Source organism: Emydura macquarii, unplaced genomic scaffold (assembly GCF_026122565.2).
Source record: "Emydura macquarii macquarii isolate MOO-44397 ecotype Brisbane River unplaced genomic scaffold, CSIRO-AGI_Emac_v2 contig_1253, whole genome shotgun sequence".
Taxonomy (NCBI): Eukaryota; Metazoa; Chordata; order Testudines; family Chelidae; genus Emydura; species Emydura macquarii.
In genome coordinates, this window is record NW_027131390.1 from 304,381 (window position 1) to 442,372 (window position 137,992).

General features: G+C 52.0%; 5 protein-coding genes across 18 annotated transcripts in view; 1 reads left to right on the plus strand and 4 right to left on the minus strand.

Annotated features, from left to right (window-relative positions):
• Nucleotides 1-25,133: 25,133 nt before the first annotated feature.
• NONO (non-POU domain containing octamer binding) lies at nucleotides 25,134-44,402 on the minus strand. Of its 5 annotated transcripts, none has more exons than XM_067547941.1 (11): nucleotides 44,297-44,402; nucleotides 42,420-42,546; nucleotides 39,776-39,969; nucleotides 35,815-36,116; nucleotides 34,286-34,381; nucleotides 33,501-33,697; nucleotides 32,082-32,166; nucleotides 31,239-31,341; nucleotides 30,128-30,170; nucleotides 29,271-29,380; nucleotides 25,134-26,129 (listed from the first exon to the last, which is right to left on the minus strand). In XM_067547941.1, exons 2-11 carry the CDS (start codon nucleotides 42,535-42,537, stop codon nucleotides 25,992-25,994), a joined length of 1,386 nt encoding a protein of 461 aa, XP_067404042.1. In that variant the 5' UTR covers nucleotides 42,538-42,546; nucleotides 44,297-44,402; the 3' UTR covers nucleotides 25,134-25,991. The 5 variants fall into 5 exon arrangements, with proteins under 5 accessions (XP_067404042.1, XP_067404041.1, XP_067404039.1 ...); XM_067547940.1 differs by having other exon boundaries at nucleotides 34,241-34,381; XM_067547938.1 differs by having other exon boundaries at nucleotides 34,241-34,381; nucleotides 39,776-39,996.
• Nucleotides 44,403-57,534: 13,132 nt separating this feature from the next.
• ZMYM3 (zinc finger MYM-type containing 3) lies at nucleotides 57,535-108,664 on the plus strand. 4 transcript variants are annotated; one of them, XM_067547944.1, is made up of 25 exons: nucleotides 57,535-57,631; nucleotides 79,783-80,676; nucleotides 81,465-81,508; nucleotides 81,874-81,946; nucleotides 82,532-82,823; nucleotides 83,257-83,434; nucleotides 83,937-84,149; nucleotides 84,894-85,044; nucleotides 85,777-85,892; nucleotides 87,931-88,017; nucleotides 88,423-88,573; nucleotides 89,155-89,327; nucleotides 89,730-89,895; nucleotides 94,446-94,504; nucleotides 95,266-95,434; nucleotides 96,401-96,516; nucleotides 96,700-96,874; nucleotides 97,496-97,642; nucleotides 98,970-99,073; nucleotides 99,930-100,098; nucleotides 100,334-100,485; nucleotides 104,970-105,084; nucleotides 106,326-106,580; nucleotides 106,659-106,776; nucleotides 107,374-108,664. In XM_067547944.1, the coding sequence occupies exons 2-25, from the start codon at nucleotides 79,800-79,802 to the stop codon at nucleotides 107,570-107,572; spliced, it is 4,299 nt and encodes a 1,432-aa protein (XP_067404045.1). In that variant the 5' UTR covers nucleotides 57,535-57,631; nucleotides 79,783-79,799; the 3' UTR covers nucleotides 107,573-108,664. The 4 variants fall into 4 exon arrangements, with proteins under 4 accessions (XP_067404045.1, XP_067404043.1, XP_067404047.1 ...); XM_067547942.1 differs by having other exon boundaries at nucleotides 57,553-58,324; XM_067547946.1 differs by lacking the exon at nucleotides 57,535-57,631 and adding an exon at nucleotides 58,788-58,841.
• A 2,096-nt stretch (nucleotides 108,665-110,760) lies between these two features.
• On the minus strand, nucleotides 110,761-111,711 carry LOC137153868 (gap junction alpha-3 protein-like). Its single transcript, XM_067549684.1, has one exon. The coding sequence runs from the start codon at nucleotides 111,709-111,711 to the stop codon at nucleotides 110,761-110,763; it is 951 nt and encodes a 316-aa protein (XP_067405785.1).
• A 10,575-nt stretch (nucleotides 111,712-122,286) lies between these two features.
• GJB1 (gap junction protein beta 1) lies at nucleotides 122,287-134,027 on the minus strand. Of its 4 annotated transcripts, XM_067547954.1 has the most exons (3): nucleotides 133,119-134,027; nucleotides 130,665-130,984; nucleotides 122,287-123,662 (listed from the first exon to the last, which is right to left on the minus strand). In XM_067547954.1, exon 3 carries the CDS (start codon nucleotides 123,648-123,650, stop codon nucleotides 122,814-122,816), a length of 837 nt encoding a protein of 278 aa, XP_067404055.1. In that variant the 5' UTR covers nucleotides 123,651-123,662; nucleotides 130,665-130,984; nucleotides 133,119-134,027; the 3' UTR covers nucleotides 122,287-122,813. The 4 variants fall into 4 exon arrangements, with proteins under 4 accessions (XP_067404055.1, XP_067404052.1, XP_067404053.1 ...); XM_067547951.1 differs by lacking the exon at nucleotides 130,665-130,984 and having other exon boundaries at nucleotides 133,119-134,026; XM_067547952.1 differs by lacking the exons at nucleotides 130,665-130,984; nucleotides 133,119-134,027 and adding an exon at nucleotides 125,557-126,188.
• A 636-nt stretch (nucleotides 134,028-134,663) lies between these two features.
• Nucleotides 134,664-137,992, minus strand: part of LOC137153001 (G-protein coupled receptor 143-like) — a 4,066-nt gene continuing 737 nt past the window's right edge. Inside the window, exons 3-9 of one of the 4 annotated variants that reach the window (XM_067547950.1) lie at nucleotides 137,985-137,992; nucleotides 137,584-137,676; nucleotides 137,400-137,509; nucleotides 137,189-137,297; nucleotides 136,973-137,090; nucleotides 136,473-136,695; nucleotides 134,664-136,031 (exon numbers count right to left, since the gene is read on the minus strand). The exon at nucleotides 137,985-137,992 is cut by the window's right edge and continues 87 nt beyond it. In XM_067547950.1, the coding sequence (XP_067404051.1) occupies nucleotides 135,850-136,031; nucleotides 136,473-136,695; nucleotides 136,973-137,090; nucleotides 137,189-137,297; nucleotides 137,400-137,509; nucleotides 137,584-137,676; nucleotides 137,985-137,992 (843 nt within the window). In that variant the 3' untranslated portion in view covers nucleotides 134,664-135,849. The other 3 variants (XM_067547948.1, XM_067547947.1, XM_067547949.1) reach the window with 3 other exon arrangements.

Below are 137,992 nucleotides of genomic sequence, written 5' to 3' on the forward strand. Positions count from 1 at the left end.
ACAGATTTCTTAGACAAAGAAAATGCAATGGATCTAATTTACCTAGATTTCAGTGAGGTATTTGATACAGTTCCACATGGGGAATTATTAGTTAAATTGGAAAGGATGGGGATTAATATGAAAATTGAAAGGTAGATAAAGAACTGGTTAAAGGAGAGACTACAAAGGGTCATACTGAAAGATCAGGCTGGAGGGAGGTTACTAATGGAGTTCCTTAGGGATCAGTCATGACCCAGTCTTATTTAACCTTTTTATTACTGACCTTGGCACAAAAAGTGGGAGTGTGCTAATACATTTTGCAGATGATGCAAAGTTGGGAGGTATTGCTAATACAGAGAAGAACTGGGATATCATACAAGAAGATCTGGATAACTTTGTAAACTGGAGTAATAGAAATAGGATGAAATTTAATAGTGGAAAGTGAAAGGTCATGCACTTAGGGACTAATAACAAAAATTTTTGCTATAAACTGGGGACACATCAGTGACAGTGGAAGTGACAGAAGAGGAGAAGGACCTGGGCATATTGGTTGATCACAGGGTGACTATGAGCCGCCAATGTGATGTGGCCAAGAAAAAAGCTAATGCGGTCCTAGGACACATCAGGCAAGGTATTTCCAGTAAAGATAGGGAGGTGTTAGTACCATTACACAAGGCGCTGGTGAAACCCATCTGGAATAGTGTGTGCAGTTCTGGTCTCCCATGTTTAAGAAAGATTAATTCAAACTCGAACAAGTGCAAACTCAAGAAGGGCTACTAGGAAGATCCGAGGAATGGAAAGCCTGTCTTATGAGAGGAGACTCAAAGAGCTTGGCTTGTTTAGCCTAACCAAAAGAAGGTTGAGGGGAGATATGATTGCTGTCTATAAATACATCAGAGGGATAAATATCAGGGAGGGAGAGGAATTATTTATGTTCAGCACTAATGTGAATACAAGAACTAATGGATATAAACTGACCATCAGGAAGTTTATACTTGAAATTAGACGAAGGTTTCTAACCATCAGAGGAGTGAAGTTCTGGAATAGCCTTCCAAGGGGAGCAGTGGAGGCAAAAAACCTAGCTGGCTTCAAGACTGAGCTTAATAAGTTTATGGAGGGGGTGGTATGATGGGACAGCCTAGTTTGGCAATTAACTGATCTTTGACTATTAGCGGTAAATATGCTCAATGGCCTGTGATGGGATGTTAGATGGGGTGGGTTCTGAGTTACTACAGCAGCGGTTCCCAACCTTTTTGAGTGTGTGGACCCCTTTTCACTCTCCAAACATTTTGCGGACCACCGCATGCTACTAGTTTTATTTGAAATTGATTTCTGTACCTTGAAATTTTTAAACCATGATTTGAGGACTTCAGTAACTCAGTTGTAGGTTAGGGGCCTATTAGAGGAGTGGGTGGGTGAGGTTTTGTGTCCTGTGTTGTGCAGGAGGTCAGATTAGATGATCATAATGGTCCCTTCTGACTTTAAAGTCTATGAGGGCAGAAGGGGGTAATGGGAATGTGTTTAAAGGGTATCAACAGACAGAGGTAGTGGGTGTGTGTATGGGGGAGTATCAGGCCAGAAGGGACTAGTGGGGTGTGTGTAAAGGAGCAGTGGAAGGGTGTGTGGTAGAGGACTGTGGCAGAGGGGTGCGAATAAAGAGATATCGGGGCTGTACTGTGGCAAAAGGGTATCATGGGTGTGCATGATATCCCCTAGGGAGTTTGCTATTGCTATTGACTGTACCGGGGAGGCGTTCAGCTACTATGGTGATGGGCAGCAATATAAAACTCTTTAGACAGGTACATGTAAAGGGTTATTGGTGCAGTGGGTAGTGATGGGGATTGTTTATGCACAGCTCTAAAGGCAGTGGAACTGAGAGTGTGAGATAGCATAATTTATCAGACACCACTAGATTCCAGTTCTGTTTTTCTTTGCAGACTTCCCTACTTTTCAATCAAACCTGACGTCTAAGGGTGTCCTGCAGGCTGGCAGCTTTAAGGGAACATATTTCAGGCCCAATTGCTCAGTAGTGCCCACTAAGAAAAGGGCTCAAGGGAAAGACATGGGTCCCTATGGAGGAAAGTGAGTTCTGTACTAGCCCGTCTAATACATGCCCACTTACAGTGAAGTGGATAGCTCAAACCATTAAATCAAGGGGTGCATGCTTCCTTTTGGAGACTCACAGCTTTCCCTGCTCTCCTCAAGGTTTGGCTGTACTTCACCCTCAGCTGCAATGAGGGAGGTGCCTTTTTCCAGATGATTTCCCCCCATTCTCAACAGGTGAGCCCTATCATAACCTCAAAGATTCCACATATACTAACCCTCAAGAAGCAGGTTTGGGAATGGGTTGTGGGTACCTAGGGTATCTGTCACATTTCAAAGCTAGCAAGTTCAATTCCTGCTAGTAACATGAGTCTTTAATGTTCTTTATCAATTTGGTTTTAGATGAATTCCTACTGTGTTTGTAAAGCAAAAGATACAACAGCATAGGGCCTCAAACAACATTGTTTTGTAATACTTATGAGTTCTCTGCCCCTTCAGCCCTTTGGCTTTATACACATAGAAGGCCAAGGGAGAAGCATACTTCCATGAGCAGCTGGAATCTCTGTAAAAACAGCAGAACTCAAAGGAGGAAAGCAGTTTAAATGGAGACATCAAATAACTAAGCTAAGAAGATCCCACCCTATTTCAAAACTTCTTTGTGTGGGTTCCCTTGACTTCTACGAGGAAACACGTTTAATGTGGCAGTTTTTCTAGATTCAACCAACTGCATCTGAGGAAAGGGGGTGTAACCCACGAAAGCTTATGCCTACTGAAATTAAATTTGTTAGTCTTTAAAGTGCTACAGAACTCTCGTTGTTTTTGCTGTAAACAGACTAACACAGCTACCCCTCTGAAAATCTTTACATGGCTTGACCTGTTCATTTGCTAAATACAGACTGTTCTCTTTCCCTGTCCAGTGCTACCTCTGTTCACATCTAACAGGTCTGGCGGAGTCCTTTAAAAGTCTTACAAGATATCTGTACTGCACACTATCAATCAAGTTAGTTCAAATAAGTCCTTTTTCTCTTGATACAGCAGATGTATAAGGATGGTGGAAGGTGTTTCTTTAAGGCTGGTTGGAGAGACTTGACATTCCTAAACTGGTAACTACTACTTGTTGGAGTGGATCAGTCTCTCCATGTCCCAGCAGCCAGATCCACCCCCAAAATATGGCACTCAGTGCCAGCTGGGAGGTGTGTGCAAGTGTGAGAGGCAGGACAGGGCCAATTGTGGTGTGTCCTTTAACAGCCAGTTACAGGGCTCAAGCACTGTCATTCAGCCTGATAGCTGTCATTAAGTAACTTGAGCCCTCTCATTATATGATCGTGAGGGTCAGTCAGAAAATAACCCAATATACCCAAATGGCCAATGCCCAAGAACAAAGTACCCTTGAACACACATAACCCCCAACTCAACCTGTAGAGGGTCAACTACAATTTAAATCACAGCTAACATACAAACAGAAAATACACATGCGAAGGCCCACGCCTGATGGAACTCACAGTCCCTTCGGCTGCACAGTGATGACAAGGATGCAAGCAGCCAGCAGTTACAGCTGTCGTTCCAGTGTACAGTGAGTGGTGTCTCAATGACAGAGGCTCAGAGGGTGAGTGTTGGGAGGACTCTGATCATTTCAGTCCATGCCCAAAATGAAGTGGGTGTGATGAACCCGATGGTGCAGCCATGGTCATAGAAACACTGATGTGAATAAGGATCATTGCAGGATCGATATCCAGGAGCCAACACAGAGGCAGAACATTTGCTCCCGTCTGCTTCCTCTGAGGCCTTGTCTACACTTAAAGAAATGAGGCAACCTAATATACATTGACTTATAGCCACTTACAGCGGTGGCTGATATCCACACTGCCCTCCTTCAGTCAGTGGAGTGTGCCCTCACCAGGAGCATTTCCACCCAAGGGGCAGTATGGGGAGCCCACAGGCTCCCTGTGGGCTGAACCTCAGTCCCTGGGGTCCCAGCCAGCAGCCTGGGGAAGCCACCAGACTTCTCCCCTCCCCTTTTCCTGCTGGGGGCCAGGGGAAGCTGCGTGGGGCTGCTCTGTTCTCCGCTCTTCTCCAAAACGGGCAGCCACGTCCATTTCACAGCTCAGCGATGTAATTGACAAGGCTGCCCTTGCAGGAAGCAGGTAGAGAAGCACCCAGACTTCTAGGGTATGTCTATACTGACAGTGGCAAAGTCGCCCCCGTCAAATCGACCTATCTGGATCGATCGAGCAAGTGGTCAATGAAGACCAGCTCAATCGATCCAGAAGTCGATGCCAGTAAACCACCCCCTCAAGTGGCATAGCGCTGTGTTGACAGGAACACGGTTCCCATCCGCACAGTGCAGTGAAGATGCTGCGCAGAAGGGAAGCACAGCAGTCGACGTTAGTTGTGCAAGCTACTCATTGAACTCCTTCCATCTGTGTGCAGTGGGGGGAGGAGTGGGGAGCTGCTGGCAAAGACCGGTAGCCCTTCAGGGTTATAAAAAATTGTACCTGTGGCCCTCGAGCCAAAAAGGTTGGGAACCACTGTCATAGGGCATTGTCACTATCTCACCATTTCCCTGCTCCGATTCACTTTCTCCTAGAGGTGGCTCCCTCTGTGTACAGAGAAGCGGTTAATTTTTACAATGTAAGAAGAGGCATCCTAGACTAATAAAAAAATGAGTGTTTCAGCTTCCCTCTCTCGTGGTACCATTTAGACCTGCCTGCCTGCAAGCATGATACTAAGGCATAGGGAGCAGATTATCCAAGGACAGCCTGACTAGAAACACAGAACATAGGAAGTGCCATTCTGGCTCAGACTTGTCATCTCTCTAGTGCAATGTCCTGTTTCTGACCATTGCCAGCAGCAGATGTTTCAGAGGAAAGTGTAAAAAAAAGTAGATTACGTACCTGTAACCGAAGTTCTGAGAGTGTCCTCTGCATATTCACACTCATGGGATGCACTGAGCGGTGCAGCCTGAACCATAAAATTCTACTAGCAATATTCACACGCCTGCCTTGCCTCTCCTACATCCCCCTGAACTCTGGACATCCATGGGCAAGGGTTAAAAAGGAGAATGTGCTCCACTGCACATTCAGTTCTGTCCCCCAGGATCCCAAGCTCTTTAGTAAGTCAGACGCTGAGGTAGTGGGGAAAGGTGTGTGAGGAGTGTGAATATGCAGAGTCTGTCTCAAAGAACCTGAGTTACAGGTAAGTAACCTACACTTCTTCCTTCAAGTGTCCTCTGCATATTCCCACTCCTGGGACAGATTAATAAGCAGTACTGTGACCCAGGAGGTGGGAGCTGGAGTTCTAGTTAAACAAGGAGTACAGGACTACCCTGCCAAACTTTGCATCCCATCTAAATTCCAAGTTTACAGAATAATGGTTAGTAAAAGTTGAACAGAACTCCTGGTTGCTGCTCTACATATCTCTACCAGAGGAACATGTCTAGAGAAAGCCATGCAAATGGCCTTTGATCTAGTTGAATGAGTGCTGATGCCCTGTGGAATGGACAATCCCTTCAGTTTATAAAATCTTCATAAATACCTCATCTAACCCATCTACAGAGACTCTGTAGAGAAATAGCTTTTCCTTTGTTTCTGGGCCATGAGCGATAAACAGCCTTGAAGACTGTCTAAACTGTTTAGTCTTGTCTAACTAAAAAGATAGTTACATCCTCACATCTAGTGTGCATAATTTAGCTTCCTGTCACAAGTGGGGGATTTGGGGAAAAAGGCTGTAAAAGTATAGCTTGAACTATGTGAAAATCAGAAACTATTTTTGGTAAGAACTTTAAACTCATTCTAAGAACCTCTTTATCCTTAGGAAACAAAGTGAATGGTGGATCAGCCATTAATGCGGGCAATTCACATATGCATTTTAAGGCAATGATTGCTATAAAAAAGATACTCTTTTTACAGACAGATGAAATAATGAACAGCTCTCCAAAGGGTCAAAGGGAAGTCTCATTAATTGTGCTAATACAGCATTCAGATCCCAGGAGGGCAAAAGAGTTCTTACTGGAGGATATAAATTATTACAACCTTTCAAAAACCTCAACCGTATCATTAATAAAAACTGGTTTTCACTCTACAGGTACATGATATGCTGATATGGCTGAGATGAACCTTAACTAAAAATAATGAAAGAGGTCTCCTCTTAAGATAAAATAATTACACTTACATATAATTGGTGCCGTATAAGTATCCACATTACACATGGAAATCCATAATACAATCTTTTTCCATTTAAGACGATAGTACTTCTGTGGGGGTTCTTTTCTAGAGTACAACAGTACATGCTGTACTTTTAATTAGAGGCTTTCTTCCAGCCCAGCTAAAGGTCTGCTCCCCATGCAGTAAAGAGACGGGACCAAAGATCCAGATGACAGACCTTCCCTGTTTGCTGTGACAAGCCCAGTGTCAGTGGTAAAGGTTCTACTAATCCTTTCGACAGATGTATCAAATCTAGATACCACTGCTGTATAGCCCATGCTGGTGCTATTAAAATCTCTACGTCTTATCTTGTGTATCATTCTCCGAATAACGGGAAATGTGGGGAAAGCATATGTTAGACCCTGACCCCTGTGTATTAAAAAAGCATCTGATATTAGATCTTTGCCTCTGCTTGCCCTGGAACAATATCTCTGCCATTTCCAGTTTCCTGTTGCTGCAAGGGTGTTCTGGTTCCCTGCTACATGAATTGCTACTGGATGACTATCACCTTCTATACAAATACTTTTGGCCTCGCTGCATAATTTCATCACATAATTTCAAAAAACAGCCCCATTTGATTGTTTAGATAATATAACAGTAATAATCTGTTACTACCTGAACTGCTTTGTTTCTGAGTTGAGGTAGAAAATACCTCAGAGCAAGTCTGATTGCTCCCAGTTCCAAAATAGCAATGTGTAAATTCCTTTCCTTTGGTGATCAATGATTTCTGACCAACATTGTGTTGTTGAGATGGGCTCCCCATCCCCAAGTGGAATCATGTATTACTGATAGTGTAGGGAGACTGAAAAGTACACCCTTCATTGCACTGTGATTGTCTATCCACCACATTAATGATGTTAACACTTGTGGAATTAATATTTTTTGATGTATGCCATTTAAATCTGATTTGTAATTCTTTGCTAACCAGTGTTGAAGGTCTCTCATCTGAAGATAAGGAGTTATTGCTGTGGTTGATAGCAGCAGACCCCACGACCCAAAGAATAAAACAAGTGATTGTCTTGGTAACTGGTGGTGGTGATGCATACATCTTTTTATTTTGACATCTCTCTCTCCTCTTGGAAAAGAACTCCCCCCAGTTGAATCCAACATGGCTCCTATAAAAAGAATCCTTTGATGATGGTTTAGATATGACTTTTCCCAATTGATCTGTAATCCCAGGCTGACAAATAGCAAACATATTTGACTTACATGTAATAAGATCCCTTCCATGGATGATGCTTTTTTTAACCCATTATCTAGGTAGGAGTATTCCTACATCCCCTGCATTCTTAGGTATGCTGCCACAGACAGACAGACATTTTGTAAATGCCATGGGTTCTGTGGACAACCCAAAAAGGAAGACCTTGTACTGAAAATGGTCCTCTCCAGCAACAAAACACAGGTACTTCTGATGACATGGTCTTATAGAAATATGGAAATATGCATCTTAAGTTCAGACAAGTTATTATAGAAGTTAGAAACAACATGTGGGAGAGAAATTTCTTTATATAAGTGTTTAAATTCCTTAAATCCAAAATAGACAAAGGCCCCCCATCTTTTTTTGGGTTAGAAAATAACACGAGTAATACTCCTTCCCTCTGTGATCCCGCAGAAATACTTCCATTGCACCTAACTAACAGAGACAGAACCTCCTTTTTCCAACAATTGAGATTACTTTGATCTCTGTCCAAATATGAAGCAGCTTGGTTGTTGGGGGAAAAGGTTTTGAAGTGAATTGCGTAACTGCATGAAATAGCTTCTAATAGACATCTGTCTAATGTTATTAACTCCCATTGGTAATAAAAACAGGATAACCAGTCCTCAAACTGTGGATAAATAATGTCCAAGTTGACTGGTTTGAAGCTCCGTGTCCTCATGTCAAATCTGACATCTCGGAGGAACCATAGAAGACAAAGATGACAAAAATTTCCCTTTGTTATTGCAAGGTTTAAATCTCTTCCTCTGTTGTAGCTGGTATTGTGGGGTATAATTTTGAGGTTGGCCATGACATGATGACCTTTTCTGATGATTGTAATTAAGTGAAGGAGATGAAGAGGGAGGGTATTGCTTTTGATACTTGCGTAATGGAGTCAAATACAGCCTCTTCCCTGTATTAAGGAAACCTTGGCAATAGTTCTTACATTGTTCATCTTCTCTAGATCTCATCAGTCTGGATACAAAACAAACCTCCTTCAAGTGGATGGTCCTCAATCCTTATTTTTGTCCCATGAAGGAGTCTCAACAATCTTACTCATGCGTGTCTCCTTAGTGAGACAAAGCTACAGAACTTGCTGAAGTATCTGAGGAGTCAAAAAGCTGCTCTCAATTGTTGCTTAACATTTTGTCCTTCAGTCAAAATGGCATTTGGTAACTTTGGGTTTTCCTCTGGGAGCGCATTAAGGAAAGAGGACAATTTGGTCCAGAGATGGTATTGGTACCTTGCCTTGACAACTTCATTAGTTGGATATGTGCATGTTTAATGTAGCTGAAGAAAATATTTTTCTTCCTAATGCATCCAGCCTCTTCCCTTCCTTATCCAATGGAGAAGAATGAGCTCAGGCACTTTTTGATCTATAAAGTGCCACTTCAACCACCAACAAATCAGGAGGTGGATGAATTTGAAACATAGCAAGTCCTTCTTGAGGGAATTGTTTACCTTCTTAGACAGAGGCTGAGTGATTGAGGGAGTTTTCCAGACTGCCTTTGCAGACTGAATCAATCCCTCTAACAAGAGAAGTGTAACTCGTTCACTAGCCACTGTCCCCAAAATTTTGAAGATAGAATGTGATGATTCCCCCGCATTAACAAAAAGAATGTCTAACATCTTTGACATTTGAAATACTAACTCATGAAAGGCTACAGAACCTTCCAGTGGCAATGATACTAAGATGTCCCCACATGTTCATCCAGAAAAGGCATATTCCTTAATTCTGAATCGGATTCTGCCAACTCCAGTTCCTCTTCCTTGAATAATTTTTCACAGGTGACTTGTTCTGGCTGGTCCCCATACCTTGGTTCTGACAACTGAATGTCCTCCTGCTACTGTCTTACTGAAGATCTGTCCCCATATATTGGTCCTTCCTGAAAGAAATGGCCAGTGAGACCACTTTACCCAAGGAGATACCTACCTCTCAGTAGGATGATGACAAAAGGCAAGGTGGCCTGCACGACTCGTGCACAAGCACAAACTGACATGGGAGACACAATCTCATCACCAAGATTTCATGAACTGGGTGTGCATACAACAGTATCTCCAGTGGTGTGGCAGATGCTGCAGCACTGGAATTACCGTTTGACACAGGAAGACTATGAGAGAAGTGAAGAAAGTAAAGAGATAACTACTAAGCAGAGGAGCAAAACTCATGTGTGTGTGTGTGGAAGGAAGAGTGAAATGGGGAGAGCTATGGCTGAAATCTTGACTGGGGGAAGGGAGAAATCCTGAAGAAACACGATGTATCTTCTCTTTGTATTCTATAGAAACAAAAGAAAGGTCTGTCAATGCCTCTTCCCCTGCAACTAGACAACAGTATGTGTGAGATACACTGCCCTGCATAGGCGCCAACTCCATGGGTGCTGAGGGGCTGAGGCATCCACAGAAAAAAAAAAAAAAGAGTGCTGTTAATTGGTTTAATGTGTTTTACCGGCACCTCCCTGCTCCAGCAGGGGCTGAGTCACTGAATCACAGCACAGCCCCCTGGGGCTGCTGCTCCAGCCAGGGACAGAGGGGAGGCCAACTCCCAAACCATGGCCCACCCTCCTCAGAGTCAGCACTGTGTAACAGGGAGAGAAAAAAAAAAAAAAAAAAAAAAAAAAAGGCTTAGGGACACAAGGTTAGGTGTGGCCATCCTAGGTCATCGGCACGCAGGGCCAGCCAGCCCCTGCTACTGCTCACCTGGGGACACACACTGGGTCAACCCCGCACCTCTCTCCAACTGCCTCCCCTCATACCTGTATGAATATGCCTCGTGGGCAGACGGAGTGTGTGGCTGCAGCTCCCCTCCAGGCATCCTCCCAGGCTCCCAGCCAGGCTTCAGGTCGGACTCCAGGAAGCAGGTAAGTCTCGGCAGAGGGAACCCAACTACTGGGCTAGGGCTAGGAGGGAGAGTGCGCAGTGGTGGCCAATATGGGGCCACTGGAAAATTGGGCACCAGCTGGCACCCCCAGCAGTAGATGTCCAGTGATGGGTGGGGGAAATTAAGCCCCACCGGCCGCTGCCACCTGGGGAAGTCACAGGAGGGGGAGCTGGACCCAACCTCCTAGCTGCAGCAGAACCCAGGAGGGGGCCCTGGCCCCCAGCAGAAGCTGGATGGGTGGGGAGGGGGGAAGCCCTGTGTGGAAGCCACACGGGAGGGGAGCCAGACCTGACCACTGGTCCCGGCAGAAGCCGGGAAGTGGAACCCACAGGCAAAACCAAAAATCAGCACCTATGGTGCCCTGTTCCAACAAATGTTAGAGATGGATAAGATCTACTAATTCATCCAGATCCTTTCCCTGGCACTGCAGGATTGTTCCCTACTGAACATTTACTAATGCTGTCCCTGTTCTCAGTATAAATGAATATTACAAGCAATGGGGTTCCCATCGCTTTCCTTGGAAGACTGTTCACAGCCTGACACAGTTCACCACCCCCCAAGCTTTCCTGGTATTCATCTGGTTACTCCTTTGCAGCCTTGTCTCACCTAAATGACTCTCCTCCCTTATAGCTGTGGCTATATGCCTTCCACTCTCCCCCTCTCCCTTTAGTCACTTCTTGGCAAAGCTATAGCGATAATGATCTACCGCTTCCTTTCTCCAGCCCTCGCTATGTTTTGTTGCACTTCTCTGAGCTCCTTCCAGTTTATTGACATCCTGCTGGTATGGAGCTGACAAGAACTAAACACAACGTTGCAGAGCTGTGCGCTGCATAGTCTGCACATCAAGTGCTTTACTCCCCTCCTTTATACCTGTTACTGTCTTCAGCATCTTCACATCCCCCAGGGGAAACTGATCTGAAATCTGCCAACTTTACACTGGCAACCTAAACTCAAGACACAATTTCCCTAGTTTCCATATCCCCTTGCTGAGCATTTTTCCCGATCCCGTTGCATGTAAAATCAGTTAGACAGAAACCATTGTCCAGAGTATTGTTTCTTCCTTTAAGGGACAGCCCATGGTTCTGTCCCTCTACATAGGGACAGTTAATAGTGTTAATGAGGTATTACTGAGCTGTATAACTATTTGCTGAGAAAGCTCTGCCACTCCAAAGGGTCTGTCTTTACTCTACAGAGGATCTCTCAGACACTCCTAGTGAAATGGGACAGGGTTTTGGCACTACAGATACTCTCATCATGGGAGTTATAGCTTTATCCATCTGGATACTGGTATCTTCAGAGAGGGGGCCAGTACGGCTAGTGTTCCTACAGCTAGCATAGTTTAGGTACTATCCGCTCAATATAGATTGTATGGCAGTTCCCAGTGAGCTGTGTCAGTCATTCCCTGTAAATGACTATCGAGGTTGGGTGAGGCCAACTGTGGATGCTGATTTGGGATTCTTGCCTCCATCCTCCTAGAAAGCAGCAGGGGAAGGCACCTTGTGCTGCAGCACTGACTGCATGAGCACGTGGAACTTTGGGAATGGAGCGCCCCTTGCAGGGTTGAAGAGTACGTTGTTGCTGAAACAGATGAGTGGGGATAATAAGACCATGTCTACACCATGGGCACTATAGATATGGTGCTGTAGCTGTGCGGTTGTAACACTGAAATGCAGACGCAGACTACAGCAATGGAAGGGTTTTCTGTCACAGTAAGAACTCCACCACCCCAAGCGACAGTAGCAATTGATGGCAGCATTCTTCCGCTGACATAGCTGTATCTACACTGGTGGTTAGGTTGGCATAGCTAAGGTATTCGGGGGGGGGGGGGCGGGGGCTGGATTTTTCACACCCCTGGCCACCACTATGTCAACCTAAGTTTTACACATAGACCAGGCCTGATGCTTGCTGCTCTGTGCCCTTCCAAGTTCTATAGAGGGGGGCAGCAGAGGAAACAGTGCTGGAATGTGGCTCGGAATGAACAACATCATGGTGTTGACCTTACGGAGGAGCCCAACTGCTAGAAGTACCTTTTTCCTCCACATCTTCCTACCAGCTCCAACACCACAGAGCTTTTCCCTACGTGATTTATCCTTTTTTATTTACTATTGGATTCTGAGCACAAGAGAAATAAATCCTTCCATCCTTTTATATACAGACATTCCATGCTTGAATAATAAGAATATAGCAGTAGGAATATACTATTGACCACCTGACCAGGCTGATGATGGTGAAGGTGAAATGCTCAAGGAGATTAAAAGAGGCTATAAAAATAGAAAACTCAATAATAAAGAGGGTTTTAACTATCCCCATATTGACTGGGTGCATGTCGCCTGGGGATGGGATGCAGAGACAAAATTTCTAGATGCCATTAATGACTGCTTCTTGGAGTAACTAATCTTGGAATGCATAAGTGGAGAGACAATTCTTGATTAGTCCTAAGTGGAGCACAGAATCTGATCCAATAGGTGAATATAGGTGAACCGCTCAGTAATAGCGACCATAATGTAATAAAATTTAGCATCCTTGTGAGGTGGGAAAATACCAAAGAAGTGCACCACCATCACATTTAACATCAGAAAGGGAAACTACACAAAAACGAGGAAGTTAATTAAATGGAAATTAAAAGGAACAGTCACAAGAGTGAAATGTCTGCACATTTCATGGAAACTTTTTAAAAACACAGTGGCTCAAAACTAGGTGTGTACCCCAAATAAATAATAAAAAACAGTAAGAGGGCCAAAAAAATGCCACCATGGCTAAACCAAGTAAAAGACAGAGGCAAAAAGGCATCCTTTAAAACTGGAAGTCATATCCCACTGAGGAAAATAGAAAGGAGCATAAACTCCAGCAAGTCAAGTGTAAAAGTATAATTCTGCAGGCCAAAAGAGATTTGAAGAGCAACTAGCTAAACAGTCAAAAACTAAGAGCAAAAAAATGTTTAAGTCTATGAGAAGCAGGAAACCTGCCAAACAATCAGTGGGATCACTGGACAATCAAGGCAGAGAAGCTAAATTAATTCTTTGCATCGGTCTTCACTGCAGAGGAGAGAGATTCTTACACCTGAGCTAATCTTTTTAGGTGACAAATCTGAGGAACTGTCCCAGACTGAGGTGTCAGAGGAGATTTTGTAACAAATTGATAAATTAAACAGTAATAAGTCACTAAGACCACATGGCATTCACACAAGAATTCTGAAGGAACTCAAATGTGAAATTGCACAACTATCAACAGTGGTATCACTAAAATCAGCTTTGGTACCAGTTGACTGGAGGATAGCTAATGTGATGCCAATTTTTTAAAAAAAGCTTCAGAGGTGATCCTGGAAATTAGAGGCCAGTAAGACTAACTTCCGTACCAGGCAAATGGGTTGAAACGATAGTAAAGAATAGAATGATCAGACACATGGATGAACACAGTATGTTGGGGAAGAGTGAACATGGCTTTTGTAAAGGGAAATTATGCTTCACCAATCTGCTAGAATTCTTTGAGGGAGTCAATAAGTATGTGCACAAGGGTGCTATAGTGAATATAGTATACTTGGATTTTCAGAAAGCATTTGACAGTCCATTACCTCTTAAGCAAAGTAAGCAGTCATGGGATAAGAGCGAAAGTCCTCTCCTGGATCCGTAACTGGTTAAAAGATAGGAAACAAAGGATAGGTCAGTTTTCAGAATGAAGAGAGGCAAATAGTGGCGTCCCCTAGGGGATCTGTACTGGGACCAGTGCTGTTCAACATGCTCATAAATAATCTGGGAAAAAGGGGTAAACAGTGAGGTGGCAAAGTTTGCAGACTATACAAAATTACTCAAAATGGTTAAATCCAAAGCTGACTGCGAAGAGTTATAGAGGGATCTCACAAAACTGGGTGACTGGGCAACAAAATGGCAGATGAAATACAAAGTTGATAATGCAAAGTAATGCATTTTGGAAAACATAATTCCAACTGTATATACAAAAAGATGGAGTCTAAATTAGCTGTTATCACTCAAAACAGAGATCTTGGAGTCATTGTGGATAGTTCTCTGAAAACATCTGCTCAATGTGCAGTGGCAGTCAAAAACACTAACAGTGTTAGGAACCATTAGGAAAGGGATAGACAGTAAAAAACTATAACTCTATAGTACACCCACACCTGGAATACTGTGTGCGGTTCTGGTCGACCTCTCTCAAACAAGATGTGTTGGAAATGGAAGAGGTATAAAGAAGGGCAACAAAAATTATTAAGAATATGGAACTGCTTCCATATGAAGAGAGATTACAAAGACAGGGACTGTTCATCTTGGAAAAGAAAAGACTAAGGGGGTGTATGTGATAGAGGGTTATAAAATCATGAATCGTGTGGCAAAAGTGAACAAGAAAGCGTTGATTACCCCTTCACAGAACACTAGAACCACGGCTCACCCAATCAAATTCATGCACGCCAGGTTTAAAACAAAAGGAAATACTTCTTAACAACGCATAACCCATGGAACTTGCTGCCATGGGATGTTGTGGACACCAAAAGTGTAACTAGATTAAAAAAAGAATGACGTAAATTCATGGAGGATAGTTCCATCAGTGGCTGTTAGCAAAGGTGACCAGGGATGCAATCTCATGCTCTGGGTGTCCCTAACCTTCTGACTGCCAGATTCTGTGACTAGATGACAAGGGATGGACCAACTGATAATTGTCCTGTTTTGTTCATTCCCTTTGAAGCATCTTTGGCTACTGTCAGAAGACAGAGACTGGGCTAAAGGAAACAATGGTCTGATCCAGTATGACCATTCTAAGTACAGTCAAAAAACATATTGCAGAATTAGAGGAAATTCAGACAAGGGTGAGGAGAATGATTACAGGCCTGGAAAAAAAAAAAACACAAAAATAAATTTAAAAGATTGATATTGTTTACCTAGAAAACAGATTAGTAAGAGGGGACATGATGAAAATATATAAAATAGTGAATGGTCCTGAGAAGGTAGACCAAGAGCTTCTGTTCTCCCTGTGTCAGACTGAATAGGGCCATTCAATGACATTAAAAGATGGCAAATTCAAAACCGATAAAAGGGAAATACCTTTTCACATAACTCGAGATTAGACTATGGAGTTCACTGAGGCCAGCAATTTAGCAAGATTCAAAGAAGGGCTTGGACATTTATAGGGATATCAACAATATTCAGCATTATAATAGTTAATACTAACAAATTTTGGAAGGGATACAAAACTGCACACTTCAGGGCTTAAGCCAATCTCTAACAAGGGGGAAGAAAAGGAGTCAGAACAGGCAAAGAACACATTAAAGAATATTTAGATAAATTAGATGTACTATTAGGGATTATCTCGAGAATTCATGGAGAATGGATGAGGTCCCAAAGGACGGGAGAGGGGCAAACATAGTACCTATCTTTAAAAATGGAGACAAAGAGGAACCGAGGAATTGTAGTCCAGTCAGCCTAACTTCAAATACTTGCAAAGATACTGGAACCAATTATTAATCAATTTGTAAGCATCTAGAGGATAACAGAGTGGTAAGTAATAGCCAACATGGATTTGTCAAGAATAAATTATGCCAAACCAACCTAATTAGGGAATTAGGCACCTAACTATCTTTGCGGATCCGGACCTAAGTCTCTTTAGCAGCTTCCGAGCAGAGGGCTGCTCAGGGCTTCATGCCACCTATCCTGCTGACTGCCAGGCTCAGAGAAAGGTAGAGGTTGCTCCCAGCTGGGCCTAAATCCTAATTCATCCACTCCTGCCAGCAGCCATAGTTTCTCCTTGGCAATGGCCCTGGGAAAATTCAAGGTTAGTTTTAGTATCAGTGGCCCATCTCCTCCAGCCAGAAAACAGGAAGCTGCACCTGAATTCAAAATAAAACACGAGATCATGCTGAATGGGCAGAATATTGTTAGCTGTGACAGACAACTGTAGCAGAGCATGCTGTAAGCCTGACTGCTTGGGAATTAAAAACAAGGTTTATTTATTCTGCATTCATTAAATTTGTATTACAGCAGAAATAGTGTCATTAGCTCCATTTTCCTAAATTATAATCAGATTCGCTTGTGAAAAAGACACCAAAAGCAGAGTAGTTTATCTGGTTGGGAATTGCCTTAGAATAGGGGCAATGGTGATATTGCTAAACAGGTAGGAGTTAATGCAGATGGTGAGTGTAGACGTTTTACTGAGTAACAAAGATTACTGCATAATTAAGTTTAGCATCAGAAGAGAGGGTAACACAGGCCTCAGAAGGTACTAAAAGTTAACAGCACCATGCCCCAAGGCTGCACACTCCGTGCAATAGTGTTGAAAATACTAGCAATCAAAAACGGGGGTAAGCAGTGAGGGTGGCAATATCTGCACACGACTAAGTTATTTAGGTTAGTTGAGTCCAGAGATGACTGAGGAACTTCAGAAGTTCTAATTGAGGTTAGAGTGCAACACGATGACAGATGAAGTTCAGTGTTGATAAATACATATTATTGCACGTTAGGGTCTGGGTGTGTTTGGGGGAGGGGAGGGAGGAGGGAATGAAATACTCATAACTCAGAAACTAAATTAACTAATATCAGCTCTGAAAAAGGACCAGGGCATCATTGTTGCCAGGCTCAATGAAGACAACTGCCTTTCTGCCCAGTCCAATACCTTGTCCCTGACAGTGATCAGCACCAGGTGCTTCAAAGGAAACTGCAAGAAACACCATATTAGGTAGATATGGAATGACCAGACCCCCCCCCCTTCCATTACTTCTTCTAATCCCTTTTTTTAAAGAAATTAGCTTAAACCCTGAAACAAAGTCTAATAACTCTTTCAAGATCATTAACTATTATAATGATAAATATTCTTAGCACTATTTTACCAATTCCTTTTTAAAATCTTCCTAATTTCTTGGCCTCAATGACACCCTGTGGCAATGAGCTCTACAGTAATTGTCGCAAGACGACCTCTACTGAGCATGCACTGTGGTCAAAAAAGCAAAGAAAAAAGAGGTTGCATTAGGAATGGGATTGAGAACAATACACAAGAATGTCATAAATTATGGTTCATCTGGACACTGTGTGCAGTTCTGTTAATCCCATCTCAATAGGATATCGCAGAATTGGAGGGGTTCAGTCTCATCCCTCTACTCTGATTAGGAGCCAGGAAATGCTCTGACATGGAGACATTGAAAAGATTGGGCTTGTTTAACTTAAAAAGGAGACAAATAAGAGGGGACATGATCAAAATATATAAAGCAATGGTCTTTACTTTAAAGAAGGTAGATATGAGACTAGGAACTGCTGGTAGTCCTAACAGAAGAACAAGGGGACATCCAATTAAATTTAAAAGTGGCAAATTCAAAATGGAATACACTTTTCCCTGTAACAGGTAATTAGACTGGAACTCTCTGCCACAGAATGTTATTGAAGCCACAAATATAAGAAATAAATTAAATGGAGCATTGTGTCCAGTTTTGGGCCTCCCACTACAGGAAGGATGTGGACAAATTGGAGAGTCCAGCGGAGGGCAACGAAAATTATTAGGGAGCTGGAGCACAAGACTTGAGGAGAGGCTGAGGGAATTAGGCTTGTTTAGACTGCAGAAGTGAAGAGTGAGGGGGGATTTGATAGCAGCCTTCGACTACCTGAAAGGGGGTTCCAGGGAGGATGGAGCTAGGCTGTTCTCAGTGGTGGTAGATGACAGAACAAGGAGCAATGGTCTCAAGTTGCAGTGGGGGAGGTCTAGGTTGGATATTAGGAAATAGTTTTTCCCTAGGGGGGTGGTGAAGCACTGGAATGGGTTACCTAGGGAGGTGGTGGAATCTCCATCCTGAGAGGTTTTTAAGGACCAGCTTGACAAAACCCTGGCTGGGATGATTTAGTTGGGGTTGGTCCTGCTTTGAGCAGGGGGTTGGACTAGATACCTCCTGAGGTCCATTCCAACCCTAATATTCTATGAAGATTCAAAGAGGGACTGAAGATTTATATGAATAAAAAATATCTAGAATTCTATAGTTAATGCTAACAAAAAGGCTTAGGAAAGGATTTAAGCCACATGCTTCAGTGCTTAAACCAATCTCAGGGGCTAGGAGGAGACTTTCACAGAGGCACATTATCCCACATATGCCTACTGTGAAGTTTCTCACACCTTCCTCTGAAGCATGTGGTGTTGACCACTGTCTGTGATAAGACACAGGACTAGATGAACTATGAATCTGATCCAGTATGGCATTTCCTATTTAAAACAGACAACAGTTGCCTGTGGCCTAAAGTAAAAAGCCATATGAGTTGGCTGGAGTATATTTAAAATACCACCTTAAGAGGCAGAGTTTGTATACCTCGTGGGGGAATACTCGACTAAGTGGAGTCGAGCAGAAATTTATTAGAGCTTTTTAAAAAAAAAAGCATTCTTTAAGACTACAACCTGGAAATCTTCCCTGTACAAATTAAATCAGTCAGGACCCAAACTCTAGGAAGGTCTAAAAAGCAGCAAGCCAAAAACATTAAGTTAAAAAATAAAACCTCTTAAATTTAGTAGAAGCAAGAAGGCTGCACATGTGCCTCCAGTTCCCCAGAAACCAAAGACAGAGGGACATTTACAAAGGATAGTACTGTCACAGAGAAAATAACTGAACTAACTGTAAAAGCCAACAGGGAAATGCTTATTCCAGAATAACTTTTCATGAGAATGAGACCCATTTTTTTATAGCTGAAAAATTGTCTGAGTCAAGGGGCACAATCACCAGGAGCAACTAGTATTGAGCCAAAGATTCTGAAGAAGATGAAATTAAAACATCAGTAATAATACGAGATGCAATATCCTTAAACAGCAACTGTCTTAGGAGACCGGAAGGATGATGAGATACCATTTGTAACGTAGTACAGAGCCAAGGGAAATAATTGGCATTAGCTGGGCAAGTCTCAGCTCACTTCTAACAGCTGAATGAAGGCTACAACAGTACAATGTGTGGATAACATGAATAGGTCAAACCATCACATCTGAAAGAGTTCTTTGAAAAGTTAATCAATCAGCAGATAAAGGTAACACGGGGCAGGTAACTTACATGACTTTAAAAAAAGCTGATAAAGTGCACCTCATAAAAGAATTAAGGGGAAAATAGCCATGACATAATGGGAAATATAGTGTCAGATTTAAGTCGTAGGAATTGCTGTCACTGTGAATGGCTACTCAACTTCTCCCCACTCTTATCTGGGGGTCCCAGAGTTCAGTACTAGTTTGCTGCCTACCTGCTCAGGCAGATAGACATGGTGTCTGGATTCTTGGATCATCTTTCCTCCCTACCCACTCTTAAAAGCTGAGGCTACTGCAGGGCTGATTTCTGTAGAGGAAAGAGCTGACTACCAAGGGAATCCCAACATCCTCCTATTAGCATAAATGGCTCAACTCTGTCTCCATACTGGATCCAGATGGAACTGTTTCTTTAACCTTTCCACCCCGTTTGGAGGAGATAAAAATCAACTGGTGTTCAGCCAGTTCTGTAAATGCAACATGGGTCAGACTGGAGTGATGCTAATGGGCAGTGAGAAGCATTTGGAGGAGGTGTTGAATTCTGCACACTTGCTCAGATGATGGCGAATACCACTGCTTTGCAAACTTCACTGGCACTCTACCAGACTATTATTGTTCTTGATTCCCAGATAGAAGCAGCGGGCAGAAATATATCTTTACCTTGTTAGCTGTCCAAAAGACCATGATTTCCCTCTCAATTTATAGAAGCATAGATTATGGTTGGAAGGGACCTCAGGAGGTCATCTAGTCCAACCCCCTGCTCAAAGCAGGCCTAACCCCAAGTAAATTCAGCCTTCACCTTTGTCATCTCTCTAAGCTACTCTGTTGCAACATGCTCTTGCTAGGGCTAATGCTGAAGGACACACAGAAACAAAGGTTACTTACCAGGAGTTGAAGTTCTTCATATAGCCTCTGTGAATTCACACTTGTGGGATTAAGCTGCCTGCATTGCAAGCTTCTGGAATTTTCTAGAGAGCAGTGTCCGTCCTGGGGCCACTCTCCCTCCCACCCATGAGGTTCTGAGGATGTATGGGGGAGTGGCCCCATCTTCCTCAGTTTCATCTAGTCATTAGGGAATTCTTACTCTGAGATACAGGGAAAGTGGGCAGGTAGCGCCAATGTACAGAGCTCATCTCAAGGGACTGCCAGATTGGCATCCAGAGCTGATTCGCAGGTCTAAAATGTCAGACCTTCCTCTTTCCCAGATCAAGCCCCAGTGAGGAAGGAAAAAAGCCACATCACTTCCTGAACTTGCTGGCTACCTCGCCCAGGAAGTGACTGTGCACTGCCCAGATGGTTTATGGAACACTCGACAATTGGATTGTCCTTAGAATCTGAAGAAAGGCATCCTTCAGCAGAGGCAGGAATTCCTTTCAGGCTAGAGACTCACTCTGGATAATTAAGTGATGCCTGGTCTCCTGCTGAGGTCTAGGCATTATGAACTGATGCAAGTGAGTCCCCATACTAGACAAGCAGCAAAGAACAATAAGAATCCGGTCAATGGCATTGGTCGATTACTAGATGAAAATGGCAGAATCATCAATAGTAAGGCAGTGAATGCAGAAGTGTTTGCTAAATATTTGTTCTGTATTTGGGAAAACCAGAGGACTATAGTAATATAACACATTCTTCTTCACTAGTATCTCTGGAGAACGTGAAACAGAAGCTACTAAGGTTAGACATGTTTAAATCAGCAATTCCAGATAACTTGCATCCAAGAGTTTTTAAAAACTGAGTTTACTGAGGGGCTCGCTGGAGTGTTAAAGTAGATTTTCAATAAGTCTTGGAGCATTGAGGAAGTTCCAGAAGACTGGAAGAAAACAAGTGTTGTACCAATATTTTACAAGGGTAAACGGGATGACCTGGGTAATTACAGATCTGTCACCTTGACATAATTCTGGGCAAGATAATGGAGCAGCTGATGCAGGACTCAATAAAGAATGAAAGGAGGGTAAAATAATTAATGCAAATCAACATGGGTGTATGGAAAACAGTTTGTCAAAACTAACTGGATTTTTTTTTTAAATGAGATTACAAGTTTGGTTGATAAAGGTTATAATGTTGACGTAATATACACTCAAGACTTCTATAGGGCGTTTGACTTGGTACCAGACAACATTTTGATTAAAAAATAGAATATAAAATTAACATGGCAAACATTAAATGGATTAAAAACTGGCGAACACATAGGTCTCAAAATGTATTTGTAAATGGGGAATCATCATGAAGCATGTGTTTGTAGAGAGATCCTGCAGGAATTGGTTCTTAGCCCAACACTATTTAACCTTTTTTTTTTTTTTTTAATAGATATATAATTAATGACCAGGAAGAAAACATTAAATCATCACTCAAAGTTTGCAGATGACAAAAAAGTGGAAAGTGATAAATAATGAAGAGGAGTCACTAATTCACAACAATCTGGATCATTTGGTAAACTGAGCACAAGCAACAATATGCTTTTTAATATGGCTAAATGTAACTGAATACAGCTAGGAACAAAGAATATAGACCATACTTAGAGGATAGGGGACTCTATTTTGGGAAGCAGTGACTCTGAAAAAAGTATGGGGGTCATGGTGGATAATCAGCTAACCATGAGCTCCCAGTGCAAAGCTGTGGCCAAAAGAGCTAATGCCATCCTGGGATGCACAAACAAGGGAATCTCAAATAGAAGTTATTTTACCTTTGTATTTGAAACTGGTACAACTGCACATTCCTATCACATGTGGTATACCTCATCCAGTGCACTAAATGCCTCAACAAGCATGTTGGTGAAACCAGACAATCACTAAACTCTCAAACTTGCACAGGAAAATGGTAAAAGACAAAAACACCACATCACCTGTGGATGAACACTTGTCACAAAGCAATCTCTTATCTGACGTATCAATCCTCATCTTGAAAGGAAACCTGCACAGCACTTTCAAAAGACAAGCCTTGGAGCTTAAATTTATTACTCTGCTAGAAAAATCATGGACTGAACAGAGGCACTGGTTTTATGGAGTCTTAAAACCATCTGTAAAACCACTAACCCCTCCCCTCCTTTTGTCTGCACAGGTGTTAACAGGCCACTCTACCTCAAATGGTCCTTTATCATAAGTAGTTAGCACATATTGTAAACAATCTGTTCCACCTTGCATTTTGCTGTTATGGTGGGAATATCTTTCCCAGACCTGAAGAACAGCTCTGTGTGGCTCAAAAGTTTGTTTCTCTCACCCACAGAAGTTGGTCCAATAAGAGATATTATCTCACTCACCTTGTCTAAGATCTCTCTACAACTATACTGCATACTGGTCCAGTTCTGTTGTCCACAATTCAAAAAAAAGATGTTGATAAACAGAAGAGGGTTCAGAGAAGAGCCATGAGAATGACCGAAGGGCTAGAAAGCCTGCCTTTTAGTAGCAGTATAGACTCAGGGAGCTCTGTCTACTTAGCTTAACAAAGAGAAGGTTCAGAGGTGACTCGATTACAGGCTAAGTACCTATATGGGGAACAAATATTTAATAAGCTCTTTTATCTAGCAGAGAAAGGTTTAATTGGGATCCAATGACTAAGTTGAAGCCAGACAAATTCAGACTGGAAATGAAGTGTACAATTGACAATGTCAGTAATTAATCATTGGAACAATGTACTAAGGATGACAATGGATTCTCCATCACTAATAATTTTTAAATCAAGGTTGGATGTTTTTCTAAAATATATATTTTTGGAATTATTTTGGGGAAATTCTATGGCTGGTATTATGCAGGAGGTAAGACTAGATCACAGTGGTCCCTTCTGGCCTTAGAATCTAGGAATCTGCAAAGTCTGTATCTGCTAGTAATCTTGAAAAACATGCTCTGTTCTTATGAGCACAGGTTGATCTTGGCTTGTCAGAAGCAAAAAATCCTTCTCTAAAGTTCTGCTCCTTGGATGGCCTCTTACTAAAAGACATTTATTTCAGCAGAAATTAACGACATAAGCCCAGTTGGAGCTGCTCTATTCCTATTCTGAGTCCTGTCAGCAGTAGAGTGTCCCCAGTGAAACAAAACTTCAGCAGCATCAAGCATGAGCTCTGCAGTGAGCCGATCCTTAACATCCCACCCAATGCACAGCACCTTTCAAAGTTATCCCACGACTGGCCTCTGCCGCAGTTTCCTCAATGAAGTGCATAAAAATCCCTTATTACTGATTTTCCTGACAGTTCCCTTGTAAGAGCCGCAGACAGAGGTTTTTTTTGTCTGCTCCTCACCTTGCTTTAAAAGGCATTGAAATGATAATTAAGCTACTCCAGACACATACATACCACAGAGAGGAGTTCTGGCCTCTAGCTGCATAGCTGCTAGTGGATGTCAACTTCTAATCCACGACAGGGCTGTCTCGCAAGTAAGATGAACTTTGAGCAGTGCTAAGTCCCCCTTTGGCTGCAATCCTCACCCTGTTTTTGTCCCTGTACTCTTAGAAAAAGGTTAGCCAGTCTAGCCCTTATCACTATGGTGAAAGGAGAGGTCATAACAGCTGACTCCACTGCTTGAGCAGTCCCTGTTTTCCTAATATCTCCTTCCCCTGCTTCTGCCATTCAGTAACAGGCAAACAAGCAGAGAAGCAGAGTTTATCAGAGAACCTAGACATTTGATCTTGCTTTTCCACACATACTGTGAAGTTAGAAATTCTAGATATTGATCACACCACATTGTACTCGGGCCTTCAGATAGCCCCGAACAGTTACATCTTTCAGCCATATGCAGAGAGGTGGGACAGATCAGCTGTAACTCAGATACAAACTCCTATCATCCCCTCTGTAGGGTGCAGAGGAAAGATTAGGCAGCTTTCCAGCCAACAACTACACAACACTGCAGGACCTCAAATACCTACCAAGTCAAGGTAACCCAGCGACACCAGTGACAAAACTATTGCATCAGTTCAAATAAAAACATCTTAGCAGCACATGATATAGCTGCAGAGCCCAATCTCTCCACCATGGTTAGAAACAGGAATGGTCTTATCAGATCAGCCCAGAGGGCCATCTAGTGCAGGATCAGGTATTGTGGACAAGCACTGCAGTAGTAGTTATGGAATACCTGATCCAGGAAAGGCTTTTTGCTAACTACCTCCATTCGTTGGAGGTTGGTTGATGCTATGGAACAGAATATCCTGGGAATTCTGTGATTAGTTCAGTAGGGCCATCATAATTTCAACTTCTACTTACTGAAGTGAAATCATTCCCAACAGAGTGCTGCCACACGAGACAATGCCCTTTCAATCTCCTGCCCCCATTAGGGCTAGGCATTTGGAAGTGTCCTGATTCCACCTCCCTTCAGCATTTAACAGCTCTGCCAAGTTACACGTGGTCCCATGTTGGCCACTGACCTTCCCCGCCCCCCCCCCCCCCCAAAAAAAAAAGTATCCCTTGCTGAAGCAGTCAGTTTGCTTCCCAGACAGCAAAAAGGAACAAGCTCAAGACTTGAGGATACCGCTTCTCAGAAGACTTATCTTTAGTTTCCATCACATTTTAACAAGAGAAAAAGCTTCTACTAGCTCTGTGATGGAAGCAGGAGTAGCAGTTCTGCTATCCCTATTTCCATCTCATCAGAAGAGTCTGAAGAGATCTTAAGGCACAAACCTCAGTGAACTTCCCAAGCACAGTCCCTGAAGTTGAGGTTGGAAGGCTCCCACCATCCCATTAAAATTCCATAAATAAAATGCCATCTATGCCAAGGATAATGCTGTTAGAGAACTCTCATGGATTAAACTATTTCTACACTTTGTGGATGTGGAGAGCAATGCACTTTTGCTCCAGTGACTTTGCTTCATGTGCCTTAAGTCTGCATGTACCCAGAAGCTTTATGCAGGAACAGAAGAGACTAAACACAAGATAAAAAAGGCTTAAAATCCACTTTAATAATGCATTCCTGTAACATTCCTCAGACAAACTCAAACTTGTTAGTGGGACGATTACAGCTCGTGTTCAAACAGTTTAAATGAAAATCTTGTAGTAATTCTACACAAAAGACAGGTAAGATTAAGGTTATACAAACAATAGTTTCAGGTAAGTCTTCAGCATAAGATACAGTATCTTTGTCCATAGATTGTACTTTACTACCAGTAAAAATAAACAGCGGTACAACACATATCAAAGATCCATTCAAACAAGAGCCTTCCAGCCATTCAGGCTGCACATGACAGTCAACTACTTTAAAGAAATAGATGGTCCAGAGAAAAAGTAAAAACTACAAGTTAAAAAACATAAAACCCTCCTGGTTTCAATACATGATGGGTCATTTGGAGCTATATAAATTTACAGAGCCACTGAGGGCTGCAAAAGATCCAGTGCTGCCTGAGTTCTTCAGAGACTGCCTTTTGCTCTCAAAGGAGCCGTACTGGACTAGAAGAATGCTAATACTCCGATTGTATCTAAGTTAGTCTCAGAACTGCAGCTGCATGTATGAAACATGGAACGGTAAAGGCATCAGGGTTCTAGTCAGGTCTTACTTTTACTGCACAGCTACTGAAGCCTCCCAGAATCCACTTTTCACATTGAAATTATAGGAATGCACCACATTAAATTTACTAAAACCTTTACCAGTCAGACTGCACTCCAGTTTTCCTAGAGTGGCTTTGCCAAAGCAGGCTCTAATTAAACTACCATGAAGAGTCACCCCCCAACTAGAACCCTACATGGCCTGCCAAGATTCCTTTCCTCTTTGGGGTGTGGGTAGGGGGTAGTTTAATCTTGTTAGTATCGACGACGTTTGTTAGGGCCAAAGTCCCCCCCAGGATTTCCTCTGTTGAAGCCAGGCGGGTTTCCTCCCATAGCTCCAAGTCCTTCCATTGCGCTGCCCTGGCCAAAGCGATCAGTGGGCGGTGGCGGAGTCTTGTACAGGGCGAGAGCGCAGAAGAGGCAGAAAGGAGAAAAGACTTAAGTTAGAAGCAATTCCAGTCCACCTGAGAATGATCAGGACTCTGCAGCCCCAAGTGACCTACCAACTCAAGTCATTAAGTAACCGGAAAGCAGTGAGTTCAGAATCTTCCCTACTCTATGAAAGCAGAGTAAACTCTTCATTCCAGATTTATTGAAGGGGGTCCCCAAACCAAGACTGGACTGACAGGGAAGTGATCTCAGATAACTAAGTGACAGGGACAAAAAGCCAGTTTCCCCACAGAATTCAGGGCCAAGCACATCGGAAAATAGCACACACCCTATAGACTAATGCCCCGCAGTGGACTATCTGAGTAATGCAGTCTGGGATCCTGAGAATTTCACAATTCCACGATGCTCCCCCAAACTGAACACCATTCAGAGACACCCAGCCCCAACCATCATTAAAACGGCGAATGGGGCTGAACAAAGGTTTGGAACCCTGACACATGCTGGCAGTGTTGCCGAGGATTTGTACACAACTATGGGTAGTAAAATGGCAGCCCCCTTGTACTCTCCCATGCAGAAGAGAAATGGTCTGGAACAGCCTTGATCTTGTCCTGCAGCCACGTTCTCACATGCCCTACTTGAGGGAAGGATTGGAACCACGGTCAGTGCCAGGAATGGGTGTGTGCAGGACCTTCTCCTTATCAGACAGCAGCTACCCTGGGCTCCTCCATTAACGCCCAGCACCAACATGGAGGCGGTATAATAGAGCTGGCTTAAAAAGCAGCCTATAAAAGCCTTCTGGCTCCTAGTAGCCCCTGCCCCCTCCCTGCCATCACCAGAGACACTATTGGTCTTCCTTTTCAAGAGTGTACCTGGACTCCCTTCCTTTCACTCTCTTGCCTATCCCTTTCACATTTTCCCCCATCCAATCCACCAATCTCCCTGGCCCTTTACCAACACAAACTTGGTCACCACTTGAAACACTGATCTCATCACAAGAGAGCTGAAGACGTTTCAGATAGTAATATATGCTCTAATTGCAATTAGAGCAACTGCTTGACCTTATTTTTGTAACCTTTGTCCTCCCCCTCCCATCCCCTGGCATGCCTCCCCCCATGGTCACTAGTCTATGCTTAGACTGTAAGCTTTCTGAAGCAGAAAGTGTCTTATTTGGTATGCAAAGAATACGTTACACACCAAATATTTACTCAGATAGGATGCTCATGCTGCAGATGTGATACTGTGCCTCAGGCAAAAGCAGAGCTCTGGAGAGCAGATGGGAGCAAAATATGGAGGGGAGGACATGGCCTGTTGGAAAGCTGTCATATTAAAGCCTTGTAGCCATCGCTACACAAAGACCAAATTCTTTACAAGTTTATTTCATTTCATCCCCTTACGAGTCATCATCACTCCACCCCATTACCTTCCTAAAACTAAATTATTCACATTAACTTTAGTAACACTAAAGAAATGCCAAACATTTGAAAGCTCAGAATTGTAAAGAAGACATGCAACCACCTTAACTTTGCCTCTACAGCAACCTAGCCTTCACCCCTTTGTTCCTTGCATCGTTTTCATAAGGGCTTTAAGAGGCCCACATACAATGGCTGTGGGTATTTATTAGGCAAAATTATTGCCTTGATACAACTTGCAGATGTAGTATCAAAAATATGTACCAACAAGCAGTTTTATATACTATTTCAAACATGCATGTTTGATAGTAAACAGGATGCTTTTTCATCACACTAATTCACATTCTTTTCACACAAGTACTGTAATTTCATAATCTGGCCTAGGCAACATGCAACTGTATACATTAGCTCCAATCTTATACTTGCCTAACTGGTGGTCCAGTGAATCTTAAGAGTAGAGGAAGGCTACTGTTAGTATGCTATTTGTCTAGTTAGAATTCAAAAAGTGATTATGAATTGGTTTCATGTGTGGACAAAGGCAAAAGTTGGTATAGCCACTGCCTGATTCACACTAAAGCATTCTAGTTTGTCGTCACTACTGAGGTAAAATGTGCGGATGGATGACTGTCTTACTCGCTTTTCCTGTGGCCTTGTTGCTGAAGCACAGTTCGGCTGCTGGTTTCTTTTAAGCAGAGCCTTAATTATGGATTTCTAATTGATGGAATTTTTAATCTTCTGATACTGATAAGACATTCAACACTGAGCTGTCATCTGACGTTTCCTTTGGGTTGTTGCAATTTTGAGCTGTTTAAAATGCTATGCACTAAAAAGCAAAGAGCAGGTACCTGAGGAGCTCCTAAACCTTATAGACATTTACGGAAAGGTGGGAAGGAGAAAAGTCAAAGAACTATATTGATATGATCCCCCAGTCTACTCCCACTTATAGGGAAGTGTGGGGGAGAGAATGAAAATCCCCCAGCACCAGAAAGACCACAGTGGAAAGGACAAAAGGAGATGCTGCCATAGGCAAGATTGACTGCTGTGGTGTGTGTGATTTCTCCCCCCATATCTCAGAAGACTCCCAACGAAAACCATTCATTAACCATGTTTTTTTCATCTTGAAGGTTCTTTGCAAGGAAAAGCTACCATTGGGGGCAGGGCAGCTGGCAGAATAAGGAGGCATAGGTCTCCAGTCATTCTGGGCCCTTTAATGCTCAGCCTTTCAGAAGAGCTCCACAACCCACATTGTTCTCAGCTTAGGAGGATTCTCCATTGTTCTCAGTGGGAACTGCTAAGTAGAAAGCTCTTGAAAATCTGGACCACAGTCTGCCGGAACCCAGATCTCCAAGGGCCTCAATTCAATGAGGTTTCCTAAATATACATCTCATTTTAAAAATTTATCACATACAAAAATTTTTACTGAGATCTTTTAAATACATTTTAGGATACCTTTTTTTGAGATACAATATGGCAGAAAAGTATTAAACTTTGACTGAGTCACCTCAGATTGGGCAACAAGTTCTGTGCTGGCCACACATCATATGACAACACTGACCTCTGAGGATTTGAAAGGGGACCAAAAAGCAGGCCTATGATGTAAAGCAAGTCGCAACCTTAACTACAGAGAAACTACTAACTGAGTCTCCATTGCTAGCCTGACACTAAGAGCTTACACTGTGCTCTTTAAAACCATGCAGAGAGAGTAGCTAGAAAAATAATGCTGCAAATACATTACCATTCCCATGGCTCCATCAGGCATCATAGGTCCAGGACCAGCTGCCGGAGGTGCACCTGCTGGGACACTGGTGCCACCAATAGCCCCTCTATTGTTCATGCCTATGGCACCTGAAAGAAAGATCTGAAAAATATTCTTGGCAGACAGATATGGGAATTGGGGGACATGTCTCACGAAGTTGGTTGCTGCCCACGAAAGCTTATGCCCACAGAAATTTGTTAGTCTTTAAGATGCTACAGGACTCTCCTTGTTTTTGCCAAAAAGCACAGACAGCCGAGGATCAAGATCCCATTTCAGCATCTATTAACCACCTAATACTTCTTTTTTCACTGAGTTCTGCCCAAGTAGCCTGAAACTGCAGACTGTATTTCCATATTTCTAGTCCATACTTATTACTAATACTATCAATACTAATCAGTTACTTATTACCCACCAGGCCTTTTTGTTTGCTGAGCTAAGGACCTCACTCTGCATGTTGTACCTATTCCTAAAATAGACAAGTCTCCTTGGGAAATCTTAATTCCATCGGGCTCTGCCTACACTTTCACCTGAAACATCTGCTTACTGAGCTAAGCCCTCTGCAGACATACGTTTCTATCTAAAGTAATTTCACCACTGTATTCCATTAAATACTCCTCACTGTGGGTGCTGTGAACTGCCAAGTGCTTTAAAGACTACTTTATATAGACGTAAGAGAACAGAGCCATCACTGGAAAGTTACTTATAGCAAGTTTCTACGTATACTAAATATGGAGTCAGCAAAATGAAACACTCCAAGAGCAGGTCCAGAGTCTGCAGAGAGGGAAACTGAACAAGCATAGAAAGAGAGCAGACAGATAACCACAGGCAGCTCTTACCTCCCATGCCCATCTGTCCCATGCGCATGTCCGGTGGCTCCCTCTGAAAGAGAGACTTAATTCACACCACATCGTTTAAGACCATCTCTAACATAACAAACTCAGAGAGCTTCAATAGACTATCACTGAAGACTGGATAGAAAAGTCACTCCCTAGGAAAAGTTGCAAAGGAAAATGAACCATCTACACAACTATTACTGCTGAATAAATGAGATCTCAATTTAAAGTTGTAATTCTGATGCCTAAGGAGCAAGATCTGAGCAGCAACAGTAACACTAGGTGAAATTCACTCTACTACCTCACCAAGGTCAGGAAACTGCATACTTTTAGAAAGGAATGCAGATATTTTTGCTCTTAGCATAGGTTAGTGTCTAGTGAGCCTCCCCAAGGAGCTTTTCTGCTTCAAAGCAATCAGTGCCATCTTACCCCAAGAGCAGCCCCATTTCTTCACAATAATCAGCAGAGCTGGTTTCATTTTCCTTCATTTGTATGCCCAGGATCACTATTTATTTTTTTGAATTGCAGTAGCACCTAGCAGCCCCAACTAGGGCTCCATTGCGCTGGGTACTATGCACACAGTTTAGGCCTGTATCCCCTCCTGGCAGTTTGTCTAAACATTGCTGACTTGAAGAACCATTGTAGGCATGATATGGTTGCCATTAAAAACCAGTATATTCCCAGAAAAAACTGCATTCAGGTGAAGTTAAGGCTGAGAGTACATACCAGTAATTTAGCGTAAATTACAATAGAGATGCTGTAATTATTCCAAAGCCAACTAATAAAAAACCCAAAAAACTGAAATTAAAGATTAAACAAAAAATGGAAACACACAATTAGGCACTCAATCTTAATTCTGCCTCTAGTGAGACCATACAATAACCATGAGCATGATTAATGTTAGTGTTTATGATCTTCAATGAGATCAAACTGATTTGTAAGTCCCATCCTTGTCCCCTCATTATGATGTTACTTGTATCTCCATATAGAGGTAGTCTTCTAAAGAAAATAGATGCCCAGTCACATTCTAATCAACAGAAACCGCTGCCCTGCATCTGGACAACTATCTTTTAGACAGAGGCCATATGTGAATCAAAGGTAGAAGAACTCATACCGCATCAGCAAAATTCCCTTTAAAGCCCTCTTGCTGGCGTCTCATCATCTCCTCCTGCTGCCGCCTCATCTCCTCCTCACGGCGCCTGCGTTCTTCCTCCTGCCTGCAAGGAAAGCATTCTAGAGATGCTCAGCACGACATAAGGAAATTCTGCATCACTAGGGTGAAGTGTTACATAGTAGGCATTTGTCAGTGGTAAAGAGGACACTGCTCTTCTGGACACAAGAAGATAAATAAGCCCCTCAATATGATACATTTCTGGAGCCCATGAAAACTACTATTATTTCCAACCCCTTTCAATCTTAGTGAACTTATCAGAAAAGAGCTCAGTCAGAGCATACGCTAGGCTTCTATACAAATGCTATCCATACATAATTGGGAAACAATAACCAGGTGGTTCTCAAGCTGTGCTCCATAAAGAACTGGTGTGATGATCTTCCTGGTGCCTCACAGAATGACCTTGAGAACCAAGCAGTAAGACCATGAAGGAGTTGTGAGGGGAGAGAGATTCTCAAGCGACCAGAAGAATGAAAAGATTGAGGCCAGGGCAGGGGTTTTCCTCACCTACAGTGCTAGAGCAATCAGGGTCACTGCGAAGACACCTGAAGTGCATCTGAAAGCCAAGCCGTAAGCAGACAAACCTGAGTCTATGAGTGAAAGAACAAGTACTAGTCAGTGTCATTCAAGGTCACTGGTATAGACTCTACATAATCCTCCACCCTAACCCTACTTTGTTTATGGAAGAAGACAACCCAGACAATGTTTAACTGATCTGGGTAATGGAAGACATGGCCTAGCCCCAGTTTAAGGGGGTGCATTTAATTCACAGCAGTATGGGTTTACCTGAGCTCCAGCTGTTTACGTTTCTGCACTTCCTGGTTATGCAGTTCCTCCATTCTCCTCAGTTCTTCCTGGCGTCTCATTAAGTCTGGAAAAGGTGACCGTAAAAGTCAATCAAAATCCGCATAGCAGCCAATTGCCATTGCCTCTGCCTGCTGCTAGTAGACTAGACCAACATTACCACCCCCCACTTCTGTGAATTCCTACCTGAACCTCAACTTACCAGTTGGTTTCTACACTGGGGGACGCATATGAGTAGTTTGTCTAGCCTGAGTTTATTGCGCATACCAGGGCTCCTTGCATTTCTCCACCTTCCCCCACCAAAAGGTCCCTGGGTGCTACCCTCCCATCCCCCTCTATTTTAGGGGCTCCATGTAACTCTGCACCACTCCCTCCTTCATGACTGGGGTTTTGTGTGAGCCCCCATTCCTTCCTACCCCCATACCATAGTCCCATATTCTCTCCCTGCATACCAGCAGTTGTGTGCTCCCCCATTTCCTCTCCTGCTATACCAATGACAGCTATTCTCCTTCCATGACAGCAGCTGTGTACACCCCATTTTCACTTCTCCCCAGGTCCTTTGTTTTCTCCAGGACAGGGGTACTGTGTGCCCATGGTCCCCAAATCTGCCCCTGGTGGGGATTCTGTGTGCCCTTAATTCCCCCTATGCTGGGCTGTCGGCCTCCATTCGCCTTCCCACTGATGAAGAGTCTGTGTGCCCCTGAACCCCGTAACAGGATCCCACTGTTTTCCCTCTACTGCTGGGATTTTGTATATGTCCCCATACCAGGGACTGTGTGCATGCTCCCATTCTCCCTCCCCCCCACCATTATTATTTGTCTGGGAGATAAGTGATTCAGGATGTCAACATGCTAAACTCTACAGGGAAGACAGGCAGAGATGAGAGACAAATATTTTGTTTACTGGAAGGTGTGAATGAGTGCCATTCAACCAATCAGACCTATGAACAATTGCAGAGGTGCTTGAAGTTGTGGCTGTGCTGAATATTTCACTTTCCCCCAAAATCAATAGAGCTCTCGCCATTGATACCGAGGACATTCCCTACGATTTTGGAATTGATCAGATACAGCATTCAAACGTTTCTACATTACAGACGTACAGAGACAATGAAATGCCATCAAGTTGAATGCATGGCCTCGTAAGCTTAGCCAATTAGGACTCTGTGGGATGGCAGCTATAGAAGACAGCAGAACAGCAACCTACTATACTGTACAGCAGATCCATTTAGCTTGCCTGATAGTCATTTTCTGTAAATCAGTCAGCCAGCCACCCCCACACGCCCATCTTCAGCTTACACTGATCTGGTTTCTGTGTTAGACACTCCTGGCTTTAAGAAGAAATCCTAGCAGAGGACTTGGGTCAATATTTTATTGGTCTTTGATTATCTTGGCTCTCACTCACCTTGCCTCATGAGCATAACTTGGTGCTCATGGCGAGCTGCTTCCATCTCCATTTCCAGCTTCTCTCGTGCTTCTTTGATGTTGCGGTCCACCTGTTCTTGTTGCTGCTTTTCCATTTCTATTAGAGCCTTCCAGCGCATGGCATACTCATACTCAAAAGAGCCAGGCTGAGCAAACCTAGGAGGCTGTTCACGCTCCCTGAGGGGAGAAAGGGAACATAAGGAAACTTGAGCAAAGCCAATGAGGAAAATAAAGATCTGTACAAATGAAATAAGAGATTTCAATTAACAGCCACAAAGGGGAGAGATCAGTAACTCTCAGAATATCTTATCTAAGGAGCTGCCATCTTGTCAGCCTGACAGAAACAGAATTCTCACTGCAATGAACAGGAAGCTGCTCTTTCTGCATCTTGCTATTTTCAAGCAGAAGATCCTATCTGAAGCACTGGCAGGTCATCTCCCCAGAGAAGACCTGCCCAATTAATTGAAGGAAGAAATTGAAGGAAATGGAGTCCCAATTATTCTCTGCCCTTCACCCACCCACCTCTCTACTGTAGGGGCAACTACTCACTAAAACCTCAGCTGCATAAAGAGAGGTGGTTCTTACTAACTTATGCAAGCCTCTAGAAAGGAAACATGTTTAGGAATGGGAGAAGAGAAAATGTACAAAGGCAATAAGAAGAGCCTTTTACTAGCTTGTAATCATACATCCGCCCAAAAATTAAGATACCAATCACTTAACTGGTCCACTACTTTCAGCCCTCTCCCTTCCCTCATGGGCACATACTTGTGAAACTGCTGGTTTTTGATGACCAGTTTCTCTGGCAGTCCCTCTTCATCATCATACTGGTCCATGGGCTCCACAGTGACAGGTCGAGGGAATCTGGAAAGAGAAGAGGCCACATGTTTTCAGCATTACCTAGACAATGGACTACACTGCAGGCCAGCTTCAGTCTGTGTTTTTAATCCTAGCTGGAGCAATAGTATACTGCTCTCTCTCTACCTATAAAGTTTCAGAGTAACAAGGCCTAAGAAAAGCATCTAAGACAATGACAGCCAGAATACAGGTAAAAGCAGTCTTCACATCCACATCATCCATTGGTACTATCTGGGTTTTGATTCTGACTTATCAGAAATTGCTTCCATAATCTCTTCTTTTAAGATAGCTACTTCCAAGTCCTGAATCAGCCAATGATAGTTACCAAACAAATGTGGGATATGAGTGAAATTTCCAAACAGTCTGGGCAGAGTCCAAAGACCCTCCAGTTGTAGCCCAGCTGTAGTACACCATGTGCACTGTTGGCCAATCCCAGACATGTACCAGAGAGGCAAGCACAGGAAAAAGAAAGTGAAGAGAACTGAGCTGCTTTCTGCAGTTGAAGGTGTGTGTGTACTGATCTCAGTGTATCCTAGAAGCTGAATAAGAGGTGCCATCTCCAAAGCTTCTGGAAAAAGGCAAGGTCTGGCAAATACAATGGTAGTAAGGGAATAGGAGCAGCAAATAAAATGTTAAGAGAGTAAGTGGATTATAAATCAAATGCAATATAACCTGTGACTTCACAACTGTGGTTACCAAATTAACTGACTTTTCTTAAAACCAAAAAAGGTCAAACAACAAAACAGTCAACTCAGCACTCCCCAACGTAATAACCCACCCTAAGCAAAAACATTTGAGCAATGGGCCTTGTACCATGCATAAAAGGTCAGACTCACTGGCTGTTGGACCCATGGAGCAAAGCCCCTGGAATTCTCAAGCACTGAGGCCAGTGTACTGTAGCCAGAACCCAAACAACTGAAACTGAACCAATGCCTGCTGACAGGATTGGGTGCAACATTCTATTGCAAAAGTACCCACTGCAAAATAAAAGCCTATTTCCATAACCACTTCTAGGGTGATCCAGACAGCACAGTTAACACACACAAGCTTTATTCACTTGCCAGTCATACTTTAATGGGGCAGGTGGGGGAGGAATAGCTCCTGCTTCTTCAGGACTACTTTAACTGCCCAAAGAAGGCTTGTCTATAAGGAACCGCAACGGCAGCAGCTCCCAGATTACCATACTCAACCCCTTCGCCAGCATCCAGGAAGCAAGGTGGTTTTGAACGTCAGTCTGTGCAGAGATTCACTCTAACATGATCCAGATGTGAGACAGGAAGTTTCCCATTACAGAACTTATGTTTAAGTACATACTGCCTTTTGCCCCATACCACACATAGCCCCACTCTAATGTTAAAGCATCAGTGGTTCACAAACCAGCACCTGCCTGCCCAAGCTATGCATTTTCCAGAACAACACTTCTCATCCTCCTCACTTACGTGGTTAGCAGGAAAGACCCCTCACTACATCTGTCCAGAGCTTTCCGAGCAGCAGGTTTCCCTGAAAACTCCACAATGCCTTTCCCAGAAGATCTTCCTCTGTCATCCACAATAACCACAGCCCTTTCCACCTGGCCGAACACAGAGAAGGCCTCCTCCAGGAGCTCATTTGACACAAACTGAGGCAAGTTTCTGACAGTCAGTGATGCGCTATGGCATGCGAAGCGCACTCTTAGCTGCTTCCCGCGGAGAGGCATGTTGTCTAGTTCCACCTTTGCAATCTCTGCTAGAGTGCGAGTTTCCTGAAGACAAGAAAGTTATCATTAAAACTCGCAATGCAGTATGGAAGCATGTTTCCTGCCACAGAAGCAGACGAGAGGGTCACTAGCCCGTCTTTCCCTGGACAAGCACTAAAGAGGGGAGAACAAGGAACTCTATACCGTGAAGGATGCCTTAGTAATGTTTGTAATACAATACACAAATTTCTGACTATTATCCAAGGTGCCAGTTAAAGTAGTTCAGGGAGCATGTATGACGTTTGAGGAGAGACAATAAAAAGAAAGCAGACAACATCAGCGACAAAACTTGAAAGGAATGTTGCAAGTATCACAGACAGTAACTAAGAGTTAATATTAACTAAGTACACATGTATGAATGGAGCTAGGATCACTGAGAGAACTGCTATTTTCCTAATTCTTCCCAGAAGTCCAGTCTGATGATTGACACAGGAACTGCTCAGTATACAAAAGTACAAGAAAGGCAGGAATCTTTCAAAATCTTAAGATCCATTATTTGAATAATGACTTAGGGGAAAATATGAAAACTTGTATTTTATACAGATTATCATCATAGAACTTTAAAAACTTCCAGCTTCTCACTAAGCTGTCCATTTTATGTTTCAAGGAAAGTGTCAAGATGGCTACTTCCTGCTTCTTGATGTTCATTATAATCAAAGCACTTGCATAACACTCAAAATACAGGTTGACACACAGAATCAGAGGACTGGAAAGGACCTGGAGAGGTCATCTACTCCAGGTCCCTACACTTAAGAATCAAGCATTATCTAGATCATCCCATACAGGTGTTTGTCTAACCTGCTCTTAAAAATCTCCAAAGACAGAGATTCCACAACTTCCCTAGGCAATTTATTCCAGTGCTTAGCCAACCCGACAGTTAGGAAATTTTTCCTAATGTCCAACCTACACCAACCTTGCTGTAATTTAAGCCCATTGCTTCTTGTCCTATCCTCAGAGATTAAGGAGAACAATTTTTCTCCCTCCTCATTGTAACAACCTTTTATGTTATGTTATTATCTTGTCCCCACTCAGTCTCCTCTTCTGCAGACTAAACAAACCCAATTTTTTCAATCTTTCCTCATAGGTCATGTGTTCAAGACCTTGAATCATTTTTGTTACTTTTCTCTGGATTTACTCTAATTTTCCCACATCTTTCCTGTAATGTGGCACCTAGAACTGGACACAATACTCCAGATGAGGACTAATCACCACGAGAGCAGAAAAATTACTTCTCATGTCTTGCTTACAACACTCCTGTTAATACATCCCAAAATGAGGTTTGCTTTTTTTTTTTTTGGCAACAGTGTTACACTGTTGACTCATATTTAGCTTGTGACCCACTATGACCCCCAGACCCCTTTCTGCAGTAAGTAATTTCCCATTTTGTATGAGTGCAACTGATTGTTGGTTCCTAAGTGGAATACTTTTCATTCGTCCTTATTGAATTTCTTTCAATTTACTTTAGACCATTTCTCCAGTTGTCCCTATCATTTTGAATTTTAATCCGATCCTCCAAAGCACTTGCAACCCCTCCCAGCTTGGTATTGCCTGCAAACTTTGTAAGTGTACTCTCTATGCCATTATCTAAGTCACTGATGAAGATACTGAACAGAACTAGACCCAGAACTGATCCCTGCAGACCCCACTTGATATGACTTTCCGACTTGACTGTGAAATCACTGTTAACTACTCTCTGGGAATGGTTTTTCAATCAGTTTTGCACACACCTTATAGTAGCTCCATCTAGGTTGTATTTCCCTAGTTTGTTTATGAGGTTATGCAAGGCAAAATCAAAAGGCTTACTAAAATCAAGATATACCATATCTACCGCTCCCCCCCTCCCCCATCCACAAGGCTTGTTTCTTTGACAAAGAAAGCTATCAGGTTGGTTGAACACAATTAATTCTTGACAAATCAATGCTGACTGACTAGAAGATAAGGTGATAAGTGTTTGGCAAATTGATTGCTTAATTATTTGCTCCATTATCTTTCGGTATCTATACTGAAGTTAAGCTGACTGGTCTGTAATTCCCTGGTTGTTTTTATTTCCCTTTTTATAGATTTTTAAAAATTTGCACTATATTTGCCCTTTTCTAGTCCTCTGGAATCACTCCGGTCTTCCATGACTTTTCAAAGATAATAGCTAGTGTCTCAGATATCTTCTCAGTCAGCAACTTGAGTATTCTAGGATGTGTTTCATCAGGCCCTGGTGACTTAAAGACAACTAACTTGTCTAAGTAATTTTTAATTTGTTCTTTCCCTATTTTAGCATCTGATCCTGCCTCATTTTCACTGGCACAAAAAAGTCATTTAGAACTTCTGCCATTTCCATATTTTCTATTATTGTTTTTCTCCGCTCATTGAGTAACAGGCCTACATGTCCTTGGTCTTCCTCTTGCTTCTAATGTATTTATAGAATGTTTTCTTGTTACCCTTTATGTCTCTAGCTACATGAACTGCAGTCACCCCAGTTTTACATCTTCCTTTCCTAAATGGAATGCCAAGACACTAGTTTGGAGAAGAGGTAAGACATTCTTCCCATGGCTGGAGCAGCTGTCTTGAAAGAAATTATGTATTCTTGTTTAATCCATTTAAAACTGCAAGGCAGCTAGCCTGCTGTGTAATACAAAATATTAGAAATCTAAAAAGCAACCACCAGACAGAAACAAGACAAAACAGAGATCGATATTTAACTAATAAGAGAACGGAGGGAAATAGAAACATACCAAAGCAAAATAAGGGGGTCCTGGATAAAAATGGAATATAAGCTCATTTGACTGTATTTATTATAGGCATTTCTATGGCACTTATCACCTTAGTGAGTGAGCATCTCAAACAATGTTTTTTATCCTCCCAACACAGGTGTGAGATAAACTATTATTTCCATTCTAGAGACAGGAAACTGAGGCACAGAGAAAAAAGCAATCTGCTTGAGATCAGCCAGTAAATATTGCAGAGACAGGAAAGGACCCCAGATTTTGAGTCTCAGTCCAATGATTTAACCATACATCTACCCTTCCTGCCCTCAAACATCTAGTGAGAATCATTTTCAATTGCAAACCTGCTTGGAGGGGGGAGGCGAGGCAAAGCGGGGGGAATGGGAGGGAGGCAGCCTCAGCTGCTATTTCAGTTAGCACCAAGTAATTTTGCTCTAAGCTACTTCCCTTCTACCCACACTTCAATTTGATCAACTAGAGACCCATCAAGCTCAAGAATGTCCATTACAAGCAGTAATTACAGATGCTGGTCTTTGTACACAGAAACTCCTACCTCACATCCAACAAGATAGAGGATGAAGTCAATGTCTTCCACCTAAAGATACAGGTGAAACTGGCAGAAAGCAAGGTAACAGCAAACTTGTACCTCCTTTCTCTACATCCACGAGACCTTAAAGGTACTTGCATATTCTGAATAACTAGCATTGCACTGAAGCTGATTGGCACCCATAATCTCCCTCAGAACAGGCTCCCATCCACACTAGCTGCTCAAGTTGGTTCCAATGTATCCCATACTCCAGGTCACCAGAATTAATTTTAAACATCTGTGTGAAGAAACCAGCTTGATTGGCAAGCTATGTGGACATGGTTACTATTTCCAATGAGCACTGCTCTCCTAAAGTCAGAGCCTTAACACAGGACATCCCAAAGGTAGCGATAATGACTCACCAGCCTGATAAAGCCAAAGCCTTTGTCTTTGTGTATGAAGACTTCACCTGCCTTCCCATACTTCTCAAACAATTTTCTCATCTCCTCCTCAGTAATATCCGGAGGCAGGTTCCCCACAAATAGGCGGCTCCTCTGGGTGAACGTCTTTTCACCAGGTTTCCGGAAATTCTTCAGGTCAATCGTGAGGCCTTCATCTGAGGGGAATAAGGTACACAGTCGCTCTACAATTGGGGGGATAAATTCCACTATGTTACATCACAGCAAGCATAAATACATAACACAAAATCTAACTCCACCCACTCACTCAAGTCTCAAAATCTCCAACCAGGAGACAGTATTTCAGCATAGGCCAACATTCTGATGAAAGTCAGTTTGCAGAAACGGCACTGCTTTGTAACAAGGCTCCAGCTACCATGTGAGGCAGAGCCCAAAGCAGAAAGTAGGGACATTGGAGCTTGGAAGGATACTGCAGCCTTCCCTACTTGACTTCTGCGCCAAAAGATGCTTAGGCCACAGTAAGAGCCGCTATGTTGGGCAGAGACTACAAAACCAGAGCTTAGCTATCTACAGGAAAGCTGCAATGTTATGGGCTGCTAGAGGTTGATCATCCTGGAATGAATTCAGAACTCAACATTGCTTCAGAAAAACAAACATTCAAAAGAGACTTACATTAATAGGTCTTGCTTACTACAACAGAAGTACAAGGGGGAAAAGCAGATAACATTTCAACCATCTACCACCTGGGAATGCACTAGATAGATTCTGGAACCCAGACCCTATTTCCAAGCTGGAAAGAAAGCAGCTGGAAGCTATAAAAGCAGCAATATGAATGGGACCTCAGAAAAGTCAGCAAAGTTAGTTGCAAAGTCTGCATTCAAGTAACACTCAGTGGCTAAGATAGAACAAAAAAGCCAGCAAATTAATGATAAAATCATAAAATATAGTAGGGTAGGGAGTAAGAAAGTACACCAATACAGGTCCTAAAATGATGGGAAACGCTCTGGTTTATAGTCTCAGGCAGTAATAACAAAGGTGGTATTCAGAGATCAGCTGTAAAACACATGAATACACTAATGAGGGTTTAGGAACTTGATCTCCCATTGTCACTCTATTTAGCTTTTAATGGGTCAAACAAGAGGATCCTGGGATATGAGCCAGTCATTTGAAGCGGCCTGCACTTAGAATGCAAGGGTAAAATTATCCCATTTTGGTAGGGAGAAGGCTGACCAACCACTTTATCACACACAAATTGAACAGCTCTATTATAATACTTGGCACTTATGTAGGAGATTTCACTTTCAAAGCACAAAATAACTATCACATTAACTGATTCATCAATATAACCAGACATCCTCCCCAGTCATCCATAAATGGCAGCTTCAGATGCTAACACTCCATGCTTCTGAACCATTAACAAGTTAGATCTGTTAAGGCCCCAAAGGTTTCATTAAACCCCACTTCTCCAGCTCAAGATCACCATCACCAAAACCCAACAATCCCACAGAACTGTAGTCCATACTGAACAAGGGTAAACTTCAATGGATTGGATTTAATGGCACAGCAACACTGACTGGTGCTACTGACCCTGTGATGCTGGAGTCTCAAACAGCCAAGTGAGGACACCACCCCACTCGGTGCTTTAGATTTGGTGTGATTGGGGAACCCTACAACCACCTTCCTCCTACAACTGCATCTATGCTGAGAGCAACTCTATCCCACCAGTATGTAGGAAGGATTGTGCCAGGTGCTCCTCTGATATAGCTTTGGGAACAAGGGTGAGAAGAAGAGAAAAGGAGGAAAGAGTGCCAGTCACAGGCAAGCCACCTCTTTATCGTAAAATCCACAGTGGTGACACTAAAGGATTAGACAGATTTGCAGTCCCCAGGCACGTAGATTTACAAGAAGATCCTATAAGCAGCACAGAAGGAATCTTTGAATGTGCACATTAACAGCCTGATTCAGAAGCCCACAGCACCCAAAAAACTCAGTGAAGCCTTTGGGAACTGCCAGCATTCCACACATTTGAAAGTCAGGCCATAAGAGCAGAACTAAACGGACTGAAAGAGCAATCCTGAATGCAATCTCCTGTTTCCTACAGATTTAGTAAAAAGCTCTGCAATCAGACCAAAAAGAATGAATGCAAGTGGGTTTATTCACGGGGCAAGGATTTGGCAATAAAAAAAGTCATAAGAACTTAAAAACGGCCATAGTGGGTTAGACCAATGGTCCAGCTAGCCTAGTATCCTGTCTTCTGAGAATGGCCAATGCCAGGTGTTTCAGAGGGAATAAACAGAACAGGTCATCATCAAGTGATCCATCCCATCACCAATTCCCAGCTACTGGCAAACAGCAATCCTTGCCCATGTGGCTAATAGCCATTGATGAACCTATCCTCAATGAACTTATCTAATTCTTTTTTGAACCCAGTTATAGTCTTGGCCTTCATAACATCCTCTGGCAAGTCCAGAGGATTAGCATCTGAAGAGGATCCAAACTAATCCTTCTCATGGGATTTCAGAGCATTTCAGATAGGAAAAGAACCCATGACAGTTTAAAGTGAAACTTAAATCAAAATGTATTCTGATGGCACTATAGCAGCCCAGAGGGCTACAACAACCAAGACTGACTCATGTAATCTACTCACTCTGGCTGTTGGCCTGCTGTCCATTAGCAGGAATAGGTGGTTGTTGATGCTGTTGCTGATGCTGTTTTCTTGGAGCATGGTTCTGCTTCTCCATGTTAAAGCCTTTGTTGCCTTGCATTTTTCCAACCTGAAATACATCATCAGTTACATATCCTCAAAGTACAAACTAGCAACCTCCAATATACACAGACCCGAGCACAACCACAGACCTAATTATCAGAACAGAAGCACTGCCAATCTCTGCATCCCCACACATCTGGGGGAAAAAGATAATGAGGGAAAGTGCAATTTGAACATAGTACATCTGATTTAAATTAATCTGTGTAGCAATATTTCAAACTATAGTGCACTTTCTGACCTACTAGCCAAATAAATACCAAGAAACCAGGAAGAAATCCTCCTTAAAGGGAAAAATCAACTTAAAATTTAATCGGGTTTTAAGGGCTTGCATCGAGTCCTAATGTAAACCTTTGTATTTCTGTTTTCCTATTTTTTAAAATTATTTCTCTCACATTCTCCTGTGTATGTGGTTCTTTCACATAGCAAAGTGCAACATCAAGTATATGCAAAGCACTCAAATGCACAAACGGAAAAAAACCTCTCTCTAAACACTGAATTCTAATAAGATGTATTCCTTTGAACAATAGCAGTAAAAATTCAGGCAAGGGTGATATTATGTTAATCATACCTCTTTAATGGTTGTTATTGTGACTGGTTAATATAACTTATATACGACCACCAGACTAACACACACAGAGAAATGTTTCCCCAGATGACAGTTTGCTATAAGCATCTATGCAATCAGTACTGGTGTTTTAATATTTAAGAAGCTGCACCATAGTATTTGTTCAACTACAGTTATCTTAGGTATCCACATTTCTTTACCACCAGTTACTTTCATACGGACTTTGCTCAGTTCATAACTGTTGGAAAGGGCTATATTCCAAGTTGTTCAAAGTGGCTGTAAGGTAACCAAACAAGATATTTCTAATCATTACACAGACTGTTCAAACTATGCTCTGCCTCAGTCAAGACAGATCATTTTATTCATGAAGCACCATGCATACTGTACCTAGGAGCTGCAGACAAGGCAGAATAAAGTGCAACTTCAACGATCTGTTTTATGGACTGTAAATGCGGAGGGGAGTCAATGGAGGCAGGAACATGCGGGACAGAGGACCATGCAAAGCGGTAAGTGTATATGCAGTTACCTAACGAAGGATGACGAGAGGAGTACGGACTACAAAGGCGCATACGGGGAGCCAGCATTCAGATTGTGAAGCGACCAAGACAGACCAGCCCAGCCCAGCCCAACTCAAGCACGTTTCACTCACAGTTAACGGAGAAGATGCGCAAAGGGAACCGGGGGAAGCTCTTGGTAGATCAGGAGCATTACAACAGCAGGGAGTCAAGGCGGCTTGCAGTGCAACAACGGGCAGAAGGGGCAAGTCTGCCTGAAAGGCAGCGCGGCTGGCAGCGAGGAGCGGCAGGCCAGCAAAGGAGGGAGCGGCTCGCTCGGGAGCAAAGGGAGGAGCCGCGGGGGCACACGAGGAAGTGGCGCCAGCGCATCTAAAGTGTGACCTGAAATGAAGTTGGCGCGGTGCCGCTTCCGCGTGCAGCCAAGGCCTCCCGCGCGGGCGGCGGCTCGGCCCCGGAAACGCTGGGCTGGGCCCGCTCAGAGCCGCTGCAGGAAACGCCTCAGCCGGGCACCGACCGAGGCCGCGCCGCGCGGGCCAGCAGGCCAGAGGCCGCCAGCAGCCGAACCCACCAGCGCCCGCTGCGCCCCGGCCCGGCTCCGCCCGGAACCTCGGCCCCCCGCACCGGCAAGGAGCGGCCCGAGGGTGCCGCTCGCGGGACGCCGCCGCCCCCGGCCTCACCTGCGCCCGGGCCCTCACCCCACAACGGTCACGGATCGCGGCCTCGTCACCTTCCAGCAGCCTAGCCTCGGAAAAAAAGAGCGCGCGCGGCCGGAAATCAGACAGCCTACCCGGCTAGCCAAGGCCCGCCCCTGATGTTGTGCCATTGGCCAACCTAGTCTTCATACCCTGCGTTCAGTGGCTCACAGCAGTGCCAATCACAACCGGACTGGAGCAGGGCGGGATCAAGAACGAGATCTCGCCTCCATTCCGAGTTTATTGGCTGAGGGGTACTCGCAGCCCGCGAAAGTAGCTGTCAATCATCCCTCGAGCACTAAGCTTAGGTGAGAGAGGAGCTAGGGACAAAGGAACCAACAGGCCAACCCCTGACCGTGCGCAGGCGCATTGAGATCGGCATCTGCGCACGCGTGGAGTAGAGCGCGGCTCAGCACGCGCACGCAGCTTAAAGAGACAGTGGTGCAGCGCAACTTGCGTTGCGGGCTGCAGGCGCTGCTGTCCGTGCGCCACTGGCGTAGGGTTACCGTGCCGCGGCCCGCTCGGGGCGAGTCCGACCCCGGGCCCTGCGTGCTCCGGCGGCGCTGGCTGGGGCTGGGGCGGGAGGTGAAGCCGACGCCGCGCGGAGCGCCCGGGCCGCGGGCCGCTTCCTGTCGCACCGCCCGCGGGAGCGCTCGGGCCGCGCCGTGTCCGTCCCTGTCCGTGTCCGTGTCCGTGTGCGCTACCAGCTGGAGCCGCGGCAGCCCGGGGTGGCCCCGAGAGCGTTTGGGTTTGGGGGAGCCGGTCCCGCCCCGCCCACGCACGCACCTTAAAGGGAGCGTCCTACCGCCGCCGGGGCTGCGCGGACAGGCGGGTCCCGAGTCCGCCTCCCCTGAGACGGGAGCATCTCTGCCTCGAGCGCTGTACTCCAGCGGGAGCCCGGCCCCGCTCCGCTCCCGGGCTCTGGTTCCACCGGCGGCAGGGCCTACCCCGCCCCGGTAAGGCTGGCAGTGCAGGGAGCTCCATTTCCCGGCAGCGCCGCGCCGCGTTAAATACCTAGTTGAGGGTAGGCAGCAGGGCCTCGGGGAGACGCGATGCAGAAGCTGCAAGGCCAAACGGGGCCATCTGCCTACCCTGAATAACAGGCCAGAGAGTGTCACAAGTGTTTCCGCTTGAGCAGTTCTCCAGAAAAACACTCAGCCTCGGCTTAAAGACTTGGGGGGGGGGGGGGGGCGGATTTTAATGCCTCCCTTGGCCAATTATTCTAATGGATAATTACCCTCCGTTCAACATTTGCATCTTATTTCCAGTTTGAACTTTACTGAGTTCAGTTCCAGTTATTAGATCCTGGTCTGTCTTTGTCTGCTAGATTCCCTCTAATATTTTCTCCTGTGTTGGTAATTATAGATCACAATCAAGTAGCTTCTTTGAGAAACTAAATAGATTGATCTTAAATCTCTCACTCCTTCCACTCCTCATGTTGCTGTTGTGGCTCTTTTCTGAACCCTCATCAATTTTCAGCATTCTTTCTAAAGGGTGGACACAGTATTCCAGTAATGATCTCTCCAGTGTGGTCTGCAGGGGTACTATAACCTCCTTACTCCTGCTGTATATCCCTGTATATCCAGGGTACAGTCTCCCATCCTGTAAGTGTGTGACCTACATTCTTTGTTCCTAGATGTAAGACCATGTGTTTGAAAGTATTGCTAGACAGTTGCATGCTTTATAGCTTCTGTAGGCCAAGTATGTTGCACACATCAGGAGCTCTTAGCATCTCTTCGTTCTCTCCCCCCTCCCTGCCACCCTAAGATCTGTGGGTCCCATCCTCCTATTCTCCCGTTTCAGGATCTTGCTGCAACTCCCCTCAATCTCCCTCCCACTATGAGTTCTGTGTGCCCTCCATTCTAGGGCCCCTGTTCTCCCCATGAATTTGGCTCTGTGTGTGCCCCATTACTCTCACTCCCCTATGCCCCCCATTTCTCCTATTCCAGGCTCCTTCAATCAGTCAGGGATGCTATGTGCCCTCATTCCCTTTCCCCATGCCAGGTGCTCTCTGTGGCCCCCTTTTCCCATTCCAGGGCTCCCCATTCTTCCCCCATAGCAAGGATTCTGCATGAAATCTCATTAGTCTCGTCCCTCATTTCCTCTTTCACTGCATGCCAGGGCCTTCATCTTTTCCCCCATGCCATGGGCTGTGTTCACATTCCAGCCCTCCCACCCCCATTCCCTCACGGTTATTCTTTCTCTCTGGGAGACTAACATTTTGACATCCTAAATGATTTAATTCTGTTGGGAGGGTACACAGAGATGAAATAGGAGTATTGTTATGCTGGAAGGCATTAATGGGTGCCATCAACCAGTTGTTTGATCTCTAAACAATTGCAGAGGTGCTTGAAGCCATTGGCTGTGCTAAAGAGCTGACAGGAGCTTGGTGTGTCCCCCATTTTTTAATGTTTTTTCCCCAAAAATCAATACAGTTCTGGCCATTGATGCCTAGAGCATTCCCTGAAATTTTGGAATTGATTAAGTTACAGAGAAATGCTGTTGAGTGCGAGAACTTCACAAGCTCAGCCATAAACACGTAGTTTGATTGCATCCAGTTTACAAATGATCTAGATTGTTCTTAAACCGTGATCTATCCCCTTCATTTACCGCTCCACCAACCTTAGTCTCATCTGTAAACTTTATCAATAATGTTATATTACAGATCATCGATTAAAAATATTAAATAGCATTAGGCTCAGAACCAATGCCTGAGAGACCCCCACTTTATAATTAATCAACAGGAATGTTAGCCTTTAATGTATTTAATATGATCCATGTTGATTTTGTTTAGTGCTTGTTTGTAATCAGAATGTTGTGCAGTACTTACATTGCACTTTTATAAAGCAGCTATTATATTAATACCATTACCTTTATTAACCAGACTTGTAATCTTGTCTTGTTGTGGGACAGTTAGTGGTGGAGCAAGGGGCAGGTAGAGTGTTCCACAGGGTGGTAGTGGCCACAGTTAGTAGGAAGAGTGATGAGGTTACACAGTCTGGCTGGGCACAGAGTTGCACAGTTAGTGGGGAGGGGAGCAAAGGTGACAGTAGTGGGAATACAGTTCAGCTCAGGGAAACCCTCCTAAGGCCTGCAGCAGCAGGATAAGAGATGGGTGTGAAGGAAGCAACTGGGAAACACAGGTAAGGAAATGCATGTGTTTACAACCAAAAATTTTAAGATCTGGTCTATAATTGAAAGTTCTACTGGTGTAACTATTTTGGTTATGTGTATGACTTGTTAGCAAAATAATTATTCAAGTAAAAACTTATAGTAGCTGCAGTTAAACCACTATAAAAGTGATTTAAACAAGTATAGTGATTCCCCTTTCTGTACAGGAATAGCTATATCATACCAGTATAAAGCACCTGTGTACTAATATAACTGCATTCCCACTCGGTAGATTGTACTGCTTTAATCAGACTGATATAGTTAATATGGAATAAATTGTGTATGTAGACATGCCCAAAGTTGACAGTGTCCCTCTGTGGGAAACAGAGTCCTAGGAAAATGTATACAACAGAACAGAGAAGGTTAGAAAAGGGAAGGAACGTAACACAGGACAACCAACAGTTTAACAAAGGTTGTTATTGAAAATAATTAACAGAATTCCCCAAACAAGGTGCCATTTAATACACATTGGGGAAACAATGCCCCATGTTGGAGACACTTCCCATGTTTTGTCCCTATTTTGGATGCTGAGCAGGCTACTGCTTACCCTGGCTTGGCAGTTTCAGGATAAAGAGTTAGGGAGGATGAAAATCCATCTGAGCTCCACTTCCCAGCTGTACAAGAGAATCCCTGCTTTTCCAGAACTGCCCCCTGGCCAGGCATACCTCCTCACAGGGATGATGGCTCATCTGGGAGGTAGGACACTGGCTAACGTTTAACATAACTGCCTGGTAGAAAACCCCAGCTCACAGATTTCACGTAGAGAGCTACACTGAGGGCAGATCTACACTACAAATGTACATTGGTGCAGCTCACAGACCCATAGACTTTAGGTCAGAAGGGACCATTATGATCATCTAGTCTGACCTGCACAAAGCAGGCCACAGAACCTCACCCACCCACTCCTACAATAGACCCTTTGATGAAGTGGAGATGCTCCTAATGTTTCCTCTGAGTGCTGTGTGTGCCTCAGTTTCCCCCCATGTGTTACTCATGTATTTCGGTGATGGGACCAAGGTGTGTGATCATTGCAGAGACCACTAGAGGGTGGATGGGCCTTCCCCCGCCACACTTATGCAGACATAGCTGGACCCTCTGCCCTGGATCAACCAGCTGTGACAGGCTTAGCAGGTGGAAACAAGAGGGGGGTAGCCATATTGCCAGGGAAAGAGACAAAAGGACTGGGGAGGGTTTTGTGTGGGCTTTGAGGCTCCCTAGTTGGTTGCTGCTTTAACTTCTAATTAATCTGCTAACAAAATCTTTCTACGCTGTGATCCTGAGAACTAATAAATCCTTCTGATCTCTACCCTGGCTGTGAATCACTTCTAACTGCAAGGCGGGATGCATGGCCCCTTTGGGGGTGTGGAGGAGCTCCCCAGAGTCCCATTCATGGGGACTCACCGGGGGAGCTCAGGCAAAATAGGGGTGCTGAACTTTGAGGCCAGATCAGCAGGCGGTTGCACGGGTGTGTGGAGACCCGGGGGTGGAAGACTCCAAGCACCAGAGACCTGACTGGCTTTGCCCCAAGTGGTTCCAGAGCACTGTTCCTCTGGGTCTCTGGTCACAGACCCCTAACTTACGACTGAGTTACTGAAGTCCTCAAATCATGGTTTAAAGACTTCAAGGCACAGAGAATCCACCAGCAAGTGATACGTACCCCATGCTGAAGAGGAAGGCAAAAAACCCCAGGACGCTGCCAATCTGCCCTGGGGGAAAATTCCTTCCTGACTCCAAATATGGCAATCAGCTAAACCCTGAGCATATGGGCAGGACTCACCAGCCAGACACCCAGAAACAATTATCTGTAGTAACTCAGAACCCATCCCATCACAGACCATTGGTCATATTTACCGCTAATAGTCAAAGATCAGTTAATTGCCAAATTAGGCTGTCCCATCATACCATCCCCTCCATAAACTTATTAAGCTCAGTCTTGAAGCCAGCTAGGTTTTTTTGCCCCCACTGCTCCCCTTGGAAGGCTGTTTCAGAACTTCACTCCTCTGATGGTTAGAAACCTTCGTCTAATTTCAAGTATAAACTTCCTGATGGTCAGTTTATATCCATTAGTTCTTGTGTCCACACTGGTGCTGAATCTAAATAATTCCTATCCCTCCCTGATATTTATTCCTCTGATATATTTATAGAGTGCAATCATATCTCCCCTCAACCTTCTTCTGGTTAGGCTAAACAAGCCAAGCTCTTTGAATCTCCTCTCATAAGACAGGCTTTCCATTCCTCGGATCATCTTAGTAACCCTTCTCCGCACCTGTTCCAGTTTGAATTCACCTTTCTTAAACATGGGAGACCAGAACTGCACACAGTATTCCAGATGAGGTCTCATCAGCGCCTTGTATAACGGTACTAACACCTCCATATCTCTACTGGAAATACCTCGTCTGATGCATCCAAGGACCACATGAGCTTTTTTCATGGCCACATCACATTGGCAGCTCATAGTCATCCTGTGATCCACCAATACGCCCAGGTCCTTCTCCTCCTCTGTCAATTCCAACTGATGCATCCCCACCTTATAGCAGAAATTCTTATTAGTCCCTAAATGCATGACCTTGCATTTGCCACTATTAAATTTCATCCTATTTCTGTTATTCCAGTTTACAAGGTCATCCAGATCTTGTATGATATCCCGGTCCTTCTCTGTATTAGCAGTACCTCCCAACTTTGTGTCATCTGCAAGCTTTATTAGCACATTCCCACTTTTTGTGCCAAGGTCAGTAATAAAAAGGTTAAATAAGACTGGTTCCATGACTGATCCCTAAGGAACTCCACTAGTAACCTCCCTCCAGCCTGACAGTTCACCTTTCAGTATGACCCTTTGTAGTCCCCCCTTTAACCAGTTCCTTATCCACCTTTCAATTTTCATATTTATTCCCATTTCCAATTTAACTAATAATTCCCCATGTGGAACCGTATCAAATACCTCACTGAAATCTGGGTAAATTAGATCCACTGCATTCCCTTTGTCTAAGAAATCTGTCATCTTCTCAAAGAAGGAGATCAGATCGGTCTGGCATGATCTACCTTTTGTAAAACCATGTTGTATTTTGTCCCAATTACCATTAACCTCGATGTACTTGACTACTTTCTCTTTCAAAAATTTTTCCAAGACCTTGCATACTACTGAAGTCAAACTAACAGGCCTATAATTACCTGGATCACTTGTTTTCCCTTTCTGAAAAACAGGAGCCATGTTAGCAATTCTCCAGCCATATGGTACAACCCCTGAGTTTACAGATTCATTAAAAATCCTTGCTAATTGGCTTGCAATTTCATGTGCCAGTTCCTTTAATATTCTTGGATGGAGATTATCCGGGCCCCCAAATTTTGTCCCTTTAAGCTGTTCGAGTTTGGCTTCTATCTCGGATGTGGTAATTTCTACCTCCACATCCTCATTCCCATCAGCCACCCTGCCACTATCCCTAAACTCTTCATGAGCCTCATTAAAAACTGAGGCAAAGTATTTGTTTAGATATTGGACCATGCCTAGATTATCCTTAACCTCCACCCCATCCTCAGTGCTTAGCGGTCCCACTTCTTCTTGCTTTTTCTTTTTCCAATTTATATGGCTATCCAGCCTTTTACTATTGGTTTTAATTTCCTTTGCAAGGTTCAACTCTCCTTGGCTTTTGGCATTTCTCACTTTATACCTACATGTTCTGACCTCCAAGAGGTAGTTTCCCTTGCTGATCCCTCCCATCTTCCACTCCTTGGAGTTTTTCTGATTTCTCTCAATCACTTGTCTGAGATGCCTGCTCATCCAGCTTGGTCTACAATTCTTGCCCCATGAATTTTTCCCCCTTTCCCTTCCTTCAGATAGTTTCTGCAAATTTGACTTAAAATAATTCCCAGCCTCCTCCACCTTTAGATCCATGAGTTCTTCAGTCCAGTCCACTTCCCTAATTCCCTTAATTTTTTAAAGTTAACCCTTTTGAAATCAAAGACCTTAGTCACAGATCTATTTTTGTTTATCCTTCCATTTAGTTTGAATTGAATTAGCTCATGGTCGCTCGAACCAAGGTTGTCCCCTACAACCAGTTCTTCTGTGAGGTCCTCACTACTCACCAATACCAAATCTAAAATTGCTGTACGGTTGCAGCTGTGCTGCTGTAGCACATCTGGTAAAGCCAGTGGCTTTCAACCTTTTCAGAGTATTGTACCCTTTTCAGGAGTCTGATTTGTCTTGTATACCCCAAGTTTCACCTCACTTAAAAACTACTTGCTTACAAAATCAGACATAAAAATACAACAGTCACAGTACACTATTACTGAAAAATTGCTTCCTTTCTCATTGTTACCATATAATTATAAAATAAATCAATTGGAATATAAATATTGTACTTACATTTCAGTGAATAGTATATAGAGCAGTATAAACAAGTCATTGTCTGTATGAAATTTTAGTTTATACTGACTTCACTAGTGCTTTTTATACAGGCAAATATCTAGATGAGTTGTTGTACCCCCTGGAACACCTCTGCATACGCCTAGTTGAGAACCACTGTTCTAAGCCAACAGAGGAGAGCTCTCCCATCAGCTTAGTAACTCCACATCCTCAGTGTCAGCTGGAGAAGCTCTGCTGCTGAAATAGCACTCTCTGTTAAGGTCAATATAACTATGTCAGTCTGGGGTGTGGATTTGTCACACCCCTAAGCGACGTAGTTATTCCAAAGTAAGTATGTAGTGTAGACCAAGCCTGACACAAGTCATTTTGGTCAGAGCTCCCTCAAGAGAGAAAGTGATTCACACACCTTCTGTATAAACAACGAGAGTCCTGTAGCACCTTAAAGACTAACAAATTTCTGCTGGCATGTGACATCACATAACTGAACACATCCTAGTTTACAACATACATTAGGCCTGGCAAGAGTACTCTGCACTAAATTTTATGTTCTATTAGTAAGACTTAACTGTAACAAGAGAGGGAACATTTCCCTTCCCTAATTCTTGTGCAGTTATGTTCACAGCCTTAATGTTGCATTAATGGAGTTTTTTTGCATTTAATTTCCTTGAGTATTTTATTTTTGGAGGGGGGAGAATTAGTTTCACCAGAGCTCTCAGGAGATCAGCAGTCATTGCTGGTCCCAGAATTTCCAGGGGTGCAGAAGCACCTGCTACAATATAAGCGGTGGCAGCTAGCATCAAAGGGATAAGCTAGCCTAGGACTCCCCACAAGCATGCAGGTGCCATCTCAGGGATGCTAGCAGTGTGAAGTGGAGGAGACACTCATCTTGACCTCTCTGAAGTTTTAGCATGTGTGGAGTTCTCATGAAAGCAGCAGTGGCCTCTGGGCTCAGGAGAACTCCCAGGAGAATAGATAGACCTGAGAAATTGCCTGTGATTAATGGCATTAACATATCACACTCCTGAAGGTGGGATAAGTTACCCTCTTGCTACTGCTATTGTTTGGCTGGGGACAGATTTCTGTACGGCTTAGTTAAAAGGGCAGGAGTGCTTTCGGCTGTGTTGGGGCAGTTGAACCTTCAGTACAGAACAAGAGCAACTTCAGACTTAACTGAACACAGAATTGTACCGATGTCACTAAGGCCATGTCTATGCTACACATGCTATACTGGCATAACCCCATAGCGCAGACAGCTTGCATTGACAAAAGGCTTTTGGGTTTTTTTGCCAGTTTAGGAACACCATCTCACTAAGCAATGGTAGCTAGGCTGACAGAAATATTCTTTCATCAACGTAGGTGCATCTACACTGAGGGTTAAGTTGGCATAACTATGGTGCTCAGCAGTGTGGATTTGTCACACACCCCTGAGCAGTGTAGCTACTGTCAATCTAAATTTTAAATGTAGAATCGGCCTAAAGGTGGGATGTTGCATTGATTTAATGAAGCTGGTGCAACTCTGGGTGTGGAAGAGCTTTGTTAGCAGGTGCACAGGAGCAGGCTCAGAGCAGATTATCATGCCTCTACATTCTGTTTTAAATTCTTCTCCAACCCTAGCTCACAGCTGCAGGCCAGAGTTGGAATTTTCAGAGTTATAGTGGGATTTTTCCAAAGGGTGTTGGCTTAACCACACCCATTGAAATTCCCATTCACTTCAATGGGGGCAGAGTTACTACAATGTCCAACGCTTTTGAAAATCCCACCTTTAGTCATTGTGGGGGTTTTGGTGAGTGAAAAAAGTGTTAATCTCTGAAGAGTGACTGCAAACATAGCATTGTGGGTGTAATACCAGCCACTGGTGTCAGTGGATAATGACTACTACCATGTGACCTTTGAAACACTGACCCAAGTCAGGTGGGACTGGAAATAAGGTTCAATCCCTTCCCAGCATGCCTGGTGTCAGATTCTTATTATATTTTAGTGGCCTCAAGGTTTATCAGCTCTCAGTGACTCCATCTTAAATGGACTCAGAATTGAAGTAAAAAGATGGTTTTCCTGAGAACCAGCCCTTCAAACTCCACCTAGGATCTGAGAGTCAAACTGGGCTGCTCTGGTTCATGCATCACCCACAAGAAATATTTTGGAAATGAGACACAATTAACAAGGCTGTTGTTGATGCCCAAGCCAGAATGGAGTCTGGCTCCTCCCAAGTCTTACAAAACCAACATAATGAACAGGACTAAAATGTAGAATAAGCTTATGTGGTCTCCAAAGGCAGTAGCACTGATTTGGATATACATATTTTGTTGACAATAACTGAACTTTAAATATTATTTAAACAGAAAAATGGTCTGTTTCTGTTCTGATAGATTAATAAAGGCTGGAGGGATTTCTCAAAGTTGTGAGACTACATCAGGAGTTCCTAACACATACTTGAGTGTTTGCTACCGTGAACTTTGTGTTCACTTTTGAGTTCTCCCAGTTTCTAACTTCCTCCAATCTTGGACCCCAGCCTGTCTCCCCTTCTCACTCCTTCCAGGACTATTATTCATTTTCTTTCTTCCATCTTCAAGAATGCTGCTACTTCACTTAATGTTGCATTATGTGGAACCAATTTCTTATTAGAAGGATTGTCTCATGGACACTTCCCCTCCCTCATTAGTGAGTACCAGGTCATAGCTCGGCCATTGGCCAAGCCCTATTTCCCTCCCACTGGAAACTGCCCAGCCTTAGTGGCCATTACCCATCCCCCACCTCCTCTCCCACTGATGATCACTAGGCTTTAGCTCTCATCCCCTATGCAGTCCCAGCTCCCCTGACTGGTGATCAGTTTCCTTCCCAGCTGCCTCTGCCTTCATCCCTCTCCCCTCACGTTATGGGGTTTGGGGAGTGTTCCTAAGAAGTAAATGGAGGGAGGCAGGTGGGAATCTCACAGAATCAAGAAAGGCATGTGAAAGGTCTTGGGTTGTGTAGAATTGGGCAGATGGGTGAAGGGATGTGGGTGTACCACGGGCTAGGGGGAAGATGGGTGTGTATATGGGAAAGGTGGGGGAGGGTGGGGTGTACTCAGGAGCATGGAGGAATGGATGGGGGTGTGAGAGGATGGGCATCCATGATGAAATGAAATGATGGCATCCAGCGGGGATGGGAGTGTGAGGGTATTCATGGGAGATGAGGGAGGACAGGAGTGGAGGGGATGGACGTGGAGGCGATGGGTGGTGTACTGGGGAGGGGTGCAAGGCAATGGAGCTGTCCCTGGGGAATGGGGAGATGGGGAATGTCGGTGGATAGAGACAGTGGGTGGTGTGTGTGTGTGAGAGAGAGAGAGAGAGAGAGTGGGGGGGAGCTCCTAGGGGTGATAGGGAGTGTCTGGGGGAAAATAGGGTCTACGTGTGTATATGTATGGGAGAGGTGGGGGGTCCCTGGAAAAGAGGTTGTTTAAGGGGATGAGGGTGTCTCTAGGGGGTTGGAGGATGTTGAGCATCTGGGGATGATGGCAGGGTGTCTTGGGAGAAATGGGGGGTTTGTGAGGGGACAGGAGTCCCCAGGAGATGGGGATGTCTGGGAGGGAGAGGGTTGTGTGTGTGTGAGGGGATGAGGGGTTTCTGGGGAAGAGGGGTGTGTTTGTGTGAGGGGGTGGGAGCATCCCATGGGAATAAGGGATGTGTGAGGGGATCGGGATGTCTCTGGGGTGTGTGTGAGGAGTGTGTCCATGAAAGTGGATGGGGTGTGTCACTTGGGGGGGTCCCCAGAGGGATGGGGAGGTGTGAGGGAGAGGGTTGTCCCCAGGGGGAGGGGGCATTTGTTTAAGGGGATAGGCTGTGGGGGGAGGGGTGTCTGAGAGTGGCCGGGTCCCTGCGGGGCAGAACAGGGGTTCAGGGGTATGTATGATGAGAGGTGGGGGTGTCCCTGGGGGGAAGGGGGTGTCTGAGAGTGGGCAGATGTCTGAGTGGGGGTGGGAATCTCTGTGTGAGGAGGGGTGTTCCTGGAGGGAAGGGGGTCTTTGGGGGATGGGAGAAGGGGTGCCCTGGGGGGCAGTGAGGAGGGATCCCCAGACATGGATAGGTCCTTGAGGGGCAGGGGTCTGGGATTGTGTATGTGAGGAGAGGTGGGAGACTCCCTGGGGATGATGGAGGGCATCCAGGGGGAAATAGTGTGTGGGAGAGGGAGAGGGGAGGGGAGTTTCCCTGGCAGGAGAAGTTGTATAAGGGGATGAGGAGGGTGTCTCCAGGGGGGTTGAGGCTGTGTGAGGAAATGGGGAGCATCTGGGGATGATGGCAGGTGTCTGGGGAGAACAGGGGTGCATGTGAAAGGAGATGAGATGTTTCTGGGGGGCTGGAAGATGTGTGAAGGGATGATAGGGTGTACCCTGGATGATGGGACGTGTCTTAGGGGCAGAGTGTGTATGTGTTTGTGAGGGGATGGAGAGAAAGGGTCTGTGTGGGAGGGGATGAGGTGTCTCCTGAGGTAGGTGTGGGGGGGATTGGTTTGTGTGCTTGGGATGATGGCAGAGTGTCTGGGGGCAGAAGGGTGTGTGTGTGAGAGGATGGGGTGTGTCTCCAGGAGATGGGAGGATATCCGAGGGGAGAGGAGTATGTGTGTCCCCGGGAGCAGGGTCTGGAGATGATGGGTTGTGTCCATGGAGAAGGGGAGTGTGTTAAGGGGAGGGGGGGGGGGGGGGGGGGGTTCAGGGATGATGGGAGTGTCAAGGGAGAGAGGAGTGTGTGTGTGTGTGTGTGTGTGTGTGTGTGAGAGGAGATGGAGAGGTGTCCTGGGGAGAGAGGGGTGTGTGTGAGAGGTGAGGGAGTCCCGTGGGGAGAGGGGGGATGTGTGAGGGGATGCAGGGGATGTTTGGGGGGAATGGGGATGTGTGTGAGGGGATTTGGGGTTTCCTGGGAGGAAGGGGGGAGGGTGTCCAGAGGGATGGAGGACTGTGGGGAGAAGGGGGTGTCTGAGAGCAGGCAGGTCCCCATGGGGCAGGGCAGGGCAGGAGTCTGGGGTGTGTGTGGGGGGGATGTTCCTGGAGGGAGGTGGGTGTCTGGGAGTGCTTGGGTTCCTGTGTGGTGGGGCAGTGTCCAGTGGGGGTTCAGGGTGTGTGGATGAGGAAAGGTGGGGGTGTCCGAGGGAGGGAGCAGTGTGTGTGAGGAGCAGTGGGGGAGGAGGGCTGGGAGGCTTGGTGTGTGTGAGGAGAGGTGGGGTGTCTGGGGGGAGGGGTAGGTGTGTGAGGAGAGGTCGGGGTATCCAGGGTGAGAGATGGGTGAGAGAGGAGATGGGAGTGTCTGTGGGGGGAAGAGGGAGGGGTGTCCATGGGGGGAGGGGAGCTCAGGGTGTGTGAGGAGAGATAGGGTGTCTGTGGGGGGAAGGGTGGGGGTGTCTGTGGGGGGAGGAGAGGTGGGGGTGTCGGTGGGGGAGGAGAGGGAAGAGTGTCTGGGGGGAGGGGAGCTCAGGGTGTGGGAGGAGAAATAGGGGTGTTGGGGGAGAGGGAGAGGTATGTGTGTGAGGAGGGGTGGGGGTGTCTGTGAGGAAAGGTGGGGGGGAGGGGTGGGGGGAGGAGAGGTGGGGGGTCGGTGGGGGGAGGGGTGTGGTGGGGGAGGGGGGGTGTCCGGGAGTGGGCGGGGTCGGGCGGGGGTCCGGGCGCAGCCCAGCCCGGGGGCGGTGCCGTGTCCCGGGCCCCCGCCGAAGCCCCGCCCGGCCGCGCTGTCACTCACCGCCCGGGGGAGACGCTCTCCAGCGCCAGGGAGGGAGGCGGTGGCGGAGCCCGGAGCGGGCCGGGCGGCTCCCGAGTGGCGCAGGTAGGGGTCGGGGCCGGGGCCGGGAGCCGCCCCTCGCGGGACGGGCGCGCCCGGAGCCGAGGCCAAACAGCGCGGGGCCCGCCCCACAGCGGCCTCCGCCGGAACCGACAGGGTTAACGGGGCAGACGGCCCCGGGGGGCGGGGGGCGGGGGTCGGTGCCGGGTTCCCCCGTTCCGGACTCAGGAGGATCCGCTCCGCACTTTGCGGGCAGCCCCTGGGAGGGGGCGATGCAGACGGTTCCGTCCCGGATTCCGCGCCGGGATTTCGGCCCCCAAGCGAGCACTGGGGGTGCCGCGGAGGCTGCGATCCCCTTCGGCCCGGCTGCCGCAGCGGCTTTCTCGGCCCCCCCGATTCTGGGTTCCATTCCAGCTTTTTTGGGCTTAAGCCCTCCGATCCCGGACTCCGCCCCAGGTTTTCGGGTCGCCCAGCGGATTCCGGGCTCTATCGCCGATCCCGGACACTGAGCTCCGCTCCGGGCTTTGGGGGCTGCCCACTGAAAGGGAGTCTCGCGAGCCCAAGCCCCGCTGCAGCCAATAGGGAACCGCCCCCCTTCCACCGCAGCCAATGGGGAGCCGCCCCGCCCCCCCTCGGGCTGCAGCGCGCTGAGGGCTCGGAGCGGCGCCTCCATTTAAAGGGGCCGCGACCCGAATCCGGTCTCCGGGAAGAGCGGGCGGCGCGGCGGTGGGGAACCAGGTACGAGGCGCGGCCGGGCTGGGGGTGGATCCTGCTTGGCTGCGGCGGGGCATAGCGGTCTCTGATCGGGTGGGGACAGTGGCTCGAGGCTTTGCCTGCGGGGCGCCTTCTGCCTCCGCTCCCGGGTGGGGGGCGGGGCTGGGGAACCCCGTGTGTGGCGAGAGGGGCCGGGCTGCTGGGACGGGGTCCCGTGCTGGGCACGGTGACGGCGGCGCAGCTCCCGCCCCGCCCCCTTTCCGCGCAGGGGAAGGGGGCCGCGCAGCTCCCGCCCCGCCCCCTTTCCGCGCAGGGGGAGGGGGCCGCGCAGCTCCCGCCCCGCCCCCTTTCCGCGCAGGGGGAGGGGGGCGCGCAGCTCCCGCCCGCCCCCTTTCCGCGCAGGGGGAGGGGCAGGGACGTATCTGCGCGGAGCCCCGTGGCGGCTGGGGGCAGGGCTGGGCGCACAGGGGCCGGTGCTGCCCCTCCTCAGGCAGGCAGAGCGCACCTCTGTGGGAGGGTTCATGGGGCAGAGGCTGCGCGGGTGAGGCTCTGTCCCCATGTTCTGGCGGGGGCAGGGGCAGGGGCAGGGGCTCGGCCAGGCTGCCTGCCAGGGATGGGGTGCCCAGGGTCCAGCCCAGGCTGCGCTGGCGCTGAGCGCTTGCTCTGGGTCCCCGAGAAATGCTGTCTCTCCTCTACCTCCCTGTCCAGCTGTGATCAGTAGACGCCCTGCAGGCCTCTCTTAGCCCAGCTGATGTGGCCTGTGGCTAGTGGTTGATCCTGGGTTGTGCTTGTGCAATGCTTGTGCAAGGTGTAACCGTGCTGGGCAGCGACAGAATGGCCGTGGGGGCTCCTGGTTTCCATCTGACACCAGCTGGGATTGGGACACTTCAAGATCATTTTCCCATGACCTTTTCCCCATCAGAGTCCAGCAGGACTCTTTGCGGGTCATTTCCCCTCCTCTTCTTCCCCTGGTTTGCGTGCCCTTGGGCAGAGACTTTCTCTGCAGGGTGCCCCATGAGCTCTTCTCCCACACCTGAGCATCAAGATTTTGCATTTGAAGATGCCTCAAAATACTGTTGCCGATGCATGAGTCAGACTAAACCCCAGCTCGGTCTCTTCCTGAGCTATGTTGGTCTTGTCGGCCCTCAAGTGGGGAAAAGCAGGAAATGCCTTTGTGTCCCTAAAGCAGCAGCTGTGCCAACAGGCTGCCCCTGTGGAAGGGGGAATAGGGTGGGGCAGGGCAAAGCTCTGGTGTGGTTCTACCTGCCATGTGTGCTTGTGCAGGGTAAGGGTTGAGATGTGGCTCTGGGCTGCAGGGAGTGATCATGGGGGCAGGGGTGGTGTATGGGTGTGGCTCTGGACAGTACACACTCGTGCAGACTGGGGTGTGATGTGGTGTGGCACCTGGTTCTGGGCTGTGACACGCTCATGCAGGCTGGGGCTTGAGGTGGTGGTGTCTGGTTCTGGGCTGTGGTGTGCACTCGTGCAGGTTGCGGGTGAGCCCCTCAGCTAAGTGTGAAGGAGCCATTATTTGAGTTACTTTTCTGCCCTAGGAGAAGCTTCTCTGCCTTGTCCCCTTACTCTCACTTCCTGATGTGCTGTTCCAGCTCTGGTTCAGCTCTGGTTCTAACTGCAGTTCACTCACTTCTCATCACTCTGCTTTTTCCTTGTAAGCTATACTACCATTCCCTCAAACTACTTCCCACCTCACCACATTCAAAGCTCCTGATCAGAGCATGACTTAGTTTGTCATCCACTCCAGTCTAGCTTCATTTCTCATCTTTAAAGGGACAGTAGCATGTTTGCTCTCTGGGATTGCCATACACGATGGCGCAAACACCAACCCAAGCCGCTCACTTCCACAATCAATGCCTCTCACCCATTCACAAGCCATGCCCTGTTCCAAGGTACCTTTGAGCCTACAGTTATTTCTGCCCCGCTCCCTGGCTGCTGGGGGGTGCGGTGTAACAATTCCACCCAAACAGCTGGTCACACTAGACTGTAATAAAAATCTGGCATCTGGTTCAAGGGACCAAAATTAGGTCCTGTGGCTTTAAATTGGGTGGGAGGGAGAGAAGCCTAAGATTGTGTCTAGACTACAGACTTCTGCTGGCATAGCTATATGACAGGATGGCCAAATTTACTGCCCCTCCTGGGATCCCCTTCCCAGCTGGGCAGAATTCTTTAGCCCTACCACCCTGCTGCAGGGCAGAAGCTCTGAGCTCCCCACCCCTGTCTGGTAGGTGGAGAATGGGGGGGGAAGCATAGCAGGCTCTGCGATCTGCACTTGAACTGTAAAAGAGCCGACTGCAGCTCGTGAGCCACAGTTTGGCCACCCCACCCCACCCCATCCCGTTAGGGCTGTGTGATCTGACTGATCTAGCTGTGCTGACAAGCCTGTAGTGTAGACGATTCCTGCTGACAAAACGGAGCTTTTACCCATGTAGCTTGTTTTGCTCAAGGTGGGGGGTGTAGCTGAATCCACCCTAGGAGCTCTTTGCTGGTATGATATGCTCAGATAGCTATACCAGCAAAGATCTGGCATAAGAGGACACCATCCTCTATATCTTTCTTTTTACCCAATGAAAAGTGTTTTGTGGTTGACGGGCATGGACTGCACCAGCAGATTCCTATGGCTGTCCCATGGCCAGAGTCATGGGCCTGTTCAGTTACTCTTGCTAGCCAAGATTTGAGGTTCATCAACATAAAGAAAGAGGAACCTAGGGTTTACCAGACTGGGTGAAAACACTGGTCCGTCCAAACCAGCATCTTTCTTTTGCCTGTGGCCAATACCTGATACTACTGGAAAAGGTGAAAACTTCCCATAATGCCCCTGGCTAATTGTACACAGCTGCACGTGGGGAGAAAATTCCTTTTCTACTAACCCCGTCTCCACTGAGTTCTCACTGATGGGTCTTTGGATCCTCGCTTAAAACAGGTAGAAGCCTCTCCTAGCTCTTCAGGTTTTGGGGCCCTAGAAAGCAGTATGGCATCAATGCCAGGTTGCTTAATGGCAGTTTCTCCCATCCCTTCAGAATATAAATGTTGCCTCCAAATGTTCAATAGCATGGCTAATAAAGGAGCTTGCTCCAGGCACTGCATCTCCTCAGGCCAGCAACCCAGCTCCTCCCCATGTCTCAGCTATATTAATCTGGTGTTCTTTTGTGTTTGCAACTGCTTTCCAGGCAGCTGTGGTCATCTGTGGGAAGTTTTGGGGCCATTGCCTTGGCGCTTTGGCACACCAATGCAGTGTTTTGGCAATTGCCTTGACCTTCAGGCAGCCCTATTCTTTGGCCTCTTCCAGGGCTCCAATACCAGTTTTTGTCTTTTGGCTGGTGTCTTTCAGCAGACTTGTGCCAACTAGTGTCATCCACCTCAATGTCTCTCTCAGTTTGATTGGTCTTCACTCGATGTTCCCAGGGTCCTGTTTTTCCTTTATTCTGAGTTCGGTATTGTTTTGGCAGGTGTCTTTTGGTGGCAAGTTTTTAGTCTTGGAAGAAATGCTTATGGTAGTGATTGTTTTACAGTTCTGTGCAGAGGCAGTCGTTCTTGGAGGAAGCTGTGGAAACTGCAGGAGAGTGCATGCTCTGCCTTGGTTTCTGACTGGAGTCAATTCTTGAGACAGAATTGCTCCCTGGGAACCAGGCATTGGAGTTGGAATGAGATTCCTGGAAAAAGGATTGCCTGCATCTCTGTTCCAGGCCTGGTGTATGCATGTCAATAAAATGAGTTCTACTTAGAATACCCCAGATTCCGTATCATTCACTTCTCCACTGGAAAGCTTTCTGCTATCACTTGGCAAAGAGGTGCTCTAGGTGTCTGCAGAGGGCATTGGTGTCAGAAGAAGGGAAAACAGGATCCAAGGAGGAAGGAGGCAGCTCAGCAGCTCTAAACCCTGTCGCTGTCACTGAGAGATGAGCATGCTGATGTTGTCTGCCTCCAAATTTACTAGTAGCGCAGAGTTGTGGGATACATAATCAGCTATCCCTGAGCAGTGAAGAGACCTGAGGAGTGCCGTTAAATGCTTGGAGGCATCCCAGCGTGACCCTGGAAGTCCGACTCTCTGATGCAGCCTGTCAAAGCCTCAACTCTAGACAGCTCTGCCTTGAGGCTTCTGGATTTCACTCTTCTGCATTCACTTGGTTGAACCGGGAGGGGGATAAAGTTTCTGGGTGTATTCTGGACAACCTAGCTTGATTACTCCTGCTCTTGTGAAACTACCCTGAAGCCTACAGTACTGACTTCAGGGCACCCTATTGCTCTCTCTTGGCAGGTATACAATCTCATGATGAATCCGAGAACTACTGCACAAAGGCTGAGGCTTGCACCCCAAGAGTTGGTGCTCCAAGTGCAGGAAACTCTAGTCTTGGCGCTGATGTCTCTGGTGCTGATAGCCATGGCAAAGCCAGTATTGGTGTTTTCCAGAGCACTTGGGATGACACTCATTGCATAGACCATTCCAGCTGCCTGTGTGGGGGCAGGCTTGAGGGATCATGGTGATGGGGGGCTGCTATTTAGACTTGTATGAACTAGAAGACTGGTATGGATTCAAAGGCCAGGGGGGACTAGTGTGCTTATCTAATCTGACCTCCAACATAACACAGGCCAGAGAAACTCACCCAATCATTCCTGCATTGAGTCCAATAACTTCAGGCTCAGCTAAACCAGATCTTTTAGAAAGACCCTGGATCTTGATGTAAAGACTGCAAACGATGGAGAATCTCCATCATGCCTAGGTAAGTTGTCCCAATGGTTAATTATCCTTCCTGTTAGAAAGTTGTGCCTTATTTACAGTTTGAATTTGTCCAACTTCAGCTTCTAGCCATTGGATCTTGTTCTGCCTTGTCTGCTAGAAAGATGAAAGAGGCATCTGCTATCAGAAATCTTCTTCCCTTGTAAATATTTCAAGGCTGTGATAAAATCACTTCTTAACTTATTTTTCAGTAAACTAAATAGATTGAGCTCCCTAAGTTTCTCACTGTAAAGCAAGCTTTCCAAACCTGGACTGGTTTCATGGCTTTTCTTTGAATCCTCTCATTTTTCAGTGTCCTTTTAAAATGCAAATGCTATACTTGGACTCTAGTCCAATAACGATCTCACCAGTGCCATATACATAGGTAATACCACTCCCGCCTCCTGCTCTCCCTGTTTCTACATCTGTCAACGGCTACTTTCCCCAGTGGCACCTTGGAAGTGGGGAAGGACATCTCGCTTATCTCTTAACCTGGAATCCCTTTAGGGATGTCTCTTCATCTGTACTTCTTAAAGAGTTCACTCCGTTCTGCAGGTACAGAGCAGGCCAAGTGAAAAGGAAATACTTCCTTGGCCCTCAGGAGACAGAGGGCTTGTCTACATTTACCTCCAAGATTTGGCGGGAGTTGACCGGAAAAAACTTGCGTAACTCCCGTCAACTTCTCTGCTTCTCTTCTGCGCACCGTCTTCACTGCACTGCGCTGACGGGAGCCACATTCCTGTCGAGGCAGCGCTGCGCCACTTGAGAAGGTGGTCTTCATACATCGATTTCTAGATCGGCTGAGCGGGTCTTCACTGACCGTTCAGTCGATCCAGAGAAATTAATCTGACGGTGGCGACTTTGCCGCCATCCGTGTAGCCGTAGCCTGAGTCTTCCACAACCTTATGCCAAGAAAGGGAAGCAGTCATTCACATCCCCAAAGGAAGTCTTGGCCCCTATCGCTAAAGCCAAGGTTTAGTTGCAGGGGTTCCAACAAAGGCTGGTTTTCTTTTCTGCCTTCTTTCTTCAAGGGCTAGGGCAGACAGCACTCTCAAGCCATTCCTTCAGTGAGCAACCCAGGGCCCCAGGCGGGGAGCCCTGTGCTCCAGTACTGCTTATTTCAGAGTGCACCCTCAGCTGGGCGGGATTCTTCCCACCGGTAGGCCTGGTAATTCTCACAGGTTTGTCAAATTGGGACTGGTTGTGACCAAAGGAGTTCTGTAAAACCTTCATGCCTGGTGGGGGTGGGGAGTCATTTACATCCCCACAGCATCCATGGATGGCATTCACCATCTTAGCTACCGCATCGCAAGGGGGCTCATGTTCAGCTGATTATCTACAACAGTGGTTACCAACCCATGGGCCAAAAGTGGCTCGCTGCCTCCCTCACTCTGGGCTGCAGAAGGGAGCCGCTGCCGAAGGACACCGGTGGAGCGCATTGCTGGGGGACAAGACTGATGGATTCAGGCTCCTTGCTGCAGCCAAGGGGATGGAAGATCAGCGCTCCCCTCCCCTTGTCTGTAGCAGGGCATGTGGCAAAGCGGTCCGCCTGGGTCCATAGGCACTGGGGTCCCTGCTGGAGCCAGAGAGAGGGGAGCATTGATGTCCTGTCCCCCTCGTTGCAGAAAGGAGCCAGGTGTAGCGCGTAGGTCTACAGGACGCGTGTGGTTTCTCTGCTGCAGCCTGAGGAATGGGGGGGCTGCTGGTGGAGACTGGTGGCCCTTTAGGGTTGTAAAAAATTATATCTGTGGCCCTCGAGTCAAAAAGGTTGAGAACCACTGATCTACAATATCCTTTGCAGAGTCTCTGCTTTCCCAGATATAGTCCCCTGTCCTGGAAGTGTGACCTACCTTTTTGTTCCTGGATGTAGGCCCTGGTGCTTGATTGTACCCAACTTATCAAGGGAACCAGATTGCTCTGTGACAGTGATCTTGTCCCTCATACCACTCCCATCAACTCCGTAATGTCCTCTGCAAACTTTATCAGCAGTAACGATTGAGCTAAAATGATTGAAACAAAGGGGATTAACTCTGATCTGTGGTGCTGACCGCGCACCGCGGTTCCCTAATGCTCTTTGTGGCACATAGGAAGGATCTGATGAGTTTGGGGGCTTGGCTCCCTTTATGAGTTGTGGCATTGGTTGCTGATGTCGCTAAGATCAGGCAGCCTCAATGGACATGCTGTTGTGAGCCTGATGCCAGGGGAGGAAAGGGTGCGATCTGACAAGTGTAAAATCAGAGTTGACTCATGAAGAACAGTTACTGGTGAGTGACCTTTTACTTCTCTCCAGATCATAGATAAAAATATTGAGTAGTGCTGGGCTGAGAAGCAGGCCCCCACAACGCATTCATTCACTGCTGATTCTTCATTAACATTTTGAGATCTATCTGTTAGCCAGATTTTAATATACTTATTATGTGCCATGTTAATATTATTTAGTGCCCATTTTGTAATCAGAATGTTGTGTGTTACTAAATCAAATGCCTTACAGAACTCCAGGGATGTTATGTCCACCCAATTACTCTTATCAGTCAAACTTGTAATCGCCTCAAAAAATGAGATTTTGTTTGACAAGACTTATTATCTAAAATCATGTTGACTGGGCATTAATTATATTACTATCCTGTAATTCTTTATTTATTGAGTCACTTATCAGCTGTTCCATTATTTTGTCTGAGATCAAGTGTCCTGCTTGCCCTTTTTAAAATATTGGCACAAGATAAGCTTTTTTTTTTTTTTTTTTTTTTTTTTTTTTTTTTTTTAAGTCCTCTGGAAATTTCCCATTATTTCAAGATTTACTAAAAATTAGCATCAGTGATCCAGAGAGCTCTTTGACCAATTCATTTAAAACTCCTGGGTGCAAGTTATCTGGACTTGTTGATTAAAATGTTGAATTTCAGTAGAAGTTGTTTAACACCTTCCTTATTCCAGATGCTTTCTGATAGTCAAAGATGAGAAATTTCCAGCACAGCCTGGATCTTGGGAATCTGAAGCAGTATCTGGCAAAAGATAAGTTTAAGATGGTACTCTAGGAGCCATCGTATGTGCTAGAGAAAGGCAACTGCTTGAATGCTGTGGGTCTTGATAACACTTCTGTGCATAGAGGGAGACTTCTCAAGCATTGGGAGTATCTGATTGGTCATAGGGGAACAGCATTAACTGCACACTTGGGCTGGCATCATCGCTGTGTGTCTTCATTAAATGCTTTGTAGTTGTGGACTCCCAATCTCTGTGGATAGGCCAAGGGTTCCCCTGCTATGACAATTAACTGATTAAGGACACTGCTCTGGATGGTGTCAAAGATCAGTGTGTATATCCCATGGCATTCTTGGGTCATTAAGGTTTTTGATAAAGTATCCTAAGTTCCAACTTGCACCAGAAGACAATTCAGGAGCCCTGTTAGATACATCTCAACTCAAAGCTTTCCTTGCACAGGATGGGATCCAACACCTCATTTGCCTGTAATTGCCAGGATCACCAGGCCTTTTTAAAAAATCAGTATTACATTAGCTATCCTCCAGTCATCTGGTAGAGAGGCTGATTTAAGAGAGAGGTCATGTACTGTAGTTCTGCAATTTTAAATTTGAATTCTTTCAGAACTTTTATGTGAATATCATCTGCTCCTGGTCACTTATTACTGTTAAATTTATCAGTTTGTTCCAAAACTCCTCTAATGACACTTCAGTCTGGGACAGTGGCTCAGACTAGTCACCTAAAAAGAATAGCTGGAGTGAAGGGATCTCCTGTGTATCCTCTGCCATGAAGATCGATTCAAAGGATTAATATAGCTTCTCTGCAACTGCCTTGTATTCTTTGAGTGCTCCTTTAGCAACTCAGTCGTCCAGTGGCCCCATGGATTGTTTGGCAAGCTTCCTGCTTCCGATGTACTAAAATAAATATAATAAAATAAATTGTTGGTTAGGTGTTATTAGCTGTCACTAGCTAGTTACTCTTCAAGTTCTTCCTTGGCCTTTCTTACTATACTTTTACACTTGACTTGCCAGAGCTTATGCTCCTTTCTATTTTCTTCAGTTGCATTTGACTTCCAGTTTTTAAAGGTTGCCTTTTTTGCCTCTAACTGCCCGTTTTATTCTGCTGTTTTAGTCATGGTGGCATTTTTGTGGTCATCTTACTGGTTAGTTTGTTTGTTTTTTGTTTTTTAATTTGGGCATACATTTAGTTTGAGCTTCCATGTTGTTGTTTTTAAATAGTCTCCATGCAGTTTGTAGACATTTCATCCTTGTGATTGTTCCTTTTAATTTATTTTTAACTAGTTTCCTTGCTTTTGTGTAGTTCCTCTTTTTGAAGTTAAATGCTGCTGTGGGGGGTTTCTTTGGCATTTTTCCCTCTTACAAAAATGTTAAATTTAATTGCATTATGGTTGCTATTACTGAGCAGTTCAGCTATATTTGCCTATTGGACCAGATTCTGTGTTCCTTTTAGGACTGAGAGAAGGAGAATGTGATTGCAGACAGACCTATGGTAGATCCTCATGCGTGGCCTATCAATCAGACAGGTGGATTAGATTTTCCCCCCCATCTGCCTCAGGAATGTTTCCATAGCAGACATCAACAAGGCTGGTACGTGGTCCTTTCTCCATGCATTTACAAGGTATTGCTGTTTGGATTGGCCTACAAGAAGGAGTCCTGTTTCAGACTCATGTTCTAGAACATGTTCCCAAGATAGGGAAGGTCTCGTGGACTCTGTATACCCTATGCTGGCTCAGCAGTCAAGGAGTTAACAAAGCAACTGCCTGTATGCTCAGCCAGAGCCGATTGCCAACCTCACAACAGCTGTGAGGATAAAAAGGCTGCAAGGTAGGAGGTCAGGGTGGCTGCCAGAGAGCCTGATGCCTGGCCTACACTATTGAGTTAGGTCGGTGTACGGCACCTTACAAACTCAGTAAACATCTACAATAAATGTTGCTCCCACTGATGTAACTCGCCTGCTATGCTGACTTAACTCCACCTCTGTGAGACGCATAGTGCTTAGGTCAACGCAGTGTCAGTGTAGATGCTGTGTTACTTACGTTGACTTTAGTGGCCTTCAGTTGGTGTCCCACAATGCTGCACCTGTAACTGCTCAGGTCACTGTTTTGAACTCTGCTGCCGGGTACACAGGGGCATGCCCCTCCTCTTTTAAAGCCCCGTGAATTTTTGAAATTTAATTTAGTTTGTTCAGCGTGGAGAGCTCACCTAGCAACTGCCCAACTGACCATGCCAGCTCCACACTGCAGACATGTTCCTGCCTGGAGTACACAGGAAGTGGTGGATCTCCTGGGTCTGTGGAGAGAAGAGGCTGTGCAGATTGGTGGAGAAGGGATACAAGAGGGACCTGCAGCAGTGCTGCATGAAAATCAAGGAGCTGTGGCAGACATACCAGAAGGCAAGGAAGGCTAACAGTTGCTCTAGTGTGGAGCCACAGCTGTGCCACTTTTACAAAGAGCTACATGCCATTCTCAGCAAAGACCCCACTGTCACTGCCAAGAGCCCCATGAATACTCTGGTGGAGCTGGAGTCACAGGTCCCCGGAGTGAACATTGAGGAGGAGGTGTTGGATGAAGAAGAAGAGGAGGAGTATGTGGGAAAGGCGACATGGGGATTCAATGGCCTTGCAAGCCAGGACTTTTTTCTGACACCAGAGCAGTCGAGCCAGTCCCTACCATGCAGCACTGGCGAGCCTGATGCAGAGGAAGGAACCTCCGGTAAGTGTGTAGTTTGCTTTGATATTGCAGAAACACATCTGTTTATTTATTCCCTTTTACTTTTGCTAGAAGAGATTGTGAAATAATCAATAGAGGTAGAGTCACTATTTGCTTCTCATTCCCCTGTGCAGTAGGGGGCTCTGCAGAACAGTTTGTTTACGTGTGCAGGGATGTCCTGTGAATTCTTCATGGAGATCTCAAGGAAACTTTCCTGGGGATAGTCTGCAATACCCTGCTGAAGGTTTCTGGGGAGGACTGTCTTATTTCTTCCACTGTGGTGGACACTTTCCCATGCCATTCAGTAATTACTTCAGCAGTCACCATTGCAGCACACAAGCTAGTAGTATATGGGGTCTGCAGCCGGACACATGCAGGATCTATTCCCTTCCAGCCTCCTTATCCCTCAGGAGTGAGATATCAGCTAAAATCCACTGCCTGTGGAAAATGATGCCAGTATTCAGTTCAACTGCCCTATCCACATATACCTGTGAGCTACCTCCCCCTCATCCCTTATTGTCCCAACTCGCCTCTGGGGCATATCATGGGTGTGACTGCCACCGTGCTCTATGAATCCCAAGAAGTGAGAATGTAGTGCTTGTAACTTGTGTAGATCAAGGGAGTGAATTCAGTATACCAAGTTTCCATTTATCTTGTGAATACCCTCACCATAGTACCTCTGTGCTTTGTATCTTTTGCAGCTGGAAGTGTGGCCTTGAGGCTCTCTCCATCCACACCAGTGGAACGGCTCAGCCAGATGAGGAGAAGGAAGAGGATGCAGGATGACATATTCCAAGAGACCTTGCAAATCTTTGGTATGGAGTAGAGGGCTTGGAGGATCCCCCTCGCAGACACAATGGACAGGGATAGAGTGGAGAGGTGAAAAGCACAGGAAAAGGAGAGAGACAAGAAGCAGGACATGCTAGCACTCTCAAGCAGCAAATCGACATGCTGGAGACTCTTGTTGACATTCAGGTTCAACAGACCTATGCTTGATTCCCTCTACAGTCCATAGAGAACTGCATTCCAGGACCTCTCTACCTCTCCCCTCCATTCCATGCGGCGTCCAGGACCGCTGCACTACCCCTACCACTCCACCCCAAGGGAGAGTACAGACAATCCCAGTCACTCATACACTGTCCTGTAAGAGGTTGTGTGTGTGTGTGTGTGTGTGAGAGAGAGAGTGAGAGAGAGAGATGGAAATGACTATTCTTTTCCCTGTATTTATAAAATTTCATTCAGTTATAAATATGTCTGTTTGCATGTGTTTGGAATAAAAGTCTATTTATGGAAACTTAATTCATCTTTATTAGTTCACAACATATGCTGGCTAGGGCTCACATCATTCACAGATAATAGCAATAGGTGCATTTGCAATGTTATATTGCTACACACATAGCACTTATTACAAGGTCCATGCCAGGATGCAAAAAAAAAAAAAAAAAATCAATGGCAGGCAGAGCACGCTACAACAACTCACATTACTGGGGCTCATTAGAAAAATGGTCTTCCAAAGCCTCCCTGAGTCCCCACTGAGCTCTTCTTATAGCTCTGGTATTTGGCTGCTCAAAATCAGCCTACATCATTCCACCTCTGCTCTTCACCCCAACGGAAACTCTCTCCCTTTGCTTCACAGATATTAGGAAGCACGCAGCAGGCAGCTATAACCATTGGGCTATTTTCACTGAGGTCTAATCTGACGAGTAGACAGCGTCAACGGCCTTTCAAATGGCCAAAGGCACATTCAGTTGTCATTCTACACCTGCTGAGCCTGTAGCTGATGTTCTTCTTGCTGCTGTGATGGTGGTGGTGGCTGGCGTAAGTCTTCATGAGCCACAAGAGTAAGGGGTAGGCTGGGACTTCCAGGATCACTATTGGCATTCCAACATCCCCAGTGGTAATCCTCTGGGCTGGAAAGAAAGTCCTTGCTTGCAGCTTTCTGAACAGGCTTGCCTTCTTAAAGATGCGTGTGTTATACCCCTTCCCTGACCATCCCACGTTAATGTCAGTAAAACATGCCCAGTGATCCACCAGCACTAGCAATACCATAGAAAAATAGCCCTTTCTGTTGATGTGCTCTGGCAAGGTGGTCTGATACCAAATAGGAATATGCATGCCATCTGTCGCCCCACTGCAGTTCAAGAATCTCATTGCTGCAAAACCATCCACTATGTCCTGCACATTGCCCAGAGTTACAGTCCTGCATAACAGGACGCGATTAATGGCCCTGCACACTTGCATCGCAGATACCCCCATGGTGGATTTTCCAACTCCAGATTGATTCCTGACGGATCAGTAGCAATCTGGGATTTCAAGCTTTCACACAGTGATCACTCACTTCTCCACTGTCAATGCAGCTCTCATTTTGGTGTCACTGTGCCGGAGGGATGGGGAAGCGCCGCACCACTTCCAGGAATGTAGTCTTTTGCATCTGAAAGTTCTGCAGTCACTGCTCGTCATCCCCTACCTGCATAACGATGCAATCCCACCAGTCATTGCTTGTTTTGCAGGCCCAGAACCAGCCCTCCACTGTCTGCAGCTGCTCCATGAATGCCAACAGCGTTGAATTATTTCTTTTTATGTCTCACAGCAAGCTAGTCTCCAAGGAATTGTCATGTTCCTCAGGTGGCTCTGCAAATACTGAAGGATCAGGCATGTTGTGCTCACAATGCTCATCACAATAGTGCTGTGAAGGATTCATGCTTCTCATAAACATGGCGTATGCATGGATTTGCGGACCTTTTGAAAAGAAGCATGGAACATGGGACGCAGATAAAATTAGGGGATGGAGATAACTGCATCATGAGACGTTGAAACCATGTTCCCAGTCACCCCTGCGTGACTCATTGGCCCCCATGAGGCATTCAAACCCTTCCTAAAACACCCTGCACTAGATGGTGGCAAGTGTTGCAGTGGGTTAACAACCCATGGTGTACTGCTTTCTGCATCACTGCAAGCGCTGGTAGTGAGGATGGGCATCGCCAGCACAAGGAGTGTAGTGTGGACATGCAAAAGCAATTTAATTATTGCGGCAGCTGTATGTTGACGTAACTTAAGGTCTACTTAATTTTGTAGTGTATACTTGCCCTTAGGGACTGCAGGGAGCGAATCCTTCCAGCAGGCTTGTGAAAATCTGCCAAACCAACCAACCGAGCAAATAGGGGGGAGCAGGACAAAGAAGCTGAGGTAGAAAGTAGCTCAAACAACAGCAAGGGACTGAGGAGGACTGGTTCTTCTTCGAGTGCTTGCTCATGTTGATTCCAATTAGTGCATGCACACCTTGTGAACAGTCGCCGGAAGGTTTTTCCGTCAGTGGTAACCGTAAGGTTGGCTCTGGAGCCCCCTGGAATCACACCTTCATGGCACCCTATATAAGGCTCTGCTGACCTCCTGCCTCTTCAGTTCCTTCTTACTGCCTGTGATGGTCGGCTAGAATCTGTTGCTTCTTGCTCTGCAAGGGTCTTCCTCCAGTGTTCTTCACTCTATTCCTGTAAATAGTTAGAATTAGTGTTAAACAGTAGGTGTTAAGTATTTAGAATTAGAATAGAGTAGTTATACTGGGACAGATCCCCTTAAGGGACCATTGTCTCCTGCAGGGGCCACAGCATGCCTCAGTCCCTTGGATTCAACCTGTGGGGCTTGTAAAAAGCCCATGCTCAAGAGCAACTCGCACACTGCGTGCCTTAAGTGTCTTGGAGAGACACACCAGAGGGACCACTGCAAGATTTGCAGAGACTTTTGTCCCTGAACAATAAAGGAAAGGAGTCAAAGGTTAAAGTTCCTTCTCTTGGAAATGGCTCTCCATCCCTCCCTGAGCCCATCGGAGCTGGGACCCAACGTGTCAGCCCACCAGCGTCTCTCGTTCTCGAGACCCTCGGCACCTCAAGGGATCACTGGCACTGAAGACCTCATCCAAAGTACTCTGCACCACTCTCCCCATTCCTAAGAAGAAACAGAGGAAGACAGACCGGGATCGCTCGCCCATGCTAGGCCATCGGGGCATAAGAGCGCTAGTGGAGTGTGATTCGTGGTGGGCCACTTGCACACCGGCGCCGTTGCTACAGCACCATCAACTCTGGACCCAGAGAGGGTTACGTTGAGTCTGGTTTCGCTGAGCTCCCCGACCAGGGAGAACTGGATGAGGACTTACAGCTGCCCTCCACTCTGAAGACCTTCAGATTGACCAGAGCTCATTGAAAGCACTGTGCCATTGCCAGTGCCACAAACCCACAGAAGGGCAATGGAGGTAGAAGCTCCAGCACTGAAACAGCGGATGGTGCCTTCAAAAGGGAAGGTGGTGATGATGTCCCACCAGCCATCGTCCCGGCACCGCTCATTGGCACCGAGGGATGTTGCACCTCCTCACTCCCCTAGGAGCAAACACTCTGAATCTGACTTTGAGGCGGAGTCCTACACCTTGCAGAGGAGTTGACACCAGGATAGAGAGGGGTACTGAAGCCAAGAGATGGCTTACCCCTTCCCATACCATGGGCCCCACAATGACAGGTCCCAATTCAGTGGCCATTTTGGGCCCCGTGGGCCTTTCACCAAGCCCAGGTTGGTCGCAGTTCCTCATGTCAGGGAGCAGGTACCACCAGACCTGGTCAGAGACCCTTTCATGGCCTGAAGCTGACACCGGCACTGAGTATGTCTGGGAACCCAGACACAGCACCGAATAGGCATCACTATGGGCACTGAGCCCAATGCCGCACACACCGAGGTGGAATTAGAACACCCAGTACTGCGAGATCCACAAGGCGCAGAGGGACAGGAAACTGTACCATTAATAGAATCATCCTCCTCATCTCCTGACAAGGCAGCAGAGGACAGCAGGGCCTATCAGGACCACCTCTGTTGGGTTGCCCAAAACCTGGGAATCCAAGTTGAGGAAATCTCTGAAGGAGTGGTGGACCCGATGACAGATGTTCTGTCTCCATCAGATCCAGCCAGTGTTGCCTTGCCCCTGATTAAGACAATTGATAAGAGCACAAAGGCGCTGTGGCAAACCCCTGCCTCTATTCTCCCAACCACCAAGAAGGTTGAGCGAAAATATTTTGTTCCTTCAAAAAATTAGGAGTACTTTTATACTCACCCCCCTCCCAGGTCTCTGGTGTTTGCGGCAGTGAACAAGAGGGAGAGACAGGGGAACCAGGGCCCTACACCAAAAGCCAAGGAGACAAAGAAGATGGACCTCTTTGCCAGGGAGGTGTATTCCACCGGGGGCTTGCAACTCCAAGTAGCAAACGAGCAGGTGGTGTTAAGTAAATACTTGTTTAACACCTAGGAGTCCATGACGAAGTTTGCAGATTCTATTCCACCTGACTCTAAAAAAGAATTCTTGGCCTTGGTAGATGAGGGTAAAGCAATAGCGAAGGCTTTGCTGCAAGCGGCACTGGACACAGCTGATGCAGCAACCCGTACACAGGTCTCGGGGGGCCCCCCCAGGAGGTTCAACAGACAGTGCAGGACCTCCCTTTGAGAGTCAATCATTATTTTTGGATCAGACTGACTCGAAATGGCACAATTTAAAAGACTCAAGGGCCACCCTCAAGTCCCTGGGTCTACATACACCAGCTCTCCAGAGAAGGCACTTTAGGCCTCAGACTCTCCCACCTTTCTACCAGCCTCAGCAAAGACCGGACTTTTTGAGACCGTATCAGACCTCATTCAGCCATGGTGGGGGCTCAGGGAAACAACCCCCGGAGCCAAAACATAACTTTTGAGGGTGCTGCCGGTGATGGTGTATCAACTCAGATTCTGGATCCTCCATCCCTATTATTTTCAAACCACTTATCCCACTTCTACCATGCATGGGTGCAGATTACAACAAAAACCGTTGGGTACTACGAATAATAGAACTGGGATAATCTATCCAATTCAGCTCCCTCCCAATATTCTCCACCCTCTCTGTCCCTCTGCAGGGACCTCTCTCATGAGCAACTTCTAATTCAAGAAGTGCTCCTAAGAGTGGGAGCGGTGGAAGAGGTTTCTCAGGCACTAAGGGGAAAGGGTTTCTACTCATGATATTTCCTAATCCCAAAAGCCAAGGGTGGTCTCAGACTGATTCTAGACCTGAGAAACCTCAACACATACATGAAGAAGCTGAGATTCCAAATGCTTTCCCTGGTGTCAATCACTCTCTCTCTGGATCCAAGAGATTGGTATGCCACCCTTGATCTAAAAGACGCATGTTTCCACGTCATCCCAAGACACAGGAGATTCCTTCACTTCATGGTCAACCAATAACACTACCAGTTCACATACGGCCATTCCGTTTCTCAGCAGCCCCCAGAGTCTTCACAAAATGCATGGCAGAGGTGGCTGAGTTCTTAAGGAGACAGAAAATACATTCTACGCATACTTGGGTTGATTGGTTGATCAAAAGCCGATCCAGAGATCAGGTGGCATCAGACAGTTCATAAAACTGACATTTGCCAGCCTGGGCCTTCTAATCAGTGTACAAAAGTCAGTACTGACTCCCACACAGAGGATAGAATTTATAGGGGCAATCCTGGACTCAAACCAAGCCAGGGCCTTCCTTCCAGTCATGGTTCTGAACCATATGCCTGCCATAGAAGAATGGAAGCGACGCCCCATGATCACTGGCCGCTCAATCTTCGCGAATCACACAGTAGGTCACTTCTTCAAGGGCCTTGGCGGACTGTTTCCTCAAGCGCGCCATCCGGTTCCCCAACAGGACCTTAACTTGGTTCTGTCAGCACTCATGAAACCACCGTTCGAGCCATTAGCAACATACTCCCTTCTATACATTTCTTGGAAGATAGCCTGCCTAGTGGCCATCATGTTGGCCAGAAGAGTCTCAGAACTCAAGGTCTTGACTTCAGAGCCTCTTTATACAGTTTTTTTCAAAGACAAGGTTCATCTGCAACCACATCTAGCCTCCCGACAGTAGTTTCAGAGTTCCATTCAAACCAAGACATCTTTCTCCTCGTTTTTTATCCTAAACTGCATGCCAACAGCTGGGAACAGAGGCTTCACTAATGTCTGGAGGGCATTAGCATTCTATGTCAAGAGGACGAAACCATTTAGGAAGACGTATCAGCTCTTTCTCACAATAACAGACAGAATGAAGTGCCTCCCACTCTCCTCCCAAAGGATCTCATCATGGATTACGTCATGTATCAAGGCCTGTTATGACCTGATGAAGGTACTGGTTCTGACAGCCCACTCCACAAGAGCCCACGCGACCATGGCAGCTTTCCTCGCACAAGTCCCAATTCAGCTCTCTTCTGTAGGGCAACAGCGTGGTCACCCATCCACACCTTCGCAGTGCACGACGCTATCACTCAGCAGGCCAGAGATGACACAGCAGTTGGTAGAGCAGTACTACGATCAGTTACCTGTTGAACTCTGACCCCATCTCCTAAGGAGCTGCGTGGGAGTCTCCTAATTGGAATTGACATGAGCAAGTACTCAAAGAAGAAAAGACGGTTGCTGACCTTTGTAACTGTTGTTCTTTGAGATGTGTCGCTCCTGTCCACTCCAAGACCCACCCGCCTACCCCTCTGTCGAAGTCTGCCAGCAAGAAGGAACTGAAGAGGCTGGGGGTCGGCAGAGCCCTATATAGGGCGCCATGAAGGCACGACTCCAGGAGGATATAGAGCCGACCCTACAGGTACCACTGGGGGAAAAGCCTTCTGGCGACTGTGCACGAAGCATGCACACACCTAATTGGAATGGATATGAGCAGCCCATCTCGAAGAACAACAGTTACAAAGGTCAGTAACTGCCTTTTTCTGACTGTCCCAAACAAGAGCCCTGAGTTGGAACCCAGTGGGGCGGGCAGGCCTGGGTTCCCTACTTACCCTAGCTGAGGGCTTTCGAGAGAAGAAGCTCCTTAGCACTGGAGAATTAGGGCTGACTAGCCTCTACTGAAGCCATGGAACTTCTGCTTCCCCCTATCCTAGGAGGGACCAGAGACTGTCGAGGACCTGGCCAGGAGGAATTGATCCTTGACACAGACTTCACAAAAGCAGAGTTTGGTGTGATGGCATGGGGGGGACAAAGCCATCTCCCTGTCCCACTGCCAGGGGATGCTTGAAGGCCTTTATTAGAGGAGATCAAACTCTTCCAGCACCAAATGAAGTTTTGTATTATTTTCAGCTGGCCAGTCTTGTTTGTGTGTTTGGCCTCTCTGGGTTCATTCCTCAGGCATGTGCATTGCACCTAACGGTGGGTTTGAGAGGGTCTTAGTCCTCTGCTGTGTACATCAAATTAAACCCCTCCCTGTTCATTTGGCTGGTGTTGACTTTATTGCTGATGTACTAATGTCTTGCTCTCTAGAAGTGGGAAGCTGGGTAGAGGGCATCGTTAGAAAAGGAGAAATTATTTAACATGTTCTGCTTCTTGGAAGATATCCTCTGTGGAGGATTCTCACCTTCCCTACGTTTCTGGACCTTTTCTTCATTGAGGGGCTTTTTTCTTGCACTTTGTGTTCTTTCTTTTCCTTTCTCTGAGGCATATCTTAGATTTTATGTTCTTGAACTGGCTCAGCCCAAGGCTGGCATTTATATTTGGCAGGAGGTAGCATATGAAAGCAGTAGGGGGCCTGGCTCCCTATTACTGGTGGCCTCATGGGACAAGCAGCCTTAAAAGTGAAGGGAGGTGTGCCAGGCTCATGCTGAAGACATAAGGCTGTGTGAGGATCCCCTCAGATGATGTCTCCAGGGAAGTAGAATCCCAGGGGAGTAATTTTCCCTTCCTGATGGCAAAAGGACTCAGCTGTCACCCTGAGCAGGGTATTTGGCTATTCTTATTTTATTGCCTAACTTAAAACGTTCATAATGTCCAGCTGCAGAATCTGACTCTTATCTCCTTCTGAAGAAGGCGCCCCAGGTCTGTTGCTGCTCCATCCATGTATTTCCTGCATCTTGGTTCTAAATAAACTGCCTGTTGAGAGAAGCTTGGCTTTTCTGCTGTGGGCAGGAAGGGGAGAAGGAGCTGATCGCGTCTTTCTGTGCCCGTTGTCATCTTGCATTGAAAACCTGTTTAAAAGAGAGCTATCTGGGGTTTCATGTTTGTTGCACCCTATTTATATTCTATGCTGGACGGTGTGGGTTTGTGGTAGTGGTGAAGTGTGTCAGCTGCTTGATGGAGGTCTCTTTCTCTTCATAGTAAAACTCTTTGATCAGATGAAGTCCACATGGGCTCCATTCACCCCAGATGCAGCAGTGGCTTCTACACAGCTGACTAATGTGACCAGTCCCAGCTCCTACAGAGAGGCTGCTGAAATGAACAATGTAATAATTCCCTCCTTGTAGGTGATAGAGTGATGGGGAGCAGCCAGCAAATAGTGCTATGGTGCAGGGTGAGAGGTTTCTTGTGCTGGTCACAGGAAACTTAAAGAAGCAGGGGCAAGACACTCAAAGGTTCTATGGATGAGACCAAGCTGAGGGTCTCCAAACTACCCATGCACTGTGTTTGCTCTTCTTTGGTCCAGTCTGGTGTAGGAATTTCAAGTGATGGAACTTCTACAGGTTCCCTTGAAAAGAGACCGGAAAAAGTAGAGATCATTTACGTTTAAAGAAGAAACATGATCAAGGTCTATAAAATAATGACTGGTTGAGAGAGGGTAGATCAGGAGCTCCTGTTTTCCCTGTCTCATAACAGAAGAACAAAGGGATGTTTTAATAGCATGAAAAGGTGGCAAATTCAAAACTGATCAAAGGAAATCTGTTCTCCTGCAGTCTGTAATTAGACAGCAGGACTTGATGCCACAGGATGTGACTGAGGCCAAAACAAACCATTTGAGAAGCGAGTGGCCATTTCCATTGTTGAGTACAGAGTTAGAATAGTGATTGGTAACGAAGGTTGGACAGCACATTAAACCTCCCGCATCACAGCGTAAGCCAATTTCTAACATGTCAGGATTCATGGAAGCACATCTGCTATTGTGGAGTTCTTGCTGCTTCTTCTGAAGTGTCCAGTTCTGGCCTCTGTCAGAGAAGGTGCTGCACTAGGTAGAGCATAGGTCTGATCCAGCTGGGCAATTTCAGTGATCCCTCTCCCTCCTTGGCTTTACACCTGTTGTATCTTTGGTGGTGATTGTCCTTGTTTAGCAAAGACAACACGTATTTCACTCTCTGTTTCTCCTTATAATTCACTTCCTCTAGCCCTTGATCATGTTTGGGCTCTTCTTTGACTTCAGCTTCCCATCTCTCTTGTAACGAGGAGCCCAGAAGTGACCTAATTTCAGCAATGGTAGCCCAGACTGGTGCATTCTTGCTGCCTCGCTTTCTCCCTACCACAGTTTCAGGGTAATTCCCCCAGATATTAGTTTATGATTTTCCAATTTGCTTTGTTGGTGGTTTTTAGCCTCCTAAGGCTGTTCGGGTTATTTCTCTCTTCATCCATAGCCTCCACCAAAGGTTTTCTTCTGCAGAAACCAAGTGCTCCCCACTCCTGCACTTACTCACTTGGGATCCCAAGGATGTGTCCTTGTCTCTCTCTGGTTTTTGAGTAGCTCTTGTGGATAGTCTGTCTCCATGGTCTGGGGTACATTGTTTGCAGGGGATTCCTACCATGGGGTGGGTGGGGGGGGGGCGGTGGCTCCTGGTGATGAGATGGACTGGCTGGGAGAAAAGGCACTTTAAACACGTGGGCAGCTGTGTGAGACCTGCCCTGTCCTGTCCCTACTGAAGGGGCGGCGGGGCACCAGTCCCACTGCTGCATTACAGATCGCTGAGCAGTTATGCAGTCAGTTCTCTAACCCGAAACGCTGTCCCGCTGCAGTATTCCATTGTGTTGCTCTGCTGCAAACATACTCACTCACCCCTGTCATTGCATGTTGGCCGTGGTGGAGTGTAGGCATGTGGTGGTAAATTTCCAGGCACACTGGAAGCTCCAGAAGTTTGTAAGTCCCTGTTATACTGTGAGAAGTAAAGGTGGGTCACTTGTATCCTGGGCTGTGCTTGAATCCCACCAGGCCTCATTTTCTCCGGGTGTGGTCTGGAAGAGCGTGTGATGCTGTATTCATACACGGTATAACAGTGACTTCCTGTCACTTACAAGTCTCTTTCTCATTCCCAGTTATCTGCTGCTTCTAAATGGATTCCAGTGAGTTTCCTGGATCTTTGGACCCACTTTCTCTGCCTGATAAGCCACTGATCGGTGATCTCCCTGCAGACATGGAGTTTGGAGAAGATCTGGGCTCCCAGACAGCTTCTACACACGAAGCTTCAGATCTTCAGCCCCCAGAGATGGAATGGGATCAGAACAAGCAAGTGGCTGCAGACGGGGACTTAGACCTTTTGGTGAAAGCAGACAGTTTGGCTGATCTAAGTAAATCAAACAACCTTGATCTGAATAAACCCAGTGTCTTGGATGTTCTGGAGAAACCTGGTGTCTTAGATGACTTGGATGAAGCCACTGACTTGATGATTCTAGACAAACCAGGGGATTTGGAGGGTCTGTACAAGGCACATTCTTCCCAGGTCATGGCAGAGGGGCATGGGGGCTCTGTGCTGGCTAGGGAAGACCTTGTGCCAGAAGCTTGGAAAGAAGGGGAAGAGGAACCAAAATATGACTCGGGGGACCTAAAAAATGATTGTGCTGCTGGCACTACTGTGCGCTGTGATGGCAACACCCGGGAGTCTCCCCTGCAGCCCATTCCTGACACAGGGGAGCTGAGCAGCACATCACCCACAGAGGAATTTCCAACACAGCTCTCAAGTTTGCCAGTGGGTCCATCACAGCCCAGTCTTAAGCAGGCAAAGAAAACAAGGTTGAAGGCACCACGGAAAAGCTCCCCTGTGCAAAAAGAGGAGCCGGCCGCAGAAGAGGGGATAGAGCAGAGCCCTGCCCTGCCCCCTGAGCACACTGATGAAAGCCAGGCTGAGGAGGGGGATGATGACAGTAGTAATGCCCTCGGACAAGAGGGCAGCATGCCCACAGCCCAGGAGGCCATACATGCATCATCCCCAGGTGGGTCCTTCCAATGCCAGGGGCAAAGCCTCTTGCATGATGAGTGGCTGGCAGGCAGCCTCTGCTCCAGGACACTAGAGCTTGCTCCACTGTAGTCTTACCCAGGGTCTCCTCTGTATGTGAATCAGCATTGCTGGCTGGTTGGCGGGGGGAGTGTGGGCCTCAATAGGAGGGATCAATAGCTCAGGCAGTCAGGTCCCTCAATGCAAATAAGCACTCTCATTGGCTGCTATAGCTTGAAGTTTGCCCTTCTGTGCTCCTATTGGCTACTAGTCCCTCTCCAAGCCCTAGATTCAGCCCCTTGGTGCTGGTGTTTGGTTGCTGATGTCCAAGGCTACCCGGTGCTTTTCCTCTCCTTGGCATTGGGGGCTGAGCAGTGAGGGCAAGGGATGTCTCCATCCGGCACAGCTCTCCATTCCAGGCCGAGGAAGGGAGGGAGGGATGCCTGGACCTATCCACTCTCTTCCCCGCCTGATTCTGGTTTGTGTTTACAGAGAGGATTTGGTCTCCAGGTTGTCAGGCTGACCCCGAAAATGTAGACGTGACAGATAGAGCTGCCCAGAGTCTCTCCCCTGCTTTGTGTACAAGCCTTCTCCCAGTGGGATGCTCCCACGCTTGGCATGTGATTCTTCAGCCACGTGGCTCGGTGGGATTCAAGCCTTACTGGGCATGCTACTTGTGATTTCTAGCCCCTCCTATTCATGTAGAGGGGGCTCTCTCTGAACAGGAAGCTTTCCCACTGCTGTAGTGGGTATTGGGTTCAGGTGTCCTCTGTATTTCCCTTGCAGGAGAAGGCCTGGCCGGGAAGGGAAGTGAACAGCCAACTGAGAAGGTGAGGAGAGTTCAGCCAAGTGCCTGTCTGCGAGAGTACTTGAGGGCCAGCCATTCATGGCTCAGTGAGCATGGCAAGGCGTGTGCATGTCTCCTGCGGCACACACTGCCTCTGTGCTGTGCAGGTGGTTGCAGTCTTAGCTCCCTGCCACCTCTCCGGCCAGAGCACCTTTCTCTAAGCCAGCTTGGCCCCCCTGCCCTGCTGAACCCAGCCAGGACCTTGGCTTGGCTTGGCTTCAGCAAAGCTTGACCCATCTTCAGCACACTTCTTTGGAAGAAGAGCCCGAGGCTGGGAGGTGCCGAAGCTCCCTGCCCGTGGTCGCCCCAGAAGATGGCTGGTCTGAATGTTCTCTGGCTGTCTTCTAGGAGCAGAAGAGAAGTGAACGAGCCAGAAGATTGGAGGCAGCAAGACCTGACACCGTGAACTCCTCCGAGAGCAGTAAGTCACGGGCTGGCCGCTTTGGCCCATCTCTGAGCCAAGGAGCGGAGGGGCCAGCACTGATCTGGGAGGCCCTATCCCAGCCTGGGGCAGTTCTGTCCCTTTGTCCCCACCCCATCTGGGGATCAGGAGCCTGGCTTCGTTTTAGGGACTTTCCTGGGGAAAAATGTCCAGTCTCTGCCTCTGAGATGCAGAGTCTAAAACTGCTTGTGGAGTCTGCAGCTCCTTTCTCTAGGCATGGGGAGGAGCCTGTCTGCCACCTGCTGCCTTCTCCTTGTGGGAAGGGGCTGGAGGGAGCTGGCTTGTTCTCTGCAATGCAGTGGGACATGGAGAGACTTCTGCAGTCTGCTATAAATATTTGCACTTGAAGTTGCTGCTTGGCCCCAAAGAATCTTGCCTTTCGTGTGGAGACAGCAGTGCTCAAGTCTCAGGGAACCTGGGGCTTCCTGCTTCATCCCCCGCCAGCCCATCACAGCTTTCCAAGGTCCCTTACTCATCCTCCCGGTCCCGCCTCCCATTCTGGACGTAGGGTTCTGTTGCAGTCACTGATGGGGAATCTGTGTCTCTCCCTTACCCCGCTCGCAGTCCCGGTCTCTGACGAGGACTCGGATGCTATGGTGGATGATCCCAACGATGAGGACTTTGTTCCCTTCCGTACCCGGCGCTCGACCCGTATGTCCTTGCGCACACAGATGGCTCAACGGGCTGCTCGCTCCTCTGTCACCAAGATGACTTGTGCCAATTGCCGGACCCCGCTGCAGAAGGGCCAGACCGCCTACCAGCGCAAAGGGCTGCCTCAGCTCTTCTGCTCCAGCTCCTGCCTCACCACCTTCTCCAAGAAGCCACCCGGCAAGAAGATCTGCACCTTCTGTAAAAAGTGTGTCCCCTCCCTGCCTTCCCGTCCTCTCGCCCTCCCCATGTCCCTCACCTCGCCCTGCCTTCCTCACCCACCGACCCATGGCCCTGCTTTCGCAGTGTTGCTTACCTTCCCTTGTGCCCACCGTCACACTCACCCAACCCTCCACCCTTCCTGCAGAGTCTCTTCGCACCCCATGTCAACCCATCCTGCTCCCTCGCACCCCTCACATCCCCACACTCTGCTGTCCCTCCAGGGTCCCCCAGACCTGTCTTTCCTCACCACGGGGCTCCGTTCTCTCTAGCTGCTGTTTCCTCCTCCCCTTTCCGATCGCCTGTTGCTCTTCAGGCTCTCTCACCTGCCCCTGCCCTGGAGCCCCTGGCATTATGGCCCACCCTCATAGAGCTGGAGTGGGGTGTCCCCTGCACTAACCACTCCCTTTCTTGCTCCCCAGAGAGATCTGGAACACCAAGGACTCTGTTGTGGCCCAGATCGGCTCAGGTGGCTCTTTCCACGAGTTCTGCACCTCTGTGTGCCTCTCCCTGTACGAGGCCCAGCAGCAGAGACCTGCACCTCAGCCTGCAGAGGCCTCGGACACCAGCCGCTGCAGTGTCTGTCACAAGCCTGGGGAGGTAAGCTTGTCTGTTCCGTGTGTGGCTCAAGGAGCTTTGAAGCCTCCTGCTGGAGCTGGAGTTAAGGCAGCTCCTACGCCAGCCAGCTGTTTGTGCGCTTTCTGTTCCAGCTGTGGGGCTTGGTTGATCCTGTCAGTGTCTGGGGCCTTGTGGGGCACCTGCCAGGGACTCCCATGGCCTCAAACTGTGGCCCGTGTGCAGAACTGGGTTTGTTTTCAGATTCCTCCTTGTCCATTGTTTTCCACCCGTCAGCCCCAAAGTGCAGCTTCTGCTCTCTTCTCTCAGGTCCGTGGATGCCCCTTGCAGTTCCACTGCCCTGCTCGTTCCTTTGTCTTAGTGGGGGTGGAAGCTGGCCCGAATGGGCAGCATTTTCCAGGATTTGCTAGAGTCATGGCTCCTCCTCCCCAGAGGCAGAGCCCCTGCAGAATGGCCAGCGTGCGCCTTGGTGCAGGGAGGCCTGTGCTTGCCTCTGAGGGAGTGACTGGTGCGGATGTGTGTGCAGATCCAGCACGAGGTCAGCAATGGAAACGTGGTTCACCGGATCTGCAGTGACGCCTGCTTCACCAAATTCCGAGCCACCAAGGGGCTGAAAACCAACTGCTGTGATAACTGTGGCCTCTACATCTACAACAAGGGGCTGCCACTGGAGTACCTCTTCCACGAGGGCCAGCAAAAACGCTTCTGCAACTCTACCTGCCTCAATAGCTACAAGAAGGTGAGGGTGTTCCTGAAGACGGGGGCGGGCTCCGTGGACACGCACTTCCCTTTCTCAAGGCTTTTTACCAACCTTCCCCTGGCTCCTGGCAGGACCGTAACACCGAGCAGCCTCTCTCAGCTCCTCGGACGCTGGTGAAGCTTCTTAAGAGAAGAGATCCAAAGTGTCTCTTCAAAGCACGTAGTGGAGCTGCCTGAGCTGATTCCGTCTGCTGGGGCTGTCGCTCCCAAGGCATGTCCCTGCGGCCAGCAGCAGCGTGAGGCAGCGATAGACCAGCCTGTCCAGGTGGCGAGGCTGATTGTCCAAGGCACAGAGACAGCTCCTTGAGGTGGCCAGAAAGCCCAGAGCTGGTTACAGCCTGCTGTGCTGTGCAGGCTTCACTTAACTAGACAATGTTCCCAGCCTCCCCTGCCTCCCCACCCTGGCTCCCCACGAAGCAGCCTCGTGCCCCAGGCGAGCCTGAAATCTAGGTGGATTCCCAGCTGGCCTGCTCCCAGGCACTGCCAGCCGCTGCCCCACCGCTGACTGACAGGGCCCGTGACCCCAGGGGGACAGAGCGTGAGCTTGTCTTCCATGCTGTGTGTTCCTGGGGAACTGCCCTATGGGGCGGGGACCTGATGGGGCCAGTGAAGGGAATGGGAGGTGGGAGAGGGGATGAGGATGGATAGAGACAGCCAGGACATGTGATAGAGGAAAGCAGGGGCCTAAGTTCTCCAGTAGCCACGCTCTGCTCTGTGCTTGCAGAAGAATACCCGCGTGTACCCATGCATGTGGTGCAAAACGCTGTGTAAGAACTTCGACATGCTGCCCAACGTGGACCGGAGCGGCAAGATGGGCTTGTTCTGTTCCATCTGCTGCACCACCTCTCACAAAGTGAAGCAGTCGGGTCTGACTGGTAAGAGAAGAGCCGTCCCCAAGGGCCCTCTGCTGCGAAACGCGAACCTGTCCCGGTGCACTCGTGCCTCTCGAAGGGAGGGTCGGGGGAGCCCGGGGAGAGGGAGGTGATCTGCGGGAGGAGGCGCCGGCGTGGGTGGCATACACAGGAGGAGCTGGGGAAGGTGAGGAGCCCTCACAGGACATAGGTGCTAAGAAAAGCTCACCATGTGCACTGGATGTGTGTGCTGCCATCCTCGAGTGCAGGGGAAGCCCATGTGCTAGGAGGTCTGTGATGGGCTCAGCACTGCAGCCATGTCTGTGCCAGAGATACAAGACGCCCATGCCCCTGGTGCTCACACCAGCTCAGCTGCTCCCATGGAGCGCTGGCATTGTCACGTCAATTACAGGGGCACCAGTGGGTGCTGTTACAGGAGCTGTGCGTGCGTGGGCTCCGCCTCCTGGGGTGCAGCTGAGTGATACAAATGCTGGGAGTTGCTTTCCCAAGATGCCCCTAGGTAAGCTAGGGTGGGGCACCGAGCTGCACAGCTGGAATCATGCTGCATCCCTGTCCCCTGAGGCAGCATTTCTGCCCTGGCAAAGCTCAGCGTCCCTGTTCTCCTGGGATTGCCAGGCCCACTCTAACAGACTGGAAAAAAGAGTGAACGGGCACGGAAACGTGCAGCCCACCCTCTGCCTCCAGTCCCACCTGCCACACTGCTGCCACTGCCGTCTCCTGTCTCTGTCTCGCTAGGTCCAGCCAGACCCTGCAGCTTCTGCAGAAAGAGCCTGTCTGAGCCCTGCTATTACAACAAGACTGACCGGGTGGTGTACCAGTTCTGCAGCCCCAGCTGCTGGACCAAATTCCAGGTACTGAAACACGCTTCCTGTCAGGGAAGGGTCCTGGAGTCCCCTCTCCTCTCCCAGCAGAGGCTGCTGCTTCCCGGCACTGCTACAGAGAGGGCATGCTGGGAAGTCCCAGCTGGGACCTAGGAGTTGCAGGGGTGGTATTCACAAGTAACCCTGGTGCTGGCCCCACCCTCTGCTCTTTGGCTGGGTGCAAGATGAAGCTGATTGTAATTTACTCCTGTGACTGCAGCCTGTGCCAGCTTGAATGCTGAGTGGCGATTCATACAGTGTGACCCTGTGGTCTGCTGGGGGCAGGGCATAGGGGCACAGGGCTGGGTGGAAGAGAACTACTTTCTAGTCCATTAGTAAATAAGGAGGATGTTGGGGAGCATCTACTAAGGATAAACATTTTACGATCAGGCCCAGATAACGTGGACCCAGAGTCCTGGAAGAGTTGGTGGAGGAGATCTCTGGCCCACTGACATTCCTTTTTAAGTGACTCTTGGAATACTGAGGCAATGCCAGAAGACGTGGAAGAGAGAGAGAGCTAGTGTCCTGCAGTGGTCAGGAAGGGCGAGCGGGATGACCTGAGGAGCTATAGCCTGGTTAGCCTGACATCAGTCCCTGGCAAAGTGTTGGAAAAGCAAACACAGAAATCAGTCAGTCCATACAGAATGAAAGGGTGGGAATGTGAGTCATGCCAGTCATTGTGGGAAATAGGTCTTGTCACACAAATCTGCTTTGCCCGATCAAAGAGAACTGTGTAGATACAATATAGTTAGACTTTAGTCAGGCATGTGTCATAGTGACACACAAGATTCTGATTAAAAGTGACAGCTATACCATATCAATAAAGCACATGTTGACTGGATTAAGAATGGCAAATGGACAGGTCTCAAAAAGCGGTTGTCAGTAGAGAACCACTGAATGGGGATGTTTCTAGTGGGTTGACGTACTAGGCCCATGTTGTTCACCACTGTCAGTATAGTAAGAATAAAATCTTGCTGATAAAATGTGTGGATGACACCAATTGGCAGAGTGGTAAATAATGATCAGGACAGGCAGTCATACAGAGCAATCTGATTTGATTGGTAAGTAGAGCCCATTCAAATAACTTGTTCTAATAAACCCAAATGCAAGTTCATGCATCTAGGAACAAAGAATGCAGACCATGTGTCCAGAATGGTGAGGGGGACTGTGTCCTAGAAGGCAGGGATGCTGGGAAGGGTTTAGGAGTCAGAGCGGACAAGCAGTGGAACAGGAATGCCCAGTGCAATGCTGTGGCAAAAGGGCTAATGTGACCCTTGGTTGTATAAACGGGCTTGGTAAGTAGAGAGCTCAGATGGGACTTTACCTCTGACTAAGGCATTGGTGAGGCCGGTTCTGGAGTACTGCATCCAGGTGTGGTGTCCACATCTTAAAACGGGCGTTGAAACATTGGCGAGGGTGCAGAACAGAGCCCAGCAATGATTTGAAGGCTGGAGAAAATGTCTGCCAGCGAGAGACTTCAAGGTCAATGAGTTTAGCCAGTCCAAAAGACAATTGAGGGGTGAGTTGCTGACACTGTGTAGATACCTTCCTGGGGAGACGATACCGGGCACCAAAGGGCTCTCTGATTTACCAGAGAAAGGCAGCACAAGAATCAATGGCGGGAAGCCAAAGCTAGACACATTCAGATTAGAAATTAAGCACGAATTGTCCAGTGAGGGTGATGAACTGTTGGCACAGACTGCTCAGGGAAGTGGTGGATTCACCATCTCCTTATGTCTTCACATCAGGCTCTGGAGGCCTGTGCAGAAGATCTGCTTTCAACAGAACCCAAGTTAGATGGGTAACTCAGTGAAATGTAATGGCCTTTCATAACCAGGAGGTCAGACTGGATGCTCTAATGGTCCCTTTCTGGCCTTAAACGCTGAGTGTTTGAATGTGCTGGATGGGGACATGTTGGCCAGGGGTGTGGTTGGGCTGGGCAGGAATGCACCAGCTGGAGGGCATGATGAGTACCATCTGCCCCCTACGTGCCCCTCCTCCTTTACCTTTCTCCCTTTGTCCCCTGCAGCGCACCAGCCCAGAAGGGGGAATCCACCTGAACTGTCACTATTGTCACAATCTCTTCAGTGGGAAGCCAGAGATTCTGGACTGGCAGGTGAGAAGGGACAGCATAGCCCTGTCCACTGGTGCATAATGGCTGAGGCCCAAACCAGAGGGGTTGCAGAGCCTCCTCTGATTCCTTTCCCTGCTCTGAAGAGGGGGGAGGAGGAGGAGGAGTGGAGCCACCCCTGGGCAGTGGAAGAGCTCTTGGGCTGGTTAGCCATAGCCCTGTAGCGGTGGCTGCGGAAGACACTGCGTTGAGTTTTACTCTCCTGGTGTTCAGGGCACAGGCTGGGCTGGGTTCAGGGGCGAGGGCAGAAGAAGTCCCTCTTGGCCCAGTTCCTGTGCCGTGTACGTTGTGACTCTGTCTACCCAGCGCTGTGATTCCGCTCCTGCTTTCCTAGCCAGCATAGGATTACCCGGCCAGCCTGGCTGACCCAGGCAGCGGTCTCTTTGGCAGGACAAAGTGTACCAGTTCTGCTGCAAGGACTGCTGTGAGGACTTCAAGCGGCTGCGTGGAGTGGTATCCCAGTGTGAGCACTGCAAGCAAGAGAAGCTGCTGCACGAGAAGATCCGCTTCTCCGGCGTTGAGAAGAACTTCTGCAGCGAAGGTAGGTGGAGGGAGCGTGGGAGAGGGAAGCACCTGCCGCTGGCCACCTGGCTTGTGGAAAGCAGAGACCTTGTAGTGGAATGAAGGGAAGTCTCTCCTGCCAGGGCAAAGGCCTGGCCATGTAGTGCAGGGAGGCTGATTCCAGGATGGATTCCTGTCTGCCAGCACCTGGGGCGAAGGCCTTGCCATCCAGTGTCTGCTTGGGGAGGGCTGTCTCATTGCTTTTCTCTGTCTGAGGGTTGGGGGAAACAGCAGGTGGCAGCTCTGCACCTCCTGTCAACACACGTCTGCTCTCCTGCACCTGGGCTGGCCTGGCCTGACCTTGTCCTGCCTGGCAGGTTCCTGCACACAGGAGGCTGGAGGCGTTTGTTTGGAGTCACACTCTTCCTAGGAGCAAAGAGGTGAGAGATGGCAAATCCCCTGGAGGTCCCATGTAGTCCCAGCCCCTGGGGCCAGTGCAGGATTGTTCCCTACAAGGTTGTGCTCTGTTGTGTCTTCACACACCTGGCTTCTGGTCTTGTTCAGGTCAGGGAGTCCCCCAGTGCATCCTGGGAAGATTTCACTCCTATTGTTTCTCCGCAGGGTGTGTGCTTCTTTACAAACAGGATTTTACCAAGAACCTGGGTCTGTGCTGCATCACCTGCACCTACTGTTCCCAGACCTGCCAACGGGCGGTCACCGAGCAGCTGGAGGGCAGCACCTGGGATTTCTGTAGTGAAGACTGCAAGAGCAAATACTTGCTATGGTACTTCAAGGTCAGTATTGGCATTGACAGCCCGGAGCGAAAGTGCTGCTGTGGGCACTTCATCTAGATAACTGGGCATTGCTCGGGGGAGCTCCTGTTGCTGGAGTCTGTGGTTGGCACTGCTGCGGGGAAGCTGGCACGGCTGGAGTCCCTAGCTGGAGTGACGGGACACTGCAGTGGGGCAGCTCACAGCCGATGCTGCCAGAGCTCACAGTGCTGGAGTCTGCAGCTAATGGTGTGGAGATGCTGGCACGGCTGGAGGCCCTGGCTGCTTCTGACAGGGTGCTCCTGCAGGGAAGCTCACAGCACCTTGCCATGTGTCCCCCTTTCTCCGAAGAGCGTTTGTGTTGCGCGCAGAGTGAGTGTGGTTAGTGACTTGGTTGTTTGTGTCTCCTACCACTCGGGGCTTTAGGCAGCTCGGTGCCATGCCTGCAAGCGTCAGGGGAAGCTGCTGGAAACCATCCACTGGCGCGGGCAAATCAAACACTTCTGCAACCAGCAGTGTCTGCTGCGGTTTTACAATCAACAGAACCAGCCCAACTTGGACACGCAGAAAGGGCCCGAGAGCCTGCTGAACAGTGAGTAGGAAGGAGGGAGGGGCCTGGACGAGACACTAGGGAACAATCCTGCACTGGCCCTGGGGGGATGGACTGAGTGGGACCCAATGGGGCGTCTCCATCTCCAGCGGCTGTGGTTCTATGACACACACGGTCGGCTGGGAGGAGCCGTGCCAGCATGCTGCCTGTAGCGCTCACCCTTAGTGAGGATGCTCAGGGATTTAACGGGTGACTCTGAACCTCCAGCCTCTTACCTCAAGTTGCCAGCGGGGAGCTTGATTTGCAGGGTTAGGGACTGTGTGGTTTGATGAATAATCCCCCGGCAGCCCCACACCACCCCCGCACTCTGACCCCCTCAGATCTCTAAACTAAGCAGGATTGGGCCAGGTCAGTGCTTGGATGGGAGAGCTCCAGGAACAGCCGGGTGCTGCAGGAAGTGGAGCTGGTGATGCTGTAGGTGGGCTCAGGACGCTAGAGGGCACTGTGCTGCGCTGCTGGAGGTGCTGCTCTTTCAATCAGCCGCAACATGGAGGCCTTCGCAGGCAGCAGATCCCAGGCAGCTGCGGGAGTGCCGGGGTTGTTAACCCCAGTGTCCTGGATACGCCTGTGTTGCAGTGCCGGGGTTGTTAACCCCAGTGTCCTGGATACGCCTGTGTTGCAGTGCCGGGGTTGTTAACCCCAGTGTCCTGGATACGCCTGTGTTGCAGTGCCGGGGTTGTTAACCCCAGTGTCCTGGATACGCCTGTGTTGCAGTGCCGGGGTTGTTAACCCCAGTGTCCTGGATACGCCTGTGTTGCAGTGCCGGGGTTGTTAACCCCAGTGTCCTGGATACGCCTGTGTTGCAGTGCCGGGGTTGTTAACCCCAGTGTCCTGGATACGCCTGTGTTGCAGTGCCGGGGTTGTTAACCCCAGTGTCCTGGATACGCCTGTGTTGCAGTTCCAGTGGGAGGCTGGATTCCCTCTGCCCGGCGCCCCTTTCCTGCAGTTAGCCTGTGTCAATCAGTGGTAAAAGACTGCAGAGTGCCTTGGGATCGCTGACGGAAGGTGCTGATTGTTATCGTGAGGGGACACAGCTCTCCCCTGTCCGGGATCACTGCTGTGGCCTTGTCTGCTTGGCTCTTCCTGGGCCCACAGCCTCCTCCTGTGTTACTCAGTTGATGTAGTTTAGTTGTAAACTGCCCGGAGCTTGTGGTGCATTTGTGATGCAGAGCGATTAATTGCCTTGGACTTCAGACGCGGCTCTGACTGCTGCCAAATAGCCCTTTCGCCTGCTGCCACAAGCACCCTAACGTTCCCTGCAGAGGGTCCTGGAGGTACAGATCCCTGGCTCACCTGCACCAGGGCCCTTCGCTCTGAGAACTCTGCCCGAAGTCTCCAGGCTCTGCTGCCAGCGAATGGCCCCAGCACTGCAGCTCGAACGGCCCCATAAACCAGGTGGGTGGGAAGGCAGCTCACAGCAGAGCTGCGGCATGTGCTCCTGGTGAGAAGCAGCACGCGATAAGCAGCAGCCTTTTCTGTAGCCGGTGAAGTCTCTGAGGGGTGTGTAGGGGTCACCCCACATAAAGCATGTTTGAACAGCAAAGGCCAGGAGCGTGGACAAGGCCCCCCACTACCGAGGGCAGGGCCTGTGTGCTGGAATGACCCATGCTGCCAGGAACTTGTGGAAATCTGGACGAAGCACATTGCCCCGCCTGGCATGAAGACATCTGGAAGCTGAGGATCCCGCCTGGCAAGAGGCATCAGGCTCCTGCGGCAGAGGGCGAGTGTTACACCTGCCATTTCCCAGGTCAGCAGCATTGTCTGCGAAGCCCTGATCTCGCCTAGCCACAGGTGAAGCTGAGCGCTGCACTGTCCATATCTGGTAACATGGACTCTTCCGCGTCCTGAAGGCACTGCAGCCCCACCACCTCCTTCCTCGCCCTGGAGGTGCTGCATATTGAGGAGGGGCCTCCAGTTCTGCCCTATGAAGCGCCCCCACGAGAGCCTTCTGGCCAAGCAAGCCATTTGCCACCCTCTGGACCTTTGGGGAGGACCCATTTCACACTCCTTGGCCTTGCTGCGTGCAGCACAGACCTGCAGGAAGAGTCCCTCTCTCCCCACAGCCCATTAATCATCCAGCCCATCCCCAGTGTTGCTGCTATATTTTATCCCCTGGGACAGGGTGACAAGGCAGCTCATCTGAAACGCACCAAGCACTCTGGTAGCAGTGCCATTCGTATGTCAGCCAAGGAGCCACGGCAGCTGAGGGCCCTCAGCTCTCACCAAGGGGCGTTGGAGCCTCGTGAAAGGAGGCTAGGACTTGACCAGGATGTTTTCTCAGCACGGGACGTGAAAGGCTCGAAGGATCTGACTGCTGCCCTGATCCCCAAGACGAGCTGGGCAGGTGTTAGGTCTCAGGAGACGGGTAGGTCAGAAGCCAACCGTGCATAGTAACTAACCAGATAGTGATAGGCAGGCCGCGGAGTTCAGGCCTGCAGCAGAGTGCCCCATGGATCCCAGGTTTGGAGGGTGTCGTGCCTGTCCCAGAGTGGCCTGCTAGAGCAAAGAGGCAGCAGGATAGAGCTCCTCTGCAGGACGTGTGTTTTGGAAGGGAGGGCAGCTCCAGCAGCCCTGTGCAGATGAGATGTTTCATATCAGCAGGGCTCCTGGCGGTTCTGTGGTACCAACACCCTCTTGCCCAGTGCTATGGAGAAGAAGAGCCACAAGGTCAGAGGGATGAAGAACACGAGTCGTAAGAAACCAGCGGCTGTGCCTGGGCCAGACCTGAAATCAGGACCTGTGTGAATGGAGTCTTGTGCAGTCCCGATTCCAGGTCCGTCCCAGGCGCAGGCACTGGTTTCTCACTCCTCTCAGGCCCTTGTGACTCGTGCTTTTCCAGAGTTCTTCATCCCTTGGGCCCTTCCGTTGCTCTGAACAGCTGGTGACCCTAGAACTGCTTAACCAATTGTAGGTGGCCATTGCCTTTCTTGGGCTGAGTCTCTGTAACCATCAGTGCTTCCCAGTGTGGCTCTGGGGAGACCCGTGTGTGAGGAGCCTCGCTCACAGAGGACAGGCTCTTACGGGGAAGTACAGGCTCTCCAAAAGGCCCTACCGCACTTCCTCCCTCTCTGACAGGCCAGACCTTCCTACGCAGAAGAAGCAATCCTCACAAATGGGGCTTTGAGAGCCCCTGACCTGAGGGCAGGATGAAACCCAAGAGCCAGCCACCGTGCGGCCTCAGATGGGCACCTGACCCAGAAGGTGGGGGATTGGTCACTTAGCGTGCGGGGCTCTGTGAGGGACCTTCTGGGCTCCCTGGCCCCACAGGCAGAGGGTCCTTTCTCCTTGGCCAGGAGGGGTCTTTCTCCTGATTCCTCCACTGCGGAGATGCCTGTCACCCAAACCCACAGCCCAGGCCTTCCCCGCTCACAGCCATGGTCTCTTGGAGGCAGGTAGGTTGTGGGCCCCGGTCAGTCTGGGCTGGCTGCTGAGAGGTGGGATGTAAGAGCACTGGGGTCCCATGCAAGACCTGCAGGTTCTGGGGCAGGCAAGTCTTGGGCCAGGACTTGCTCTCCCCCCAGCTGGACTCATCAAGGGGCTGTGCTAGCATTTCCAGCAGGCAGGTCTCTGTGCTCCCTAACGAGATGGAAGATCTGTGTGGTTCAAGCATCCAAGAAGTGCTGGTCCCATGAGCCCTTCTGTTGCCTGCCAGACCGGGCCATTGGCAGCTCCTTCCTCTGCTCAGGGAGCCCTGCTGCGGAGGGACCGATCCCTCGGTGACGCCTGCTCCACAGTGAGCTGAGGCTCTGCTGGACCCTGCACAGACAGCCAAGAGTGCCATGTACAGCAGTCTCTGCCCACGGGCGTGCACGGGCTAGTGCCAGACGGGGAGGTCTGGGCGTGCTGGAGACATGGATGAAGGAGCTAACACTGTATTCACCAGGCTGCTCCTGCAGCAGGCCTGGGACTTCGCATGAGCTGAGTCCATGAGTCTCCATAGCCAGTAGCTGTCTGGCTGGTGCCCAGCCGTCTCTGCCTGCTGCCCGTCGGGTATGCTGGTACCTCCACAGACAGGAGCCGTGCTGAGAGCGGGCTGTGCTGAGCTCCTGGAGTGCACGTGGGGCACTAATCATTCGTTCTCTGCCACCTTCCTGCTGAGGATCCCAAAGCACTTTGCAAAGATGTTGCCCTGGTTTGCAGAGGGAGTCTGAGGCAGAGGAAGGGGAAGTGATTCAGCTAAGGCCACACAGCAGGTCAGTGGTCAAGCTGGGAATAAAGCCTGGATTCCTGCCTGGAAGCAGGGCAGGGTTTTCCTTTGCCCACGTGCTGTGGCAGGAATGGGTCGTGCCAGCGCTGAAATCTGGGCTGCAGTGCTGGGGAGAGCAAGACAACAGTGGAGACAATGATGTGATGTTTAAGGTCTAATACCTTGTGACCTCACTGGGCTAGGAACATATTGGCAGCTACTGTCCAGGACTAGCAACCAGAGAGCACGTCAGTCCCTGCCCTGCCGCTGTGTCCAGGCCCCCCAGTGGGACCTGCCAGCCTGAGGGTGTAAGCGGGTAAAAATGCTTCTTCTCTTTCCCTTGCAGGTCAAACGCCAGAGCCAAAACCTCCTGTCTCTTCCGCACAGAAAGCAGAGACTAACACGGTGAGGCCTGAGGTGGGGGCGGAGTGAGTTCTGGGGGTGCACATGGGAGAGGCACAGAGACGGACCAGGTCTGCCATTGTCCCAGGGGGGACTTCCTTAGTTGGTAACAAATTCTAGGGCCTGGCCAGAGTTTCCAAGGTGGCACTGGCCCCATCTGAGTCTGAGGCAGCATCCCTGTGTATGAGCAGAGAAGCCTGAGCCAGGCTGGTAGGAAGCAGCCCATGGGGAGGACAGTACAGTTGCCTCTCCTGCTGAGGGGCAAGCGGCAATGGGTGACTGGCCCCAGTAGGACAGACAAATGCCATGGGAAGGCAGTCAGGGTACGGCTAGGAGATTTGTTCCCTGCGTCGCCTGACACATGCCCAGACCCTGTCCCGCCCCTGCCCCAGGCCTTGGACCCTTCAGTGATGGGTGCTGTGCTCCCTGCTGGTTGGGGGGCTCGGACTGCCTCAGACTTGTCCGTCACCAGCCCCTGAGCTGCTGCTCCTTTGGCCAAGCCTGCACCCCTGGACAATGCCGCCCATTCAAGGGCTTGGCTCCCTGGCACGGCCATGTTTGTAGATACAGGAACCTGCTGGGGGTGTTTGGCTTGGGGTGGGCCAGCCAGGGTGTGCATCTGGGAGTCTGCGGATACTGCCTGAGCTGGGGGACAGTGTCCTGGCTATGAGGACTGGACATTTCCCATGCCATGGGGGTTGTTGGCGGAGAGGAGGTGTTAGCTAGCACAGGACACAAACTTGTCCCTTTCTGAATCTTGGCAGTTGTCTGCAAAGACCTCCTCAGCCCAGATGTCCCCAGCTCCCCCACTGCCCCCACCTCCGCCAGTTCCAGCCACGCCTCGGAAGAACAAGGCTGCTATGTGCAAACCTTTGATGCAGAACCGGGGGGTGTCCTGCAAGATAGAGATGAAGTCCAAGGGATGTCAGACAGGTAAGCGCATGTGCTGGGTCTGGGAATGGGAGGGGACAGACTGCAGACTGAGTGTGTGCCATTGAGCCTCGGTGAGACTCCTTGAGCACTCTGTGCCAAATGGAGAGGTGAGTGGGAGTCGCTGTAACTCCTGGCTGGAAGGCTGGAGGGAGGGGAAGCCACTCACCAGTAGATGCCAGCCAAAGAGGAGGGGCCTGCTCCTTCACCGGAGAGCAGGGCAAGATGGCCCAGGCTACACGCTTAGAGCATTTGTGCCACCTGTCCCTGCAACCTGCCCAGCCCTTCCTATGGAAAGCCAGGAAATTGTGTACCTCCTGCTTGTCTAACTGGCCACCGATCCAGCGATCCCCACTGCTTAGCCCCTGCTGCTCCTGCATACTTCCCTGCCGTAGACACGGGACTGCACCTTCTCTCTAGGGCCTGGTGGGGGCAGGGGGTTCTCAGCTCAGGTGGGTTCTGGCATGTCACTCCAGACAGCCGGTGTCATGGGGGCAAGTTGGCTACTCAAGGCTCTGGAGGACAGCAGCATCGAGCCAGCCTGCCTTTGCAGAGGTGCCGCCAACAGGCCTCAGGCAGACCGCTGGAGAGGTCTCTCCTTGCAAGCCATTGATGTGCTCATGGCATTCCGAATGGTCCCGGCCTTTCTTGGAGGCGCCAGCGATCCCAATGCCACGGGAGAGGGTCCCTGGTAATCAGGCAGAAGCTTTTGAGGAGAGGAGGGTTTGCAGCAATAGCACATCATGCATCTGCCACAGTCTCAGATTTGCCTGTAAGTCGAGGGAGCAGGTGCCTGGGTGTGCATGCAGACCAGGTGGTGCTGGAGTGGATGCCAGTGTCCGGGGCAGAGTGAGCGATGTACAGCCAGCAGGGGTGCTGCAGGGAATAGAGCCAAGGGGGCGTGCACGGGAGAGACTGGTCCCCCTCCAGCCAACAGAAAGCAGTGACATAGCATTTGTTCTGTGCCAGAGGCAGACTGGAAGCCACAGGTGATTGTGCTGCCGATCCCCGTCCCAATCTTCGTGCCTGTGCCTATGCATATGTACTGCCAGAAAGTACCCGTGCCTTTCTCCATGCCTGTCCCGGTAAGCAACACGCCCACCTGCTCATGCTCCCCTTCCCTGAAATCTCTCATGCTGGGGCCAACCTGAGCCCCACCTCCTTCCCCGCTCCTGGCCTCTGGGTGCACCTGAAGAGCCAGTTTGCTGTCAGGTGGGTGGAGGCAGTATTTTGCCTCTGACTTCTGCCGGTGTCCTGCTGACCGCTAGGTGCCTGTGCCAATGTTCCTGCCCACCACACTGGAGAGCACGGATAAGATAGTGGAGACCATCGAGGAGCTGAAGGTGAAGATCCCTTCCAACCCGCTGGAGGCTGACATTCTGGCCATGGCCGAGATGATCGCAGAGGCTGAGGAGCTGGACAAGGCCTCCTCAGACCTGTGTGGTAGGTTTCATCACCATTCCCTGTGCCCTGGGATCCCCTCGCAGGAGCTGGCCTGGGGCTTGGCTGCTGCCAAAGTCAGATCTGTCCGTACTCCAGCGTGCGGGGAGTGGGCGCTACCTGTGGAGAGCTCCACCGCGAGGGCGAATGCCACTGAGCCGGCACCTGACGAGCTGCATTTCTGGCGCAGAACGGTGCCTGCAGCCCTGTCTGGTGGGGACGGGCGTGCCATACGTGTGCCCTAACCGCACTGGGTTAACAGCCAGATGATTTACTTGAACGTTTAAAATGGGGTTGTACGTGGGAGAGACACTCACCCAGGAGGGGCAGGGTCACAAGCGGTAAGCATTGCCAAGCATGCAACTGAGCTGCAGTTCTTGAGTCCTACTCTGCAGCCTCTGACTTGGTCTCCAGCTGAGAAGGCTCCTAGGAGAGGCCGTTCTGAACACCGGAGAAGGCTCAGCAGCACGGCTCTAGGGAGGTCAGCTGCACTTTAGCACAGAGCCTCAGCTTAAGAGAGTGTTCAGTTCTGCGGGTGTCATTGGGCCCATATGCCTCTCAAGTTTGCAGAGGAGGGAGGGGACATTCACGCTCTGAACAAACGAGCTCCCCTTGTGTTCACAGACCTGGTGAGTAACCAGAGTGCGGAGGGCCTCCTGGAGGACTGCGACCTGTTTGGGCCAGCGAGAGATGACGTGTTAGCCATGGCTGTCAAGATGGCAAATGTCTTGGATGAGCCTGGCCAGGACCTGGAGGCCGACTTCCCCAAAAGTAAGAGCAGGCTGCACAGGACACAGGGATGCAGGGGCTCATTCCGACTGCCCTGGGGCCGCTGCTGCTCAGGCAGCATTTAAAGGGGCACAGTCCCTTTGAAAGAAACAAATGGCAATCTGGGCACACAGGTCCAGCGGCAGCTGGAGGCAGAAGGGGCCGGTGACTTTGGGGGTGTGGAGCTGGTCCCTCCATCGCGAGCATCAAGAGGGCAGTGAACGTGCTGAAGTGTGTTGGCACAATTGCAGAGAAGCCAGCCAGGCCTAGGTGTGACCCTGGGACCTGGCAAGTCAGGGTCCCTGGGCGCAGCCTATAAGGGGGCAGGGAGTGAGTGGGAAGCAGGGGCCAGGGGGTGCACTCCATGGCATAGGTACCAATACCAGGGAGACACAGGTGAGGTTAGCACAAGATCCTGAAGGGAGGGGCGGTCAGGAACGACGCGCCAAATGACAGCTGAGATGGGAGTGGTGTCCGTCCGGTACTGCGTTAGGTCTGTCCTCAGCTAAATCTGCTCATGGATCGGGCTGAATGTACAGCAGACTGATCAAGGTGCAGGGCTGTGAGCCAGCTCCCAGACGCCCAAGGGGACAGGAGAACCTTGGGAGCCATAGCTCCTCTCCAAAGCCCTGTGTGAACTGGAGCCTGCTGCTTGGTGTGTCCCAGTGGTGATCTGAGACTTGGCTCCCCATCCCCTCCACTAGAGCCCTGGGCAGGGCACTGTCCCCCAGGAGAGGAGGACACCAAAGGGCAGCCAGGATAGCCCCTTCTGGGGTGAGCTATGGGAACGGGACCTGCTGCAGGAGCCATTCCCAGGCAGCAATGACACTTCCTCCACTCACCTGCTGGCTGACTGGGTCTGAGGTCCTTGGAGTACTGTCGAGGAGGGGGAGACTCTGATGAGCGTGAGGGAGAGGGCCTGCAAGCACTGTACCCGCCGGGGCAGCGGCCTGGCTGTGGATTTGGGGCCATGGCATAGCAGGGCATCTGCGCTCTGGCTCCATAGGTGCCTTTGGGGAACCCACTACGGGGAGGTGGATGCTGAATTCCTCCAGAGGCCCAGTTATTATTGTGCAGTATGCTACGGCGCTGTCAGTGCTGCTGCCTGCCATTGTCTGGTGCTCGGAGATCTACCTCTGTTGGAGCGTGCGCACGCGCGCGCATGCACACACACACAAACACGCACGCACACACACGCACACACCCCCCCCCCGTGGGGAGCCATGGGCAATTCAGGTTAGTCCAGCTGGCTCTGTCCCTTTTGGGAGATGGCGTGGCTGGGGAAATCCTGCCCTCCTGAACTGTCCTGCGTTGCCTTGTTTCCTGTCAGACCCTCTGGACATTAACCCCAGTGTGGATTTCCTCTTTGACTGTGGCCTCGTGGGGCCAGACGACGTATCCACAGATCAAGACCTCCCTCGCACCATTCGGAAGGTGAGCTCTGCATGTGTGTGCAAGGCTGCAGCGGCCCGGGGCGGCTGGCGGACATTTCTGCTAGAGCCCTGTGGGTTTCTGGTCTCAGCGAGGGCCATGTGGGGTGTCAGCAGGTGAGCTGTGCGAGGGAGATTTGCTGCCCGGGTGCGTGTTCTCTCCTTGGATGTCCTGGTAGGCGCCCTCTTGCTGTAGGTTTTCCTTCAGAAGGGGAGGCTACTGGGCTGTAATCGTAGAGGGGTCCTGAGTTCGACTGGACACAAGTCAACCTGTTAGGTGCTTCAGGGCTGGCTGTATCCGTCTGTACAGCTCCAGGACGTTGTGGGCACTGAACAAACCTTGGTGATGTCGCATGAAGATCAAGTGCTCAACTGAGCGCACGACTGCAGTCCCTGACCCGGAGAGCTTTGGCCCTCTGAGCTTTGCTGGCTCTGCTGCTGGAGTTGCAGCCTCAGGGGTTGAATTCATGCACTGTTGCAGCTCCTGCCGCGCAGGAGTGGGCTGGTCTGAGTGGTGGCCATCTCCTGGCTGCAACTGATCTCCCCACCCGGGGAGCAGGGTTTGGTGCTTTGCCCCATCAGTGCCTGTGCTGGACTGTTTCGGCACCCCCGGGAGGATGGAATATTCCTGCATAACAAAAATGCTAACAAGGCATCTGAGCCACAAGTGTCAGACTTGTGTAACTCTCTGAGAGCTGCCGTCTCAGCTGATCCTGCCCTACATTACTCCTATGGGTATTCCAGCCCTACGTTTCTAGGAGTCCGTGGCCATTCTGTAATCCGTAGGGACCGTCAGTAACACCTGCCTCTGCACCAGGTGTGCTCTGGCATTCCCAGCCTTACGCTGCTCTTGTCTGCAGGGTCAGAAGCGTCTGGTGCTCTCCGAAAGCTGTTCCCGGGACTCCATGAGCAGCCAACCCAGCTGCACGGGACTGAATTACTCGTATGGTGTGAATGCCTGGAAGTGCTGGGTGCAGACAAAGTACGCAGGCGGGGAGTCCAGTAAGGGAGAGGAGCTGCGCTTTGGCCGTAAGTGGTGCCCCAGCCCAGGGGTTGCTGTGGAGGTGTTGCAGCATCAGGCTGCGGAGCTCCCTGGGCCTGGGAAAGATGGAAGCCAGTCGCAGGAGCTCCTGAGTGCAGCGAGCCCCAGGGACCTGTCCTGAGTCCAACAGCCAGGCTCCAGGGGTGGAGTGCCCTAGTCAGCTCCGTGCACTCTGCTGCCCGAGAGCTCCTGCCTGAGGTTGGTCTGCTTCTGTCCCCACAGCCAAGCCCATGCGTATCAAAGAGGATATCCTGGCCTGCACAGCTGCCGAGCTAAACTATGGCCTTGCCCAGTTCGTCAAGGAGATAACACGGCCCAACGGCGAGCGCTACGAGCCAGACAGCATCTATTACCTCTGCCTCGGCATCCAGCAGGTAGGGGCTCCCCAGCCTGACGCCAGGCCATGGGAGAGCCTGGAAGGGGATCTCTCCTGGGCCGCACACCCTCCCCACCCCAACCCTATCCCCAGGGGCAGGGGCTTCCCAAGCCTCACATGCTCCCCCCATGACCCCTAGGAATGAGCAGCTCTTTGTGATCTAGCTGTGTGAGGATGGGGCGTGGGGCTTTCTCCACACCCTTCTCTGAACTCCCTCTAGTCCTGCCGTATGACTTCTCTCAGTGTGAAGAGCAGCCAGACTGGCTCAGACCAAGGGTCCGTTAGCCCAGTGTCCTGGCTGTGACAGTGGCTGGTGCCAGGTGCTTCAGAGGGAGTGAACAGAACAGGGCAACTATCTATCGCATGATCCACCCCGTCAGCCAGTCCCAGCTTCCTGCAGTCAGAGGCTAGGGACACCCAGAGCATGGGGCTGCATCCCTGACCGTCCTGGCTAGTAGCCATTGATTGACCCATCCTCCATGAACTTATCTAGTTCTTTCGTGAACTCAGTTATAGTCTTGGCCTTCACAACATCCCCTGGCAAGGAGTGTCACAAGTTGACTGTGCGCTGGGTGAAGAAGTACTTCCTTCTCTTTGTTTTAAACCTGCTGCCTGTTCGTTTTGCTGGTACCCTGTGGTAGAGTCTCTCTGCAGCAGTCTGCTTCTTCCTTGACAGATGCAGCCGTATATTCCTCTGACATGTGTGTGCACCCAGCACACTGGAGCCGGAGAATTGTGCCTAGCAGTGCCTGTAGGAGGTGGTGCACATGCCTCGTGCTAACAGTCCCCACCCTAGCTATCTGAGGCAGCTCTATCTCTATTTCCTCTACTCCCTGCTGGTGGCTGGAGTCAGAGCTCTGTGTGGTTCCTAACCTCACAACCTCTGTATTGTTAATTTGTGCCCTTAGTGTAGTGTGTGTTAAACTGAGTTCAAGTATTTAAGTAGTTTAAGTAAAAGGTGTGTTAGCAGCGAGAAGGTCAGAGAAAGTGTGGACCCCTTACAGAATGGGGAGGAGGTGAGCATCCCTCAGTGGTGACAGAACAGGTTCCGGACTGTTTAGAAAGGCTGGACATGCACAAGTCCATGGGGCTGGATGCAATGCAACTGAGGATGCTGAGGGAGTTGGTTGAAGCGATTGCAGAGCCATTGGCCATTATCTCTGAAAATTTGTGGTGATTGGGGAAGGTCCCGGACAATTGGGAAAAGGCAAATCAAGTGCCCATCTTCAAAAAAGGGAAGGAGGAGGATCCGGGGAATTACAGACCAGTCACCTCAGTCCCCGGAAAAATGGAGCAGGTCCTCAAGGAATCCATTTTAAGGCACTAGAAGGAGAGGAAGGTGATCAGGAACAGTCAACATGGATTCACCAAGGGCAAGTAATGCCTGACCAACCTGATTGCTTTCTATGAAGATGTGACTGGCTCTGTGGATGTGGGGAAAGTGGTGGATGTTATATACCTTGACTTTAGCAAAGCTTTTGGTACTGTCTCTCACAGTATTCTTATCAGCAAGTTACAGAAGTATGGGTTGGATGAATGGACTATAAAATGGATAGAGAACTGGGTAGAGCATAGGGCTCAACGAGTAGTGATCAATGGCTCCATGTCTAGCTGGCAGCCGGTCACAAGCGGAGTGCCCCAGGGGTCGGTGCTGAGGCCAGTTTTGTTAAATATATTCATTAATGATCTAGAGGATGGGGTAGATTGCACCCTCAGCAAATTTCCAGATGACACCAAGCTAGGGGGAATGGTAGATATCCTGGAGGGTAGGAATAGGATACAAAGTGACCTAGACACATTGGAGAATTGGGCCTAAAGAAATCTGATGAGGTTCAACAAGGACAAGTGCAGAGTCTTTTACTTAGGTCGGAAGAATCCCATGCCCAGCTACAGACTGGGGACCGACAGGGTAGGCAGGAGTTCTGCAGAAAAGGACCTGGGGTTTACAGTGGATAAGAAGCTGGATATAAGTCAGCAGTGTGCCCTGGTTGCCAAGAAAGCTAACGGCATATTGGGCTGCATTAGTAGGAGCATTGCCAGCAGATCAAGGGAAGTGATTATTCCCCTCTATTCAGCGTTGGTGAGGCCACATTTGGAGTATTGTGTCCAGTTTTGGGCCCCCCACTACAGGAAGGATGTAGACAAATTGGAGAGAGTCCAGCAGAGGGCAACAAAAATGATTAGGGGGCTGGAGCATAGGACTTATGAGGAGAGGCTGAGGAAACTAGGCTTGTTTAGTCTGCAGAAGAGAAGAGTGAGGGGGGATTTGACAGCAGCCTTTAACTACCTGAAAGGGGGTTCCAGGGAGGATGGAGCTAGGCTGTTCTCAATGGTGGCAGATGACAGAACAAGGAGCAATGGTCTCAAGTTGCAGTGGGGGAGGTCTAAGTTGGACATTAGGAAAAAGTTTTTCACTAGGAGGGTGGTGAAGCACTGGAATGGGTCACCTAGGGAGGTGGTGGAATCTCCATCTTTAGAGGTTTTTAAGGCCCAGCTTGACAAAGCCCTGGCTGGGATGATATAGCTGAGGTTAGTCCTGCTTTGAGCAGGGGTTGGACTAGATACCTCCTGAGGTCCCTGCCAACCCTCATCTTCTGTGGTTCTGTGAATCAGGCTGCAGCAGTTCTGTATTGAGGAGAACGTCACTCTGATAAACGACCATTTTCCTGGGGTCCAGAATCATCTTGCAGACCATCTCAGCAGGAATTCTTCCCTGAGTCACAAGTGGTCCCTGAAGACAAGTATCCTCCGGGTCATCTTCGCAGCTTGGGGCATCCTGGCGACTGACCTCTGCTATGAGGGACAACAAGAGATGCCATCTATTCCGCTCTCGAGGGGCCTCCATCCGACTCTCTCTGACACGGACAGTCGGCTCTGCTGTACAGTTTCCCCTGATCCTCCCACAGCTCATCCTCAAGCTGAAGGCAGATCAGGCCAAGCTCACTCGCATTGCCCCGGTGCGGCCAAGGCAGTGCTGGTTCTCTGACCCTACACTGTCCACTCAGCTCCCTTTCCTCTTCCTCTCCATCCTGATCTGTTCACACAGAACGACAGTCAGACCTTACATCCCGCGCCCAGCTCCCTGCATCTCATGGCATGGCTCTTCGTGGCTGAAGGAGGAGGAAGTGCGGTGTTTGGCCACTCTTCAATGGGTCCTACTCAGCAGTAGAAAGCCCTCTACTAGACGGGCAGATTCAGTGAAATGAAGTGGTTTTCAGTGTGCCACAATGGTGGCTTCTCTCTAGGACATCTTTGACTGTGCTGCACCCTCCGTTGTCGGGACGTGCACTCAGTTCATTGAGGGTGCAGCTGGCAGTGATGTAAGCATTTCATCCCCCCCATTCAGGAAAGATCAGTCTTATCCAATGCCATGGTAGCAAAATTCTTAAAAGGACTTCTTCGTCTCCATCCTCCAGTCCGAGAGCTGGTTCCTCTGTGGGACCTTAACGTGGTCCTAGCAGCTTTGATGGGACCGTCGTTCGAGCCCTTGGCATCTTGTCCCTTTCTGCTTTTCTGTCAGAAGACTGCGTTCCTGGTGTCAATAATACCCACACAGAGTCTGTGAGTGGCACGCTGTCATGGCAGAGCCTTCTTAACCTCAATTCTCCAAGGACAGAGTGACTTTAGGACTACACCCAACATTTCTGTCTAAAGTGGTCTCTGTTTCCTTTGAACCAACAGTATATTTACCTGTGTTTTTCTTCGGGGGAAGCAGAATCTTCATCCATTAGATGCCAGGCGATGTCTAGCCTTCTGTCTGGACAGAACTAACCCTCACCTCGCCTATTTGTGTCGCATGCAGAGATCGCATGAAGGGGCAAGCGGTCTTTTCACAGGTGGTCACTAAATTGAGAACTTTCTGTATCAAGACTGTATACGAAATAGCTTCAGCTAACCCCGCTCAGCAGGCACAAGCTGGTTCTGTCAGTAGCATTCCTCAGGGTTAGCGGTGTTGGTTATCTGCATGGCGCTATGTTGTCGATACGTACGTTGACAAACCATGATGACATCACTGCATGTTGCAGGGCAGATGCAAGTTTTGGTAGGGCGGTCCTGCAGTCCTGGTGTGGGTGGGCTCCAAGCCCCGTCTCCTGGGGGGTTACTGCTTGTGAGTCACTTAATACCCGCTGCTTGAAGAAGACATGGTTACTTAGGGTAACTGCGGCTCTTTGAGATGTGACGCAGTCGTGTATTCCACCACCCACCCCCTGACACAAAGGGACAGAGTCCGGTCTCTGGGCGTTTGGCCTGAAGGAACTGAGGGGGTTGGGGCGCTGCCGCCTCATAACCAGGGGAGTTGCTCTGAACATGAGGCACGAGTGCTGCCTCCCCTGGGTACTGCTAGGCACAATTCTGCAGCTCCAGAGAGCTGGGCATGCCTGCGTGGAATGCACGTCTGCATCACGTCGAAGAACCAGTTACAGCAATGACTCTTTCACCCCGTGCTCCAGATACACTGAACGTATGTTGTCTCCCTTCTAGTACCTGCTGGAGAACAATCGGATGGTGAATATCTTCACGGACCTTTACTACCTGACCTTCGTGCAGGAGCTGAACAAGTCCCTGAGTGGCTGGCAGCCCACACTCTTACCAAACAGTACGTGTCCCAGCACCGCACACTCCTCTGCCAGCATCCACTGAGCCTTAAGATCAAGTGTCCGGCTGGGCTGGAGGAGGCCAAGTAGGTGCCACCCCCCAGGGATGCTTCCTGGGGGGTTTGCCAAAGGAGACAAGTGGCTCCTTGGATCCCCCAGAGTGCACAGATTGAGGCCTGCCTGCCCTTCCCCCCTCCTCTTCATCTTCCTGGAGGGGGAAGGCCACTGCCCCACTGCATCTTGGAGCCTCGTGTAACCTCCCCCGGGGAGCCCACCATAGACGTGGGCCAGGGGTTGTAGGCAGTTGGGATTCAGCCTCTCAGGATGGGCTGAGGGTGGAACACGAGTTAGTGGTGCCTCTGGAAACCACCTTCTCTGTCCAGATACAACAGGGGCCTCCCTTTGGACCAGACTCCACAGCAGGGGAGTGTCAGACCAGGGGGCCTCTCAACCCGTGTCTGGTTCCTGGTTCCCAGGCCGGAGGGTTGTGACCTCCCTGCCATAGTCAAGCAATAACTCGAAGACAGACTTTCAGAGGTGCCCGGCTCCCGAGGGCCGTGTTTTCCACAGCAGGCAGCCCACACTCTGGGCCCCAGGCTCGGAGCGGTTGTCTTCATGCACCCCGATGCGGTCATGCTGCCAGGCCCAGCCTCTTGGCTGCCAGCAGCCCGTTCCTGGGGGAGGCTGCTGGGCTGGATCGGTGTGCCTGGTTTGGGGCAGGAGTTGGCCAGTTCCGGTCCTGCCTGCTGCTCTCCCTTTCTCTAGCGCATGCAGTGTGCGTGACACTCTCTTCTGAGCCCAGAGGGGGCTGGGGGGCTGGGTTTAGTTTGGGGTGGGCTTGCACCAGCTGGGCTGTCGCTGGGTTCGTCTAGTTTGGGCCGTTGGCGGTCCTGGCTGCGGGGAGTACAGTGGGCAGCTCCCGGCCTCGCACCAGCGGGTGCTGCAAGCATGGCTGCTTTGTAGCACCAGCTCCTGGGGGCTGTTCCACGTGGACCTGGCTCCTCCCTGGCACTGGTGCCGCCCCACTGCACTGGGGCAGGGAAGGTGTTGTCCTGCCACTGAGCCACGCTCCGCCTGCCCAGGGAGGGAGCGATCCAGGGGAGAACCCCAGTGTCCTGCTTGACGTTCCCCTGCGGGTGGCAGCCACGTCCCCCTGCAGCCGCCCTGCCAGTCCAGACCTCACTGGGGAGACTGCAAGATGGTGAGTGCGCGTGACCCAGCTTCTTCTGCTGTGTGCTTGCAGACACGGTCTTCTCCCGCGTGGAGGAGGAGCACCTCTGGGAGTGTAAGCAGCTGGGCGTGTACTCCCCCTTTGTCCTCCTCAACACCCTCATGTTCTTCAACACCAAGTTCTTCGGCCTGCAGACGGCGGAGGAGCACATGCAGCTGTCCTTCACCAACGTGGTGCGCCAGTCCCGCAAGTGCACGACGGCCCGGGGCACCACCAAGGTGGTGAGCATCCGCTACTACGCCCCCGTGCGGCAGAGAAAAGGGCGAGGTAGGGGCCTGTGCGTGTCTGTCTCCCTGCCCCCGCCCCCGCCCCAGTGCGCTGGCTCTGACCCGGCTCTCTCTGCAGACAGCAGCTCGGGGAAGCGGAAGCGAGAGGAGGAGCTGCCTATCCTCGAGCAGCGGGAGAACAGGATGAACCCGCTCCGGTGCCCAGTCAAGTTCTATGAATTCTATCTCTCCAAATGGTGAGACGCCCCAAGGGACAGGGGGCCGCAGCCCTTCTGCGGGCGCGTCCGCTGCTGCGCCACATGCCCAGCAAAGGAAGGGAGGTTGCAGAGCAGCCTGGGGCTGCCTTTGCAAAGACCGACGCCGAGCATGGCCTTCCGGGGCCATGCCAGCTAAGCAGGAGGCCTGAGGCGCATGTCTCCAAGCGTTGGTGTCTCACTTCCCCGGGCCCATTTCTCTCCGTCGTTGCCGGAGTGCTGTGATCACAGCCCTGGGCTGAGTCACTCGGCGGGCACCGTCCCTCCCTCCTTACCTGAGGGCCTGGCGGAAGGAGGTGGTGGTGGACGGGGAAGGGAGCTCTGCCCTGGGTCCCCTTGGGATAGGAACTCCAGACGTGACTCCTGGGCGCTCACCCTGCAGGAGAAGGACCAGCAGTACACCAAAGTGCTGGTGCCGCCTCTGCAGACGCTCAGGATGGGCTGGGCTCTAGTCCCACTGCTTATCTCATGAGTGAAGGGGGGACCGGGTGAAGCAGGGAAGGGCTCCAGCGTGGGTGAGGCGGGCAGGACTGGGCCGGGCTCTAGGGTGAGGTTCACTCTGCCCCCCTCTTGCCACAGTCCCGAGAGCCTGCGGAACCGGAACGACATCTTCTACCTGCAGCCGGAGCGGTCGTGCATCGCAGAGTCGCCTCTCTGGTACTCGGTCATCCCCATGGACAGGAGCATGCTGGAGAGCATGCTGAACCGCATCCTGGCCGTCAGGGAGATCTACGAGGAGCACAGCCGGGGCAGCGGCCTGGATGAGGACATGGACTGAGCGCGGGGCAGGGATGGAGCAAAGGCAGGCGGTGCCCAGGACTGTGCTGGGCTGGGTCTCCCCAGCTCCCGCCTGGCCAGGGGTAAGGTGTGCGGGTGAGGTGCTGAGCTGCTCCCTGCCCTGTCCATGGTGTATAGGACTCTGACCATCCCTGCCTGTACCATGCTAGTACCATGCCGTCCCCCTCACACACCAGCCCCTGGCACGCAGCCTGACCTGTGCTCTGCCTGGCTGGAGCGTGTCCCACCCCAGCCTGCTTGTCTTCCCAGGGTGGCGATGCAGAGCCAGGCCCCTTCCCTGCCCCCCAGCCCTGCCTGTCCCCTCTCACCAGGGCTGTGTAACATGGATGCCATGCTGAGGGACCATGGGGGAGGGACATTTGAGTGCCACGGAGCCAGGCAGGGCCATGCAGCAGCCCTGAGCCTCCTCGGCTCCCTGCCCAGCCGCAGCAGGGGGGAAGGGAGCCATGAGAGCGCAGGGCCCGGGGAGTGGCTTTGCCAGCTGGGGTCGCAGGGCCGTGCCCGGAGGCTGGCTCTGGGGTTGGGCCGTTCCCGTGTGGGAGGCAGCGGGGCCAGCTCTGCTGGAGGGGGCTGTGTTCCCAGGGCGGCCTGGCTGTCCTGACACTGGCTCATGCCCTTCTCCCGTTCAGAAGAGCAGAGCTCCTGGGGTCTCCCTTTCCCCAGCTCTGCACTAGCTGTGACTTCACCCTCCGCTGTGCGCTCACAACAGCCATGCGGGCTGCTGGGGTCTGAACTGTGCGTCTGGCCTGGGAGCCCAGGGGCTCCTTGCTGCAGGCTGCGGAGCCAGGGCCCCTCCTTCCCTCCGCCCCCAAGATGGAGCAGGATGGAGGGAGCTGCCCTTGCTGGCCTGATGCTATCAGCTGGAGGAGGGAGCCTCTGGGCCTGGACTCGGCTGCTGGGCCTGTCTCTTCCAAGCCTGCCTTGGCCTGAGAATCCTGCGGGGCCGCGCCGGGCCAGGACTCCCGTGCAGTGGGGGGTCCACAGTCCAAAGGGGGAGTGGAGCCTGCTTGGGTCTCCCCATGTGCTCAGCCCTGCCCCCAGCTTTGCTCATCCCTCTGGCTCCCTCCCTTGTGTTCTGTTCTGGTTTTTTATCCGCTGTAAATGGGACTCGGCAGTGTCTGTTGAGCCTGTATATATTGTTCTGGGGCCTGGCCCGGGCCCCGTGTCCATGTCGAGCGTGAGCCAGTCACTGTCTTGTTGTAGTGATGATGGGGCGTTAGGACTAACCTTGTGTCTCTAGAACCATTCATTTCAAATAAAGACGCAAACCTGCCGGCAGCTGCTGTGCTTAATCCAGCGCGGCACAGCGGGGGCTGCCGGCTGCCTCTGCGCCCGTCGCCTTGTCCAGCGCCAGATATCTGGCACCAGGCATTGCTGCCTGATCCCTGCCACCTCACCCCCACTCCCTGCCCCACCATCCATCCGTCCATCCCCAGAGCTGTGCCCGCTCACCTGCCAGGGCAGCTCTGCTCAGCAGCGGGGCGCTGTCATTCCCAGCATGTGCTAGCCCTCTGAACCACGCTGCCCTGGCCCCTCTGGCGCTGGAATATCTATGAAGTGCTGGAGCAGGCCCCAGCTGCCGTGGGGAGGGGAAAGCAGGGTCGTGGCCTCCCTTTCTATGAGCGGAGCAGGGAGGTGGTCGAGCTCTACCCTATGGGCCTGGGTACGGTCCTGCAGAGACCAAGACCACCAGGCAATATGACCCGCCCTGTCTGGGGGTGGGGGGGGACATGGGACAGCCAAGCAGCCCACAGCTCGGGTTCACAAAGCCTCCTGCAGAGGCTGAGCTTGTACCAGGGGCTGGAATGAAGGGTGGGCCTGGCCCCAGCTCCAGCTCCATCACTCCAGCCGCTGGCTGCACTGGAAGAAGCTCTCACCTCTAGCAGTGATGGTGCCTTTCCTGTTCTCACTGAGTGACGGGGGCAAGCCTGCAGTGACCTCCGTGCCCAGTGCGAAGAAACCTGACCAGCCAAGCTGAGACAGAACTCCAGCCAGAGGTTTAATGTAGCCCACGCTTGCTCCCTTTCACCCTCTTCACCCCAGCAAGGCCCAGGAATGCTGGAGGCAGCATGGAGTGGGTTTCCCATTCAGTGCAGAGCAAGGGCCTGGATCCTTCTCGGGAGAGCAGAGACACCACCCAGCAGGAGGTTCCCTCCCGACCCCTGGGCTGGGGCCCTGCACGCAGAGACCCCGTAAGCTAGCGAGAGAAGCAGCCTAGGACTGAATTCCCCTTTCATGCCAGGGGTCTGTGCGGGGCTTTGCTGAGGGAGAACCCTTCCCCTGTGCCAGCCGTTTGCAGAACTCTCTTGTTGCAGAAGAGAATCATTCGCATCCCAGCCGGGCTCCCAGCAAGGGCTGTAGCTGTCGCTCAAACCACAATGTCACCCGAACATCAGCCGCAGCCTTTGCTTTTCCACGTGTTGCCCGTGGGTGTCGAGATGGCTCGAGTGTTGCTGGGACACAGGAGCCTGGGGAGGGAGCCACATGACTGGGACGCAGAGGCCGTGGGGCCTGAGCCTTCCCGCTCAGAACAGCGCCATCTTCCCTCACTGAGGCTGGGACAGCCACAGCCTGCAATGCTGGGCCCGAGGTGCGTGGCATAGGGCCTGGGAGGGGCTCGTGGCCCTGAGCATCCAGCTACTAGGAGAGGCTTTGCTGGTGCCTCCATGAGCTGTGGCACTGCCCAGGAGCGCAGGTCAGGCCAGGAGGGTGCCTCTCCCCCCTGAAAAGGGGAAACGGGGGAGTGGCAGGTGCCTCTTGCACAGGCCAGGTTCAGTGCAGCAGTGAAGGCCTTGTCACATGGGCATGGAAAAGCTCCAGGCCCTGCCTTCTTCCTGCGAGTGTGGAGCATTTACCCCTGATGGGCTACAGCCCAGCCCAGCCCCTAGGCGCCCCAGGGCTGCATGGGGAGCAGGCGAGGGGAGAGGACTTGAGTTCTGCACGTCTGGCCCGGTGTCAGGCTCCGGGACGGTGGTGTCTGCGTGATGGGCCTAGTATTTCCATGGCAAGGAAACCAGGGGACAGCATGGAAACGCAAGAGTCTCCTGGGCAGAGCTGTGCTCCCCTGTGCTGCAGTCTTGTGGTACCTGAGTGCTTGTCTGGTCCCCCCGCCAGGCAGTGCTGGGCCGCACCTGGCTCCCCGGGCGGGGCGGGGCTGGGCCGCCTCCACTAAACAGCCAAGTCACTGGGTCTCAGCTTAGTGCTGGGCTGACTGGTCCTGCTGCCCTGCTGCCACATTTCTGCCAGGAGCTGCTCAGCAGCTCGTCCTGCTCCATAGCTGGGCCTGCTGGAGTGAAGCTGCAGTGGAAGGCCGGTGGCAGCCGGATGGGGAAAGCTGCAGCTGTGCCTGGGACTGAAGCCAGCTGGGATGTCTGGCACAGTACCGTGGGAAAGGTGCAGATGTCTTGTGGCCTTGGTGTCAGGCTCCTGGCGGTGCTCAGTGGCCAGGCCCTGCTTCCACCTGGTGATGCCCAGGTGGTACATTTCAATCAGGTTGAGGAGCAGAGACAGGCAGGCCACACCCAGCATGAAGAGGATGAAGATGGTCTTCTCGGTGGGCCGGGCGATGTAGCAGTTGACGGTGTTGGGGCAGGGCCAGCGGTTGCATGTGTAGAGAGGCTTCAGTTCAAACCCGTACAGCACGTACTGGCCCACGATGAAGCTCACCTCGAAGAGCATCTTAAAGACAATGTTGCAAACGTATGTCCTCAGAATAGCCCCCCGCAGATGGACTTTGCCATGGCCATCTTTGATGGAGGGCTTGTGCTGCACCAGGGGCCCCCAGGTCTCCTCTCGCTGCTGCTCCTTCCCCTCCGTGCGCACCAGGTGCAGGATGTGGCCCAGGTAGACGAGGCTGGGGGTGGAGACGAAGATGATCTGCAGCACCCAGAAGCGGATGTGAGAGATGGGGAAGGTTTGGTCGTAACAGACGTTCTGGCAGCCTGGCTGTTTGGTGTCGCAGGAGAAGCCTGACTGCTCGTCCCCCCAGACTTTCTCTGCAGCTGCTCCCAAGACCAGGATACGGAAAATGAAGAGCACCGTGAGCCAGACCTTCCCCACCACCGTGGAGTGCTCCTGCGCGCGCTCCAGAAGCCTCCCCAGCAGGTTCCAGTCACCCATGAGTGCAAATACCGGCTCGTCCTAAAAGAGAAGAACACGCCCAAACGTCGGCATCCCAGAGACTTGTGCCCTCCCAGCCCCAGAGCGGGGTGAGGCTGGCTCCCTGCACTGGGCACAGCCCCGCAGCAGAGCCCTCCCCTTCCCTCTGGCACAGCCTGGCATCTGGAGCTTCCTGCCCGGGGGCGCTGCGAGGGATCCAGCGCACAGCACTGCCTGAGAGGCCGGATCCAGCTCACAGCCATGCTTGCCTCTTGCCGGCAGTAAATTCCTGTATTATTTGGTCTCGTCCTGGGTTCAGGTGTTTGTAAGATCCACGGGCCTCGCTCCAGAGCAAACTCAGGAAAAGGGACCGGGTTATCCTGTGGCTGCCGGAGCCCATCAGCTGCCTACGGCTGCAAAACCCGTGTGTGAGCGCCAGCTCTGCGGCCCTGGTGTTGGGGACTGGCTGTGGCCCTTTCGCAGCCAGAGCCTGGGAGCGGTTCAGTGTGTATCTGCTGTGTGCAGCTGGTAACGCAGGGCAGCTGGAAATAAGTGACTCCTAGACAGAGAATCTGAGCGGCTCCCTGTGGAGTGAGCGGAGCGGCTGGGCGGTGTGGGGAGAAGCTCGCACCACACTTTCTCTCCTAGGGGTTGAGCCAGGCTGCACGCTGCCGGGCTAGGGTTCCAGTTGAGCCGCGTCGCTCAAGCCCTTTAAGCTGGACCAGCAAAGCGCTGCAGGAAGGAGCCTGCCCCGCCCAGCCCAGTGCTGCTCCCGTGCATCCAGGGGCCACGCAAGGGCCCAGGGCCATGGTGTCTCCCACAGCACCAGGCCGGGGACCGTCTGTGCACATGGGAACCGGCACCAGGCCTAGTGCATTTAGCAGCTGCCATGAGGCCACAGGCCTGGCCAAAGGCAAAGAAACCCCCTCACCGTTCGCAGGTCCTGCAGCCGTGGAGCCTCGTCACCAGCTGCCTTCCAGCCTCTCCATGCCTCTGGGGTAGTAGATCCCTGCAGCCCCAGCAGGGCGCCTCCCAGCTGCTCTTCTGGAGGTATCCGGCGAGGGGCTGGCAGGCGGGCGCACGTCTGTCTGTCTGACTGACTGTCTGTAGTGTTTTGTGCAGGTTATGTTGGAGGGGTAAATCATGGCTCATTGGCTGTCACCGTGATTGACAGATGAAATAGCCACTGGGAATCTTGCTACCTCTTTATTTTTGGCCTGGGCACGTTTCTAAATATAACCCCAACTGCAGGGAGCAGTGTGGGGGCAGCTCTGAACCAGCCCTGGGCATTCTCTGACTCTGCCGCCTCAATGCCATTGGAGGGTCATTTTCCTGACCGACCTCCAGTCGCTGCTGGGACCGGGGGCTGGGCTCCTCCACACGGGCTCCCAGTGCCCCAGGATGGCAGGCTCTGCCTGAATGGGGGGCACCCACACCCCGGTGTGCATGGGGAGGGGCCGCACTATTCCGCAGGCCCCAGGGCAGGGCCAAGGGCCCCTGGGCACCTGCACAGTGAGGGGTGGAGGCATGCAAAGGCCGCCTTGCCCTGCTCTCTGCAGCACACAGTGTACCCACACCCCCTCCTTACTATTTACAGGGTGGGGTGACGTTAGTGTCCCCCCCAGTCTGTAGAAGCTCAGAGGGCAGGGCCTCGGCTCCCATCTCTGCAGTGGAGAGCAGGGGCTGGGGATGGGGATGGGTCCCTGGGGCTCAGCCTCCCCAGTGAGATCCACGGAACACCAGATATGTCCAGAGCATGGACCCTGCCCTGGACCAGCTACAGGATGCCCCCCTCTGCCTGCGCCAGGGCGCGGCCTGGCTATGTGCCCACCTGCAGCACCCCCAGCAGGAAGAACTCCAAGCCCAGGCACCAGGAATTCCTCCTGCGGTTACTGGTCTAACCCATGGCAGAGCAGGTCCCTGACCATCTTGGCCAAGAGCCATTGCTGTACCTGACCTCCAGGAACTGAACCCAATTCTTTTGTGAACCCAGTTATGCTTTTGGCCTTCACAACATCCCCTGGCAAGGAGTTCCACAGGTTGACTGTGTGCTGGGTGAAGAAAGACTTCCTTCTTCTTCGAGTGATTGCTCACGTCCATTCCACTGTAGGTGTGTGCACGGCTACTGGAACTTTTTTCACCTTAGCAGTTCCCTTAGGGCCGGCTCCGGTGCCCTCTGGAACCCCGCGTGCATGGCGCGGTATATGAGGTGCTTCTGGCCCTACGCCCCCTCAGCCCCTTCTTTCCGCCCGTGGCGGTTACTGGAAAGGCCTGCGCTTCCATTGCAAGCGCTTTATTCCCTGAGTTTAAACCTTAAGACTAGGGTTTTTGTGTTAATTAGTTCGTTAGACTAGTAACTGCTGTAGTGGTCGTTAGACACTGGAGGATGGTCTAGCTGAGTTTCTGACTGGGAGCGGGTGTGCTCCGGTGTCATGGCTTCAAGCCGTGTGCTCCGGCGGGACGGCTTTCCCGCTAACTGACCCGCACTGCCTGAAGCGTGGCTCTTCGCAAGTAAGAGAACGGATCGTGAGGCTTTCAGACTCCGGATAATCTGCCTGAAAGCCCGGCTCACGGAGCCCTGAGCCGGCTCTGAGCCACCTGCTTCGCTGTGGTATCCAGCACACCGCCGGTGCAGAGAGCACCGTCAGCACCGACCCGACTTGGCACCGCGGAGACGGAAGCACTCAGACTCTCCCGCACCGCCGGAGCAGGCGGGTGGAGCACCGATCCGCACCGAGGTCGGATCACGGGGACCCCCTGCCAGAGCCAGCGTCTCCAGCCAGGGAGCCTCACCTGACACGAGGAGTGGGGGAGCCCCTCGGCACCTACCGGCACCGTCGACTTCGGTGGCCGAAGGGCGGCAAGAGCCTCGTTGGCCTTGCATATGCCACCGCCGCCCATACCTCCGCGGGCGAGAAGGGGCTGGCGTTATGGGGAAGCCCGTGTTGGGGCCCCCTGAACGGCTCAGGAGATCCCCGGGACGGGGAGGAAGATCTCCTGCAGACCGGTTTCCTAGGGTAGAGCAGGATCGCTCCCCTAGAAATCATCCCAGGTCGTGGTAGCCGGACCGACCTGCTTCGAGGCAGAGAGCGAGGTCGCCTGCCCAACACCAGTCTCGGCCCCCCTGCAGTGGGCGAGATCCATCCCGCTGCTCCGGCACCGAAGAGTTGCCAGCAAGTACGCGGCGCTGATCCCAGTCACCGGAGACAGTCTCAGCACCGAGGAGCGGGTGGTGCAGAACCCGGATGCCGGAGACAGCCTCAGCACCGAGGAGCCGGGTGGTGCAGAACCCGGATGCCGGAGACAGCCTCGGCACCGAGGAGTTCGCCCTGCACCAAGGCAAACCCAGATGCCGGAGACAGCCTCGGCACCGAGGAGTTCGCCCTGCACCAAGGCAAACCCAGATGCCGGAGACAGCCTCAGCACCGAGGAGATCGCCCTGCACCGAGGCCAGGCAGAGCTGGTCGCTGGAGCTTGACTCAGCGCCGCGACACATGCAGAGCGCAAAAAGTCCTCGGTGCAGGGATGATGCCCGGGTCACCCCAGCTCGCCAGAGCGTGGTCCGTACGCCTGCTCCGGCCGCGGCACCCACGACGAACCTGGTAGTCGAGGTGGTCGTTGCTGAGGGGTCGCTCTCTGGGGTGATGGTACCGCACAGTAAGAGGCTTTGGGCTGCCCCAGCAGGGGTCTGTCAACGGTGCCTCAGTGTCCCTTTGGGGATGCAGTACCTGGGGGAGCAACCATCAGCGAAGGTGCCAGAACCCCAGGCAGATGGCCTCAAAGGCAATGGTCACCCCAATGGCTGTATGGGGGCCCAAAGGGTTTCCCGAGGGTGGACGGGCCCACGGTCTGTCAACCCCTCGGGGATGCAGCCAGTGCTTCCAGTACAAGGACACACGCGCCCTCGGACGATGGCTCGGCCCCATGCCCAGCGACTTCTGTGGGGACCGCCTGTCGGCGGGAAGAGGGGCTGCAGCCCCCCCGCCTGATGAAGCACGCTCCCGAGCTCTGGTTGTTTCTAGGCACACCGGGAGCTGCTCAGGAGGTGGCCTCCCCCTGGGGGCTGGAGGTGAAGGAGCAAAAGGGGCGTCAGACAATATTTAATGTACCAGCGAGAGGCTCCACGGAGTGGTAGCCACCCTGGCCTACAGAGGGGCGCCCAGCGTAGTGAGGTCTCGTGGCAAACCTCTCCTCCGTACCCCGATGCCTAAGTGAGCCGTGGAAAGCATTACGCCCAGCCAGGGGTTTGAACTCTGTTCAGCACCCCGCCCGGCTCCCTGGTGGTGGTTGCCACCAGCCACAGCGATGGGCGGGGCAGACGGGCTCTACTCCAGACAGCCAGACTCGTTTGGGAGAACTACCCGCAAGTGGAAGGTGAGTCCTCGGGGGACTCAGGGAGCCGCTTTGCTGAGGCCCTGCCCGGCAGCAGACGCTGAGCCTGTAGCCACGGCAGGGCAGGTACCGCGGGCGCTAGAGCAGCGCTCCTGCCACCCGCAGCGGCTGCCTATTCGGGGGCAGAGCCAGTCCCTCTGCCAGCGGCTGCAATCCCAGGCCATCCCGAAAAGGTCCAGCAGCCCATCCGGGGCGCTGCCATGGACGGGTCAGCCTTCTCTTCGCTCGCACAGAAGCGGAGCTGCATGGTCTCAGGGACTCCTAGACCGTGCTCCGTTGCCGGGGCAGCTACGCAACACAGACCTGCAGGTGTCAGGCGAGTCTCCAGGAACAGCAGCAGCAGAGGGGCCAGCCACGGCCATCTCGCGACCTCCGGGCAAGGGGACAGAGTCAGGGGGTCTATGAGACACCATCCGCCCTGACTGGCTCCTTCGGCCTCAGTAAAGGTCCTCTCGGCTACGGGGCAATCAGAAAGGCCCTTCTGCTGGTGAACGTACGGGCAGCGCCCGAGCCTCTACCCTCCTTCAAGCGTGGGTGAGCCAGAAGGCCTTTGGCCCACAGGGGCCCCTGAGATGGCTCGGCGAGCTAGGGCCCCCGGCCCTCGATGCATCCCCCTTCCTCCCTCTCAGTGGCAATTCCACGTCCAAGAGGTCGAGGCCGCCTCAGCCCGGAGCAGCAGGACGGGTCCCGCAGGCGATAGCGGAAGAGGTCCTACTCGAGGTACTTCCCTCAGAAAAGGGGGGATTTGAGGACTGTGGCAGATCCATGTCGTCCCACAAATACTGAACAAGGGGCTCAAGTCGCATGGTCCCCCCAGCTCCAGTAGTGGGAACAGGGGCCCCATATGCCACCCCGGATGTCAGGGCGCACATCCTCAAGGTTCCCCCACTTCATAAGGGTGACGCTCTAACGCTTTACGGCTCACCCCGCAGTCTGTTACTTGGTCAACGGTGTTGACTGAAGGCCTGGTGGGGTTGCAGCACGCTGGATGGTGCTTGGTCCGCCCAGACAGGCCCAGGTCCCAGCCCAGAGCGGGGTGAGCCGGTCAGGCGTCTCTCACGACTGGCGGGTCCTGCTGGTAAACGCACAAAGCCCACGTTAACTCAGGTGCAGCCTATGGAAGGCATCGGTGTGACCGGTTGCTTCCTGGACCAGATCTTGCCCCAGCCCGGCTGTGGGACAGAGTCTCTCAGGATGGGCCACATGCACAAACACCCGACGACAGCAGCCGAAGGTTGACGACAGCGGATCGGACACAGGGCGGCCTGCACCTATGGGGTGAGGATGGCTAGCCTGACGCGTAGGCCGCTTCAGTCCCGGCCCTGGGATACAGTCCGAGCAGGCAGCTCATACACCGAGGGGCTACGATCTCCTCCCCTCCCCTCCCCCCAAAATAAATAAATAATAACAATAACCCGACAGCAGGGAGCCCTAGCCTCCCGCGTCTGGTGAACGGCTCCTCGGGACGTGTGAAGGGGTGTCCTGTTCATGGAACAGGCTCCTTCAGTGACCCTGATAGCGGCCGCCTCGAGCAGAGGGTGCAGTGCCGTGTCAGCGCTCACCTCAGCTCTCGAGGCGTCTGCCAAGGACAGACAGGCGTCGGCACGCCGAGGAGAAGACCCGCGAAATGCTCACAGGGCTTGCGGACGGTCCCCCCGCGTCTCAAAAGCAGGGGGGTACAGGCGCTGTCAGTCAGTGTAACGACTGCAGTCAGTGTACTGCACCGACAGGCGGCGGGAGTCCAGTCGTCAGCCTCATGAAGGGGTCCTATTGGTCCTGGGGACCTGGCGTGATCACCTCCCGGGGCGAGGAACAGCGAGGCGGGCCGCGTCAAGGGGTCGCTCTTACTCACCACGAGGGGTCGCAGCGCCTACTAAGGGTGTCTGTGACGTCAGGAGGGGGTTTCCCCAAAGGGAATCAGGCTGTGCCGGCCTGCACGGTGCTGCTCCCTCCACGGTCAAGGAGCAGGGGCGCTCGCCAACGCCATTCGTCCGTAGCGATCAGAGACCTTCATATTCGCTCTCCCGCCCTCCCCCCCTGCACACAGTCCTGCTCAACTCGGAGGGGCTAATCCCGATTGTTCCGGCTGGCCCCGCCAGCGCGGGTTCAGCATGCTGCGGGATTTCTCCATCGCCCGCCTCGGGAGCCTCCGAGCCAGTGCGACTCCGGCTACCAGGATCACGGTCACCTGCGGTGCCCAGACCTGGATCCCCGACACCTCGGGGGTGATGGATGGGTGGCCGTGAGGCGATGCGTGACCGCTCAGAACAAGTCCAGTGAGTACCGATGGGTCGCAGGAACCCTCCACGCAGGCCGTGTACCGGGTTGAGTGGAAGTGGCTGTTGTCTGCCGGGAGCAGTCCCGAGATACTCTGCCTGGCCTCTCACCAGTGCAGGCGAGCTGGGAAATACCTGCCGCAGCTAAAGCTCCAGGGACTGACTGTGGCCTCCCTGAAGCCCCACCCAGCAGCCACGTCCGCCGCCCATCGGCCGCTGGAAGGAGGATTGCAGTCCCCCCGTCAGATGTCAGTTCGGTCCCTGAAGTGGGTGGGAGGCTCTATCCATGGGCCCGCAACCCAGTGCTTCCCTGGGATCTCGACCTGGAACCCAGGGCGTCAGGCCCTCTACTCTGGCCTTCCGCGAAGGGGGCCTCCCTGGCAGTATTTACCTTGGCAAGTTCCAGAGGGGTAGCCGTGTTAGTCTGTATACAGCAAAAACAACCAGAGTCCTCTGGCACTTTAAAGACTAACACATTTAATTTTAGCAGCATAAGCTTTCGTGAGGCTCAGCTCACTTCGTCAGATGCAGAGGTAGAAATGAGAAACATAGGATCATCATATACATATACAAGTGCATAGAGAACAATGGGGGAGGTGGATGAAAGCCGGGTACTTGAGGGCTAATGACAGTCATTGAGTAGGAGGTGAGAATGGGTGAGCAAAGCAATTTACCTCTTGTAATGAGAGAGCCATTCCAAACCCGTTTAAACCCAGTTTGAATGTGTCAAGTTTGCAGATCATTTCTAACTCAGCAGTTTCTCTTTGAAGTCTTTTTTTGGAGTTGTTTTGGAGAAGTATGGCGACTTTCAGGTCATGACAGTGTGCCTGGGAGATGGAAGTGCTCTCCCACAGGTTTATGGATGTTGTTATTTTTTGTCTCTGATTTGAGTCCATTTATTGGTTTGCATAGTGACAGTCCGGTTTGGCCAATGTCCATGGCAGAGGGGCATTGCTGGCACAGGATGGCACATATCACATTAGTGGATGTGCAGGTGAATGAGCCCCTGATGGTGTGATTGATGTGGTTAGGACCTGTGATGTTGTGTGGGCAGAGCTGACAACGGGGTTTCTTGCAGGGACAGGTTGGCAAGGAAGGTCTCCAGGATCAGACCCCAGAGCTCCCCCCGCATACTGTGGTCTATAAGATAAGGGTCAGTGAGACCGCACCAGGCCCCCGGGCCAAGGTGGTTGCCCAGTATCATTGGACCAATCATATATTCTCCCCAGGTTTCCCCGAACCACACGGCTCGGAGGAGAGGAGAAGGTGGCACTCACTAAAACGTGAGTGGCATCCTGGCTTCTACATCAGAGGTACGAGGCTGTCCCGGAGAGCCACGTGGATCTTCCTCGCAGCATCCAGCCGGACGGAAGGTTCACCAGTCTCTGCCTGGCACATTTTCCTCGTGAATAACTCCCTACATCGCATTCGGCCACGAGCAGGTGAAGGTGCCGCTTCCGGACGCCACCACAGCTCACCCAACAGGACTCAGCTCCATCTACAGCCTTCCTAACAGAAGTGCCAGGGCAGGGCATCTGCAAAGCAGCTGCCAGGCTGGCGGTACACACCTTTACGTCCCACCACGCCTCTGTCCAACGGGCGTGGGAAGACGCGGGCTTCAGCGGAGCTGGGCTGCAGGCAGTTCACTGCTAACTCTGGCCACCTCCAGGGTACTGCTTGTCAGCCACCTATAGTGGAATGGACGTGAGCAAGCACTCGAAGTAGAAAACAAGGTTACTTACCAGTAACTGCTCATGTCCATTCCACAACCCATCCCCTGGCCCCGCCACCGGAGTTGGCAGAAAGAAGGGACTGAGGGGGCTTAGGGCCAGCAGCGCCTGATGTACCGCGGCATGTGTGTGGGACTCCAGGGAGTGCTGGAGCCGGCCCTGCAGGATCTGCTAAGGGGAAAAAAGTTCCGGTAGCCGTGCACGGAGACTGCACTCACCTATAGTGGAATGGACATGAGCAATCACTCGAAGAACATCAGTTACTGGTAAGTAACCTTGTCTTTTGTTTGTTTTAAACCTGCTGCCTATGAATATCGTTGGGTGACCACTGGTTCTGCTGTGTGATGGGGTAAACAGCGCTTCCTTATGCACTTTCTCCACACCAGTCATCATTTTATATCCCTCTGTCATAGCCTCCCTTAGTTATCTCTTTTCCAAGCTGAACAGTCCCAGTCTTTCTAATTTCGCCTCATATGGAAGCTGTTCCATAGCCCTCATTGTTTGTGTTGCTCTTCTCTGTAATTTTTCCAATTCAATATACATTGTTTGAGATGGGGCGACCAGAGCTGCACGCGGTATTCACGGTGTGGGCGTGCCAGGCATCTGTAGAGTGGCACTGTGATATTTTCTGACTAATTCTCTAGCCCTTTCCTATTGGTTCCTAACTTTCTATTTGGTTTTTTGGCTGCTGCTGCACATTGAGCGGATGTTTTCACAGAACTATCCACAGTGACTCCCAGATCTTACTTGAGTGGTAACGGCTAATTTACACCCCATCATGTTGTAGGAATAGTTGGGATTATGGGTTTTCAATGCACATTACGTTGCATGTATCAACACTAAATGTCATCTGCCATTTTCTTGTCCAGTCACCAGTTTTGTGAGATCCTTTTTAACTCTTTGCGGTCAGCTTTGGACTTACCTATCTCAAGTAATTTTGTATCATCTGCAAATTTTGCCACTTCATTGTTTACCCCTTTTTCCAGATTATTTACGACTATGTTGAACAGCTCTGGTCCCAGTACAGACCCCTGGGGGACACCACTATTTAGCTCTCTCCATTCTGAAAACTGACCATTTAGTTCTACCTTTTTGTTTCCTACCTTTTAACCAATTACTGACCCATGAGAGGACCTACCCTCTTATCCCATGACTGCTCACTTTGCTTAAGAACTTCGGTGAGGGATCTTGTCAAAGGCTTTCTGAAAGACCAAGTACACTGTATCCACCACATCACCCTGGTGCATGTGTTTGTTGACCCCTCAGAGAATTCTAATAGATTAGTGAGGCATGATTTCCCTTTACAAGTGTTATGTTGACTTGTCCCCAACAAAGTGTGTACCTCAAGGTGTCCAATGATTCTGTTCTTCACTATAATTTTAACCAGTTTGCCTGGGACTGAAGTTAGGTTTACTGGCCTGTAATTGCCGGAATTGCCCCTGGAACCTTTTTTTAAAAATTGGCATTTCAGCTGGTCAAGTCCCCACTTGAGGCCAACCTACAGACAGGGTCGAGGAGCAGTTCTAGCCCACCACAAACCTATGTGAGAGCTGCCAATCACAGCCAAATGGCAGGGCTAAGCAGCAGTTTGGCCTGTTACCAGTGCTGAGGGGGGGCACAGTGTGACTGAGCAGCTGTTTCAATTACCGAGGGAGCAGATCTTAGGGGTCAAGCGCCGCTGTCGCCATCTGCCTCAGCACTCCAGTGCGGCCTCCCTGTGCCAGCAGAATGGCGCTATAATGAGACAGGTGGTGGAGCCCAGCCGGACGCAGACTCTGCCTGGGATTTCCAGATCAACGCACTGTGAGTGGGGCGCTTGGGGAGGTGACAGCGTCGCGTCAGCTGCTCACGGCTCAGCACAAGATTGGCTGCAGGTGGGATGTGGGTCGTGCTACGCTGGGTAAGAGTGGCAGAAGTTGTAAGGTTCATACACGTTTACTCTGCATTTGCCTTCCCTTTTCCCAGTAACGATCTCTTGTTTTAAAATGCCCTGGTCAGTGTATTTGCAAATGGGGAATCAATTGCCTACCAAGGATTCCTGGGGGTGAGGTGCGGGGAGGGAAAGAGAGACCACCCCCCAGCAGGACCAGGAAGGTGCTGACCTGTCGGGGTTTGGGGGGGTCAGTGACCCTGCAGTCCCCCACCCCGGGGATCCTGAGCCTTCCCCAGTCCCCAGACAACAAAGGGAGCGAGGCAGCTCCTGGAAACACAGCTTTAATGGCCAACATTTCTGACACTTCCAATTGCCAGGCACCACCTGGTGTCACCTCCCCCAGCAGCACCAGCCAGCGCCCTGCCCCACCCCGCCTGAATGGCCTCCCGGGGTGCTGGGATGCCCCTTTCCCTGTGTGAGACGTGCCCGCTTTTGGGGGCACCAGTGCGGCTGGGGGGGAACGTTGCACGATGAGTCAAGACACGTGTGGCGAGCTCTGCAGCTGCCCTGGCCTGTCTGACCTTTCGAACAGGAGTTTAAAGGGTGTGGAAATGACAGGCTCATGCCTTGTGTGTGGCCATGGGGCCAATGGCGGTGGGGTGGGAAGGGCGCAGGACGACAGCCGTGTGCAAGCTGGCAGTGTCCCAGGGCCCATAGCTCATGTGGTCATGAGTGTAACAACAGGATCAGTTCAGCTCAGTCTCTTCGCCTGTCCCCCATGTGCCCACTGGAGGGCTGAGGGGTGAGGAGCTCTGTGCCGTGGCAGAGTCGCCATCCCACGGGGCTGCAGCGCTAGCAGGCGGAGCAGCGGTCGCTCTTCTCCTGCAGCCCCGGGTTGCGACGCAGCATGTCCTTGAGGGAGCCGTCCTGCTCTGTCAGCAGGTTGATCTCGTTCTGCTTGTACTCCGGGGAGAGCTTGTGGCCGTATAAGGAGCTCTTGCCCGAGGTAGGGTTGGAGTCCCGCTGGGCCCGGCGGGCACAGGCCCGCACCACCAAGTACACCAGCTCGGCCATGTTGAGGATGATGCAGACACCGGAGGTGGCCAGCATGAAGACAGTGAAGATGGTCTTCTCGGTGGGCCGGGAGATGAAGCAGTCGACGGTGTTGGGGCATGGGTAGGCCTCACACTTGACCAGCCGGATCATCTGGTAGCCAGGGTAGATCATGTAAAAGATGTACATGAAGACGGCCTCGAAGAGGAGCCGGAATATCACGCTGCAGATGTATGTCCACCACAGCGAGCCTGAGATGCGCATCTTGTGCTTCTTCACCTCCTCCAGGTGTTTGGGGTCCCCATGCCCTGTCAGCACCAACAGCTTCTTTTCCTGGTGCTGCTGGTACGCCACGTGCATAGCCACCAGCAGGGCCGGCGTGGTAACCAGGATCAGCTGCAGGGCCCACAGGCGCACGTGGGAGATGGGGAAGAAGTGGTCGTAGCAGACGCTGTTGCAGCCTGGCTGTTGTGTGTTGCAGGTGAAAGCAGATTTCTCATCTCCCCAGACACTCTCGGCCGCCACCACTAGCACCATGATCCTGAAGATGAAGATGACGGAGAGCCAGATGCGCCCGATGGCGGTGGAGTGGCGGTTCACACCACTCACCACGGTGTAGAGGCCTGCCCAGTTCATCTTTCCTCACACCTACAAGAGACAGCAGCAGGAGGTCAAGTTAGCAGCCAAGAGACCCTAAGCATGGGCCCTGTGAGCTATGAGAGGAGTGGAGCCCAGAGGCCGAGAACATCGAGAGGCCAGGGGCAGCATTCGCCATGCTTCTGACGTGACCCTTTCTTGTCCTGACATGAGTGTCCAGACAGCCTGGCCAGCGGGCGCTGAGGGCGCCTGACAACTCTGTGTAACTTCGACCTGTACAAACTGCGTCACCACTAGCAACACTCGCTCTGTGTCTCTAGCCCTCATGCTTGTCAAGGAACCCCGCAGGACGTCAATCGCGTTGAAACAAACGCCATCTTCTCTACCAGAGCCTGCAGACAGCCTGACAGCCATTCAGAGAGCTGGGAGCTAATCCTCACACTCAGCGAAGTGTTGACTCTGAAACCTAATGATGACTGCTGATCGTTTCAGCAGGAACACTCAACTAATGAGCTTATCCTTCTCCTCCTCCTGGGGTTCCCCCTGCCCCTGTCCCAGCTGCCTACCCCTCCAGCTTCACCCCAACGATTTCAGCCCCACGGCTGCAGCGCGAAGAAGCTGCAGCGGTAGGAACAGCACAGAATACATTGAGCGTCATAGTGTTAATTGGGGCTGGGGAACCTGGGCTGACTGGAGTGCTCATTTGCATATTAATTTGCTGACTGGAACACAGGGCACGCGGCAGTGGGATTTAGGGCCAGCTGGCTGGAGGGCACGGCTGGGCCTGTTCCCTGAGTATCGTTCCACCTCGGGCGTGGTGCAGCTGTCCTCTGCCTGCCCCCTAATTGCTCTTCCCCAGCCCAGCGCGGGGCATGGGGGTGCCACAGTCAGGGGCTCTGCTCCCCACCTGCGTGCACCAGCTACGCAGCCCGGCTCCTCCCTTGCCGACCCACCCCCAGCAGAGGGTTCAGCAGAGCAGAGGGGCCCAGTGTGGGCAGGGCAATGTCCTGCTGGCCTGGGCTCCTGCCTTAGCTAGTGCTGAGCACATCCACCAGCGGGGCCCGGCCGTCATGCCCAAGTGGTCACTGGCGTAAGGGAGCCGCATGGGCTTTGCTGCTCTTTGCTCCATCCTCAGCCCCAGCACCCAGCAGCTGCTGAGTGCTTCCTGCCCCACCTGGGGCCAGCCTCTCGCCCCCTCTCCACACAGCCCCCGCCCGGTATGCTCTGCCGCTAAGCCAGGGCCTCTCACTTCCCAGGACTGCTCCCAGCCCCCGGCTCTAAGTGGAGCCCTGGGCTGAGCCACGCCAGGGGAACGTGGCACAGGTCCCAGAACAGATTGGCACCAGGGACAGAACAAACCCCTGCCCCCTTCCCCCTCGCCTGCCAGATCCTGGGAGCAGCCGCAGGCCCTGGGAGAAGGGTCCATTCCTCTCGGGAGCTGCCTGGCAGCAGGGCCCGCCCTAGACCACATGGCACCCCTGGCGAGGCGCGGCTTTGGTGCCCCTGTTTTGGCGCCCCCCACACGTACGTTTCCCAAGTACACAGTAAGACAAGGTTGACTCTTGGCGCTGGCTCTCACTTCACTTCTCTTCATTCTGCTCGCTCGCTGCTGGAGGAGCACGCCCGCCCGCCCCACATGTACCCGCCAGCCTCACGGAAAACCCAGCTCTCGGAAAGCTGGAAGGTGCCACGAGATTCTACAGGGCCCAGCGCGTCGGAGGAGGCCAGTGACAAACGAAGCCCTGTGGAGAATGCTGACCCTGCTACTGCAGACGTCCTACTTTCCCTTTTGTCGCTAGCAACAAAAAGAGCCCCCGAGCCCCGCACCCCAGGCGTCGCCTGCCCCTAGACCCGGCCCCGCTCTGCCAGCACCAGTGCCTCCTGGGCAGAGCCTGCAGAGAGGCAAGGGCAGGGGCCTGGTCGGTCTCTGGAGCAGGCACGTTACCTTGTGGTGAGGAGTGCGCCCGTCCTGAGCAGCCGGGAGGGTCCCCTCTAAGCTCTCATGGCTCCAGGCAGGCGTGTGCCTGGCTCAGCCCCCGCGCCGCCTGCCCTTGTCTCTATCTGCCGCTGCCCTGCACTGGGAAGTCATATGCTGCTTTATAAACTAGTCCCGTACAATGAGGCCTTTATGGGACCCTGAACAACACACTTTAGCATTCAGATCAACCGCCCTGACTTCCGCCTACCCCTGCCAGACAAAGTGCCTGTGTCCTGCATTCCAGCCCGGCCCGGCCCGGCCCTGCTCGCTCCCACCTTGCCCCACCACAATGCGTCTGACTCCCAGCCTCCTGCTCCACCCTCACGGCATCCTTGGCCAGGCAGGGCCCCCACGGCTGCTCTCACCACTGCCCCCCAACGGGCTCTGCTGGCCAGGGCCAGGGCCGCGGGCTGCTCCCTCTGCAGAGGCGCCAGGCTCCCCAGGCAACGTGCAGGGCTGTCTGGAGGGACGGCTCACTCTGTCCCAGAGATCCCTGCGGGAGGCTGCAGGTGCTGGGCTGAGCTCAGCTGTCCTGCTGCTGCCAGGAGGGGGTCAGAAGGGGCAGGTCTGGGGCAGGGCAGGGCCCCCTCGCTCAGGCCGTGGTGCTGCCGTGGCGTCAGTCACTGTGTGCTGGCTCCTGACAAACATCTGGGAACTTGCACCCCCTCTGAGCACCCGAACCCAGCCAGGCTGAGCACCCAGCACCTCACTTCTTGGGCCCCCCCGGCCTCGCATCAGCACTGCTGCCGCCGCTGCCGCTCGGGCGAGAAGGGGTGTGCTGCGCGGGAGACAGCATGGCTTTGCCAGCCAGCCTGCCCAGCATGTGGGGCGCGGTCCCTCTCCAGCTACGCGGCTGGCTGCCGTGCTGCACACCTGACGGAGGAGCTGGGCGCGACTTACCTGGGGTCGCTATTGGCAGAGTGGGAAATGATGTCCCGGGTCCCAGCCCAGTGCCCCAGCTGCAAGCCCATCCTACCCCACCGACGCATGGAAAGCCCCTCCCCTGCTGTGGGGCTGGACCGCACAAGAATTGGGTAGGATCCCTTTAAAGTCTGTGAACCTTCCGGGGGCCCTGCCTGTGTTGTGCCTTGGAGAAACCCTGCAGGAGCAGTAACGTGTGGGGCCTAGGCCTGGCACGGGGTGGGGGGGGGTATGAGAACTGGGCTCCCCTCCCCACCTGTGTGGGTCCTTCCTGCTTTGCTGTGTGACACATTCACAATCTGGCCATCTGACGGCAAGAGAGCCAGCCAGGCCAGCGCAGAGCGGCTCCGTGCCCAGGTCCCGCAGACCTGCCTTCGCAGTCAGACAAGCCCCCAGGCTCCTGGGCCGCTCGCTCTCTCTCTCAAGGCGCTAAGGGCTCTGCCAAAGAGCTCCTGGGAAGGGAGCCGGGCAGCAGACGAGCCGCCGGTGCGCGCTGCGCAGGCTGCAGGGAGCAGCAGGGCGAGTGCTGCCACAGGAGGTGGTCTCAGGAGAAAGGTCTTGTGGGAACGGTGCCCCAGGGGTGAGCTGAGCTGGCGCTCGCTGCTGGGGTCTGACCGCAGGGGCCAGGCCTCGTCTGCGGTCCAGTACGGGGCCGTTTGGGCCGTTCTGGTTAAACGCCCGCTGAGTGTTGAGTTTGGAGGCAGTAAAGTGCTGCTGATTCTGTTGGGACAGGGCAGGACGAGAGTTCAGCGCCCGCTGCAGCTGGGTCACGCTGACAGGGCTGGGCCTGGCCTGGCCCCGGCGGACGCGGGCACTGGGCATTTGCTGACATTTGCTGGCTGCGGGCGCTGGGTGTCACTGCTCCTTTGCTAAGCAGTGAGCCGAGCGGGCGCTGGCCCGGAGCTGAGCTGCCCTGGCGGTGACAGACGGTGCAGCGCTCAGAAGGGGCTGGCCATAGGAGCTGGCCAGGGAGCCCCGTGATGCTGGTGCAGTGGGGAGGCCTGGACTGAAGCTATAGTGAAGCCAAAAGACTGCCAGGGGCTCTGAGTGTGGGCCTCTGCCCAGCAATCCCACCTGGAAGTCTGTGAGCTGGCCCAGCCGGCGCTGGGGGGTGCTGCAGAGCCCTTGGGCTGGGCATGGTCAGTGCATGTCATCAGGGGCTCACAGCTGCCAGGGAAACTGAGGTTGGGCTGTTGTGAAGGCGGTGGGGGGGGGGGGGGGGGGGGCGAATCGGTATTATTAATTGCAGGCTTGCCAATTGCAGGCTTCTCCCCTCCCCCCAAATTCTTTTTGCTTTGAACCCTCCGGGAAATCCTGGGAAGCTGACCCCAGCCCAGTTTGCTGCCAACTGCCCTGGCAGAAGGGTTACAATGGTTTGTATTATCGTAGTGCCCAGGAGTCCATCATGGCTCAACCCAACTGTGCCAGGTGCTGTACAGCCTGAGAACAGACTGCCCATGCCCCAAAGGGCTCAGCGAAGGGAGGGACCTGAGGACGCTTTGAAGGTGGCAATGATAATGAACTAGCATGTGACGAGCCCGAGAGGAAGGAGATCTGTGCGGCCCTGTAAGAGCAGCTCAGCCTACCGAACAGGGAAAGGGCGGTGCCGCCCCACACGCCTGGTGATACCATCAGGGAAGGCCAGGCAGAGATGGGGGGCAGGGGAGCTCGGGTGGAGACCAAGGCAGGCAGGGAAGCAGGGCAGCGATACCAGTGGGGGGTGCAGGCTAGATGGGGTGGGCGATCCGAGCTGCAGGGCATGGGGGGATGGGTGTTTGCAATTCAGGCGTTTGATCTGTAGGTGCCTGCGTGGGGCAGGGCCCGTGACGCACCCACGGGCGCTTGTCTCAGGGCTCCGTGTTCAGGACACTGCACAGACACAATGTTCCCCCTGCTCCTGTTGAAGTTTAACCTCCTGACGAAGGCCCGGTCCAAAGGCAGCAGGAAAGCAGGGCCATGGCCGGGAACGGGGCTGGGACTCCGCCGGGGATTGGCTAATGGGGCAAGGGTCAGTTACACAAGAGGAGGCCCCAGACGCTGCTTTGAGACGTGCAGACAGACGCCCAGGCCAGCCGCTCTTGCTGTGGTTTGTGGGGCCGGGGCTGCTCCAGCCCTCTGGGGCAGACCTGGCCACAGCCCCTGGGAATGCTGCTGACGGGGTGGTTCTCAGCACTGCTGGTTTCCAAGCAGTGGCAGCATGAAGAGCAGGGCTGCAGGGCCAGCCCCGAGCCAGCTCCAGCGTGGCAGAGCCCAGACGTGCCAGCAGACCAAGGGGCACGGTGGGGCCAGATGCCCCAGCATGGCCTGGTAAAGGCTAGCACCCTTGTGGGCGAGGCTACCTCCCGGGTCTGAGTCTGAGCGACATGGCCTCTCCTGGAGACCCTGTGCTCCTTTCGTCAGCAGCCAGCTCCGGGCCATGGACTTGGCCACGTTCCTCCCAGCCGGGGCCAGCTCTTGTCACAGAAACCCTGTAGGACAGCCAGCAGGTGCCCTGCAGTGCCAGGCCCAGGGCTCCTGCTGCGCACTGCGGGGCCGGCTGCAACCGGCCTCAGAGCCAGGCTCTGGGCTAGAGGCTGAGAGCAGGTCACGACCGCAGCATGGCCGAGACGACCACCAACGAGGGCAGGTGTGTGCAGAGCCCGGAGGCAGTTGGCTGCGTTGGTGGAGGTGGCTCCCAGGGTGGGTGAGGCGCAGGCCAGGCGAGGCCAGCATTCATGGCAGCAGGTCCCTGTGAGCTTCCCCCGGCACCTGCGGTGGGCACAGTGGAGCCCTCTTCTTACAAACATGAGCGCCGCGTTCCCTGTGGCCTGCCGCTGCAGGATTGGCCAGGCCAGGGAGACCCAGCCTTGCACAGAGGCAGGAGAAGGCCTGTTCCCAGCCAGCCTGAGGCGTGAATGCACCTGAACCTGGCCTGCCCCAGGCCAAGGGCCCATCTAGTCCCATCTGCCCGATGCGCCAGGGGCTGGCAGCCGCCCCGCCCGGGCGTTGAGGGACCTGTCTCAGGTGAGCTGGGCCTTCCAGGGCTGGGGCACAGCTGAGCTGGGCCAGACGAGTCAGGTGAGATGAGACAGGCTCAGGTGCCTAGGAGCCCCGCAGTGCGTGCGGCGAGCTAGAGGTGGACGGGCAGGCTGTGTGCTGGGGAGAGACGTGCCAGCAGAAAGCCGCAACCCCGCTGAGCAAAGCCAGCCCCATCCCGCAGCACTGTGGGCACCCTGCTCCAAGGGAGACATGTCTGCGCCCCAGCCTGGGGCCAAGGAAGAGCCCAGGGAGGGAGCCAGAGGGGGCGAGGGCTGGGGCAAGCGGAGGGTGAAGGGAGCAGGAGTGCAGCGGTGCAGGGAGAGGCCCTGGCAAGGAGAAGCAGGGAGGACAATTCTAGCCAACGCGCCCCCAGGGCTGGGAAGCCAAGGGGCAGGGAAGGGGGGTCAGGAAGAAGGGCACCAGCGGCTCAGGCGGGCTGGCAGTTGAGTCCAGCGGATGAGCTGAAGAGAGGTGAGGACGCGTGGGAAGCCAGGCCGTGTCTAGCCGAGGGCCGGCAGGAGCCTGACTTAGTTTGGACTTTGAGAGCCCGTGTGAATGAGCTGGAGGGCCAAGTCCTGCGGGGGGTGGGGGGCAGCTAGGGGGCCTGCGGTGCCCGTCTGTGCCACGGAGGGGTGGGCCCTGCTGCACGGCCGTCTCCCGTACGAACGTGCTGCCCGGCTTGTGTAAGCAAATACGCCAAGCCCCCGTGTAAACGGCTGGGCGCTTGGGAATCCACATCAACTGATTCCTGGGTGGTGCTGGTGTTCCAGGCCAGGCAGTCCCGCCACGGAGGAGGTAGCTGGCACCCCACAATGCGGGCGTTGTTTGACAGGGCCCCGCCTAGCCCTTGGCGTGTAGCTTTACCAGGAGCAGAATAAAAGGGACTGAGACGTGTCTGCCCTTGGGCACGAGCTACGTCCTGCCCTGTTGCCAGACTGCGCGGTGTCCGTACTGGTGGGGCTGGGGGTGCGTAACACGCCCAGTTCACGTCCAGCGTCTCCCAGCAGAACGCTGGGATGTAGGACCCACCGCAGTCCTGCACTGCGAGGTAGTCCCTCTGGGCCGGCTCCGTGGCGGCGTCGCGCTGGTTTAATATCACACCGTTGGTTAAAGAGGCACAAGGTACAAGGCCATACCTGGAGGCCGGGAATTCGGTTTACACCTGCTCGGTTGTATCTTGAGTCACTGGTGACACAGGCCGGGTTCCACTGAATTCAGAGCAGCCAGCCGGGGTCGTGTGCAGTTTAATTCCGGGGAAGGCCCGTCTCTAGCTGCACCGGTGCGCCTCTAGCCAGGGCCGGCCCTTCCTGCTGAGCTGCAGCAGCTGGCCTGGTCTCCGCACGAGTCATCGGCCGGCGCGCCACGGCTAGGTCGGGTCACGCTGGGTTCCATGGCGCTGGGCGCAGCCGGCCCCGGCTGTGGGGTGCTGGCAGCAAGGAGGGCGGGGTGAGGCAGCCTGGGGAAGGAGGGCCGCTAGGATGAGCAGTCCAGAGACGTACTTAGCGAGGCAGGTGCCTGGGCAGGGTGGGGTGAGCTCCCGACTGCTCTGGTGAAACAGCTGCTGCTGGGTCCTGCGCCCACCGTCCCGGCCAGGCCTTTGTCTGGGAGCAGTAAAGACTCCCTAGACTCCAGGGCAGAACCAGAGCTAGGCTGGGCCTGGCTCCCTCTGCTCCAGCCCCCCCAAGAGTCCCTGGAGAGTTCATAGAGGCGGCAGGCACAGGCACAGACACCAGCCTGGGCAGCGATTAAGCCGAGCCATTTCCAGAGCTGACGAGCCTAGAAGGGACTGGCCTGGCCTGGCCTGGGGGATCTGCCTGCCCTCAAGGCCCTGCCTAGCGAATTGTGGGACTCAGACTGGCCCCCCCGGCAGGGGAGGCGTCAGGTGTAGTGCCTGGGACTGGGAGTGGGGAGGGTGGGTGTCTCGCCATCAGTGCGCGCCTAGCACCGCCTCTGCTGGAAGCTGCAAGTTCCTGGCGTGAGGAGCTGGGTGGGGATGGGTGTGAGACGTTCCCTGGGGCTGGGGCGAGCCGGGAGCAGCGCTCTGTGGTACATGGCCCTGGCAGAGCTGGCTGGGGACCAGAAGCTTCCTGAGCACCAAGAAAGCCCCCTGCATGACACAGGACGAGACCAGCCACTAGCGCCCATCCTAGGACGGGGCATGTGTGCAGCAGTCAGCATCAAATGCCAGCAAGCTCTGCCATCAGCCACATGCCGTCTGGCCACAGCAGGGACGGCCCGTTCCTGGGCAAGCGCGTGCCATGACAGCTCTGTTCTCCAGCAGTGAGACCAGGGCCCAGCATTAGCTGCAGAAGATGGTGAATGGGACACGGCTTCCCCAGTGCCACAGACAAAACTCACGTCCACAGCAACCCTGCTGGCATCAGGCGAGGCGTTGGAGTGACCCTCTGCCTCCCTGCGAATGGCCCTGCAACCGAGAAGAGACCCCAGCATCTAGCCTGGCGTGGGGCTGTGCCCCACCCTTCCCCAGCCCAGTCACCACCAGGGGCAGCCCTGAGCACGAGGAAGGAGCGCCAAGCGGTAAGCACCTCTGGCACACGCTGGGAAATGGAGAGCAGCACAACGACGCCCGCAGAGAGGGGCCCTTGGCGTGGGCTGGTCCCACAAGCGGCTCATTGCGTGCTGGCAGTGCTGGGAACGCAGTCCTGGCCCAGGGAGGGATGGGAGGAGGAGGCCAGCAGGTTGAGCTGGCTCGGCTGTGGCCCGTCTGCCGGAGCGGCGTGGTGGGTGCCAGCCCAGGCAGTGTGGGAAACAGGAGGCTTGGGCGGGGGTTTGATTCCTCTGGCCCCAGGCTCCACAGCCACGTTCCAAGGGCTGGGACAATCCAGTCGGTCCATTGGGCAGCTGCTGAGTCTGGGTGTCTGGCGCCCCCGGGGCTGCTACCTAGCGTTCTGAGCTGAGACGGGAGCCGCGGCCTCCAAGGACTATGGCTGGGGCGGTGGAGCCCGTCAGAGGCACTGGTGAGGTAGGTGCCCCTAGGGGCTAAAGGCAGCTGGAGGGCAGGACTTGGCAGGGACTCCTGAGGGTGGGGGGAGGCAGTAATACCCCAGGAGAAGAGGCAATATGTTCTCTCTCCTGTGAACCAACCCCCGGCCCCCGTCTGCGTGAGGGGGCAGCCGCCAGCGCTCCGGGCAAGGCCGCTGCGGGGCATCGTGTGACAGAGAAAGCAGAAAACACTCAGCTGGCAGAGTCAAAGCAAAGCCATGCTTAACCCCCACAAGGCCAGACCCCCTTAACTCTGCCCGGTGCGTGCGGGGGGCTTTCTTCCCACGTTGCTGGCAGAAACCTGGGCAACTTCTTGCCTAAGCACAGGGCTTCCCCAGCTAGCAATGCGGGGGAAGACCCCTCAGCCAGCCGGCGGGAGGCGGGAGGGAGGTAACACCCCCCCTTCCCGGACGCCGTGGGGCAGTTTGCTCCACACAGAGCTGGGTAATAACGCCGTGGCGAGCCAGAGCCCTGCGGGGCCAGGGCAGGGACCCCCCCCCCGGGCTCCCTGGCTCAGCGAGAGAGGCGTTGTGTGTCAGCCGCTGGCGAAGGCAGCGCTGGGTCGTGACGAGGGGCCCCGGACTCACCGCTGGCACCGGGGGCAGGCAGCGCAGCACGACTGTCCTCTCGTGAGTGCTGTGCTGCAGCGGCGCTGGGACCTTTATACTGCCCCCGCTCCTGTTCCTATCTGCTGGCAGGCGCTCAGCCGGGGAGGGAGGCTGACGCCATCCAGCGCTTGCTCACCCTCCAGGTAAACAGCCTCAGGTGTGTCCAGTCCGTGCCACAGCACTGCCAGCCCTGCCCTGCTGCTGCAGACTCCCCACCCTGGGACAGGCACCCACGGCCTGGTCACGGCCCCTTCCCCACTCCCGCTTTAGCCACCTGCCCCCCACCACTAACTGCTGAGCTTGGACGTGCAGGCCAGGAGAGCCCCCCACAGCCCACCCTCCAGGCCAGGGGGAGAGGGTCTGCACCTGACGCCAGCGGGGGGGTTTCAGCAGCCTGAGTTTCCCCACAGCGACCCCCAGGTGCGGGGGGCCTGGTGCGTCTCCCCTTGGCACGCTTGGGTGCTGGCCGGGCAGCGCTGCCAAACTTCTCCCAGCTCCGTGCCCGGCAGCAAGTCAGACCCTGCCGTGGGCAGCTGCAAAGGCAAATACAGGCTGTAAACCATTAACCTGGACGAGTCCCTGAGCACAGCAATCCTGTGTGTCCCGGCCACGCTGACCCCTGACCCCGGGACCCTGGCTCCCGCCCGGCCAGAAGGGACTGAACTCTGCGCCCTGCCTCCTGGTGCAGCTAGGAGCTCGCCCCTCCCCAGCACCGCCAGGCCCCAGCTCCCAGCCTGCAGGCGTGGGGGCGACATGGCTGGGGGCAGGAGGCAGGTGGCAGGAGAGGTTGGGGGGCCGTGAGTGTTGGTTTGAGGGGAGGGGGCTGGCTGGTGGGGTGGGGGACGACTGGGTCTGCGTTGGTTTGGAAGGGCAGTTCAGTGGGGCGGTTAGGCGAGGGGTGGGGGGCAAGGTGTGTTAGGTAGCAGGGTGGGGTAGTGGGGGTCTGTGGGGGTGGTTGGAGCTGAGGAGTCATGTTTGGGTGTGTGGTAGGGGAGCAGCTTGCTTAGGTTTGGGGCTGGGTGGGGAGCTGTTGGAGAACCGTGTCTGGGGGACTGGGCCAGAGTTGGGGTGGTGTGCCTGGGGGGGCTGGGACAGGGGAGCTGTGACGGGCGGGCTGTGCTGGAGGCGGGGGTAGAGGGGATTAGCTGGGGATGGGGGGCAGGATGGCGCAGGCGGCAGGATGCCAGCCTGGGGGAGCCCTGGGCTCAGTTGGCTGCTCTCCCACAGCCCCCGGCTGCGCCTGCACCGCAGTGACACCACGCCCGGCCCGGCCCGGCCCGTTGAAGTGCCGTGGAGACGTTGGGGTTACAGCTGGAGTCGGGGCTCTAGGCCCTACAGACCCACCTGCAGCCTGAGCCCAGCTGGCCATTGGAGGGCCCCTGCCCCGGGCCCACACGTACCTGCCCCCCCCCAGCAGGCGTAGCCTCAGGCCCGATGGGCAGTGGGATTACCGAGGCGTCGAAATGCCATCGGCTCCCCATGGGATTGTGGCCCCTGCCCTGCCGCCCCCTCCGCCCGCTGGGAAAGGGCCGTGGCCCGCTCGCTGCAAGGGGCGCTCCAGGCTGCACCTCGTCCTGGCCCGTCAGTCCCCGTGCTCTGGAGCAGCCCCCCTCGCCCGCAGGAGGAGCGAAGCCGGGCAGAGGCTCAGGGCCTGCCCAGGGGTGGCCGCCAACAGCTTTATCTGCTGGGCTCAGCGCGCGCCAGGAAGGGCAGGGCCCAGAGTAGAGCAAAGTGGAAGCGCCCCGCGAGACGCGAATGACCCAGCCCTGCGCTGCTGGGGCAGCGGGGCAGGGACCCAGGCCCCGGCTGCTCCCCCCTGCTGTCGCCCCCCCCAGGGGCCCTGCCGGCTGCTCCCCCCGCTCTGCCCGCAGGGGTGCTGTGGGTGGGCAGGGCAGCAGCCGTGCTGGGGGGCTCCCAGCTGGGGGGTGCTGGGGCATGGCCAGGAGCAGGGGCCAGGGGCGGGAGGCTCCAGCTGCTCCCCCCCCGGTCGCCCCGCAGGGTGCTGGTGCTGCCTGCTAGCAGGGGCGTCTGCTGGGGGGTCGGGGGCAAGGGAGGAGCCGGCCGCTGCAGCGGCGCCGTGCCCAGCGCAGAGCCCTGCAATCGCAGGCCCAGGTGATAAGGGGCTGAGTCAGCAGGGTGCAGCCGCCCTGAGCCCGCTCCCAGCCTGCTGGCGGGGCCCTGGGCCTGGCTCCCCTGGCCCCTCACTCCCCTGCCGCCCCTTCCTGCCCCCCGCCCGCTGCAGGTGGGGGGTCTGGTCCCCCAGGGGCTGGGGGGGCCGGAGGAACCCCAGCTCCTGCCTGGGCTGAGACGGGGGGCAAGGGCCTCAAGGGGGGGGGGTGAGGTGGGCAGGGCCCTGGGTGCAGACCACGCTGTTCCTGAGGGGAGGCGAGAGCCCCTTCTGGCCTCCCTGCGTGAGGGGCCAGCGCTCCCCTGCCCCCAGGAGAGGCGGCGCAGCACGGGGGGCCCTTGTTTAACCCCCCCTTGCACCTGTGTCATGGCCCCTCCCCACCCAGCAGCCAGGTCAGCCCAGGGCAGGGGCGACTGAGGCACAGCCTAGCCCGGGGCGGGGGGGGGGGGCAGGTGGGGAAGGGGCTGGCTGTTGGCCTGGCCTAGCTCGTCTTCCTCCCCCTCGGGGCTGGGGAGAACAGGGCGAGGGGCCGGCTCTCCACCCCCGGCCAGCCTGCGGAAGCAGGTGACTCGGGCCAGGCACTCAGTGCCGGGGTACAGCCTGGCCCACGCCGGGGGGCAGCTCCCCAGTGAGGGGGGCTGGAGCACAGCTAACTTTAATGACACTGCAGCCGCCATCCAGGCAGCCCTCCCGTGGGGCAGGCGCCCTCAGCTCCGCCGTGGCTGGGTGCGACGCACCGGTCTCTGCCAGCAGGTAGATGAACTCTGCAGGGGAGGGGGAAACAGTGATGGAGGGGCAGGTCCTGTCCCGGGACGGCTGCCAGCTGCCCCACTAGGCCCCAGGGCAGCGTCCCCCTCGTCCCCTGGTCCAGGGCTGAGCCCGCTTTCCTCCCACCCCTCCCTGCCCCGCATGGCACGCAGCCCCACTCCCGCCCCGCCAGCACGGCATCTTTGGGGGAGGCGTTACTGGGGGGGGGGGGAGCGAGAGGCCCCGCTGCAGCCCCAGGCCGCTGCGTGTGAGGGGCACGCTCCTGAGAAGTCCTGCCTTTCCTGTGCCCGAGGTGCCCTCGGCGGGCAGCGCACGCCACAGCTCTGCCGAGCCCGGAGCAGGTGGCTGGCTGGCAGAGCCATGAGTGCTGCCTGCTGCCCTGCCGCAGCCGTGACCCACAGAGCCCTCCGGGGCAGGGCTGGTCTGCCCCAACTCACCCCGGGGTGCTCTGGAGTCCCGGGTGCTGTGCGGGTTGGGTGCCCGCAGCTGGCCCGGCCCAGCGACGAGGCCCACGACAGGGGCAGGAGGGGTCCCTTTGTCGGAGTCCTCGCTGCTGCTCTCCCCGTCTCCGCAGAGAGCTCTGCCAGCCGGCTGCCACGCACTCTGCCAGCCCAGGAACGCCAGGGAGAGCAGGAACCCCGACACAGGGTTCAGGATTGCCTGGAGGAAGGGGGGATTAGCGAGGAGGCAGAAGCAAGCCCCCCCCATGCAGCTCTGCCTGGCACTAACCCCCCATCTCCTCCCCATGCAATGCTCCACCTCCAAGGCTGAGCACAGCCCAAAGCCTCTTACGCTGCTGTATGGAGAGGTCTCGCCCCACAGTAGGGGATCCCCGAGACCCCAGTTCCCACTACCTCCCCCTCCATGCACAGCGCTCCCCGGCCCCCATGTGTGATCCCAGGGCAGCCTAGCTCACTCTCCCCTTCTTCTCGCCCACCACAATGATCCAGGACGTCAGGATGGCCACGTGCGCCAGCCGCGGGGTCCCCGTGTGCCACGCAGGCTCCAGCTCCACCAGGAACAGCAGCCCGTCATTCACCACGTTAGCCAGCCAGCTGTGGGAGCAGAGATGGGAGCCGGCAGTAGCTAGCCCAGCCCAGCCCTGCCAGCGGGGGCGGTAGGGCAGGAGCGTGGCTGGGGGGCAGGACATTACCAGGCAGTGAAGGTAACCGTGATGCTGGTGAATCTCCTCCGGAGCTGCCACTCCTGAAGCCGCTCCCGGGCGGTGTACATCCCGGTCTGCCGCCTCAGCAGGACTGCTGCTGGCAGAAGAGATGCCTTAGCCCCGTGCTCCCTGCCCAAACCCTGTCAGCAGTCCCTGGAGGCCCCCATGCACCCGGGAGCAAGGTGTGGGGCCGGCTCACCTGCACGGAGCGCCCTGGAGAGAAGCAGCGGGTTCACCAGCAGGACCAGAGCGAGCGGCACATACGCAGCCACGTAGTGACAGACAGTCAGCGGGTGCCACGCGGCACAGCTGGGGGAGAAGGCACCTGCATGAGCCTGTGACAGAACAGGGCAGGGGCGGGCAGGGCAGGGGCTGCAGCTTACCTGTCACGGGCAGGGGACAGGAGCTGCTGGATGCCCCACAGGCACTGGGTGCTGGACACTCCCCAGCACAGCAGGTAGTAGGGAGCCAGGGACCTGAGCAGAGCAAGAGGAGAGTGGCTGGCCAGGCCTGCTCACAGCACAGCTCCTGGCCAGAACCCAGCCCTGGCTGCCCCAGAGCCTCTGCGCCGGCCCTCCCGCCGGGTGCAGGGCCATCCGGGGGCCAGGCCATGGCTGGGCACCCTGCAGCCAGGCTGGGCACACGCAGGAGGGCGTGGGACTGAATGGGGCAGGTGATGGAGTCCTTGCTGGCACGGAGCAGAGCCGCGGAGGGGCTGCGTCCTCAGAGGACTGGGGAAGGGCGTTGATCTGCCTGAAGGGCGAGGGAAGCAGCCTGGCCCTACCTGCAGCC

Excerpts from the sequence above, each read along its gene's own strand:
- GJB1 (XM_067547954.1), bottom strand. The coding sequence starts at position 123,650 with ATGAACTGGGCAGGCCTCTACACCGTGGTGAGTGGTGTGAACCGCCAC.
- NONO (XM_067547938.1), bottom strand. The coding sequence starts at position 42,537 with ATGCAAGGCAACAAAGGCTTTAACATGGAGAAGCAGAACCATGCTCCA. Across the intron at positions 32,167-33,500 it reads AGTTATGCTCATGAGGCAAG|ACTTAATGAGACGCCAGGAA; the intron begins GTGAGTGAGAGC and ends CACCTTTTCCAG. Across the intron at positions 30,171-31,238 it reads AAGGGAATTTTGCTGATGCG|AGGGAGCCACCGGACATGCG; the intron begins GTATGAGTTCTT and ends TCTCTCTTTCAG.
- ZMYM3 (XM_067547944.1), top strand. The coding sequence starts at position 79,800 with ATGGATTCCAGTGAGTTTCCTGGATCTTTGGACCCACTTTCTCTGCCT. Across the intron at positions 100,486-104,969 it reads TCTGCCTCGGCATCCAGCAG|TACCTGCTGGAGAACAATCG; the intron begins GTAGGGGCTCCC and ends TCTCCCTTCTAG. Across the intron at positions 106,777-107,373 it reads GAATTCTATCTCTCCAAATG|TCCCGAGAGCCTGCGGAACC; the intron begins GTGAGACGCCCC and ends CTCTTGCCACAG.
- LOC137153868 (XM_067549684.1), bottom strand. The coding sequence starts at position 111,711 with ATGGGTGACTGGAACCTGCTGGGGAGGCTTCTGGAGCGCGCGCAGGAG.